Consider the following 144179-nt stretch of genomic DNA (forward strand, 5'->3'; position numbering starts at 1 on the left):
CAAACAAACAACTTTGCTCCACGTGGAGCTAAAAACAGCCTGGGAAGAAACTGCATTTCAAACACGACATTATAGTTTTGTCTGAGTGGACGAACATCACAGGAGAAACCCAAAGAGGGAGCTTGTGGTTTCTGTTTTACCAAGATTGTTTCACCCTGCCTTAATTCTAATGATGGTGGTTTTGACGGACATTTCCTTTTGGCAACTCCGGGCCCCCCAGAGCAGAACCACAAAGCAGTGGCACGTGTGCATTTGTATAGGGGCCCATCAGACCATAAAAAGAGGAGGGTCTCGGCGTGTGCCTCTGTCGGGGAGGGCTGAGCGCACACATTAATGTAATAAACCGCCAGTACATCTGCTAAGCTATCTGCACATCCTCCAACGAAATCCACCAAACCCAGGCGCTGAGCCCTCCCACAATAAAATCCACTGGGATCTTGGTTTCATCTCATTGGTTGGGGATGCTGCAACAGGGGGGGGCGAGAACAATAGCATCATTCCGGCATAAAAAGAGTGGAGCTATGCCTTGGAGACGAAAACATTTCAGCAACAGAAGGATCGATATACTGGGGAGATAAAGTCCCAGAAGCCTCTCGTGTTGCCATATTTTTAACAAACCTGGATACTCCAGACTTCACCCACCTCCCCGAAGTGCCTCTCCGCTGTTACTCGCCAAGATGCCCAAAGGATTCCTGGTAAAAAGAAACAAGAAATCTGCACATGTTTCCTACAGGACTCGATCGGACGAAGATGACCTCCATGAGCATCCCACCCCATCTGCCTTGCCGAGTCACACTGACCCCTCCCCGCCGATGTCCGTGGTGTCCAGCCCAGACCGAGCCTCAGCATCGCCGGACTTCACCGCAGCTGACGCTCCGGTACAAAGACTGGGGAAGCTGGCACAGTTTGGCAACCCCGAAACAGTGTGCCAAGCCATCTACAGCCCCACCCGACCCATCAGCAAAGAGCACGACCGAGGATATTTTGAGCGAAGTTTCAATCTGGGCTCGCCTATTTCTGCTGAGTCATTCCCAACACCCGCCTCGCTCTCCGGCCTGGACCATCTTCTGTACGCCCCGGTCGACCTGAAAATCGGCACCAGCAACAGCAGCCGCAGCGGCACCACCAGCATCACCATCAGCAGCAGCAGCAGCAGCAGCAGCAGCCTCCCGGGACCAAGCAACCGGGTCGCCATCAAACGACCCGCAGCCGATGGAGCAGAGCGCAAATCTAAACCTGCCTCAAAGAAACCCAAAGCCATTAGAAAACTCAACTTTGAAGACGAGGTGACGACTTCTCCAGTGCTTGGGCTCAAAATCAAAGAGGGGCCGGTGGACATGAAGCCGAGGGCGCAGTCCTCCGGAGGAAACAAACCTTTAGGGGAGTTTGTGTGTCAACTGTGCAAAGAAGCGTACGCGGATCCGTTCTCTCTGGCTCAGCACAAATGCTCTTGCATAGTCAGAGTCGAGTATCGGTGTCCTGAGTGCGATAAGATGTTCAGCTGCCCGGCAAACCTCGCTTCTCACCGCCGCTGGCACAAACCCCGGATCACCGGCACCCCGGCGATGCCACCCGCACAGGGCATCAAATCTGAAATGGCCAAAATGCCGCCCCTGGGTATCAAGTCAGTCTCCGACGAAGCCAAAGACATGAGTGACAGAGACACCCCGAGTCCAGGGCTGTCCGAATCAGGCTCTGAAGACGGCGCATACGACTGCCAGTACTGTGGGAAGAGGTTTAAGCGACAGGCATACCTAAGAAAACACATCATGGGACACCAGGCTCTGCAAAAGAAAGTGCTGGAAGAGCACGGGTTTCAAACCAGCGACCGCGCGACAGAGCAGGCTCCGGTGTCAGCCGTCGCTCCCTCCTCCTCCTCCTCCTCCTCCTCCTCCTCCTCTTCCTCCTCCTCAGCATCATCATCTTCTTCATCCTCAGAGGAAGCCTCAAACCAAAGCCCCCTCAATCTGAGCCCGGTGGACTGTCTGCTGTGCCCGGTGTGCGGGGAGAGTTTCACCAGCAGGGCCGGCCAGGAGAGACACCTGCGCCTCATGCACTCCTCCCAGATCTACCCGTGCAAATACTGCCCCGCCACTCTCTACAGCTCACCGGGGCTCACCAGGCACATAAACAAGTGCCACCCCTCGGAGAACAGGCAGGTGATCCTGCTGCAAATGCCGGTGCGCCCCGCCTGTTGAAGACAACACAGAACTTGTGCCTTTGATGTGGGGTGGGGGGATGGAAATGATAATGATAAAAAAAAAAAATCGAGAGAAAAACAAACAAAAAAGTTGCTTTGGGGTGAAAAAAAAGAAAGGGGAAAAAAGATAACAAAAACACAAAAAAGTTTGTGACGCTCACTGCCATAACTTGAGGCCAATGAAAGGCAGAACTGTTTGATGTTTAAGTGGTGTATTTTCCATGCCAATCAGTGATTGTTGAATGCTTGTCTCTATATTTGAAGTACACATAGGCCTATTTTGGGATTTTATTTCTCAAATTAGTTTATCAAGAAGAAGAAGAAGAAGAAGGAAAACAAAAAAAGAATACAAAGCGTTAGTTTGACTGTTAAAGGGTATTTTTCTAGGACAGCACATGCTCAATGATAGCTTCTAGACCTAAGAAATGTCTTAAAATTCTCAGAAATCCTTTTCCCCCCCCGTCGAAGCCTCTTGAATTCACCGACCGTGACTGCTCCATCACTGTAGCTTTACGCCAGTTTGTGAATGACAGAACTTATCAACTTTGTCGTGGTGGAAAAAAAGCAAAGTGTGACTGAAGAATTCCCCGTTTAGTAGAACCACAAATGCCTTTAGTATACAGATAAGCCTAGTCTGAAATAGCTTACAGTGCATACACATCCAAATCCCGCTGTATAACTGCCTTAAAAAAAAAAAAAAAAGTCAACATAGATTGTTTTAATTTTGAATGCTGGCACATATTTTATTATTATTGAAGATTGTTGCAATATTTTTCATCATATTTATTTATTTATTCTAATTATTTGATGTAACTTATTGTTGTGTTTGTCGTGATTTTATTTCCCTCTTCCCTGTGAATCGTTCTGGCAGTTTACATGTCGTATAGCCAAAATGTTTTTTCTGTTTTTTTTTTTTTTTTTCGTTGGTTAAATTTATGAGTTTGTGATAACTGTCGTGGGTCGGGTTTTAATCTTCAATCTCCACAGCTCTTGTAAGAAATAAAAATCAAAACAAACTGGAAAAAAAAAACCTTAAAAAAAAAGGAAAAGAAAAAAACTTAAAGCTCTTACCTTAGATGCAATCTTTTTTAAGGACAAGTTATTTTTCTTAAATGTTGGCTTTTATAGCGCTTTGATTGTATGTGTATATCGTTGTTGTCTATGGAAATAAAATATTTTCAAAAGGACACGTGGTCTCTGAGAGCTTCAACTTACAGCGTTATGAACTTTATTTCAGAGAAATCTATATATTTTCCTTCTTCTTTTGAGGGACTCTCATATCCAACTACTGACGCGTCTGGCTTTAGTGGCCTCCTCGGATGGACTGTTAGTACAACAACACACTAGTCCATCCAAGTTTTCATCCCCGAGGTGCTTCTGTGATGTTTTGATAAGAAATTATCTTGCAATGCCAAGATGTTGCATGAACTGATTTTTTTTTGCAGTTTTGTTTTCGGTGCATAAAACTGAAACAAAAGTTTTGAGCGCACATCAAAACCACTTAATTGATCTATCTTAAAAATACTAGCAATAATAATAATAATAATAATAATAATAATAATAATAAAGTCCCCACATCTGAGTTAACTGTGGGTTATTTGCATATTAATCTAAGACACTTTTGGAACAGATGTAAACATAATTATTTGTTTTAATAAATTCACAGACAACACAAAAGCAGTTTTGACCCAACTTTTTGTGTGCTATCAGGTGGTTTAAAGTCGGTTCTGAAAGTGGTTTATAGTGGTCTATAGTTTAATTTCACGCTAAAAAAAAAATAAAAAATCCCCGAAAATCAAACGTCAGCTTTTAAAACCCGCAGGGTCAAAAGTCTTGACACTCCCAACTTTGTCCAAATCTATTAAACAGGCCTCACCGTGCACGACAAAACGTCTGAAACTCTCGTGACGAAATCTTCGCATCCGACCCCCCTACCCCCCCCATCCTTTATCAGACCGAGCCTCCGTAAATCATTGCTGCAGAGGCTCAACAGACGCCGTGTCGCTGCCATAGAGAACCACTTACGGCCTTATCATAAATTCCCCCCTTAATACCATGTCAGGACATGACAGGAGGACAAAGAGGTGGTGGATCAGTGCTCACCTCTGGCGCAGTAAAACATCTGTCTGCTTTGGAAAACTCTCACAGCTCAATTTTTCTTTAGTTCCATCTGATTTAAGACGCACCAGGGCACAGCTGATTTACCCAACAGAACCCCTAAAGCATTAAGTGAGTTGTAATTCAGCAGGTAGCTTCCAGTTATGTCACTTTAGACTTAAATCACAGATACAGTGAGCATTATGATAACGTTGACCTCAGAACATCATCACTTATGAATGGGGGGGGGGGGGGGTAAATGTCACCTTCAAACCAACTTTTACTCCTCGTCTCTCCCAGTTTCTGCACTCTTATTAATATTCTGCACCTGTCTGAGGCAGAAGGAGATCACACAAACTTTTTCAAATGAGCATCTCTCTGCCTTGAGGCGACGGCGACAATGCAGCAAGAAAAAAAAAGACATCTGAAGTGTGAAAATGGACCACAGCTAGTGGGATAACATGAAATAATACAATAAGGTAGTAATCACAGTGTCAGCTTGTTCTGTTGCAACATTTTCCAAGTCAATGACTGAGCCAAACGGAGCTGAACCCAGTGAAAATGAGGTAACATTAGGATTATTTCTCACACACAGTTTCAGGGCTCCAATTATGGTCAAGTGCTTCTCCTGCGTCTTTATGTGGCTCAGGAGAGGTAGGGCACCTGTAGGTGCCGCAGCCATTGCACCTGTACCTCCTGATGAGCTTCCATTATGCCGGCCTGCTCTAAGTAGGGCTGAGCAGCAGGGGAGACAGATGGGAGGAGGGTCAGGTTACCCCCGCTGCCGCTGCTGTTAGCGCGGCCGGGCCAGGGTCACAGAAAACCCCATGGTAACAGCACCATCCTGAGCCTGCACACTAATAAAAGCCCTAATTTCCAACACATCAGTTAACAGACAGAAAAATAAAGCGTGTAGAATTTCAAAAATGATTTAATGAAATGTTTCAATTTCCACATTTCTAATGAAGATAGCAGGACTTCGGCATTTAAAAAGTTTGATATGTTGACAAGTCGAGATGAAATTTCAAGCTTTTTTTTCCTCTCTTATACAAAGATTATATTACAGGCATTAATATATTCATATTAGGGGGCAAAGAGGCCTTCGAATTTGACACAATGTACAAGGATTTCTAAAACAATAAGAGAAAAAAAAAACAACACATCAAGACTAAGACCAACAAATTTTTCTTCACAAATATAAGACGAACAACCTTATCTTGGTCCAAACACCTCCAGCAACTAAGCCACTAAAAGAGGAGAACATATCCCTTCAACAGGCATTTTCTATAACCTACAATCTTTAGATCAACATCTTGGGTGGTTCCTTCAAGTGGCTTTGGGGGGGAAATAAAAATCATAGACGTGGGTCCAGGCCTATATAACTATACATTCGTTGATAAACAAAAAGCCCCCCAAAAAAACAGGTGTGTGGAATCCCCGGCTGTTTGGATTGACCATGTTCTGCTCGAGGACTGAACAAACAAAAGGATGTGAGGTGTGGGAGAAAGAGGGCAAAAGTAAGGCATAGTAGTGCAACAGATGGGGATAGGGTTGTGGCTTGGGTGGAGCCTTCAGGGGGCGTGTAGTCCGAGTGTGTGATATGGGGGGGGGTGGGGGCACCTGGCTACCATGACAACCTGAGCAGCGCAGGCGTGACTGTTGCTAGGAGGGGTAGTAAGAGTTCAGCGCTGGCATGCCACCTCATGCCCGAGCCCCCCTCTCCCACCAGGTCTCAGGAGACGACGTGGGAAGAGGATCATGGGAAAGATGGGAAAGAAGTGGAGTCTGTTGTTTTCCGTGGGAGGCACAAGACACTGACCTTCAGAGACGCAGGGGGGGGAAGCGCTTTGTTTTACACTGCTAACGAGGAGCTGCGGCTCAAAGTGATCACGGTTTGCCTCATGTGATGAAAAATCAAAGTTTAATCTCATGACGTGGGTGCAGCAGTGGTGGTGTGGGACATCATCTTACTGTAGAGGACAGACATTACACAGGCACTGCGAGAAGCTCTCTCAGATGCAGTCACACAGGCTACACGCGTACACACTAACATACCTGCATACAAGCGCACACACACCAGTGCATGGAAATAAGATTCACCTGAGGCTCTGGCGGTATTTTCCTCTGAACAGCACAAGAATACATAACACAACATATCCGCAAAATAACTCCTCAAATAATCCTCTCAATATACATCTTGCAAACACACGAGATAATAAAATTTAAAGCAATATGAATTAAAAAAAAAAAAAAAAAAAAAAAAAGACAGAAGAAGAACATTCGATGCTAATGATGAAAGTGAGTGCAAAAACATTGGTTGTTTGGGAATGTCGGAATGTCGATGTCTTAGCTTCACAGGAGAGAGAAACGGATAGCAGAGGAAAGAGACAGGAGGAACTTATCTAATTACCGGACATAAGCCCACGTTAACAACATCAGAAAACAATTACAAACGCAGTCTTTTCTCATTCCAGCAGAGTTGCATAAATCAAATCATGACACAATCTATTGGAATTCATTTAAAAAGGAAAATGAGAGTGGTGAAAAAAAAAAAAAAAAAAAAAAAAAACCCACAAAAAAACAAATCTAATTTCATCTCAAGCTAGAAAGACGTCATCGATTGTCCACTCCGGGTTCAAAACAATGAAAAAAAACCTCTGACACTGCAGGGACTCCGTACCCAAGCAGTCTGTGCAGTAGTGCAGGGAGTACAAATCAACCAGGGGAGGCGTTCCCCAGTGCATCAGTCTTTTCTTCTTTTCACTGTGGGAAAATGGTCCACAAACATAGTCCAAACTGGTGCTACAGGGCAGGACAACAGCTTCAGCATCACTCTGTCACTACCTGAAGTGGAATCTTTGACACAGGAAGGTTGTGGCAGATGCTAAAGGAGGTAACAAGGCAGACATATTCATAAACAGATACCAATCTCTTGTGCGGTTTAAGCACAATTGCATTTACAACTGTGTCATTCAGTGCTTTATTACATTAAGTGTGGAAACAGGTTAGATAAAGAAACGGCATAAAGCGGTCTCCCATTCCCTTACTATAGTAAGAACTTTGTTTTTCTGGTGCTTTGAGAGCGCACTAGAAAAAGAGAATAAAAATCACATTTACATCACAGGTTACTTTAAAACAGAGTCTTCCTATGTTGCTGAAACCACCCGGATGAGCATAAATAGTTTAGTCTCATGTCCGTCTCAGTTAACGCAATTAAAGTGAAATGTAGCGACAAAAATCAACGACAGCCACTTAAATTAAAAAATTTAAACAGATTCCAGTTAATGTTTGTATCAGACGAAAAAAAAAACCCGACAAAAAACACTCTTGCAGTCACGGCTGGGTCTGTGAGGTTCTTCCAGAAAAGATTAAAGTCTTCACTCAGGGGGAAAAAAGGGGGGACGGGTTGAGGAGCTCAGTTGGAGGATTTGCTTATAGCGCTGGCAGATCGGCGGAGTTTCCCTGAAACTCTATGTTTTGTGGAACGGGGCATGGTGGGAGAAACCTGGTCGACCGAGTCTGTTGTGGTTGTCGCGGTGTTTCCGCCGTCCGTGCTGACGCTGCCAGTGAAGGATCCTGAGAGAGAGATGGAGAAAGTTTGCAGATAGAGGGACAACGATGGAGAGACAGCGAGACGGTTAGATGTGGCAGCGTTTCACTGGGCTTCGTTTCAATTCTACATCTCAGCATGCTTTCTCATGCATGTGGCTGCTCTCGAAACCAAGAATACCCAGTTCATAGGATTTTCACCTTCATTCACAAACAAACTGTGAAAAACAAGAGTTAGGATTCAAATTAGTTTCGTTTAAGTTCATTTGAATTAAGGCAGAGAACAAAAACCTTTCAGAAATGACATGCCTTTTTCACATGCTGTAGAAAAGCAAAGCTTGTTAAAAGAGAAGTTTTTTTCCAGAAGCTTATAGGATGTAAAAAATAGAGAGAGGCAACCTTTGCAGCTAAAAAAGAAAGTATTCAGTTCACAGTGTGAAAGCAGAATGCTTTGAATGGAAATAAAATTAGACATTACGCTCTTGTTGTGAACATCGGGGCCTTCCCATTGTCAAGCATTGTCCTCTTACACAAAACCCTCACTTCAATGATTACGTGATGGCAAACAGCAATAATGTGGGAGGTGGGTATGAAATGCTGGTGGGGACAATCAAGTATTGTGAACATCCTCGCTGTGCCCCTCACCAAATCCAAACTACGGGGCCCCCGCCCGTCTCGGCCCCATGCCTCGAGTTTAAACAACTTTTCTGCTTTGTTGAGATGGCATCTGGTTGCCTATTTTCTTTCCTATCCTTTTATTTCCTGCCATTTTTCGGAGGCATCTCAAGTTGCACCGGCTAAAAGGGATGGCAGATGGCTGGAGTAACAGAGACTCAGCAGCACAGTGGACACCAGCAGCATCCAGGGCTGCAGCTCACTGGGAGAGGAGGCTGGGCTACGGATGAAACACTGGGTGTATGTATTGTGAAGGCAACAGGGGAGGTGAGGGGCTCCAAACGTGCATTCTCAAATCTACATATGAATATGAAAGAGAGGTGTGCTTGGCTAAAAATGTGGGCGGCCTTATGGGGAGTAAATTCAGCATTCCTGTATTCGTCTATTCATTCCAACAGTAAACATAAACTCAAGATAAAATTCGTAGACTGTAAAAATCCATGATAAACTGGAGGAAGGGAATCTAATAAAGGCAATTTACACAAACAACTGGTTGCATCAGTTTCCAAATGAAGTGCAGGATTGTAAGGGCTCATGTAAGAATTAAGTTTTTCTAGTCAGAGTGAAGAAATAACCCAACTGATCCATCATTACGGTCATTATAACCCCACGACTTGACTCTTTGCTTGGCCAAAAACCGCCTTACAGCGACATTCACTTCAGAAGTAAAAGAAGAAGAGAAAAATCGAGAAAGGAAGAAAACAAAGGGAGTCTTGAAATGGCCCTGCAATCCCATTGGTCCCCAAGGCAGCAGTTCAAACAAGGCTTTAGATGACAAAGACGTCTTCCAGTGCGGCAGGTGTTAGTCTCAGAGTCTGCCCCAGGCAAACAGGCACACTCCAACAGGAGGAAATGAGGAAGGGGGTGGAGGGATTGAGAGAGGAAAAAAGAAAAAGGAGAAAAGTGTTTGCTGGGGGAACAGATAAAGGCGCTCCACATGCAGAAGCAAGGGCCAGAAGTGTAGCCGTATTGTTCATGCTGCTACTTAGTCAGGTGCTAATTGTCGCCACCGTGCATCGCTCTCAATTACCAGCCTGGCCTAAACAGTAAGACATCCCGACATAAACAGCCCGGTTTCTCTTTCCCTTTCCCTTTGTCAAAGCACTCAGTCAATAAAGCTTGGTTAGTACCGAATGATAAAGGAGCGTTGGGAGGGAAAACAGCCAGGATGAGTGAGCGAGCGAAGGGTAGGTAGGCTGCTGGAGCAAAAAAAAGCTTCCGGTCTGACCTCGGGCTTACCTTCACCACATATAGCATTTGGATCTTTAAGATTTTTTTTAATCTAAAAGGGAAAAAAAAACAGAGTAGAGCATCATGTGAGAAAGCAGTGGACACACTGACACGGCATACCAAACTGCAGGAGAACACAACACAACGCTGCTGAAAGGTCACAAGTGTCTCAGAGGTTGGATGGAGGGATATTCAGGCAGCGTGTGTGGCGGTTTGGTTAGTTGTTAACTGATTTTGGATGATGAGTTGATCAACAAGTGGCATTTTTTTCAAAAGGCCATAATGTCAGTCACAGATTTCAAACAGTAAGACCATTTTGAAAGCCAAAGCACAAATGTTGGTCAGTTGACATGGAAACAACAGGCTTAGAAACATTTAGCACCAATGTAACGAGTAGAGAGGTAGTTAGGGTGAAAGAAAAAGATGTTGGAGCACCTCAGAGGGTCACGGTAGCTTTTATGTGGTTTTATCGTGACAGTACTCTTGTTTTCTTTAGTGCAGTTAATAATTTTAAGAAGCACAATAACCCCCCCTCCACTTTCTAAAAAAAAAAAAAATTAGAAAAACACTACAAAGTGACCAAGCGGTGCAAAGAGTAACACAGCAAGGACAGAGCACTGGTGATGGGGAGTTCACATCATAGATGAGCTCATGCAGGAAGCCATGATGTTGGACTGAAGCTGCATGGTGAGAACGAAGTTACATTCAGGGTGATAACATTTGAGGTTACAGAAGATACTGACAAGCCAAGATGGTAAAGAAGTGGATGGCTGACATGAGGGGGCTCAGGTGAGACGCCTTCTGGCAAAGTGGTGGCATATTGCAGGGGCGCTTTATTTAGTCTAATCAGCATGCAGGTACCGTACGTAAAATCAAAGCCTGCGTTGCGTTTAAAAAAGGGCTAAATGAAGCGCAATCCCTTTTCATTTGATGACGGGAGGGCTCACAGTGACCTAAATGAATGAATGGCTGTTAGGGGGCTGTGGTTAGGCATCATGCCAAGTGTGAAGGAAGCAGGCAGTCTTACAGTCCACTTTGGCCCAGGGGTAATCCATGTCCCAAACCATCCCCGGCCAACGCCTGCACGCTGTCATGGAGCATGGATGACATGTTAGTGGCAGCAATGGGAGCCAGAGTAGGGTGGACAGACAGGCAGATGAATAGGAAAACTTGCATAAAAAAAAAACCAACAACACACACACACACACACTCTCGCGCACACTTCTGCATAAAGAAAAGGGAGAGGTGTAACACTTTTGAGATGGGTAAGATGAGGAGCAGTCAGCCACCACAGCCACATTTAATGCATATAAGACTGTATAAGACACAAGAGTATCAAGACATTCAGAATCATTGCTCAAAGCGTATGAAACCTTCCCTTTGTGCTTGAAAATTTATTCTTACGTTTAGTAGATCTGATAAGTTATCCATTTGATAAAAGAAAGCTGACAACTGGCTCAAACCTCCATTTCTGTCAAAGGCAACTTTGTGAATGGGTTGAACAGCACAAACCTGCTGGGAAAGGCTGTGATGCTGCATGAGGCAAGAGTATTTCAGATAAACTCATATACTATATGCTCTTATTAACCTATTGATCAGTTAACACGTGTGGATTCAGGAAAAACACAAATTGCTGTTCATTAGGACTTACTGCAGCAATGAAGGTGATCCCACGGAAACTCACTGTTTGAGGCAGACTGCATTCTTAGGGATTCATTTTGTTGTTCAATTTCAATGCTTTCAGTCAATCCAAGATGTCACTGAACCTCAAACTTGGATGTTTAACAAACAAAAGGTGAGTTTTGCTTTTTTTTTTGCTGGCTGGCTATCCAGTGTTGTACTTGGATTCACGTGATGGAGCTCTGTTCTGCATGGTGATTATGATATATATGAATTTGGACTTCTTTTTGTAATGTCTGCAGAGTGTATGTTCCAGAGGTTTGTGAGATGTACCTCTGTACATCTCCTCCACGCTGCCCAGGCCTAGCTTGAAGTGTTGTCCTGTGTTCATCAGTGACTCCCTCCATCTGCTCCATCCATAGCCACTTTTATTTAATCTGTCCTTAAAACCTTAGAAAAATCCGTCTTCAGGCATTTCTCGCTCTAATCTTAACACCTGAACTTGTGAATGATATTCCTCCTCCTTCACCGTGGCCAGGTCTCTGAGCACTTGACACCTTGTATTTCTTGAAAGTCCAGGTCGGTCACAGTTCTGGAATATGGTGTCACTGGAGGATAATTGTGTCCTGTTAGGTTTACATTTATTCTTTCTCAGGTATCGTGCATTTATTTGGTTTTCTTCTTCTCTCTGTGCTTTTTGTGACCCAGTGAAGTAGTTGCACCTAAATCTGGTGGTTCGACCTCAAGAAGCAAGACTTTGTGCTTCTTGCTTCGGCTATTTTGAAAGAGTTGCATATATCTGAAATGCACACCACTCAGTGTCGGTTAAATCTTTTATTTGGACGTCTTAAAGCTACCTTATCATTAGGCTTACTTGAATATGAGATATTCATCACTAAAATCTGTCCTCCAGAACACAATTACATATTACCTAAAAATGAATAAATCCAACAAGTTTTCAAGTATATATGGTTTGGAAAGTTAAAATATAAACTAGAAGAGTCAGACTATTCGGATACGGCTTCTTGCAGCATATGTCCCAAGCTGTGAATCATTATTCTCACTTCTGGCTAAACACTCTAACCTCTGATAAGCTACTTGATTGAGTCCTCGGCATCAGCGAGCAGACACAAAGAGCGCTCCCTGTATTTCCCCTTTACGCTGTTTTTGTTCGGAGGGAGATTTTACACCTCTGCAGGAGAGATCGGCCAACACTATGGAAATTTGTCTGACAACCTCTTTTTCTGCCTGAATATCACACCTGCTAGAATTTGAAGTCCAACACATACGGACAGAAACGCACACACACAGAAAAAAACCAAAAAAAACCAGAGAAGACAGTTCATTTTCACTTGCCCACACACAATAAATATATTGCATGCACTCTAAAGCACCTTCAAAATATATAAGCCCTGACATATTTGAAAATGATAAGACATCTGTGGTGTGGTTTTGTGGAGTGCTTTCCCTGTCAAAACAGAATGTGTGTCGGGATCCAATAGAGTAGAAAAGTGCAATCTTGTATTGATTTCAGAGCTGTTGCAGATCGATCGGAGCTGATAGAAGTAGGAAGAACAAGATAAGACACGTTTTTCATCCTATTCATCATGAACTGATAAGAGGGCTGTGCTGACATCCGCGAGCTGGTGTTTGTCGGTTAGATCTTTTAAGTTTTGGTGACCGAGCTCGTGAAGACACACACATACATAAATACATACATGCATTCTGCAACTGCCATTTAAAACGCTGCTTATATTCACAAGAAAGTAATTGCACGGAAAGACGCAGTTTGAAGGAAGAGGAGATGAACAAAAGTAGCGTGAGTGGGGCTTGAGGAAGTGGAGAAAGCAGAGTGTTTGAAGTCAGTCGGACCGCGTAAAGAGCCAGGGCCAGACGTTTGATATTCATCAGTGAGCGTAGGCGTTGAAGAAGAGTGAGGAGAATGAAGGGTGGAGGAGGAGGTGAAGGGGGCAAACAGGTGTGCTTAGAAGGAGGAGAGACTGATGTAGACAAAGAGCTAAGAAAAGAGGACATGAGAGGCAAATGCCCAAAAGTAATGAAGCAACAGTGGGATGAGGCAATGGGGAGCAAGTGGAGGTGCAGTGTGGTTCATTTCTCACCTGTCCCGCTCACTGGATAGCCGGGAGAGGGGGAGAAGACCTGCGACGCAAAGTCTTCAAACGTCATTACTTCTCTGTGGTTCTGAACGATGGCCTCTAAGTAGAGGGCTCGCTCCTCGTAGCTGGATTGGTCTCGTTAAAGAAAAATATCATGTGCAGAAAAAAACAACAACCAGACAGCAGGTGAGGCCTTCACCTGTCATTTAAATGAACTCTCATAAAAGAATTTCAGGTCATAAAACTATATATCTATTTCTAGCATAGTTCAGCAATTAGAAACAAATACCAGGAACAATTAGATGGCTTTATTGCTGCATAACAAACACAAACAGCACTACGAGATTTGGGTGTAGCTTTACCAGACTGGGCAGCTTCACCATCAGCAACCAGCCAGAAGCAAAGATGGAACAATCAGCCATGCCATACAGCCCCAAATGAGAATGCAGTCTCCAAAATAATCATAGAAAAAAAGAATACACCACGACTGGCGTGATGCTCAAAACCTCTCCTCTCCCTCCTCTCGTCCCTCACTCTTCTCTAATAGAACCCCTGCTGCAGGCAGCATGTCTAGGACCACCCTCCCCGATGTGCTGCCTGCCACTTCTCCGTGCCATCAGGGGGAAAATTGGAGCCATTTGAAATTCAGAGTGACAAGCAGTGACTGGGGCCTGGGCAGCCAGCATGCAGGATGGATGGCTGGATTTGAAATGGGAAAGCTCCAATAAATAAATAGATAAATAAGCCAGCAAAATGGCTGCTGAGTGAGGGTGGAAAACATTCTGGTGGCCATTATCATATCATTATCATGGATATATCCTGCTAAGTCTGTTGTGGAATGGAGGAAAAAGCTGGATAAAATATGATATAGGGAACCATTGGAGTAAAAAGGACTATTTTGAAGGCATAATGATAGTCAGCACTTATTTTAACAATGTGTGAGCATGTTTTTAGAATGAGTCTGATTATTTGCTGTGAACATGTTTCCTTCACTGACGCCTGACAAATTGCTTCACAAACACATGAACTCACTGTCAAACACACAGCTCTAGTTGTTGAATGCTGATGCCCTCCTCCCCCTCATCTCATCAGGATTGCCAGGGTGGAGTGAAACTAGGCTGTTGCCGACGCCAAGGATGGACCAGGCTAAGCTGAGATAGGCTGGACTGGGCCGAGAGGCGCTGGTCTGGGTTAGATAGATAGGACGAGACATTTACTGGGCAAGCGGCCTGCTGTGGGCACATGCCGCCACAGCAGGGGCCAAGGCAGCCATGACCAATGGCTTTGAGGGGAACCATAGCAAAGTAGGGACGACGGGCACCTGTGCCGGGACACACCAAAGGGTATGAAAGCCAAGCTGCTCAGAGTAAGAGACAGACATTGACAAAGGGAAGAACAAGACAAAGGAAAAGGTATAAAGATATGTTCTTGAAAAGTTCTTGATTTATTCTACGTAAAAAGGTAAAAAAAAGTGATTATTTAAATTACTGATCGATTAGACGGAAATATTGTATAAATGGAAAATTTGGACATACGGTTGGAAAATAAATCCATAAAAGCTACAATTTTAATCTTCAAGATAGGGAAATGGATGACTTTATTATTCTCAAAGGAAAACTTAATATTTCCTTATGGGAAACCTGCCAGCTACTAACTGTAACTAAGTGACCATTCTTCGTAGGAGAGCCGCAGAGCAGACTGACTTTAAGCACGTAAAAGCACTTCCTAATGTGCTACTTATCTGTTTTCCAGACATGCAACGTCACTGTTTTCAGTCACTTGCTGGAAACAGTGTTGAACAAAGAGTGGGCATCCCAGGCTCTGCTGCCATGGTAACCTGGGTCACAGCTCTGTGTGATGGGTCATATCCAGGGTTTAGTGGGTGACGGATAGAGAGCAAGGATGTTTGTAAAAATAATAAAAATGGGCCCAGAAAGGTGATAAGTGGAGGAAAAAAATATGAGGGAGGGAATGACTTGATGAAAAGACCTGAGAGAACTTAAGAGGGAGGCTGATAAATGAAAAACAAGGAAGGATGGGGACAGAGAGTGTCTCGGCACAGCATGGGTCAACAGAGCCATATGGCGGTCCATTATCAGAGATGCAGATGACTGCAGGCCTGTTATTGAGATTCCTAAAGCAAATATTGACTCCAGCTGGAGCAGACACTCTCTGACTCTGACACACGCCTCTCCTCCACTACTTCCTTCCGCTGCCCTCTCTCCAAGTTAGACAAATAGATTATGGTGGGTGAGAAAAAAAAAATAATTAAAGAATAAAATGGACATAGTGTAAAAAGATCAAGAGAGGAGAGGGGAAAAAAAGATGAGCAGTGGTGGAGAAAAACAGGTTGTGAGTGAGGGAGACAAAAAAAAAAAGGTATCTTGGGGACGGGTGAAAAAGAGAGCAGTAATCAGCTCACTTAAGTGAATGTACAATGCTATCTGTTGGTAAAAAATGGTGTAAAGAAATCTGACCTAATGCACAGTGAGGGGTAATAATGCCTTCTCTCTAGCTCTCTGTCATTTTTATGCTTGTCTCTAATTAATAAGCCATGGGCACAGCTTGTTTCCCTGCATATACACAGATGATGTTCCCTCCATGCAGTAACTTAATCAACAGACACATCCAGAATGGTGACGCAAAGACTATGTCCATGTCATGGACACCAAGCCCGCTGATGTGGAGCTACTTTTAAGGAAAGAATAAGCTACATCTACAGCTGGTGAATGCCTTGCAAATACACTAGACAGGTGAATCACCATAAACCAAAACTTATTCTCCATGAAAACGTTCCCTGTTAAAAAAGCCTTCAAAATGAACTGTGTAGCTGTATCTCAGAGGACTCAACTGCACCTGGGGCCATAAATAGAAACACAAAGGGAAAATTCAGACAGGTTTACATTTCAACAGATGGACTGCAACTCAAGTCACCCGTGACATAACTGTCATTTACAGCTGAACTAGGCAGACATGCAAGAAAAGCAAGGGTTTGGGAGTGGAGTGAGTTGCACCACTTTGGGAATTTCCAAGGAACCCCTGTGTTCCAAGTGACTGCATTCCTATTAAAGACAGGAGACCAATTTAACGTCTATGGAGCGTGGCATCGACCGGGACAGTAACGACAAAAAAAATCTCCCAGGTCTGAGTTAATGCAAAACAAGTTTGGTTAGGAGATTGATATCTGGCGATGGGATGGGAGCAGTGGCAATAAAAAGAAAAACATAAATCAAATCCATTTCACATTTGGAATAATGTGTCAGAGTAAAAACAGTCTTTTTCATTCCGTCTCCTGCTTTTCCTCACTCTCTCTTGTATTACTGGTAACAAAGACAGTGACTTACAGCTGGTATGAGTGCAGGTGTGTAACCCAAAGACATTACCACGGACACAGTCCCACTCCTCATACCTGTGTAGACATATGCGCATGTTTATCTGGGCCAACATACGTGTGCATGCATATGTATCTGTGGGTGTGTGCACATACTATGTATACATATGCATGCTGTCCAGATGGCAGGGAGGTAGCTCTGGGGGAATGGAGGGGTCAAGCATCTTTGTGGATCAAAGCCAAGGTCAGGGCAGCTGCAGTGGCCCATGTTCAAGGTGAATGGAGGCCTCAGATGGCTCTTCATTAGCAGCCTACCCCATTCCTGCTGGACCCCATCAACCAACCGCCACCGACCCTCATCATCTTCTATCTTCCTTTTCTCTCTCCATCCACAGGGACCTGTTCTCAAACTACGTGTCCACTGGGATCCATTTTGTTCTGTGAGTAACTGCACCAAGCACAAGAAGACACAAACGCATGCTCACACATCAGTGTTTGTGAATAAGTAGGCACAACACACACACACACACCAACATCCTCCATCACAGTTCCCAAAAAGAGCCTAAGTTGACCTCTGAACTGATGTCCCTCTGGAGAGAAGCATCCTGACCATCAGTCCAGCCTGAGTCTTTGTGTTCCTTAATCTCCCTGCTGACAAAAATCCTCACCACCACTGGCCTCTGACACACACTCCCTACATTTCAAACAAATTGAGCCTTTGCGCACACACACACACACACACACACACACACACACACACACACGCCCAGAAGGCATGATTATGCAACATGACTTTGGGAAAGTAGTCCTTTTCTGAAAGATGCTGAATATTTTACATTTAAATTTCCGTTAAAAGATCAGCACAATTTGTGTCTTTGGGACCACACACACCACTAAAAACACAAAATCTTGTTTTTTTCGCTGAAACACTTAAATGTGTTTCCTTGAATGCATTTCTACACTGCACAAAACCAGAAAAAAGTCATAGTTCATAGAACTTCCTTTGTCGAGACTTACTCAGCTCGACAAGGAACCATTTGAGGAGCCATCTGTGACGACATTTAACCGTCACTGGTCCAGATGGTATAACTGTATGTTGATTGATCGCACATGACTTCAGCAACAGTAACTGTCAAAGCAAAAATATCTATCCAAACAAAGTTCAACTTTTAGAAAAAAATATCTTAAGTCAGCCTTAAAGATTATATAAAATGCAAACAAATTAAGTAATAGCAAAGAGCTTATATCTAATTACTAAACTTAATCCACAGCTCCTCTCTTCACCCACAGTCATTTTCATCTCTTTGTACACTTTTATGCGATATATGTAATATACAGTTATTACAGAGTAATTACAGAGTTATTACAGGCTTTAATAAACTTGACAGAGGAAATACATCGAGGTTCTGACAAGTGATTTGCTCAACAGTGATTGGCTATGGTGCCAGTTTATTATTCACACTGGCAATATAAATGCAAAAAAATCCCTTGAAGGTATGTTGTTCTTAAGGGAGCTGCTCAGTCTCCAGTTTGCCTCTGGGATTCCACAAATGTGTTTGGTTTCAAAGCATCATTAGTGTCACTGAGCAGCCCTGCTGAAATCTAAGAGCCGAACACCATTTTGTACTCATTTCGTATAAAGCCATAAAATATAATTGAAAGAGGTAATAAGATGTGATTGGTCAAATGAATAACATAATTAAGAGACACGGTAGCAGAGACACACACACCAAGTTAATCTGCAGATAAGACAGGGTAGGGTGTGAAAGTCCAGATTAAGCTGGGGAGCATTAGTTGGGGTCTTAAGACACCCCATACTGACAGTTCAGTACTTCAGCTGCATTTATATCGAACTCTAAGTCACAGAAGCGGGATGATGTGTGCAGGGAGTGCAACTCCCTCCTCGCACTTTGTAAAAGAGGTCTCCAAATGATGTCGAGTTTCAAATAGTACACTGCCTAAAGCGGAAATGCTTATGCTTGAATAGGAAATGTTCACATTAAAGAGAAGACGAGGAGATAAGAGAAATGAACAGGGCCAGAGGCAAAGCAGGTTCAAGACCAATCCTGAATCTCTGAATAGCACATCAATATATTTTGGAAAATGATCCTCTTCATGCCACTACCTTTACAAAAACAGACTGTGAAGGAATGCTAGTCTAACGACAAGCACAGCTATAATCAACCAAGATATAATCAACCTGTGCCATATGTGTAAATCATCCACACACAACTAAATGTTTAATCTATTGAGGCTTCCACTGAAAACAATTAAATAATAATCAGTGACCATTCAAATCTGAAACATGCACAGGGACAAAACCACTCCTATGGCCCTCTAGGCCTCCATGGCAGCAGCCAAGGTTAATCCTGTTTGTCGAAGCGCTGCTGGGAAAAAGAGCTCTTGTAGTGAAGAGGGACAGTTGAGAGATGATGTGGAGAGTGCCTCTAGGTGCTTGACCCCCTCCTCCCTCAGCCCCACATCTGCCCATTAACCTGGGCCAATCAGCTTGACCTTGGTGAGGAGAGGAGCCGGAGGAGTAGCTCATAGTGCCATTGACTCCAAGCAGTCACATAATTGGCCAGTTAAGAGGAGGGGGTTGGGTGGTGGTGTTTGGTTGTGCTGGGGTACCAGTGCAAACAGGTTAAAAAAAAAGCATGTGAATTGACATGTGGCTTATTCTTGAAAGACAGTGCCCCAACTCCTTGTGTCAAGTGAACACTTATAGATGGATAGTAAAGCTGGATGTCACACAAATACCTTCAAACCTATTAGTACATAAAGAAGTGAAGTATTTTACTTTCAGGAAAAAGTCAGAATTAAAGAAAGAGTGGTGGCAAAAGCAGACAAAGGGCCAAACCTTCAAAGGATTTAATACAGACTGTTACTGCCGGTCACTAGACTTGAGCCCAAAGCTGAAATGAGCAGATTTAAATCAACAGAGGTCACAGTGCCAACTCCAGGACTCACTGTTTAGAGAAATGGATTACAATGCATGTGCAAAAACTTTAGTCTAATGTGGAAGAGGACATAAGAGTCAGAAAAAAATAGCAGAAGTAATGGGAAAAGTGTTGAAACACGAGGGGAAAGGGGATAACTTGAGCCCAAAAAAAGGGGCTATAACAATGAGAAGGAAGAAGGGGGCAGGAAGGAGGGAGGTGGGGGGATGGATAAGAGGAAGGAAAGAAAAAGAGATAAAGCCGAGCAGGTGTTGATTGGAGAGAGGCCGAGCGGTGAGTGCCAGTGGTACCTGTTGTCACAGCGAGGGCTGAGGTGTGAAGCTCGTCTCTGCAGAGGCCCTCAGAGGTGTGAGGTGATTACGGGGAGGAAGACAGAGAAATTTAGATGGAGAGACACAGGGAGAAAGATGGACATGGGCAGAGAGTGAATGTGGCAATAAAGCTGGCTGCAGGAATAATGGCAGAGTGGGAAAGAACAACAGATTGAGATGGATAAAGTGAGAGCATGTATGACAGAAACCAGCCAGTAGGGTGATTGTATGGTGTGTGTGTGTGTGTGTGTGTGTGTGTGTGTGTCTCACTTCCATTTTATATAGCAGCTACTCAAACCTTGGTGTCTCATTAAACAGCTTTTTTTGGTGTAGACAGCTGTAGCAGCCGTACAGAAAATGCCTGAAAGTGTCACAAATGTATTATGATGAATGGAGGTGTTTGTGTGTCCATTTTCTGGGTGAGCATAGACTTACACAACAGCGGATACTCCAGAGGAATAGCTGCTTTCAGAGAGTTTTAACAAGTAGTCTAATTAGTGGGTCCAGGAAACTGGAGCTCAGGAGCCCCAAAGGAGCCAGGTCAAACAGTAAGCCCAGGTTAATGACACCTCCTGAGGGGTAAGTTTCCCACAGCAAGAGCTTTCTAAGCTCCAACCTCCACACCTCTCTACAGTCCATCTGGCATTCAGACAGCAAGATGGGGAGTTATGGCTGTGATATCACTCCTAACCTGTGACATCATCGCTGCCCATCAGTGATTTCACAAAGGTTGGCCACAGCTACAGACAAAATCTGATGTCTGCTAGCTGGCATGACCGGGTTATTTATGACTCGAATGAAGAAAGTAGTCACCCATTTTCTCAAGTCCCTGGCAGCCCACCATTCCTCTGGGGGACACAAAAATCGATTTCTGCTCAACAACAAATCATAAGAGCAGCACCTAATCAGAGGTCACCGTTGTCCCCTGATTGTTGGAGGTTCACAGAATATAAATGGCAAAGCAACAAGTCATTGTCACAAACCAGAGACACAGGACAGCCATAAGATAGCCGGTGACATCATGATATGTTGTAATATGGTTTGTTCAACACATGACTGCCATCAAAGCCTACTGGACTATGTATTCAGATGAGCCAAGTCTGTAACCAATCTCCTTTTCAAAGGACTCTGGCTTCCATTGATGAGTCCTAATACAGCAGCCTTAGATGTGAAACACAAAGGATCGACATGATTAATCAAACACAGACCCATTATGGCCTGACAGTCACACCGGCCTCCGCTGTGTATTAACAGAAAGTCATAATAAGATGAGCTACAAAAGGCTGATAGGGATGAAGATTAACAGATACTGGTCCGTGAGTGGCTGGTGAGAGTTGAAGGTCTCCTTTGTCAGTGATGATCACCAGTGACATGAATGTCTGAGCCCTCTGGACACATTATTAGGTCAGGACAAAGGTGGGCATGATATGAGCTATCAGGGGTGAACGTGTGTCATATTTTTCCTCCAGTTCCTGACATTTGACTTGTTTAGAGTCGAGACAAGGAACCACAGCATCTATCTGATCTCAATTTGAACTTTTAATAAAAAGTCAGAGATGAAACACGGAAGGGCAGGCCGAACCTAGACAGTGATTGGAATCCATCTGAATGCTTATGAGGCATTTCAACTCATCTTTTTTCCAACTTTGTTGAGCAAATCTATAATTATTACCAGGCTAAAACCTCAAACTCAGCTTCTGGCACACTGTACTCTTGTAAAAAAAAAGACAAAAAACATGGTAGCAAGCCAAGAATCCCAACGTTCTATAATCTATTTGACAAATCCAGAAGAGGGGTCAGACACTTATATTACAAGAGTAATGTGCCAACTCCGGGTCACGCCAAATAGCTCTGATTTTAACCCTACGATAACACTGCTCAGACGAGCCCTGATGAAATATTAAAACAAAATGAGCAGTGGCTTCTGCAATTTTAATGATGCTTGTGGCATGTGCAACAGAATAACTGCGAAGCATTTATGCCAAGCATCTCTGGCTACTTCGCCTCTGAGACATGCGACATGTGAAATCTGTTGTTCCGCTATTGCCCCATATATGAAAGGTTCATTGTGCCAATTAGGCTGCCTAGTCTTATGTAAAATGTCAGGCATTTAGAGAGAATGATAATGATTAGTGCTAGGTTACGTATGATCACATCAGTGGGAAATGTAAAAAAATAAAGAAGGTTACTTTTAACTGATGGGTTCATACAGTAAAGTGAGCCAGTTTTGTTAAAAATCTATTAATAAAGTGTCGTTAATCATCACAGAAAATGTAGCTGCGATCGAGGATATGATGCCAACATTTCTTTGTTGGAGAAGTTTGGTTATTTATTCTCTTACAGATAAAATTTTATAATGTGAAAAAAAGTTTATAGCGGTGTACATCATAAGTGTGGGAGCAGGAAGACTGACTGACCAAGCCTTCTGCTTGTTATTATTGTAATGAATGAGAAGGACAGTGTGCGGAGATGCATTTCTGTATTCACACATAAGCATGCTCAAAGAGAGAAACACACACAAAACCTTGGGCAAAAAAGAAAATGGACTTCTGTGTTGGCAGCAGCTTTTCCCTAATCCTCACCCTTGGGCTATATTGTGCAGTCAAGCAGGCTATTACATGGCAACAATTAGGGGGGCTGGAGCTCAACACCTGGTCGTCTCCTATTCTGGCCCTTCAGTGGCAGCTGACTGTACAGTCTCACAGCCAGGTGGCCCTCCTTCAATGACATTAGCTAGTCACTCCAGGGTTAATCAGGAGCCTGCCATCATCCAGTGGGCAAGCATGGAGCCCCATTCAGATTGGAACCTTTTATAGAGAAAACAAATGATGGAGACTATGTTGTTATAAAAACTTGTTCAATTGAAGATCTCTGAGAGAGACCTCACATAATCAAAATTAACTTGAGGGAGGGGTTAGAGCCCCTTGGATTCATGGGCAAGATTTGGTGCGCTGCCTTGATTGGCTGAAGCGTAGCTTGCAGCACATCAACTGTGCATCCTGCAGCTTATAATGGACCTTTTCATGGGTGGACAAAAACAGATGGAGGAGCGGGAAGTGCTATACATCCACGCAGACGGACGATGACGTGGGGGGAGGGAAACTGGATTTTGTCAAAGTCGGCTGATACAAAAACAAGTGGGTGTAGCTCGAGCAGCCCGGGCTATATCTGCCTGTAAGGAAAACCCTATTCCAAAGCCCCCTGGCTTGGAGATCTGAGGATAAATAACACTCATTAGAATAACAAAAGCTATAGATTTGTACCCAAATCAGCTAGAGTCTCATCAATAGTAATTAGAGGCTATACATAACTAATGAAGATGCTCACGTTACATTAACAAAGGTACTGAAAGCTGGTATTTATGCAAAACTAGAGAATTAGATAAGTGGATAAATAGAGCTTTTCTGACATTTTAACACAAGAATGTGCAGGGAAAATGATAAAAACAAAATTAATTGTCAACTGTTAGATGAATCTCACGTTTAATGTTGTAAAATAAAAAAAAAAATTGGATTTAAGTAAAAAGAATCCTACTATCAGAAGGTGCTGTTGGTACGTCTGCGACCATAGACACATCCTCCATGTTGGACATCAAACTCAGTATTACTACAGCCTGTTGCATTGGAGGAACACAGGAAGATTAGGCCAGTATCTCTCACTGCCTCTCTTTCAGCCACAGCCACCACTTGACAATAAAAGACAGACTATCAGTATTAACACATCAAAGGCTGCTTTCTGTAAGAGGCAGACAATGCACAGCGATGCACACTTAAATGTTTTGTTTTTATTATTGCTTTGTTTGCCTTGCCTGTCTGTCAATGCAGAAAATTCCATTTCGTGCAAAAATGCAAATGCTGGGAGGCACAAGGACATCCTCTGAAAGAGAACAATGGCCACAGGCCAGCGGAGGAGCAGACAGTGCCTTTGAACCATTTAAAGAGGCATCAATGTGGAACTTATAAATAATCAACTAATTCCTTCTTAACACAGCCAATTAAGTCAGCAACATTAAAAGCAACCCAGCCTTATGAAAAAAAGAGCAATCCTAGTGCCTGACCAGACAAAAAAAAAAGAGAATTGAGAATTTAACAGCCATTTAGGGATAAAGACGCCCAATAATGTCAAAAGGTGTCTTCATAAGAGTCCCAAAAACCCAGGGCTACATCAGAGACCAAGAGATTCCAGTGGAGTACGATGAGTGACATTTCACTGACATTTCCCAGCAGCATTCAATGTGTCGCTGCCTCAAGACGGCATCAGAAATATCTATGGATATGCTTGAATGTGACACAGGCGTTAAGGGATGTGGGTTCTTTCAGGGGACGGCCTCATCTCTGGGACCAGTGATGAGGAGCCTGGACCCTGGGAGATTGAATGGTAATCACTGGAGCACAGATAATGGATGATTGAAGGCTCTTTCTACTCCGCTGTTGGATTTCAATATCAGAGAGGCCCTAGAATTGGGATTCTTATCAGGGGCGGTGTGTCAAACAAAGGAGAGCTGAGCGTGAAATATGGGGTCCAACTCAGGCACACGACCATGGCGATTAGCACAAGGATAAAAAGGGCCGCACAAACAAAAGAGGGCAGCTTTAGCTGGACAAAGGGCTGTTCACTGCCTTGTAGCAAGAGACACGGAAGGAAGAAGGGACATAAAGGAAAAAAGGAGAGACTACTTGGTGGTAACAAGAGGACAGGACAAGAGTTTTGCGGAGATGGCTTGAAGATGAATAGTGACACAGCCAACTATTAAGGAATATTCCAGATCCACTGCTTCTGACGGAGAATAATGGACCAGCAGGGCTGAAATGCAATATACTCCACCTCAAAGCCATTCACGCAAATCCAAACAAAAACACAGAATCATTCACATACACACTAACACACATGATGGCATGAGGCTTCACATCTCTGCCAAGTCCATCACAAAAAAAACCCAACAAAATTATTCCCATTCATCCCCAGATTCCAAGCACCACCGTTTGCCAGGAAAGCTCATTAACCCACCCTTCAAGAACCATGAGACAAAAGAAGGGAAAACAAAACATAACTAATCAATGAGAACGCACCGACTGGGGAGGGTGTGGAGTGGGGGATAACATGATAACCTGAGAGGGCTAACAGCTTTTGCTTTAGTGTTGCACTGACTGGCTGTGGGGTGGAAAAAGAAAGTTCATTAATTAAACAGGGCTAGGGGTAACAGATGGAATGGCTAGCAGGATGCTAATCACTTAAAGCAGACAGACAGGTTTTTTTTTTTACACTCAACTAGAAGCAGCACTACCACACACCAATTACAATGAATGAGTTCCCTCAACAGCAGTGGAGTCATTACTTGGTCCATCGGTGACACCGGGGTCAAGGTATCTCGGCTTTGGGTATTTAAATCTTTGTTGACATACTTTTTAAATGAGCAGGATTTGTGAACGTTTGATGGATACATCAAGCTATGTGCAAACATCTAACACGGTCACAGTCATTTCCTTACATACAAGTAGCACATCTGAGAGGACTGATCATTGATGAGCAGTCCTCTCAGATGTCAAGGCAATTTTCAAACAGTGAATGAATATCATACTGTTTGCTGACAAGTGAAAAAAAAGGGGAAAAAAACTCCATATTTCCAGAAAGTGCTGGACAAAAATGTCTGATACTAATAATTTTTTTTATACTGACCCGTATATTGATAAAGACCAAACAGCAGTATTCTTTATATAACTTGTAACAGTATTGTTTATGCATTTCTGTCTGACAGTCGTATCCAAAGTTGGGGATGGGACGCGAGAAGGTGATCCCCCACAAAACTGGCTTTCACTCTGCAGCTCGCAAATGGACAGATGTCAGAAATGAATGTATAACAGACGGAGAGAGAAGAGGAGGGGTGTGGGGGAGGGGGTTCAAGTTTAAAAATACACACAGCCATCACATTCTTTGGGATACACCAGGATATCCAGTTTTTATGACTGATAGTTGAAAACTGCATTTGATTATTTTAGAAACTAAAAAGCTTCCTGTTACCGGTGAATTAATAACAGCAGAAATTGGAATAGGAAGAAAAAAAAAGAAATCGGAATTTGCAAATATATAGACAAATATGAAAGAAGCCAATTGAAAAGATTATAACTTCTATGATAAAAACATCAGAATACACAAAGTATTATACTACAACAACAAACTGAAATGCACCAACAGGCCTAACAGTTTGACACCAGCAGTGCGTGTGTATGCTACCCCAGGCGGGGCTCTGGGTCCCTGCTGTTGGCTGTCTGGTTCCATGCCTGCTCTACCTGTGTTTAAAAGGGGGCGTCCCCCATGAAGCTCAGACCCCAGAGTGCTGGCTGGGCTGGGCCTCGAGGGCTTTTCAGGGTGTGGGTGCCATGCAGTGGATGCCTTTTGTTACAGGCTGGGTGGCAAGAGGAGGAGGACCTACTGTGAATGTGTGTGTGTGTTGGGGGGTGGGGGGGTTGAGGAGAAAAAAAAATGAGTAATGCTCTGAGTCATTTTGCATTAGCAGCAGGAGAGGGAGACAGGGAGAGGGGGAGTAGATGAGAGGGGATGGAGGGAGAGAATACTTTTGCATGTTGTATGAAGCTAGACGCCATATGCTGTCCGAGCTGGGCTGCCTCCTGAGTCAGGGCTCTTGGTTTGACAGGCCTGTGCTTGCCCCTTCCACACTCCCAAAGCCAACCCCCCTCTTCCCAAACTGACACCCTCCTCCCTTTAGGCCTTCCTACGCTCCAGCAATGGGCTTGGCAATTGCTTTGGTTGTGCATGGTCTGCGCTCACTTCATTTGTGCGTGAGTGTGTACTGGAAGAGGGAGGGGTACTCAGTGATCTGAACACATCGGACATTGTCGTGAGTCCCAGGAGGAACAGCTGGTCAGTTGGAGAGAGGGGTGGGAGGGGGGCAGGGCTAAGGAGGGGAAGAGATGGGAGGCTGTGCGCTACACTGATAATGGGATTAGGTTAAAACATTCAGAAGGGGAGAGACCCCTCCTCTCTGAGCAAAGCCCAAATAATGTGTAAACTCTCAACCACACTATCAAAGCCAGTGCCAGCCTTCACCCAAACTGACCCTGCCAACTTCAAGCAGGGACACTTCAACACAGAACTCAACTCCCCAGCAACCTAACTCACCCAACCACACCCTGCCTCCAGGAAAAAGGCCTGCATCAAGAAATATGATACACTTCCAGACACTTAACATAAACTGCTCAACAATTCCAGGTGACAGTCTCTTTCGAGATAACAAATTCATTTTTGTTGCTCAGCTCTGTTTCCAGTGAACAGGAAGTTGGCTAGTTACATTCACATCAGCTCAGACCGTTACATGAATCCAGGATATAATGACTGGCTTGGCGTCTCACTGTGCCCAGTCAAGCACTGTGTTCCATAGTGATATAGACTGCTGAGTATTATCTATGAGGCTGCTGACAGTTATGGCACAACAGCTGGCAAATTAGACCTATCAACGATGCTAAATAATTCATGTGAGACAACACTAACATGGCAGATCCTATTCATGACACCCTATCATGCGTACACGCGCACTTTCATCTCCGCTAGGTGAAGAATCTTACAGTATACAAAAGAACATGCTCTGGTCAGACAAAGACAGGGCGAGAGTGGGACAATAACTTGCTCAGAAGGGGTGTGAGAATATGTAATTGTCAATGCAGTGACTGTAATAATTATGATGGGAGGGGATGTAGCAACAGCACACAAAGGAGTGTGTACAGGATATCATATCCTTTATGTTTTCACTTTACAGCTTTTGAAATTATGTACATCTCGTTTTAGCTGATGGACCAGGGGGACTGTAGATATGCTCATGTGAGCCTGTGGGGGAACATGACAGCCTTTTGCTGCTTTCTGGGTTCCAATGAAAGGATCAAAACTCCCTCTCTTCTTTCTGCAACAGCACACAGTCAGACACACACATATACACGTCACCTAAAAGCCTGGCTCGCATGACTGGAGAAGGGCAGAAACAGATTATGGTTATTGATTGCTGCCTAGAGATGGATCTGTGTGTGTGTTTACTTGTGTGTCAGAGCAGAGGATGGGTACTGAGGGCAGTGTGCAAAAGCTATTGATTCTGTCCAGTAGGGAGGGTATGTCTCCGAATCAAGGTCAGTTTCGCATGGTCTCACCTATTAGTAACTTGCCATCTCCCAAACACACACACACACACACACACACACACACACACACACACACACACACACACACACACACACACACACACCAGTTTTACCTTTAACAATATCCCCATCACAAAGAGTGATGGACGGCACATCAAACTCAAGTGCTTGTTGAAGAGAGAAATGAATCCAACCTTCTGGATGAGGACATTATTCTACAGTGACAGTATGAAGGACCTTCTTCATACAGTAAATGAAAGAGGACAGCCAGGCCTTCCAGTGACAGTCTGGGTTCAGGTGACACAAACAAACTCATCATCTCTTTTAAGCCACTATGATGTATGTTTTGGAAGTGAAGTGATACGCTCAATCAGAAGAAGTGAAAAGTGGCTTTCACTTAGACAAATACAGTTGTGGTTAATTTAAAACAAACAAACAAAAAAAAGATTATTTTGATATTCTGTGGTCCTAAGTGTTCACAATGCAGCTGTGAAGGGGGGGGGGGGGGGGCAGTACACTCACTCAGACCACAATGCCACACCAGCTGCATTCACTATCAGGCATATAAATAATAAATGATACATTATAAGTTGTCTGTAAGAGGATTGTGATATGATGCCTACAGCATGAGGCCAATGTGTCCTGACAAGGGAGACTGACAAAAATTGTAACTGACATTGAGGGCTGTGCACAGTGCAAGAAAGCATATGCAACTGCGCAGATTTAACAAATCAGGGTGAGAGGAAAGGGAGACAGGGACAGACACAGGGCATAATGTGGAAAGACATCTTCCATCTGAAATACTCCTGTTGCCCGTCTGTGTATTTTCCTACAATGTTGCCGGTGGTCATTTTTCAATATCAAATCCTATTAGCTTGAGAGATTCTGTGAGCCTTGCAGCAGACTGCTGGAGTCCTCTCGAGCCTTGTGACAGAGAGAGAGGGGGCTGCAGAGCCATACTGGCCTTTTATCTGGACACACAGGGGTCATATAGCTTCTCTTTGAAGAAATATTCAACTAATTACCTTGGAGAGTGGCCTCACAGGCAGAGAGTAGGCTGTGGATTGTTAAGGCATTGTGAAGGGGTAAACTAAGGATGAGGATTTTCATCTCGCACAAAAAATTTCTGGGGAAAAAATAGAGGGTGGGTCATTGTTGCATCCTGTGGAAGATAAAGAGCTGCATATCCTTAGAGGCCAAAGGAAAAGACTTAAGAGGGAAAAGTGCAAAAGGCTAAAGTTATGTAAAAGCACATCAAACGATCAAAGCATCTAAAAGAGGAACTCACAACATCGGTTCATTTCAAGCTCACGCCATAGCTGGACCCTGGTTCAATCGTGTATATTTAATGAAACCAACTCTCTTAAGATAAAGAGATGATTTATATATTAAATATGGCACCTAACATTTTGCTTATTCGCTATGTTTAAACATGGCCACTGTCCTCACAAGCACTCTTGCTCAGCAGACGAGCAGCAGACACTGATCCTGGCAGAGTGTTTTGCTTGGCACAGTCATTCATCTCCTCACTTGGAGTGCGTGAGGCCTGGCAGCCTATCAGTGACAGAGCTCCAGAGGCAGTGCTTATCTCCTCTCAGAGATCGTGCCTTTGTGCCGACTGCTCCTCTGCTAAGGAATGCCAGGTGAGGCTTTGTGGCCCAGTGCAGTTCTGTTACTCACCTCCCTCTCCGTCAACCCCCCCACTCCCTAAGGCTCACAGAGGCAGGCAGGCCGATGGCTGCCCCCCTCTCTGGCACTGAGAGTCACACTGGGCTAATTCACTTGGCGTTGGGTAACAGACATCTGTCACTCAGGATGCCCCAAGGGACACACAGACACAGCCTCATATTGGGTTGGGGGGTCAGGCGATGCGATGCATCGTGAAACACATACAGATGGATGCATAGTTACACACCCGCCTATGTGCTGCAGGATGATTAAAGACTAAAATCCTTTGCTTTGAGTGTCTACAGCCCATGGACTTGATAATACTTTTAAAAATTTGTTTCAATGTCAGAATATGCCAATATCTTAAAAACAACAGATAGTAGTCTTGCTCCCAAATTAAACATCCTTGGGGGAGGTTTCTATAGCAACAGCCAGAGGGACAGCGTGGTTCTGGTGGGGCGGTGCTGTACATTCTGTCCGAGGAGGAGTTGGGCGTTAAGGGAGATCAGGTTTCCCCCCTCAAGGGGCCATCCCGATTCTGCCCCCATTTCACCCCCCAACTCTGCGCTGCTGGCATTCACATGCTAATTCATCTCCATTGGTAATTACACTCTCTTTAAACCAACTGACAACTACAGCTGGAGTCAGGCTCTTAACGGCACACTGTTGGATGGGTGGAGGGATGCAAGCGAGAGAGTGTGTATGGGTGCGCGCTTGCGGCTGTATGCACTTACATGTATTTGTGGATGGTGCTTTTATTTTGGTTATTTTTCCTCCATAAAATGGTAGTGATAGATGATAACACATTATCTGTGCTCCTACCCAAAACAGCCCCACTACCACCCATTTTGCTGCAGGCTGTGAAACAGCCCTGGCGTAATAGTTATATGCAAATCAGGTAGCCCATAAAGATCACTGTCAGCACTCAGCTGTGTACATCGGCTAACATGACATCCACGCCACATGTCTTAATGAATTTACCCAGAAGGGGTTTTGGCCTTGCTGAAAATTTAAGCTCAGTGATGTTTTACATCTATTGGGATCACACATAAAAATATGACCAAATGTTTGCTCATAGTCCTCATGATCTCAGCCGTATGAGTAATGAGTGGCTGGTGTTCTTACAGTTTACAATCCCGGGATGAGCTATCACTGCATGGGATATTGAACAGTAAATGAAGCAGACGGTTGGAGGTGTAAAGGATACAAGCTCTGGTAGAGTGTCAGCCGGGACTTGACAGCTCTGCTGGCATTGATACAGGTGGCCCGTACCAAGCTTGGCAACAGTTTCCCAGTGACGATGGCGCCATTAAATAGAGGCCCAAAGAAAGGAACCTAGGAAGTTCAGAGAAAGAGAGGGGGGGGGGAAACAATCAGTAAGAGGAGTAAATTTAGACACCATTCTTAAGTTAATTTGAGTCCCATCACTGTATTGTATCGAGTTAAAAATAAGACAGCGTGAATTAAAAATCTTCATGTTCTTGTTTTAAAACAGTTCCTCCATCTGTTAAGGGCAAGGGTTCAAGTTGAAATTAGATTTTTCCTAACTTTGCATGACAACCACACATATCTAATGTGAATCAAAGTTAGGTAAATGAAATTAAAATGACAATCAATACTAAACAATGCCCTCATATTGAGCTGCTGGACAAATACAAAGGGGCAATATGAATTTTAGCAACAGCCTGAGTGTGTGTGGGTACACGCGTCTGTTCATGCATATTGGAAGGGGGCCCTTAATCATTGAAGCTCAATAGTCATTGACCTGGAAGTTGACGTGAATGTCAAAGTCTTTCCAAAAGGTCCTGCTGTCTCCAACTTGGCAGTTCAGGGAGTGATAGTCTCCAGTCATACTGAACAATAAAAACATTTCCAGAAATGATACAGACCAATTTATTCAACGGCGTGGTAGAAAAATGGCCTGATAGGACATAAAAACTAAAACAAAAAAAACGTTTTTTTTAAAAAAAAGTTAAAGTTTAAAATTATTATTATTTTTCTATAAAAGATGATTTTATAGGTGGACAGTCATGTATTACGGGCTGGCTTGCTTCAAGGGAAGTTGTAAAATCATCAAGAGAGACAGGCTTACAATTTATAAATACCCGGTCTTGTTCAGTTTAATTATTTCTAAACTTTTAGTTTAAACACACATAAGTAGCATCATTTGATCCAAATGGATGACAATAAATCAGTACTATGATCATTTATGCTGTGTAGTAAGAACAACAGCAAAATGATAAGTAACTGATAATACATATGGTAAAATCAGCTCTCTAAAGTAATATCTAACACTGATTTCTTGGTAAGAACCCACAACAAACACTGTATAAACAGTATTAATGAAGATGACTAAACATCTATGTTCCCTGTAACTATATCAGGAACAAAAAAAATCTAAACTCAGACAACACTTACTTTCTTCCTTACAAATAATACATGTTGAAAAGACAAAACTAAATGGATAAGGATATTGAATAGCTTTAGTATTATTCATGTTGAAAGGATATATCTGGACATCTGAAGCAAGCCATCACAGGCAAAGAATTTGCACTGTCCTCCGGGAGCCCACACATCGAGTGCAGTACTATGGAGCGACCAAGATGAAAGCTAGCCAACAAATGGCAGTAACCATTTCTGAGAGCACATACCCACAGTGTGGGTAATAATGCACTGCTGGAGTAGGGGTGGAACTGAGAGCCTTCAGACAGAAAACGCAACAGCAGAAATAACCTATGAAACTCACAGGACAGTCTGAACAGAAAAACAAGTACGAGGGACTGCATTAACTCGACGATAGATTAACACAATGTCATGCTGTCCATATGCGGTTGATGACAGACCTTTTTCATGGCATACAATTTAGCTTTTCACAGTAGGGAAAGTAGAGGTGGAATTAATGATGGCTTCCTGCCATTAGGTGTCTCAGTAAGCCATCAGAGTGAATCAGTATGCACAGAGCCTAAACCTGTGCTTTGTGTGAGCTGCTACAAAGCAGCAGTGCTTTACCTGTGGTTTCTTCATGATCTGGATGAAATACATGTGGTTCTTCATTGGGTAGATGATAATTAGCACGTCTCCAAAGTCAGTTGGGATGATGCCGCGTCGATAGTCCCTGGTGTGCTCAGACCACACGATGTGCACCTCATCATTGCCCAGGTGACGCAGCTGCCAAACAAAATCAGCCTAATCAAGGGCCTTGCAAGTGCATGTAATTTTCACTGCTATGGTGATGTTGACAGGAACACAGTTTAAGTGGATTATGGCATGACACTAGGTTTATCCAGTCTGCACTTTAAGCCCTCATCACTGCCAGAAGACTACTGATTTTAATTAGGTGACACAAGGAAGGCAATAAGTATTAATAAAGAATGTTTTTACTGGTACTGGAGAAAAAATGTAACTCGTTTTCATTACTTCATGCAGCAGGTGGCTGTTTACAGCTTAATCCCAAACTTTGCTTGAAAACTGTGTTTTACATCAGGGTGCAGATTCAGCCTGTGACTCTCTACATTTTCTTTTTTTTTTCATTAGAAATTCAAATAGCAAATGCAAAATAGACAAAATTGAGCATTTTTAAAATGAAGTAATTCGAATCCAATTAAGCTTTCCCAGATATTAAATTGCTTCCCATTTCCACTCTATTCAAAAACACAAATGAAACTGGGCAGGACCAGAAGATGCATTTAAATGACAGGAAATTGGCTGGTGCTTGTTTAAAAAAGGTAAACAGGTTTGCCTTTTCCAAAGTAAAACAGATGAATACAGCTGCATTGTATTCTCCGACATGTGAAAATCACCTGTTAGTGGGAAGTACAGTGATGTTGAATCAAACACCCCTTTAAAATTTCTGGGGTACCGTGGACATTGAAAATAGGCCTCTCCTCAGAAAACATCTGCCCATGTACTGTTGGCCTAATGAGCCATTAGGAAACATGCCCCTGCCACCAAAAAATGCAATTAGCACATTCTATTATAAGCCCTTAATTATGCTAATACAGTAATCTTAAACAAATCCACGGCATGCTGATTACTGAAGCTTGCCAGTTCAGTCTGTCTGTCCAAGGATCAGCAGGTACCAAGGAGGTCAGTCACTGGGACAATTTCAGAGAAAATGTTGAATATGCATTTGCAGTACACAATCAACACTGGGATGTTAATTTGGGTTAAGATATTAGCATGTGGATGAGCTGAATGACAAGTTTAATGAGGATGCTTATGCTCTGGTCAATCATCTTCTGTACCAATTTATTTACCCCCTTGTTAATCACGTCCAAATGTTTGAGACTTCTCTAATAAAATGTGATTCAAGTCAAAGGCTCTTGTCCAATTAGCCCTCTTTGACCTCCCACACAGCCAATGGGCTTTACACACATGCAAACAGAAAACCGGAGAACCTCAGAACAAAAGAGGCTCCTTATAAAAACAACCTGCAGCAGCCCAGTTAAGCTGTAATGCCTGGGGGTGAGTGTGATAGCTGAGGCACCCGTCTATCTCCCTCCCTTTCACACACATGCACATAAGTCTACATGGCCTGACCCCAACCCTGCAGGTCGCTTCTATAACCGCATTACTGAAGCCAGCTGCTGCTGCTGCAGCTCACGCTGCCCTAAAATCCACAATTGGATTGAGGAATTCATGGTTTTCCCCTTTTTTTTTCTTCTTTTGGTTGGTTGTTTTTTTTCCCCCTCCTTCCATCGTCTTCAAACAGGCAATCTGCTCAGCAAGAGCTACCCCATCCGTCTCTCCCCCACAGTATGCTTCTATGGTTACAGGCAGTAAAGTGGGTGACTGCTGGACTAAGTGTTATTTTTAAATTGACAGAGAAACATCCTACTTGGACACAGACAAAGCCTGTTTCTCATTCCAATTCTCAAGCCAATTCTTCATACCCTTTTCTCTTCCCTTTATTTCCCATCTTTTTCGAAAGCATTTGCGCCAGCATCTAGCTTGCCAATTGCTGCTGGAACTGTGGCTGGTGTAGAGACGTTTGCAAGGTGAGCATAAGCAATTATACTAGTTCTTGGTTAAATGAATGGCAGTGGAGTGGCACCAAACTACTCTCTAAGTGTGGCCACTCATATAATGCGTCATTCAAGAAAGTTCAACTTAAGATCTCTCTTCTAACCATTTTTGTTGGCATTAGAACTGGTTCAGATGGGTTTGGAATGAGTAGTGTATTTTATGAAATGGAGAAGCACAAAGTCTGTTGAGGGCAGTATCGTGGTTGGATATGAGGAGAGCCTGATGAATTTCCCTTCTCAGCAGGGTACTGTATGAGAAGATTGGCAGTGCGGGCAGGGGCCTTGCGGCTCATTTCTTCGTGCTAACTGTTACTGATGCACTACAGCTTAGAATCCCACTGCAGAACCCAATCGATTGCTCCTGTGGCGGCAGCAGGAATTGGATAAAAAGATCCTGCCGGCATCCGGCCGGCGCCTGCCCTTGCAGGGAGAGCTAATGGCTGAATCCAGGCCCTGGTCACAGCACACAGGGAGGGGGGTTGGGACTGGCAGAATCACAGTCATTACCACAGCGGCACATGCCCTCTCTTCACTCACGCGCCTGCGATTCTCTACTCCTCAGGCCTTCCTGACCAGGGTCACTAATCAATGCCCGTACTCTGGAGTCACACCTCCTGATCACAGCTTAACACAGAGCTGAGGGCTACAACAACACACCGCTGCGGCCAGGCATGGCTGTGTAGCCATTTTATTGCATCAAATGTGCAGAAAAAAAAAAGCTACACTGTTTTCTTGATATAATAAGCCTTGAAGTTTGTAATTAGTTTAATCCAATTTTGATAATCCAGATGTCACAGACAGGTGGGACTGGCCAAAATGTATCAGAAGACAGGTACAAAAAACTAAAAAAAAAAAAATCACGAGCAGGACATTTTACCTTTTTGGTGAGGCTGTCATCAGAATCAGATGGCATCCGTGTGGATACGTGGAAAATGACTTCCACTGTGGAGGTAGCATAGTAAGGGGCTGTTAGGCCTGTGCTGCCATTCCTCTGAAGGCCCCCCATGAAGCCACAGTGTGTGGCCAGATCCACCTGAAGGAAACAGTTTCTACAATTTAGTGCAGCCTAAGGGTGAATATACATGCGTATTTAGGCAGCGAATGTGTGCACAGTGCCATCTGATTTGAGGGTGTGGCTGTTTGTACCTCCCATCCCAGTCCAGATACAAAGCCTTCATAGGCCTGGCTGCCTGCACTGTTAGACAAGATGGAGCACTTGTCTTCTTGGCCTTCTCCTATGTAGAACACGGCAATCTTGTGTGTCTCTCGACTATAGAAAAAAAATAGAAAACAACAAATCAACAAAGCAGCCGGTATTATAAATGTAACAGAACATGGAAAGCTGCTTTTGTCACTTTTGAAAACACAATGAAAACACTTTGACATGGAAAGCCACAAGACACTAATGGAGATAAATTGTTTGTCAAAGTACAATTTAGTTGTTGGAAAAAAGGGAATGGGGAAAACATACAACCAAACAAACAAGCAAGGCCACCCCTGTGTACAACCCCTCGCAAAAAGTACAGAATCATCACTCTTGGAAGATGTTTAAAGAAAAAAAAAAACAATCACAATCAATTAGATATTTGTTGCAGTTTCCTGGCTTTTACAACAACTTAAATTATTTGAGGTTGGGACTTTAGTATTGAAAAACAATAGTCTTAATCCACCAGGTTTCAACTTTCTTGTATAGCAGTTTACAGATCAGCTTTGCAGGCTGGAGCCTATACATCCAAATTCTTCCATTAACTTTAAACCGAATTGAGATCCTGTTTGCTGGCCGTGACATTGAATCAGTAGACCCGTTCACATTTGGCGCTTCGCCAACAGGACATCAGCAGGTCTACCGATGTTTCTGTAAAACTATAATTACATTCAGTGAGCTCAATTCTATCACCATTCAGACATTAGCACGCTTAAGATTTGCCCGAGTGTCATTTGTGGCCAAATTATCAACATACATTTCAACAAGCTCAGTTATGTAAAAGACATGATGTGAGAGAAGGAGGACAAAATAAGCAATTTGTGATCTTATAGTGTCAGCGAACGTCTGCTGGTAACACATTGTTGCTTTCGACCTTACCTGTGGACTATTTTCTATACAACTTAGCTGTGCACACGTGCTGTGTGAAAGTATCTGCACATGCAACATACCACTGGAAATTTGTGATTTGATTGATGCAAAGAATTCAACAGTACTATGACCAATCAACACAATCACCTGCAGTGGTGATGCCCTATTTTCTTTGCCAAGGGGTGCACTTCTATTGTTTTCATAGCAGTACATTGTGCTGGGGTGCACTTGGAGCACTTTGTGTGTTATTGCCCACCCCAGTCTGCTCATCTGAGAGAATAAGATTCAATCCTGAGCGCATTCTATATTATGTCCTTGTCACCGGTCTCGTTTGAGTACTTATTGATTGGGAGAATAGAGACAGTGAGTGAAGGACAGTAAGAGTGATGGTAGTCTTTCAGGGCTGTGGTCAGCAGGAGCTGTCTGGAGAAACTTTAACTGAGGCTCAAACAGGTTTCTCAGGGGTTCCGGTGGCTGTTTGATGATAATAAAGGCTTAAATAAAGATTTACAGATACAGATGTGTGTTCAGTGGCATCTCAAAAGGCAAAACCAAGATTTTGTAGGGACACAACACAATATAAAACTTTACCACTGCCTGGAGTCCAAGTTCTTCAGCTCCCTTAAAACTTTAGAGTTTTTCTTCAGCAGATGGAAGCTTTTCCTGTTTGAAGAGGACAGTCTTGGTTAGGTGTGATATTTCAACACAACATACAAAAACATAATTCAGGATTCTGCCATGCTGGTAACAATGGACGTCAATTCGAGACCCAATGGTCTACATGTAGAATGTCAAAAGGAAAAAAGAAGTTTTTCTGTAAAAGTTGCACTCCGGTTTTGATAACCAAAAAGCAAAAATGGCACAGGTGCAAAACACAATCTCCTCTTTGCTGTGTGCGTGTTGCACTATCACCATTAAGAGGTGTAAGCTTTTAATTCACAGGGCAGCGCCACAAAGATGTGACTCTGTGGACCTTAGTGAAAACAGCTGGGCACTTTTACCCTGTGGAGAGGAGATTAAGACTCTGCAGACTCCAATGTACCTTCAGTTTCACTCTCTTTTACTGAGAAGCCAGCAGCTGTTACAGTGGCACTTCAAATGTGTGAATGCTTTAGAAATGCTTTGATTTCTGCAAAAATTGAACCTAAACCAACATGAGATTGCCACAAAAGAGGTAAAACTAGATAAAAACAATTAAACAACCCAGAGAGATGCTATAGTTGGGCATTTTTTACTGAGAAAAAAAAAGACCCAATATCACTTATCTGTGAGCTGTGGAAGTGAGAGAACCGTTGCTTTCAACATCTGACACAAGTCATGCAGCAAAAACTGCAACTAAATATTTCAGGGGACTGTTCTCTGCCCTAAAATGGCTTTCAGAAATGTTAGTCCATTACTCAGTCCAAAACTGCTTTCAGTGTGTCTTCTCACTCGAACAGCTCACTTCAGGTCCTTCCACAACATTTGTGCTGGATTAAGGTCAGTACTTAGACCCGGCAATTCAAAAGCATTCAATTTTCTTTCAGGACACGGTTGGAAATCTTGACTTTTTTTTTTTTTTTTTTCCAGAACTTACTGGCTAAGTAAGGACTTATTCTTCCTTCAATGAAGGCAGGTTTCACTGATGGGAAACTGTTCTTATGCTGGAATGCATGTCTTTCCTCGACAAAACACAATGCTTCTTGTCCAAACCAAAAAGGTTTGTCCTTGTGATCTTTATCCGAATGCAGACCGGTGGGAATCAGGTGGAAAGCAATGAACAAACGTGTTCAATGAGAAAGTTGGTTTTTAGCAGAGGTGGTCTTTTAAATAAACACATAGATGAAAAATAAATAAATAAACTGTCTAATCTTTTTATTTTTCTTCAATCAAAACTCCCTCTCCGTATCAATATTATAATTCCGATAATTTGGAGAATCTTAGAAAGTGAGAACGCTCAAAGTTTCCAAGTTCCATAGGCAGCTCCTGCAGTTTATTTGACATTTTGTACTGGATGTTCGTTGATATTACTCCGCCACCGCTAAGAAAATAGTTTGAGCATGAACGAGCTGCCAAATAAAACACGACAGAAGCAACTTTTCGCAACGAAATTTGATATGGATTACCAGTGCACACCAGTAACCACTCCGGTGAGTTGATTATTTTGAAAACGGACGTTTATGGTGCTTTTACGGACCTTTTTGGACATGCATATGACTTGCCATTCTGAAGCAGGTTGAGATGAATCAAAATTAGGCAAATACCGGAGACAGCAGTAAAATGAAAAAAAGCGGTGAGGGGGGTTCTAAAACATTGCAGACGACTCATAAAAGAGGCTTAATGTTGAAAATACCGCAGTTCTACTTTAAAACAAAAAGTTAAAAAGTAAGCTACGGTCACTTAAGCTAAGTTAAAACCTTGCAGACAATTACACACTTTGCTCTGGGAGAGATTTTGGCAGTTTCATCACACCTGGTTAGGTTATGTGTGGCCTTAAATTTCCTCAATGTGTGCACAATCTGTCAGACTCTGGATCGGTGGGGGTCCAAACTCTAAATAGATGGTTCAGTTACCTTTTTCAGCCTGATAACCATCGACAACTTTTTCTTCTGTAGTTCTCAAAAATCTCTTGATCACTTCCACAAACATTGGCTTTGAGGATCAGACTTGACAATAAAAAAAAAAAAGTGGGCAGTCACTCAGTCACAGCTGATTGATTCAGCTGACAGAAAACAGCTGACTCTAATTTCACCTTAAAATTAATTTCCACTGCAAAGTTGTTCACAGATACAGTAGTATTGGATCATTTTTTTCCTATAAAATTAGAATTTTTGTATGAAAACTTTTCCCGTTTGTTTGACCGGATTATCTTTAACTAACTTGTTAAAACATGCCTTTTTGGTTACATTCGAGACGTAGTTTGCAGACTGAATAATAAAGACCTACATGAAGCAAATAATAAGTAACAGATCTCAATATGACTTCTTGAATTCTTTTGATCTGCCTCTTTCTTTCTGTTGTTCAGTCCAAATCAGAACAATGACTGTAGCCAGCTTCAGTTGGTAATACCTGCGATCCCAAGAGTTCATGCCAAGATCATTCAGGAGGAGTCGACAGAAGTAGAAAGGAGCTTTTGGTTCCTGGTGGGAGGGTTCCCTTTGGCAGGCAGCCCGAAAGCTTACATCAGCATCCCACCTTCGGACTTGCTCCTCCTCCTGTTGAGTCTGACGGATAATGGCCTCCAGTATGGCGTTCTCTTGCTCCAGGTTCATGCCATGGGGTGACGGGGCCGGCTGATTGAGCCTGAGTCGTGGGTGAGGCAGGCATTCTGGGCTGCTGTGGCTGAGGTTCTCCAAAAGCTTATCCAGAACATCAACCTCATCCTCTTCACAACAATAGGAGAGGGAGTCTGAGACACTGTCTGAGAAATGATTTTTGTACGGTCCTTTTATTGGAGAGGTGGGCTGGGTTCTGCTGTGTGTGTCAGACGCTGAAAGTGGGACGTCAACTGCATGCAAAACTCCCACATCCACATCATCCTGCATGGTGCTGTATAGGATGGTGCCATCCCAGGAGTACTTGCCCGAAATGTCCCGAACAATGACACGCACTTGGGAGGAAGGGTGGGGGGGCTGACCAACATTGGGTGTCTCAGCAGGAATCTGTAGGTAGGACACCAGCGTGCTGTCATTGAAGACAAACAGTTGCAGGTTGGGGCTTTTAAAGACCTCTGACGACAACTCGGACGACTCCACATATGGGTTGTCGTGATTCTCGCTCACGAGGCTGTGCAGGAGAGCAGGGCCACCGCTCAGTGGATGATGGCCGAGGTGGTTGACCAGGTGAGTCATGACCATCCGTGCTGTCAGAGGTATCAGCTCCATGTTGCGTCGACGCTTTTCTGTTAGCAGGAAATGAAGGCAGGAAGATTAAATTAGAGACGATATCTGGAGGAAAACACCCGAGAGAAAGTGTATGTGAGTAATAGTAAAAAAGAAAAGAAGAAAAAAGACAGATTTAGAACACAGCTGCACACCCACGTCTCTTTAGAGCATGTTCAGCACAGACTTTTCCAACCATACTTAAAAATCCCCATATTTGTGTGCAGACATGCTATCATCTCTATTAGCTCTTTTTACACAAAGCCAAATCTCATTCATGATTACTAATAGGGGTAGTTTATTCATTTCTCACAATAGCTGAGCTAGCACACCTCTAAGTAGATAGCATCTAATCATAAGAGACAACTTTGAAAAGCCCATTGAATCTTCTTACAATAGATAAGCGTTGAGACTGGCCAAGTGCTAATGAGAACAACCATCTCCACAGGCTGCTGAATAGGACTGTGCTCTGTGGATCGCATTTATGTAAATGCTCAGGTTTTTACTCCCAAGTGAAAGGCATGCCCAGCTTTATTCTACAGTGATGTGGGAAAAACAAGAAGATGCACTTTTGCATTGTGACAGTACTATCAATACCATCATCCCCCATCAAAGTGGAGAAAGCTCTTTAGAGAGCAGGCCAAGCTGCATTAGAGATGCACTGGCCCTTTGATGTGACTTGATCAATATGAGGTGAGGGCATGAATATAACTAGGCCGGCACTCTTTGGTTTGCCCTTTTGATAGTGTTTTGTTATTTCCACCAAGACTCTGTGCAGCTGTGAAAAAAAAAGAAAGAAAAAGACAGAGGTGCGGTGAAATGTTCCCAACAAAAGCTACCGTTTAATCATCTTACATTGTTTCAGTAAGACATTTGCACTTTCTATTTTGGCTTTGATGACTTTGGAGAAGTTGAGGACACGAGGTAGAGAGAAAACTATGTTGCCTAATGGAATCACAAGGTCAAAAAAAAAAGAAGAAAAACCCCATAATGGGTCTTCTCTTTAGGGCTAAGCACTAAATAGAACATTCCATTCTCTGTAATGGCCGATTTTCTTTTCAGACTTTTAATAAGACACTGACATCTAATGGAAAGGCTCCAAATGGACTGGCTACTTAAGAGTTTGCTTTTAAATGTCACCTTTTTTTTAGAGGTCTTGTTTTTTTGGGTCAGGGTGTTAAGGGGGGGTTGGGAGATCATCAGTTATGATGTAATAAATGGCAGCAACAACTAACTGCCAGGGCTGTATGGTTCTATGGTGGTTAGCACTCATAGCAAAACAGCTCCTGGTAAGAATCTCAGCCAGGTCCTTTCTGTGTGCAGTTTGGATGGTGTCCTCGTGTTTGCCTGGGTTCTCTCTAGATACTCAGTGTTTCTCCCAAAAACCCAAAAACATGTGTGTCAGACTAATTTGTGATTCCTCACTGAGCCTAGAAGTGAGCGCGAGTGTCCATGACTGTTTGTCACAGATTGGCGACTTCTCATCCGATGGCAGCGGGGACAGGATAGGCAATTACTGCCAGCTTTTTTCTCACGCGTGTATCCTTAAATACCAACACATGCACTATTTACTACGCACTAAATAAAGCATTATTCATCATTTTATTTGTAAACATAGACTAAGTAGTAAGAAAGGACATTGGGAGTGGTCACTCCCATGTGCCATTACCCTCAGCTACGGTGAGCAGGTTGCCATAGTCTGTGCTGGTCGTCTGGGAGGGTGGTGGCTCGAAGCTTTTAACCTGACCCAACATGAGGTCATAGTCACGGGACAAGTCCGACAGACTGAGGAGATAGTGGCTCTGTTGGGTGTGTAAGTTGGAGCCGGACACGCAGCAGTGCAGCACCTGAGCAGTAGGAGAAAAGGGTAGTGATTATGTCTGGATGAAGTGTGCTTGGCTACTTACTCTACAGACTTAACTTAATTTCACCAAATATAACAAGACAGGATCTTCTAATGTATGACAGTGTCTGACAAGAGAGTGTACAGTGATGTTCCTGCCGACCTTTTCTTGATGGACAAGATCCAGGAGCATTTGAAAGGGAAATATATGGTCTATTTACATCATAAGGCAAGGGTAGGAGGGGAGGGGTGAAGAAAAGAGTGTCTTTATTGCCACTAATCCATTTCTCCTGTGATGTGTGAGTGTATCGATCTACATAACAGATGGCAGAGCATCCGTTGGCAGAGCTAGATAAGGCGCACTGGGGCAGTTGATTACAGCCATTGGACAGGTTTACACTGTTTGATTTAATTAAGACTTTATCCTTGTACTCAGCTCTCACCACAAACATAGATGGTTACCCACATGCTTACCAAACACACCTGTATAATGTATAATCTGAGTGGAGCTGAAACTGTTGAGGGGGTAAAACATATGCCTAATGTATGTAGATGAGAGCGCCTGTTATTCAGACTGGAACGACTTGGGTAAAGCCATGCAAAGGCTAATCCCATTCAGTACACACACACATACGCTCACACTTGGCTGAGAGAAGCTCAGAGAGGAAGGCTGGCCCTGCCATGTGAAACAGTATTGTGTAGGGCAATGTAGACAGTATGTGGATGCTTCTACCAAACAGACCTCTGAGTGCATGGGGGAGGGATTGGCGGCTTGATGCTGAAAAGACCTGAACCAAACAGCTGCTACACCAAAGCCCCAAAGAGCTTCCTCGGTGGAGAGGTAGAAAGGGAGGGGGAAAACCCACGGTTGTGCCTGACAACTAAGTGACTGCACCTCACATAGCAACAGTTCCTGGAAGGTAACACACAGTAAAACAGGCTTACTGTAGTTAGAAGGGCACATATTGTATGAAGATGCGAGTACACTATGTACACAATCAAATCAAATAATAGTGCAGAGACTCGTGCGCTTAAGCATAAATGTGCCCATCATTGTCGTGTTTATCTCCACACAGACACACACACACGCACACACACACACCCACACTGATGGTGCAGCTGGCGGTTGAGGCAGGCACAGAGAGCAGATGGAGAAGCTTGAGCACAACTCAAATGAACTAATGTGGTCCAGTGCAATGTTGCATTTTACAGCCTTTTGCATGCTGATAGTCCCCCAAACCAACTCTCCTCATTTTGCTCTATATTTCAGAAGGAATGGCAGCCTTTTTTTCAGTTGTGGACATGTACAGGCTTGTGATTGATGACTTAAGAAAGAACATGCCTTATAATATCAAAAAATAATTTTTTTTACACACATACACACAAACAAATATATACATGTAAAACTACAGGAGGATGAAGCATGAAAAACAGTGCCATTGACACTGGTCAATAATGTAACTAAAAGAGATGTTCCCCATCACAGAAGCTATTTTTTGCTTTGTAAACAGCATAATTAGCAGCCAACGTGTCTGTGGAAATGTAGAGATTTTGGTCTTGATATTCACACCTCAGATGGAACCCAGAGAGTACATGCCTTTTGTGTGCCGAAAGACGACCAATCATGCCTAATTGTATTTGCTTTCATAGCAGCTGCAGTCTCTCTCATATTAAGACATATTCCATTCAAATCTCCAGGACAAGCGTTTAGAGCCTGAGCTTATCAATTGGACAAAGGGTCCTGTTTGAATAATTGGACCATTTCTTATCAGGGGTGACATCCTTACAAAGATCTGCCGTTGACCGCATCTGCCCAGACAGGAGGGAATGAATAATACCTCATTCATTTCTGCCTGAAGCTTGGCCCTCATCCTCAGGGTCAGACCATAAATTAAGGAGTTATAGGGGGAAAAAAAACAAAAAAAAACAGAAATGTAGACTGAATATTTTGCATGTTTCCGACAAACTAAATGCTACAATGGTATTATACTATGTTTTCAACATATGATAAGTGTCAATCATGCGTTGATTTTGGTGGGCACATCTATACTGTTATCCCACTATAATGTTTAATGGTCACAGGTCGCGGTGGAGGTGAGTCTAATTAAAGTGGCAAGCCCATGTGGCAGGATGGGGGTGGAAGTGTCAATGCCAAAGTTGTTGTGTCTGTGGGCAAAGGTTATGAATGTTCCAGAAAACAGTGAAATCAATATATAAAAAGGGCTCCACATTCAGATCTGCAATATGCCGTCACTGAGGCTTTCCCTTCTCTCATGTGCAAATACCCACCCTGTAGATGTAGTCCAATATTGGGGCCTTGTGGGATGTGTGGTCGTCCATTGAAGCCGTGATGGGTTCTAGCAGCAGACTCAGGGGCACAGCCATACACCACTCCAACAGGCAGAGAAGCAGTGACACCATCAACTGAGAGCAGGAGACAGAATGTAGAAGTTCCTGATTCGGTTCAGTCGAACAACATCAACACAAACATATCATCAATATAAGAACCCAAAATCAGAAATAGTTGGGACGGTATGGAAATTGTTTTTATCGTCTTTTTGCTTCTGTTGCTTTTGGTGCATCATTACTGTATTGCTCTTTTATTATAACTTGTTGTTCATTGTCGTGATTTCTGCACTGGAGGGGACAATTTCGTTATACTTTGTATTATGACAATAAAGATTCTGAAAAACAAACATAGTGATTCTTACATTAACTTTGACCTTTTTCTCATCGCAGACAGTCTGAACACGCAATATTTCCTGTTTTTACCTCATCTGTTCAATTCAATTTGTTAATATACTTCCATTTTTTCCATCGCAGGCCTGCAGTACATTCTAGAGCGAGACTAGCAGCAGTGTGAAACAGAAATAAATAAATATTATTTTATTTTTAGTTTCATTCACAACTGCCACTTAGAACATTGATAAGCAAAAAAAAAAAAAAAGAGAAGGCAATGCACTTGGCAAAGCTCATCTTAAACTCCTGTGATGGCAGCATTAATGCAGAAAGTACAGAAAATTACAAGATATGCTGCTTTCAAGTCATGAATGTCTTTTCCAGGTACATTCATGCATTTTTTTCTTTTAAAATAATGCAAAACAACATTTTGCACACATTACAAATACATGGCCGCAGAAGAACAGGATCCAGATTTTGAAATGAAACACACAAAACAGAAAATTGGACGTTCCTTATTTCCTTTCTTAAGATACTGTCCCAACTTTTTCTGAGTAAAAAGAGACCGAAAAGATTCAACAGGAGAGAGCTGAAAAGACAGATGATCCAGAGAGAAAGGAAAGCAGATCACAACAGATCACTTCAGAAACATTCCTCTGCCAATGCACTATTCCAACATGACAGAATAAGGGCTATTAGATGCAAGCCATTTCATGTCCCCTCACTTTCCAACATGTACCTTTTTATCTGCTTCCACTATTGAGTGCTCTGCGCCCGGCAACAAAAAGGCTATTGTGGCCACAAAGATCTGTGTTGGGACAAAATAAGGAGAAAAATAATTGGATGACACAAACCTATTCATCAGCTGAGTCAGGGCTGAGTGCTAAAATGGAGATGACATCATGGAATGTGGAGAATTCATATGTATGACTAATAACTAATGCCAGACATAACTTAAAAAAAAATAAATAAATCAATAGAAACTTGTTCACAAAAGCTGCCAACTGAGGATGTCAATAAGTATGTGCAAGTTAATATAGGATACCTCAATAATTTTCTTCGGCAGAGTGGGTTCCAACCTCTGGAGATGTTCCCAGTGAGAAATCATCAGCTGGAACACGTCGCAGGCTACTTGAGCTACTGCTTTGTTTCCAAACTGAGAGAAGGAAGTAAAAATGGTAGGAACTGAATGTCAATAAAAAGGAAGGACTAAGGTTTACACAAACAAAAGCTTAATTCACAGATTCTTCTAATATGCATGTATGATCGGGTCCATGAGCAGTCCACATGCAAAATCTGTCACATTTTCATATAAAACTGGAAATAATCAGAAAAAGTTGAGGATGTAGAAAAAGTTTACACTCAAGAACATATAGCACACAAAAAATATTAAGTTTTTATTTCAACAGTTTATTGAAACTACATTTGTGGCATGTGTTAACCTCTTTCAACAATGAGTCAGAGTTGCATCATTCTGTTCAGAGAGTGTTCAAGAAAAGTAGAAAGTGACTACTTTTAAAACTACATTAACTTGCAAGCTGTTTAAATATTGTTGTGCCTCAAGTTTCTATCAGAGCCTTGCTCATCAAGTGATGTCATTTTTATGATAGTAAGAAACATGGCATCAGCATACAGCCAGTGGGAGAGTCAGAAGTCAAATGGTTATGTGTGCAAATTTGCAAAGTGCAAATTTATCTTAAATGCTTTGGGGAAACTTAGCTGGTTGCATCCAAAGCACCATTAGACAGACTAAAAGTGAGCTCAGTATCAGACGATCTATATGAAATCTTTGTAAACAAAGACATGGACACAAACTCCCCGCAGATACACTTTGGTGTATATGGAATAGGAGTACAATCCTCAAAGGTGCTGAGAAGAAGATGCTGTCAGAGGATGAGAAGTGGTCTCTAAACCACTCCTCAGGAGAGAAACAAAGCCAGAAGCTTAGGGTTAGCTAAGACAATATAACATTTAAAAGCGGATCATTGATAAATCGAAATTTAGGTTCTAAAGCCCTGAGACTAATGAAGCCAAGCACAGCTTGTTATATGATCTTTTGTGAGGACACTTTTCCTTGCGTTTGTGCTTCTGGCAAAACAACCCGTTTTCAATCTGCACAATGTCGAAAAAGGCAGTGACAAGACTGGATAAAGTCTAATGCATCTGTTTAAAGGGTAAAAATATAATCCCAAACATTACAACAGTGTAGACTCGTCACTTCGTCAAAGAACAACTAAAAAATTTGAACTCAACAAAATGTTGAGCAATAATGCAGACACCTCATATGTACATTAAACCATGACTATAATGCGGACCCCACCATACTAACTTAAAATATAATGGGAAAACAAATGCATTTTGATGTAGTCTTTATAAAGCAAAGCCTGAACTGAAAGATTTTAATACATTAATATCACTGTGATGTATGTTAATAATCAAAAACATAATTATATGCAGGCCAGTATGCAAGCACAAGCGCAGTAGGGGAATCACTTTATTGATCAAAATATGTCTGACTCTTCAGTGGTCGGTGGCGATATGCCTGCTTTCAGTTTGTTCATATCTGGCCTTCTTTGGTTAACGGATGCAAACAAGCGACAAACAATGTTGCTGGTGGCAAATTTGTGTCATGTTGAGCAGCTTTACTGATTTTTTTAATTCCATTAGTGGTGTAAGCTCTCCTTTTTTTTTTGTTTCAAACAAATGAGATACACGCTATTCTTTGTAGTTGTTCCGTTGCTGCTGACCTCTTCCTTCTCGGTGTACTGACTGTTTTACTTGCAGGTGAAAGCCCAGAACGGAAACTGAATTTCCTGCAGGTTCAAGTCCGACTTTGAGGAATCTGATTCAGGTACCATTTCAGTCAGACTAAAAAGGCTTACTTATAAAATGATTCAAAAGCTTGGTTTTAGTTAGACAAACAAAATAATTAGATTGTCCTGACACATTGTTAGCAACTTCCCAGATTTAAATCTATCTTTCAATTTGCTAGAGAGTGACGAGTTCCATTTTCCGATTTGTGTCACTTAAGATGACTAAATTCTAAGGCAGCGGAGGGGCATCGCGGGTTAAAGATGTTTCGAAAAAGTTTGGGAAAAGACGCATTTTCTGCCACATTTTAAGTGATTTTCCTTAAATTCAGTTTTCACTTACTGTGCAGATAATCAGCATAATTTCATTTCACTTCAAAACCCTGGCTCATTTTCTCCCGACTCATCGAAGGAAAGAACTGGGCCTGTTGACAATTTTCTTTCAAATGTGGATTTCTTCAGTGATTTGAAATTCTTTGTGGAGAAACAGAATTTCCCATTTCTTCCAGCTGAATGCCTCTCAACATGTAACAAGGGCAGACAATGTGGGGAGTACAGAAATGGCCAAACACAAAAAGGGGCCCTGAGAGTTCAGCACCTGCTTTTAGAAAAGAGACTCTCAGTGCCACTCTTCCCCCTAGATCCCCCACCCAGCCTATACCCTCTATTTTGGGGCTGGCTGAGTCTGTGTGTCAAGTTGTACAGGGGAGTGATTACTGCTCCATTAGAGGAGGGAGGTGGGGGTGCTCGAGCAGGAAGCTGAGAGATGTAGCTGCTTAAATTGGCTCGCATCTACTGAGAGCGAGCAGCCTGGAAATTACGCCACCATCCCAAATCCTTTTCCATGAAAAAAAAAAAAAAAAAAAAAGACAGCCTCCACTGGTTCTCTGCATCTCTTCACTCACAGAGAAAAGAGGGCTCTTCCAAAATATACCCATGAGTCACATCACTGGACATGTTTTATTCTCACAGATTTTTTCCCCTGACTGAGTTGAAATTGTTCTGCAGTCCTTTTATGTAATCAACTATCATTTTTGTTAGAGCTTCAGAATTTTGCCACCTTTATAATGAAGAACACAGCTCATGAAGCAAGCGATTAAAAAAAAAAAAAAGAAGTGCAGTTGTACTTTATACATCAAACTACAAGCAGTGATTATCAGACTGCAAAATGCAAACGTGCATAAAGCAATGAAAACAATGATTTGGAGGGTAACGAACCTTTAGTGTTACTCCCAGAACATTGATGGCAACTTTCACCTGGGGGTGAATGCTGTTTTGCATTAGCTCCTCGCACACCCACAGGCCCAGGCTGCACACAGCAATGCACCTGAAAGACAGCAGCAGAATATAAAACACAGAAGGAAAAAAAAAAAAAAAAAAAAAAAAAAAAAAAAAAAAAAAAAAAATCAAAGGATGACACAGAATTTAAACTCAAAATATTTGTTGTAAATATGGTTTAAAAGCAAGGCATAGAATATCTACATTGTATAGAAAGTGCTCTGTATTCATGAGCTTTTCATTCGCTCCTTATGCACACATAACTGTACGCAAAAATGAGGTCATGGCAAACTACTGGAATGAAGTAGAAAAATGGAAGCAAAGAATGCTTAACACTGTCGTTAGATGTAAGGTTGTGTGTTTATGGTTGTTTTTAAAGGCGTGTACACTCACTAATATTTCACACATATCAAACAGAGGAGGGGATCAGCACTGTATCAATGTGTGCTTACTCAAAATCAGTTTGCTTCACAGAATCAGCTTACTAATGTGTCATCTCGTTAGAGCGCCGTATTCGACGATGCCGACTCTTTCTTACAGACGTTAACCGGTCTCTGTGTATACGCGGTTTGCCGATGAGTCGCATCAATGAGTCGTGCAATCAAGGAGTATCGGTTCTACTTAATCAGATTTGTGCCAACAAAAATCAAGCAGTTCCAAAATAAACATACTAATTATTTGAGTAACTGTATAAAGTATTAGTCTTTCATTTGTTCAACAATATATCTTTTAAATTCTTTGCAATTATGCTGGCTGCTCTCTCCTTCATGCTGCCCTGGTTACAGTTCTGGCAGAAACATTTCAGGTGGGAGGGGTTTTTGAAGGATTCCTTCCCATTGGCTACTGAATGTCTGAGTGACAGCTCAGCTTCCCCAAAGTTACTCAGTATAGTGAACTTCCCAGGCTTGGTTTGGTGGACACATTAGTCTGAGATCACATCACCTACCAACAAGCAGCTCTAAATCCCTGCATGATTCAAGCGGTGAATATTGATCACTGATAGCATTATGTCTGGTCTTTTGTTTTTTTCTTCAAATAAGACTAAAGAATGTCAGTGTCACACAATGGGCCAGAGAAGGGGGTTACCTTGCCCCTTCACAGTGTTCCTTCGTAGCTGCCTCCAGCAGGATGTTGACCAAATAATCCTGAAGAGAAAACAAAACTGGATTTCTCAAATAACAGTCGACTCCATAATTTGATTGACAATAAAAATGTGACATAATTTACAATAACACGTAACTTGACAGTCAAATTAAATCCTCCTTATGGTCCTGATATCATTTTGCATGGATCTATTATTATGTATCTATTAATATGGAAAATATGACTGACTTTATTAACACAGCAGATGGCTAATTCAATCATCGTGGTGCAGTGAGCACATATGTTTTTTTTAAATGTCATGACTTTATTCCCAGTGCTGCGCATGGTGAATATTTACCTTGATATCCTCATTGCAAACGTTGATGTCATCAGAGCTAGGCTCAAGTTGCAGTACAGGAATCTGACGGTAAAGATTGGGGAAACACACGAGGGAGCCCAAGACAGTTTGAGCATCCATCCTTGGAGCCTTGCAAAGAGATAAAAAAATAAAATCAAAAATCAAAACAATACAAACAAGAAAAAAACAAAAAAAAACCAAACATATTTTTCCCGAAACAAAACAAAATGAAAACAATCCATTTCCAGAAAAGTGGAAAGTCACTATCCAGAGGAAAAGATCAGATTTAACCCGATCTTTATTCATGACTGTGCTGATATTAAATAAAAAAATAAAGCATGTGAAGTGGTAGACAATAAGAGGAGTGATTAAATGCATGATGGATGCAACTAACACAAGATTCCACATGCTGTGAAACTTAGATCATGAAGATCTGAGATCACAAGAGATAGTGAATCTCTGCAAGTAAGAGAGAAAAAAGTACGATGAAGAGTCGAGACAGCACACATTCACTTCCATATATTTAAGATTAAATCAGTGTATAGTGTTTGCAAGTAAACTGGGAGCGGTCATTGTAACGGTTTGCCAAATTGTTTCTTAATCCTCCAAAATGAGCTCACAGTCCATCACAAAGTGTGTGTGTTCATATTAGCACTCAAATGCGAAAGATGTGCACAGATCTGGCAGCTACCACCCAATCGTATTCATTATAATACAGAACCCCACCGCCTACTTTGTTCTGTGAAAATAATAATGGCGTACATGACGGGCTAGTTAAACATGATTCAGTCATATTGCTGTACAACTGAATCACGTTTCATGCTGAATCATGCTGTGTTCAGTGCTCTGTACATTCAGTGAAAGTCTTCATTCAAGAAAGTTTCACTAATTACAGGTATTTCTTGAAAGTACAAGAACCAAACCATTGATGTCAAGGCCGTCAAGCAAAGTTGTTGGGATAGCCCAGTGGTTAGCAAGGTCTAATGGTGGTCTGACTGTGAGGGAGCCCGTCTTGCAACAGCAGGAAAAGTCCTGCTGTGGTGTACGGGGGAAACGGCAAGAGGCCAAAGCGATGGTGGAAACTCGAGCATCTTGGGGAAACTGGGGAGAGCATTTAAGGTGGAGGGGAGTCGCTCTCCCCTGCTCTCAACCTCTAGTACTTTTGATGCAGACTACATGCTAAAAGCAGGACTATAAATGAAATGTGAATTTACACCGTCATTTTATCTACAAATAAGACGATTATCTTATTTTTGTAACAGGGTTTAATGTGTTTTTTAAGTTATTCTTACAGGGGTGTTATCAAAAACAGAAACTTTTTTTTTTTTTACAAGAAGAGGCAACTGTTATTTTGTTTTGATGAGAGATTGAAGGCGTACCGTGTCACTGTAAGAGATCTGGTATATGTTCAAAATTGGGAAATGAGGTTCCTGGAAATTAGGGGATCAAAGTCTGTAAAAAACCTGCATAAAAGAAAACACCTTTAAAAAAAAAAAAAAAAGCTTTTTTTCTAGGCTTGTGTTTGATTGAACAATTTAAGCCCAGAGGGAAATTCGGTTAAATGTTTTAATCACAGAAAGAGGTAGAAGAAAAAAATTAAATAAATTCACTTGTTTTGAATAATAATATGTTTAGAATAATAACATATTCATTAATACATTCATAAATGACTTGACACAACTATTAAGGCCAGCAGTACTGTTCCAGTTTTAAAGATGAACCCACACATGCCCCTTATCAACCAAAATGGTTCCAGTGCTGGTTCAGCGCTGATGCTAAAACCAGCTTTAAGTAGATTTTTTAAGCTAAGAGCTAGTTTGCTTTTCCAACAGAGGCACATCACGTGAATGCTGTCTTCAATGCTGACTGGTGTTTCACAAACAGCATTTCTACACAATGTTTTGTGTGTAGAAAGAGAAGTTTTGAGTTTGATAAAAAAAACAAAAAAACAGCTGATGACCTTAAAATACCTGGCGAGGTTAATTAGAATAGCTGCAAACACTGTTCATAAAAATTCAGCCGCAAATGGTGATTGTGAATACCGGTATGTGGCACATTGGATCATGTTCATGTTCTTTCACAGCTGCTTCTTTTTTCTCTGTCAAATGAAGCAAATTAAATGTTAAAATGGCTCTGGATTTATTTAATTTTTTTGGGGGGGCTTTTATGCCTTTAATGGACAGGACAGTTGAAGAGAGACAGGAAGCAGGGGGCAGAGAGAGGGGGAATGACATGCAGCACAGGGCCGTCCGATGCGGGACTCGAACCGGTGCCAGCTGCAGCGAGGACTATAGCCTCCTGTACATGGGGCGCCTGCTCAACCCACTACGCCACGGACCGCCCCTGTTTTATTATTTATTTTATTATTGTAAAAGTCTGTTGCTGTCTGCTGCGGAACCGGAAAAGAAAGTAATCGGCGGATCCACCAAACATGGAGAAGGGTACGGAACTTTTACTCGGCCATTTTCATTTTAAAGTTCTTCCAGACGGCGGAGTCGACAGAACCAAAGTCCTCTGTAAACACTGCCAAGTTGAATTGTCTTATTACCGTAGTAGTTCCAGTCTAAAATATCACTTAAAGGCAAAACACACAACTGATACCAGCAAGTCATTCAAGGAAACAGACAGTGGAGCGAGGCTTCTACATAAAAACTACATAAAGATGCTGATGTTAAAAGTGTGTTTGCACAACAAATGTTATGGCACTTTCATTTATATGGCAGCACATTTAAAATAAAACTAAATGCTAAAAGCTATACACTACTTTTGAATTCATTTTTGGATTTTGCGTACAAATGCGATTAATGGTGATTAATCAGGGAAATCATGTGATTAATTAGATTAAAAATTTGAATCGTTGCCCAGCCCTACTCAAAATGTAACATTTACCTGAACATTTTAGAGCAACATAATGATGGGTGCTTTTATTCAGCCTCGTCAGAGGTATGCAGAATTGAACTGCTCTCCTTATACATAGAACAGGTCTGTAAATCATCAGGTAGGAGAATCAGAGACCATGTGCAGTTTTAAATCTATAGGCTTCGTTACACAAGCCTTTCAAGGCAGGACCAATGCGTCTTTGTTGCGATGAAAAGGGCTTATGACTCGAGTCTTTTTAGGAATCAATGACTCCAGCTTTTTGAGTCACAGAGTCCTGTACGACTTGCATAATAATTCGGAATATGAAAGGTTTTTACCTCTGGGGAGTCAGATGTGAGGACATAGGCCGACGCAGTGATGAAATCTTTAAGCAGCATAGTGAAGCCCGGGAGGCCAAGGAAGAAGAATCGAGGAGAGCAGGAGCGGATGATGGTGTTCAAAACATCCTAATGACAAGCATAAAACAGGCATCAGTCAATCGTTTCTGCATCGATATTTCCTGTTAATCAAAATGGATTATACATTTGATCCAGGAACTAAACTAAATTATAACCAAATCAAAAATAACTCTGCAATTATTCACCAATTCTATAGAATTACAGCTCAGGTTTTTGCATGTGTTATGAGCTTTCAATCTTGTTAGTGTGGGTGGAAGGAGGCAGTAACAGAAATATTTTTTTTTAAATGGGCCACCAAATGAGAGACATGGCAGGGAGAAAGCCTTTCACGGGAACAGGTAGGCTTCCCATTTTAAGTACGTTGAGAAAAGTAAAGCACTCAACAGACACTAAAGAATGGAAAACAAAAAAAGGGGGAAAGAAAGATGGGACAGATACAGCAGATGGATTGTTCATAGCCGATAAGAGGGAGGACGAAAGACCTCAACTTTCACGAGTACATACACAAAAGCAAACCTGTCATTAAAGCTAGAGACGAGGTATTGTTTTGTTGAGGTACAGGCGGCTCAGTGGCAGATGGGCACTCTTTCAACACTGACATATGCTGTACAACAGAGGGCTCTGCACAAACTGCTTAAGTATGTACAGTGTAACACCACACTAGACTACAGCATGAAAAGATGTTAAAAGGTTTTCCAACCTTTATTTACCTCCAGCAAAGGAGCTGATTTATTACACTTTACACTTAAACCAAAACTTCTGGTATTAGAATGCAGCATCTTAGTAAGCCATAGAGATTGCTCTCTCTTATCTCAGACTCTCGTGTGTCTGTATGTGTACAAAGCCAAGGTCCAGGCTAGAAACACCTGCCTTCTTGGCCATAAACTTGTGTAAATCAGACCGTTCAAACATCAGCTTGTTTCTACCTGAGCTGAAGGGCAAATTGACAAAACACATGCATACAATTTCTCTCTCAGTAGGAAACATCAAAAGACTTGTTACATATGAATCTTTGACATAAATCTTCCAATGCTTTGGTAAACTAAGGACGCATGTGAACAAAAGATGAAAAGAATAAACGGAAAGAAGTAATAAGCAGGAAGTCAAACCAACACCAGCACTGCAGGTTGAAAATTGGTGGGAAGAGCTTTAGGATTGAGGGCCAATTTTACCCTCATTTTGTTGGTAATTGACCTCTGAAGCATAATGCGCAGTGCAGTCAGAGGTAATTAGCAGGCAACAAACTGTTTCTTGATTGCCTGAAATAAGCATTTTAGCGGAAGCCACAAATGCAGACTGCAAAGTGCTTTCAATTGTATGTGTAAGTAGAGGGGACCTGATTTGAGGTGTGTGTAAAGAAATCAGAATTGAGAAATGTGGAATAACCGCATGAGGTCCTGTGTTGGCGGCAAGAATGGCCCCTGCATCAACAAAAGGTGCATTAACGTAACTCCGAATAAAGGCACCTCAAGCCTTTTTATGTGGCCTCATCTCCAGGAAAGAATGCGCTTCCCACCTGCTGGCCCCTGGGGTGACAGGGTTCATTCTAGCATTTCATCACTAACTTACTAAACTTGGACATTTCCAGGTAAGCTTGGCACTGATTTCCTGTCACAATTCACAAGCCGTTACGCTTGAAAAGTTTTAGGGAAAGAATATCACAGAGGAGCGAGTGTGACGAGGTTCATTCAACAGGTAAGTCTATTTACCGGCCATGAAATGCCGACTCTCATTTACAAAATGCCAAGTGAATACATGCACAAATGACTTGCGTGTCAGAAAGTGACAGACCACAGGACAGCCCTGACCTTGGCACTTGGCACAGTAGATAGTTGGACAGAGAAGAATAATTTTGCTCTAAGGTTAGTTCATTTCCATGGTGATTCCACTGCCACTGGGATTCCCTCACTTGTCTCTGAAACATGGCTGTTTAAGGCAAACCTCATTACTAGATTAAGAGATAAAGCCATAGAAAAAAAAAATCAACATATAATCAAGGCCATCTAAAGATAAACACATAAAGTACTTACTTTATATGTAACATAGCACACTGGCCTAAGAAAATGGCTACTTCATTAGTCTAAGCTAAGTGGAAAAAAAGCGTGTGTGAAAAAATTTATTAAAAATTCACATGTATGGTTAGAAATGATAAAAAAAAATTTTTTTTTCCTTTTCTTAAGTGCAGAGGGGGGGTGGGGGGGTAGAGTCCGAAAGGAAGGAGGAGGGGGGAGAGTAAGAGCCACTTTCTTATGTTAAGCAGGCGTGCGGCTGTCCTCTATTGTGTGGCGTGAGGACTCTTTTCTCCGGCCAATTTGAGCATGCTTCAGTGGCCAGCCTGGCTCTGGCCCCCATACGCATTATACAGAGCCACAACAAAAGCTTGAGAATGCTGCCTGGTCTCTCAGTGTGCCCCCCTCATTGCTCTACTCTACACTACGTTCCCCAGGCTCCCCTCCCGCTCCTTTACACACAGGCAGGCCCGTCTACTCTGGGCCTCCGGCTGACGTGTCAGTCTAACGGAGCGCGACAGACGTCAATCCTTAATTAATCACGTATACGCGGCAGGGGCTCAAAACATTATTTAACAACATGGAAAACATTCTAATAAGCTTGTCGCATTGCCAAGGCGCAACAGAAACCCAACAAAGAGGGCATACATACATATATATAAGCACATGCACGCATACAGACTTTTTATCCCTGTCCTTTGTTTTGGGGAACTCTATTCATCTCCACTCATCTCCACTCAGCTTTGTCTAAGAGCAATGGAGCTATGCCAGATTCGAAAAACGAGGAAGGGTGTGGCGAAAGGAGGTGGAAGATGCCAAAACACAGTAGTTCTCTTCATCACCACTGGTTGGCAAGCCTGGTTTTTAAACCGAGCCACAATTCTGAAATGGCAGTGTACCTTCGTGGCCTTTATCTCCACTTCTCCCCGTACTCATCCATATTTGGAAAGCACAGCAACTCTCTTGGGTTCAAAAATACAGGTCAAAGTTTTAACCCGATTCACAGTGGAAACCACTAGTTGAATAAGAACCCAACATCCCACAGAAAAAAAGAAACTATTCGCTGCATGTAATTGTTTTCCACCGGTAATCGGAGCCGAAGCACATGGATTTGAATGATGCGCCACCTACAGGTTAAAAGAAAAGAAAGAAAAAGGACTTCAAAAGGGTTGCTGGTTGTACCTGGTCACCGCTGGTGAAGCCCTTGTGCATGATGTGGTATAGGTGCACCAAGAAATCGCTGTTGGGAAGCACGTCCTGGTGTCTGGTCATCATTTCACAGATGAGCTTGTAGGCCTGCAGCTTGCCAGCCTTGTATTCTGCAGGGAGCATGGTGGCCTGTGGAGGGCAGAGACAATGAGGTCAGTATGACTACGAGGGGGTCTTCTTTAAACATATAATGTACTGAGGCAGCGTATGGAGAACATGACTTTTGTGGCATTTATATGTTGCCTAAGTCTCATCCCAGGAATCAGTTGGGGCACTTATTATGGGTGATAATTGATGTTTTTGATTTTGACTTTGGTGTAATGTTCTTGCTTTTAATGGGTCTCCTGTAAATGGAAAACAATCCATTAATTACATCCCATTAATTAGGAATTTTCAATGCTTTACTCACTCTGCAACAAATGTCAAATTAGTAATGTAAAAAGTCTTAAGTTCAACATTACCTGGCAAAGGAATCAAATCATCTTATGTAGTCAAAAAATTATTTCCCTGCTTTAAACAACATTTGTAGCTATTTGAATACAGATTAGTGAGTTCTTAAGGTACAAAATTTGATTTAAAGTTCATTTCAGGGCTCCTGCATGTTTTCCTTTGCACATTTTACACCTTTAAGACTCAAATTTTCACGGTTGTCATTTTTTTTTTTTACACCGAATTTAATTTCGGAGTAGAAACGTCACGTTTTTATTGTGCAAATTGTTTTAACATCTAATTGTTTTGCAACATGCGTGTGACGTTCTATTTATGAGACTATACTAAGAGAAAAAAAACACCAACCTATGCTTAAAGAGGAAGTAAACCAACTGGTGTTACTTCTATAATGGAAATAAATAAATGGAATGCTAAATACTATCATTTCATTCCTGCAACTGCTCAGAAAAGTTCAAACAAGCTCAATATTTCGCTGATGCAGTGCATAAATTCAATATCTTTGTGCCCCGAGAAGATGTCTGTTGGGGCCTGACACTATAAAAAATTAAACAGACCTGAACTGAACCTTAATTTGGGAATCAAAGATACTGCCAAACTTTAAAATCGTTTTAAAATCCAAGAGGCTGAACTGCTTTTCAACTGTCGTGTTCAGGGCAGCAGAAGCAGCTCTGTTCCTAAATCTTTTTCATACAATTATAAATATTCTGCCCTGTTAGCTACCTGCTCCAAATATAATGACAAATGCTGTTTTTTTTTTTTTCAGATCAATTTAATTTTAGAGGAGGATATTATACTTTAGAAATGTAATAGGTTGCTTGCTGTGTCCATTTGTTATTCATACCCTGAAGAGCCAGGATGAGAGCATTCGCAGAGGAGGAATAAACACAGGCTGGGGAGGAGAGGACTGATTATCCACACTGATCCCAAGGTTGTCCCGAATCTGTAAACATACATTTCATTTTTGTCCATGAGCACAACCTTCATGAAATTTCTGTAAACATCTCTGCCAAAGAAAGTAAGAATAAATCATTTCTGGAACATAATCAAATCATAAAAACTCAACTGTTTCATAGAAGTCGTATCGTGCTAAATTGAGCAATACCATTATGTAATTATATTTTAGCACAGCTATGTCTTCATGGGTAATTATGTTTTATTTTTCTGCCTTAAAAGCAAAAGGGCGTTTTACTCTTTTCTGTACCTTGGCCAGCTTGTGCCAGAGCTCATAGAGATAAGAGAAGACCTTGGCGTGGATTTTAGGGCAGCGGATACTGTTGACATCTCCCAAGATACCCAGAATTCTCCTCCACAGCACAAAGGCAGAATCAGCATGCCAACCAGTCAGGGTCCCACCAGCTATGATGCTAACATCATCAGCCAGGCACTCACTGCTGTCTGCACGGTCAAAGACAGAGAGTTTTACATTGAGTTAAAGAACACAGATTTTTTGGCAATGAATACACCTGCACTTACCGGCACAGAATACAAAGTGAAGCAGATTTGATTTTACTGAGAAGACTGAATTCAGTCAACAAATGCCACAAATGCTTTTATAAAGGAATTTCAAATTTGAGGTTTGCTAAAATGGATTGTAGGAAAATAAATCCATTTAGTCATCGCTTTGAGCAGCTGTTGACCAAATCCACAGACTGTCAGTGCTTTTCCCCAAATGCATTCAAGCACAAAGATTGTTATCGTATGCGACTAAAGCACTGAAATGCTTTAGGGGAAAAGGCACAAAACACATGCATCATCCAGATGAATTGTGAGACGGCAGTGCCACCTGGTGGGAAGCAGAAGAATAATGGGAACAAAAGGGAGTGAGAAATGTAAATAAAATGCAAGAAATGTATTAAAATGGAGCCATGTATTAAAGAAGAAACAGAAAAAAATATTTTGGTTTAAAGTTAAAGATAAAAGAGGGTTTCCAGAAGAACCTAAAAAAAAGCAATTTTCTTTTCTCTTTTGTCCACAATTTCTATGTAGTCCAGCACCAAGGGACCTTAAGAGAAAGTGAGTATAGAAAATACATAGAAAGAAGTAGAAACATCCAATTGGATCTGCCATATTGATAAATGAACTGAATAGTATAATGCAAGGAAAATTAGTCATGGTAAAGCTAGAGCATGGAGAGTCAAAGGAAAATGAGGATTATGGTCTAAATGATGAGTAACAGCTAGGCAGCGGTACCCAAGTGGTGTGGCATGTGTAAGACAGACTGATGCATGGTGTCGTCCAGGGGGCAGTCCCGTGGGCACTCTGTGTGCACCAGCAGGGCCGGTGAAGCGGGGGGGTTCTGGGGGTATTGGTAGTGGGAATTGTGGTGGTGGTAGGGAGGTGCAGAGTGGGGAGGGTGGGCACACTCAGGACCTAAGAACAAAAAAGGAATAGGGATAAAACTGGGTTTGAGGAAGGGAGCACAAGTGCACCATGATCACAATGTAACAGATACACACACAGAAGGTCACACAGAAATGGGAAGGGCACAGGGAGAGAATTCATAAGTCAACACTGAAGACAGGAGTAACGTAAGAGCTGAATGGATTCAAATTTTTTGTGAGAACAGATAACTGGGACCAATAAAGAGTTTTGCTTGAATCGGACTCGTCCCTTTCCCCTCAGAAAATTCACAACTCAAACAACACAGCATCGAATGGCTTAGTAAAAGAAGTACTGTGGCAAATACAGGGTCGCTCTACCCGACTCTAACAAATCTATTCATCATGGGAGAGATTTATGGACGCATCAGAACCTGAGCGAGATGTAAAACACCTCAGGTGAACGAATAATCACATCTATATTCTGAATGGTTACAAAGACCTTCCTTTTATGATAAAAACACCATCTATATGTTCAACTTAATCCGATCAGTTAAAGCAACTTAATTAAACCAGGCTCAACTCGTGCAACCTGACAGGTGTCTGTATTACTTGTTAATACAAACAGATCAACAAAGACAGTGATCCTAAGAATCTGTTAATGTTTGTGTACTGTCAATAATAATTACAGGACAACATTCAGTTTTGGGTGCATGCTCTGACTTCTTATCAGCTCCTTTACCTGCTAATGCCTCATTGTGGCTGAGCAGCAGACTCCCCTGGCTCTGAGGATCAGCTGTCACGTCCATGTGAGCTGACTGAGTGGACTGATTGTCAGCCTCCTCGTCAAAGGTCTGCCAGGTAACTTCAGCTTCATTGAGGTAGCCATTGGACGTCTCACTACTTATACTTTCACCTAGGTAAGGAGGGGAAAATTAGGCCAGGCTTCCTGTGTCGGGAACCAGTGCATAATCACTCAGTGTTTGACTTAACTAATGAATAAAAAAATGTTTAAACTGAGATTGTTTTGCTGTATTTTAATGTCAAATAGTTATCACAACAATCACCAGTTTAAAGAACCAAATAATTCTGTCATTTCTTACTCTTATCTCTGAGCTTGGGCCTTGAGTAGTTTGCGTGTCCGTCAGCACTACACTCCGTCTCAACTGGACTGCTGCTCCGTCGGATGAGAATCTAGGAAAGCAGTTGGAAACATATAAAGGAAACTGTCATAAACAGTTCTTATTTTATTACTTTAACATGATATTACGGAACAGTTGAGTTTTCTCACCACTGGTGGCTCAGTGTTCTCAGTCCTGCTTTCAGACGTCCTGCTGTCAGAACCACAAGAAGTAGGGGAGCACTCTCTCTTCTGGGCTGCAAGGTGAAATGGGATGCTATAAGGATTCCTTTGGTTTAATTAGATTGACTAAAATGCAACTCAATCAATATGAGAATCCATCATTGAAACAGAGTTTACCCTAACTGTGAAAATATACGACCTTAAGCAACATGTGCATCATTTTGCCATTCAAGCCTCAAGTGACGCACACATTACATCAACATTTAAGAATGATTACTCAACATGAGGGCAAAGCCAATGATTCATAATAAAGGCTGGAGGTCAATTCATGTTTCTAATTTCTTCAGAAGTGGAAAGGCTGTTTTAAAGAAAACCTGAGGTCTGAAAGGGTTAATGCAGAGAAGAAAAAGCGAAGGTCTCCTGAAGTCACACATTAACAGTCAACTTTACGCTACTCTAAACGCTGGGTTGCGTCTCATATGGCTTTTACACAAAAAAAAACACTACTTAAAACATTTAGGACATGTGTCAGTACTGTCCGATTGGTTTCAGTTTGTGGCAGACGGTGATAGACAGGTGGTTCATTAAAAAAAAACATTTCTCTGGAAAGTGCCTACTGTTTCCTGAACATTTTCCTTAAACAGCTCTGCAGATAGATGTATATAGATGTATGCTCAACCCGAGGTGAATAATTACTATCATTTTACACTTGTGTTTGCTGGTGAATATAGACTCACAGACTGTGTAAAACCACTCTACCACCTCTCAAAACAGCCATAACAGTCCCAATATTTATCATTGTCAACAAAAACTGAACGGATTGATTTATTGCCAGGCTCCATATTGAACTTAATTAAATTTTAAAACGTGTAATTACTAAATTGACAACTCAACTGAAAAATGACATTATACACGGAGAAAAAGACAGCTACGTGGTATCTTAACAGGGTGCGGGTGTAATTCCAGTCGAAGGGATCTGAATTAGTTTGGTGTTTATACCTGGCAAAGTATCAGACAGCTGCTGGGTGATGTCTGAGGTGCTGCTGCTACGCTGCAGAGGGCTCTCCCTGCCGCCCAGCTCCTCCTCTCCTCCACATTCTGACAGCTGACACTCCTCCACATCTGACAAGAAAACACAAGTTAGTCTGTGTTGCAAGATCCATCGAATACACACCAATGCAAGGCTTACAATGGGAACACCCTGAGATAGGACTTGGGTTAAATTTAGGGATTTTGCAGAAACAGATAAATGAAAACATGGAGAGAACTTTTGCCATGCAGACATGCAGCATACGGACCGTATAACGCAACAGGCCTGTCTAGAGATTTATTTGAATTATGTTAAGTGCACAGGAGGTTGTCAAGTTCAAAGCCTACTGTAAACCTAAAGCAGTAAGATCAAACACTGCAAATGATGACAAGAGATCGTGACTGATGGATGCGAAACGCAGGGCGGGAGTTCACAAACACGCAAACACATGCAGCTCTCACAATACACTTTACCTGAGAGTCTATGAGAGCAAGCAGAGTTACCAGAAGAGATACCAGGCAAGAAAGAGCTCACAGTGTGGAGAAGCATAGGAACGCTTTTAGTTGTGGGCAAAGCCTCGTAAAGGTGAACACAGTTGCTGATGGACTGGCTTCGCTTAGCTTCCATCAGGGAAAGAGAAAGAGGAGAAAAAAGAAAGAGACAGTGGGAATAGATCAAAAAGGGTAGAGGGAAGAAAACAGTGTTCAATGACAGCAGAGTATGGAATGCTTCCATTAATAAATACAAATAAAAAAAAGCAGAGTTGAACTTAAATATGGTCTAATTCAGAGTTGGAAACTGAAAATGAGGGGAAAAAAAAAAACACACCATCAGCCTGAAGCCAAAGTCCTTAAAGCCAAGCCTGACCAACACAGGTCACTGATTTTTATATTTCAGAAATGATCAAACGAAGGTAATCTTTAGTTAAATAAAGCTAGAAAACTGTAAAAAAAACTTTAAAAAAAACCTGTGTTCAATTTGAAGTGCATTTAAATCAAATACAACAAATGACATTGCAGAGTGAAACATGATCAAACTCAAGAAATAGAAAAATATCAGACATAAGGAATCCTAAAATAAAATAAAAAAGTTCATTGTTAAAAGCAGAGAATAAATGTTCATAAAAACTGAAGGATTGAAACTGAATCCTGAAAACAGGGATTTCTTTGTAACAAAATGTTCATTATGAACCAACACACACCATTTTCAACATGATGTGAAAAACCTCTTTGTAAATGGCTCCTTGGATTTGTTGTTTTTGCCTGCAGGAAATGTTCATCTATGTATTGAACAGCACATTTATGAGTGAACAATGATTAACTCACCAACCTTAAATGTATTGGGCCTATGGGAATATCGGTCGTTTAACTAACTCGTGAAACACCAAAGCAGATGTACTGCACATACAACAAAGTAATATTACTTTAATCTATACTCTATCTTACTGGAACAATGTAGAATAACTTTACTTTATAAAATAAATCCCTTGGTCTCAAGCATGATCAGGGGACTTAACTAACCATGCTCCAGACTGCTACGGTCTTCTAAGCTAATGTGGGTAAAATAAAATACTTAACGTTGAGCAATGAGCAAACATACAACCAAAAAACAAACACATCTGCACTAAGATATACCAACCTATGTGCATTCCTCCGTTTCTTAGACTAGTAGCTCTAGAAATAATTACCTGTTAAAGAGCCAAACCTACTACCATTTTTAATTAAACTTTCAATATTATTCCATGTTGCAATCTGGAAATAAAATAACTTTAATCATAAGCACCCAATAAGCATTACGGCAGTGGAAGAGAGAGCCCTTGTTCACCTGGGTCTCTGTAATTGTACGAGACTAATGAGTACCATAATGAAATTTTGAGCCTTTTTTTCCTCTATTATGAAGAAAAGATTTCAGAACAATAACACGATGTATTTGCATGGGTAAGAGCAACCAAGTTTTGACAGTTGTCAATGCTGATGCATTGCCATTGTGTCTGGATAGCACTTGAAGCTTACTCTCAGATGGAGCAGTGAAAGAGGACGTTTCTCTTCTCTGCTTTCAGCACACTTTAATTACGCCTTTCAGTGAGAGAGATACATCGCCCCTGCCACAGCCCGCCACTGCTTCCCATTTATGCATATTAATGAGCATTAATTACACTCTTAATGAAACTATCAAAAACTGCCGTGCAATTGATGTGTGGGCTTTCTTATGAGGAGAAGGGAGAAGGGCTGTTGGTGCTTTGAAGATCAATGTGGGAGAAATCCAATTAGGCCAAAGAAAGGGAGAGAATCTGAAGCGCTTGTGTTTAATGTTCATCTTTGCGTGGACGTAGAGACAAATAAACAGACTAACAGAATAGATGCATAAACATGCACATGACACACATAATAGATGTGCTAACACACGCACGCACACACCCCGTCTAAGACTTAATCTTTTAGGCACGAAGCCATCTGCCCCTTGCTCAACGAGCTCGTCATTTTGAAACATTGTTGGTACAGTAGGTGGGTGGAAGGCCAACAAATGAAAATGGATCATCTCCATCTTTTATTATTCTGTTGAGAAAATATTAGGACACATGAGACAGGCATTGCAGTTACTTAGTACTCTGCTGCCTTCCAGGTCAGCTTGTAATTAGCCTGTCACTTTGCCATCAGATAAGGCCTGTTTGCAGCATCCAAAGCTGGCCTTTTGACATGCCATCGGGGGAATTGTGCTGTATGCCTGCAACCAAGCTGACAGGGAAACCTGTTGACACACTGGCCAGTGACATGAAAGGGGAACAATGAGGGCCATCTGCTGGCCTTTTTGTCTATAGTGTAAGACCTTTCAATGACACACAGGCCAGTGTACACATGGACCTGTCTGAAGACTTCTAAACACAATAAATATGTCGGATAAACTCTGAGGTCTGAAATAGTGCTCCACAGGCTTATCACTGTCACACAAAAAGGCTGAAGACAATAGTAAACGCCTATAGAACAGTACACATGGGAGGTGCTGTATAAAAGCCATGCCGTGTCCTTTATTATTTGGCTGCTCTGATCATGCAGACTAACGGTGGTACCAACCAGAAGCTTTCTGTCGGACGTTGTTTCGGGCGTTCTCCACACCGGGTGCCCCAGAGGTAGTGGCCGATCGAATCCTCATGGGCTCCTGGACTCCTGGGCCGCCCTGCTCTCCTTGGTTCCTCCAACTCAGCGAGAATGAGCGTGCAACTGCAGCTGCCTTCTGGGAGTCCTGGATAACTCCTGGCATGCAAAGATCAAGAGTTTCAGTGTGCTGAAGTGTACTGGAGACTTTCCCATTTATCATCACTTTTGTTGATTTAACATTTAGAACCCACACTCCCTTTGACAAGTACAAAGAAAGACTCTCTGCTTTATAGCATACAGAGAGGCTCCTATTATAGTTTTAAAATGCATTTCTTAGCCTTAAGGTAATTTATTAATGTCCTGAAAACATGTTCTCTGAATACAACATTGAACAGCAGGGCCTCTAAAATCAGTTCTATGTATTGTGGTCAATAATTGATTCACCATGAGCCTCAATGCCCATTAAAACTATTAATATCAGCTTGTGTATTCTATGGGTTTAGAACAACAAAGCACTGGTCATCAGAAATGAATGTCAGGGTGAAGATACTTCCACAGGTAGGCATTATGCCTAACAAGCAATGAAATGGAAAAACAAATCAAAATAAGGAAGAAGCCACATGTATCTTTCAATAAAACCTTTCAAAACTTTTTCCCCCCATTCGAATCACAGCCATCCTAAGCCCCATGTTTTTCCCAGTTCTGTTCCTCACCACGTCCTCTCTGCTTCTTCTCTTTCTGTTCGCTGAGTTTGTCCAAAGGCAGGCTGGCCATGTCCAGGCCATAAACGGAGCGTGCCAGAACAGCTGTCAGCGAGTCCATGATGTTGGCCCACTCCGTCACCAGCTCCTCCCAGCAGGTAAGAGAGGACAGCACTGCCAGCAGCTCGTCCCATAGCTCCCGAGAGATGAATACGCAGAGGTTGGCTCGCACCCACGCCACAATGATGGTCTGAATGCAACAAGAGAAAAGATCAATTAACTTTGACTGACAGACAGGGTTGCAGCGAGGACTTAAAGGTGGTAACAAGATGTGATGGGACATCACAACAGTGTCTTACAACCTAGAATTTATCGTATTAATATTTTCATTCATTGTTATTTCCGTTGCAACATAAAGCCCGTCAAGTTTCCAGACAGAGTTTTTGCCCAGAAAGGTATCAAGGTTCCTTTAAAAGGATGCTATATGGACAGTTCCAAAAAGGGATCTGAAAGTTTACCCAATAACACTAGTGAGTGTGTTCCTGTTGTGACTATGTCTTGATCCAGTGGGTGTGTGTGTGTGTGTGAGAAAGTGGTGGAGGGCTGAATCGAAGCGGTGTATGAAGATCACACTATAGGACTAGATTTCACTGTTATAGCATGTGAAAAATAAATTAAAAAAAACCATGCAAGAGCGTTGTTAAATATGGCAGCCGTCAGCCAGCCCAAGTATCAAAACTGTGAGGGAAACCTTGATCTAATAGGCACTAAATACTCAGCAAGTTCCAGTGAAACAAACTTTGACGTTAGCTTTTAAAGAGTTTATATGCATGCAGTTACCTACAGTCAAAGTGTGCTGTGATGTGTTTTTTTACTTCTATTCATTACACTGAAAATTAAAGAAGAAAATTTCGACAATGTGTTACTTATGATATCACAAAAGTAGCCACTGGCATCGAAACAGAGAAAACTGCCCATATATTGCAGAATACACTTAAAGTTTGTGCTCGCACTGTTTTAGTAAGAGTAGGTGGAATCTTAGATTCAACAAACTACATTCGATTGACAGTGAAAACTAGTTATTGTCTTCAGTATAAGGAGCCATTTCTTAAAGTTTTCACAAAATAATCCAAAAGTATTCTGACAAAAATCATCTTTTATATGATCCAAATGATTATGCTACTCATTACTAAAGTTGCTTCATAACTTGTGTTGAGTAACCGACGATATTTTCTAATTAATCCCAACATGCCTTTACATTAGTTGCAACAAAGTAGATGTAGGCATACCCTAAAAAGTATAGATGCTAAGCTCTCAGCAAAGCTGTCTTTTCTTTGGTTTTCGTGTGGCCTCTTCATCACCGCCTCTGTGATCCTCAGTAGTACCTGCAGCATCTGCTCCCTGCACAAAAACAAACAAACAAAAAAAGGAGCGCCATGAAGATAAAGCCATATATAATCAGATTTCATTTGACAGTTGACAGCATGAAATAAAAACATATTGTATTTGAACATCTTACTGACCACGTCTGTGTACTCATGGTGTGCTCCATGATCATGTGCCTGTAGATGCTGAGAACACCCTTGCACACCTCAACCTGATTTTCCAGGAGTTTGGGTACATCCTGGCATGGCTCCAACAGGAACACATTGGATGAGTTGGTCAGGAACACCTTCAAACAGGCACAACACAAACAGAGCCACACAGAGAACGGTGACATTAGACAAAGTACATACTGTTAAGAGTTCCTCATTTCAATCATCACGCGATGTGATATCAACTTGTAACAACACAGAACCAGACCTGTAGTGTGGGCTGGACGCCAGCCTTGATGTCCCTGTTCTGCTGCTCTGTGAGAAAGCCCCGATTGATAGCGCTGCTGAAAGAGTAAGTCCTCCCCCAGCTGGATGACCGTCTGTGACCGTGACTCTCCAACATCTTGTAAGAGACAAGACAGGCCAATCAGTCGCCGCTATATGTGACGGAACATTGTAAACTCATTTTCTGTCTGTGCAGCCTCTTCATGTGGTCTTTACTTGTATATGAATGCTGTTTGCCTGTGTGCTGAGTATCGGCTCAGAGCTGTCATCCACTTCGTCTTCCTGCCTAGTTTTGTCAGGCTCGGTCATGAAGTTGGGCTTTCCCTGCAGGATCCACTTTCTGTACACTTTAATCACCTTCCTGGTGGCTGAAGCCTCACAGGATGGCAGCAGGAAAGCCTTTGGAAGGAGAAAACGAGCTTTTACAGATAACTAATACAGGACTTTAAACATCCATAAAGGTCATCTCGTTAGTGGGAAGGATATTCCACTTATGTTAACAGAATGGCCACTAGAGGGCGACACAGTACATGTTATATGGCTGTATGGCTCATATTGCAGTAAGTTTATACAATAATTGCTTGGTGCCTCCACTGTACCTGATGGAAGACTTCATTGACAAAATTAACGTTGTCCCTGGTGGACAGCAGAATGGAATGCACCATGTCGTAGACATGTCGGTGCTCCTCCTCGATGCTACACAAACTGGAATCACTGGGCCGTCGATCAGACAACGTGCTGCTGTTGGAATGGTTCTTCTCAGGATCCCCAGCTGGCCCGTTGGTATCCCCATCACATGTCTTGTCTCTCTCCTTCTCCTGGCTGCTACTGCCTGCAGTGACAGTCTGGCCATCAGAGAGACACAGTTAGGAGAAAAATCAGAGCGGCTACATACGTTACAGGGCAGCCTCCTCACAGCTAAATAATTGGTCACTAGAGTCCAGTTTCAAAGTCACTACTTTAATTTGTAATGGGGAATGAGTATGCTCATGAGTGAATGCTGTATTAGTAATTACTTCATAATCTTTATCTGCTCTGTGCAATTCTGAGAACCACGGTTATTCATGTAATTCTACTTCCTCTCTCATGAGTCCAGCAACTATGTATTTTAATCCGTCTCCCACAAAAAGGAAAACTATAGCACTACATCCTAAGTCAACTAACAGTCCTCCATCTTTTATTACCGAGTGAAAAAGCAACACAAGAGTGGTGTCGTGTTCACCTGGATGAGTTTAGGAATGACCTCGGTGCCGTTCTTGGCGCTCTGCGCCGAAGCAGCACTGCTGACATACTTCTTCTCCAGGAAGAAGGTGACCAGCCAGGTGATGAAGGCCACTCTGGGTGCCAGGTACTGGTCCCTAGTGCAGAAGGTGCTCTCATTGTTCCGCGTCACTGGCACATACAAGGGTTTAGGTCTGTGGTGGGGGAGGTCTGATCATTTGAGAGAGTGCATAAAAAGTAGAGGATAGACAAAGACAAAGAGATAGAAATAATTGGGTTTTTTCTAAAATAATCAAAATGTTCAGTCAACTCACAGGAAATGAAAAAGCCACAATATTGTTATTATTTATATATATATATATATATAAAAAAAAAATATATAACATATAATATTCTTTTATGTAATGTAGTAGCTAAGTTGTTCTGGTGGTTCTAACGGTTTAAATTAAACCAAACGCTCAGAATGATAGTGTTAAGTTTGCAAGCTATGATTATTTCAATCAACTTGTCTTAATGACAGTCCATATAACGTACATCGTATGTGCCATTGCAGTAGGAAAATATTTGCTTTGAACAAGACAAGTGTATATTTTCTCAGAGTTAGCTCACCTAATAAAGGCTTGTAGAGGTTTGTGAGTTTGGTGAAGGAGGGGAACAGATGAGGAAGGTAGTACTTTTTGAAGAGACTGAAGAGAAACCTGAAGCCCGTGTCCTGATTCTCTTTGTTCTTCCATTCTAAACTGGAAGCCTGGCAGAAAGACAGGACAAAAGGTAGACAAGGTGCGTACACAAGAGGAGGACATGGTTCCAGCATCACTCAGACACCGACAGTATGCTGTCTGCCATCCAAAAGTTTGAAGAATCCTAAGAAACTGGATACAAGTAGGTGAAATGGTTTGGGTGACGTGGTTAACTTAAGATGAACAACTGAACATTTTTAAAAGCTTGTAACGCGTTAGTTTTAACAACAAACACACAGACATTCATTCATATATCTCTAAATTAATGAAAAAAGACTATGGGATCGATATGTGGGCTAAGGACACTTTGACATGTTGTCTGGAGCACCAGAGAGAACAAAAACACAGATCTTCTGATAAACAGACAACCTACTCTATCTCTTAAGGCTCGGCCGCGGTTAGATATCACTGTCAAATTTTGCTTTCCTGAAAAAGTTACCATTCAAATAGCCTCAAAGAAGGGGAAAATTTCTTCTTTAAAAAAAAAAAAAAAAGTAATAACATAAAGAAGGAGGACAAGAGAAGAATACATTACTGTTACAAATGGTGAACAACCGGTATTTATCAGTCTCAATCGACAGAATATCCTGTACCAGTATGACCGGTCCAACAAGAGCCAACACCAGAGAATGTCTAAAGTGTCCCAGATGGACTTTCTCAGCAGTTTCCTGTTCACGCATGAACTTCACAATGGGACATTCGACATATAATACACACGCACAACTGGAAACCTCTCGAGCGGCAGCTGTGTGGAGCACGCAGGAGGCAGCTCATGAAGCTAAATGTGGAAGTTGCAGTGTTTTGTTTACTGCAGATGAGGCTCTCTACTTATCTATAAGTCTTTTTTGTCTCAATAACAACATCACGTGTATTTTGCCATACCGAGAGTATCTACAGGTGAGCGGAAAGTCACTTACAAATAAGCAGAAGAGCTAAGAAGCAGCAACTCGGAAACAGAATGCACACTTGCTGACTTTCTCCAGATTATCTGTTAAATTCACATTTGGGCAGATGTGGTCATTTTCTACACTTCTTACCAGGGAACTGGCTGATTAAACTGTGAAATAAGCTCAAAGTGAATGCTACAGAGATCTGTGCTCTCACTAAAGCCCCTCCAGAAAATATGGGAACATTTCTGGGAAGCAGTGCGCGGGTGAAATTTGAGATGCTGCTGCGACAAATGCCAAATAGCTTTTTAATCTTTCACCCAAAAAAATTCGTTATTACCTGGGTGACCATGTACTTGAGCAGTGTTTCGAGGATGTAACAGGTCGGGTCATCTACAACTTTTTCTCCAGTCATGGCTGGAACCAGCGGGGTAATCTCCTCAGGCACCACCTTTGCTGTTTCGATTGAAAGATAGAACAGACCCAAGGTAAACGAAGATAAAAAGAGAATTTCTGCACTAAAAAGAGACGTGTAATATGAGTTCAGTGTGTTCTGAAGTTTATGCCTTAAAAAAATGTGCAGACACATTGCACAGAAGCATGTGTCTGCCTTGCCTCACCATCTGGGGGGTTGGAGAAGGGATTGTAAATGATGGTGTCAAGAGTGCAGGGTCCTCTGGAGGAGGGAACAGCAGGGAATCCTGGCACTAGACAGGCAAAGATAAGGAACTGCTCCTCAGCACAGTTGTCTCTTAGAGCCTGCAGCCACAGCAAGAAGAGACGGATGCCCTCACAGCGTATCTAAGCAGGAGAGGGGTTTTTATTAGTGTATACACAAAGGGAACTCACTTTAACAATAAATTTAAGACAGAACTGTGTGCAGCCTGTCTTTAAGACTACAGCGTAGCAGGATACTCCATGCTGACATTTCATGGTGGAGTTATAGTGGAACAAAGCACTTACTTTGAATGAATTTCCAGTGTGTAGTAGTTTTTTTAGAATAGAACCTGTCGGAAATAAGAAAAAACAAGATTTTCAGAAACCTGCACGAACCAAATCTTTAACAGAACTCTCCCACACAGCCGGCAAACACCAAAGAAACAGCACAAAGTATCAACTCCACTGAAAACAAATTGACCTGAATGGGTCATCTTAACAAACTAGAGGGTAGAGCCCAAAGGCTTCCGATGTTCCTGATGAAATCTAACATCAGCTGGCAGCAACACGCTTTCATGAAGGTTCTGCTGTAATAAGATGAGACATTGCTCTGATTGCAGCCCAGAAGAGGTTCGTATGAGTGAGGACATTTTGACTGGTCCTGTATGTTTAGGATTAGAGTTAAAAGCACGGTTAAGTAGGTGTAAAAAGTAAGCCTTATCTTTATCAAGCAAGTCCTTCACTGAGTAATTTGCCTTTGACATCTTTAACTCGTAGAAATAGAAACAATTTTACAAGTACTGCAAAGCTGACGTGTGGATGAATTCATAAACATGCTCGCCTGGTGCTCCCATCTGAATGTTGGGGGCACAAAAGAAGAAAGAAATCTTTTCCTGCTTGTGAGTTTGGGGACAAAAGGATCTTGATGGTCTGCGTGAAATGTCTGTGACCTTGCAATCCTCAGCAGGAGAGGGACAAAACCACCAAGCTATCAGCGTCATTCCAGCCACTACAAGGAATTTGTCACCGGGCCCTGAAATTCTATCTGTAATGGATCTGCATGTAGAATACAATAAAAAAATCATGTGAGCGTCGCCTCGGCTCAAAGATATAAATAACAGCACTGCATCTTGACCAATGACACGCAAACTGTAGAGTGAAAAAGAAAATTCCACATGAGTGCAGGAGGGGGCTAAGAGGCAGCTTTATACCTGAAATGATTTCCCTCTCAAACAAAATGGAGAACTTTTCTGGGACGAGACTTGATATTTGAAATTATAAGCCTGTGGGAAAGGCCAATCTCCAACAGCGATCTAGTCTGGACTGTTTAAGTGCCAAAGGCTGACAAACAAGAGTTATAATTGGGGTCATTGCTTCTTCTGACGGTTTTACTTTTTTTTTGCAGGACTGATCCTATGCAAGCACAATTTGCATTTCAAATTAAGTGCTCATTTGCATTTTTCATTTACATCCCCTTGGAAGACTAATTTTCTCTTCATTATGGGAGGCTTAGGCATGGTTGTAATGACATTTGTTTTTGTCCTTAAAAATGTCCCAGAGGTTACAGAAGTGCAAAGAAAAAGGACAAACACATAATTTATAACCGCTTGCAGAAGTTACAAAGAAACAATAGTTCATTAGAATAAAGATTGTACAAAGTTTTCATATAGTGAACATACAGGAAGTACATACCTATACTGTGAAACTGCCATCTATTGTAGATTTTCTCTGGCAGAAGTTGTAGAATTTTCTGGGGAAAAATAAAAGAAGTAATTAGTAGGTTTATTAAAGGATCAGTTCATAAAGTTCATTATATTTTAGGAGGAGAAACAGAAAACATCATGGGTCTGTATTAGATATCTATTCTCTCTCTATGATCTTTAGGGAAATACAGAAACTGATTACTGACCAACTCCAGGCTAGACTTTGTTAAACATATTTTCATTTAAAGAGCTAAAACCCAAAAAACTGTAAACCTACTTTATAATAAGCAGAAAATTACAAAGCAACAATTTCAATCAATCCAGCGCTTTATAAAGCCAAAATAAGATTCACAGATTCAAAATCAGAGTATACTTGGTGTATCTTGGTTAAATAAATATCACCCATTGAATAATAGATTTAGCAATAAGTGAAAAACAGCTCTTAGCTCCACTCTACTGGGGCAGAAATGAAGCCAGCTGGCAGGGGGGCGACTCCCGCAGTTGGATTGTATTCTCCTGACCTCAGAGTTTGACCTCTGCGATATCCGCTATATAAGGTGTTGTGTAGTTTCTGTGGTTCAGTCAGACCAACCAGGTTCGGTTATTGACGCAGCCTAAATGCTGCCGAGCAATGGCTGAGGTCAAAGTGGTTGTGTCCACCATTTCTATATAGTGAGGTTGCATCTCCGTATTCATCGTCTGATCTTAAAATAAAATAAAAGCAGGTGACAACTGACTTTGATTTGCTTAGTGCCACCATTTGACAAAAATATTACACATCTGAAATGCAGTGTCCTTGCCCTTTGCCTCCACTTTGCCGAGTATGTCTGCAAAAACCCAGTGACACAGAACAGCACTCACCACCTCAGCAGTAACTGCTTTATAACTCAATTAGTGCACCCCAACCTTTCAGCAGCCTATCATTATTCTTGAATGCAGCAAGAGGTTAACTGAGTCCTTCTTGAGAGGCCGGAAAAAAATAAGAAAAAAAAAGTCGAGGGGGGGGGGGGGCGGGCATGTGTGTGTCTGTGCATGCCTGGCTAGTTAATAGTCACCTCACTGTGAACAACTTGTGCCCCATTCGCTCACTTCTCTTCAAAGCCTAATCACTGACCCAATAGGACTTCATGATTGCAATGTAGAGGTCAAGCTTGTCTTTTATTGCTTTACGTAGGCAGCTCTGACCCACTCAACCAGACAACCAATGCTGGTCAGCATAATAAAAAGCTCATCTGCTCTGAAGTGAGGAACACAGGATGCAGAGCACATAAGGAAAATGTTTCAGACTTAAAAGATTAAGTTCTTCAAACCTGCACAGTACAGCAGCGACATCTGAGTTCCAAAAGAAAGTAGGATTTAATTAAAAAGGAGAACTTCCAGAACATTCATCTTTGCTGACAACAATGAGGCTAAATTTAGTTTAGTTTTTTTTCTTTTTAAAAAAAAACAAATGATTACATACTGGTAGAAAATATTCATGCGATTAAACTGGTCAGAAAGAAGAGAAGCAATATCTTTCCTTTGCCCAGTTCTTTGGCATATTCTCCTCAGAGCTCTGGTGGCCCAGAAGTCTTTTCATGTTTTGACAGTTTCGTTTTATCAACAACTTGCTTCCCGCCTCATCATCCTCCACCTTTAACTTTTCCTTCTTGTCCTCTGAGACTATATCCCTGTCATTATCAGTGACAGCAGACACACTGACTTTGAGGAGGCACAGGATGACAATCTGTGCTGTTCAACTTCTCTCTGATCCACAGACGTGATGATATGCAAGGACAGGCATGCGGCTGCACCTTGGTATTGATCCCCCATGGGATTATTACATCTCTGTACTGGCCTCCTTCACTCCGTCTCCTTGGGCCAGCAGAGACATTATGCTAGGCTGTAACACAGCAGGGTAGCCTCCTTAAGTCTTTCCGTGTCTACGCTTGTGTGAGAGTACAGACACAATAACATTGTCTTTCTTCTCACAGGGCATCAAGACAGGAGAGTGGGAATGAGATGGAGAAGCTAGCTTGGAAAAAACCCCGTGGAGAGGGAATGGAGGCTGCAACAAAGAGGAATTTACCGGCTGATATGATCGAATGCAAAGTCTGCAGGGCTGGAGGTTGGAGGAGTTACTCTAATCTGCAGTCATACTCCAGCATAAAGATAGGGGCATTATTGTGGTACAACTTCAGCCTTTACACATTTACATGATCCGCACTTAGGTTTCCAGTGGCAGAGCCTGAACATGAGATAGAATATCCAGCTCACAGAGGTGGTCTACAAGGGCTTTACGATGACAGCAATGGACATGCAATGACAAATGTAGTCATATAAATAGTGTTCGGGATTTCTGACAAAATGAAGATGGTTTCACCATCCAAAGACGGACAAAAAAATCCAAGTTAAAATGCCCTGAATGCCCTAATCTACTGACATAAAGCAAAACTATTTGTACATTTAGGGGTAAAAAGTGAAACAATGGCTGTATCAAGAATGTTATTTACCTCATAATCATCTGATTTACTAAGAAAGTGAGATTCCAGGACAAAGATCACTTGTAGATGAGCTTAATGAAATTACAGCGTCAAAAAGATGTCCTTTGCACATCTGAATGGTTATTCATACGTTAACCAAATGTTTTTATTTGTTAACAAAAGCCTATTTTAACTATATAGCCCAAGGCCTGACACAATAACTCTTATTTCACAATTACCCAAGACAATACCCCGACGAATGAGACATGACAAAGCTGTTTTCATTCTCCTCTGATGCCAGAGGGTGGCAGCAGCAGAAAACAATCGCACTCCTTCCCCCAGCTCCTCAGTGCCATCAGCTTTAAAACTCTGCTGCAGCAGGATTCTTCAAAGTTTAAATCCTTTTAACCCCTCGAGCTGTAAAAGTTTCTGATGGAGAAGGGGAGCTTTTTTAAATATTCATTTTTACATTAACAACTTGACAAATGCATGCTGTTCCAAGTAATGAAAACCTATCTGTATCTGTGAAATGTGGCAGAGCTCAAAAACTTATCCTGAGATTCATGGTCTCGTGCAAAATAATGTGCAGACCCGAGCTACAATTTGTACATTTGCATTTATGAAATGTTGTAAGCAGACAGTGATAACCAGGACTGCATAAACGGGAATGAGAAAGAAAAAGAAATCACTTGACACTGGCTACATTTTCCAGATGTGTCAGCCACTGACTGGTCAGCGGTAAACTTCACACCTACGGAGATTTGGATCATAAAGAATACGACGCAGTTACACAGGTAGAAAAAGAAGGTTACGCTTGTACATTAAAGCGTTACATTTATCAATGATCTAATTATGTAATGTCTTTATTTACATCCACAGCCCTGCACTTGTCATAATTATCACTTAATCACCCGAGTGCAGTTACTTGATAATAACTGCCACCATTTTTTAATGATAGAAATAGAGATGTTTGTATTAATCTTTACAGAAACAACTGGAATTGACAGATATATTACACTTCCATTGTTATTACCTACACATCGTTTGCATGGTGCAATTTTAACATTGTCATCCTATTCTGCTTTTTATTCCGCAAATGATTAACATTAACATTTAAGTGAAGAATTAGCATCACAAACTCGGGTCGGCTCGATGTATTGCCTTTAAGGTGCGTGACTTCTGATGTTTGAGAGGCTACATCGCAATCAGCTTCTTTCTACGTTGGCATTATGAACACGTTTTGTTTTTAGTTGAAGGAAAAAGAAAACCTATGTAACTCGAGGAGGCCAATTGTCTATGGGGTTAGGGTACCTATCCAAAATCTCATGCGTGCAAAAGCTGTCTGAAAGATTTTGACCCTTTAAACATAAAACCCCAGGTCGGCAGTTCCCTAAATCAAAAGGTAAGCTGGGCACATTTTGGAAAGAAGTCTCAACTCCAAATAGGGGGAATTTACAGTAAGGATGACAAGGGGAATTCAGAACGCTGAGTCAGGTCCGGATGACAGACAAAAGATCATGGCAAGGCCATATCCTGGAGAGAAAGTGGATATGTAGCCACTATTTTGTTGGTCCCAGTGCTTACTCTTGACCTGTCCCACAACCTCAATGTCACCAAGATCAAACTGCTCCCAGACACTCAGAGGTCATCTACAGTCGCGCAAGAGTATTAACAAGACTGAGTCCCGAAAGGCCCCAATCTGCTCTTATGGAAGCAAAAACAGCCTAATAAGAAAGTGGGTGGTCTTACATTTACTCGAAGTGTGTGTTTACAACTTTGTCATGTACAACGAAGACCATGTAGAAAAGGAGACGGAAACACATTCATCTGAAATGGATATATTTGACACTACAGCACAATTTGTAGAATTTATGACACAAATATACCAGTAACAGTGCCAGTACTATAACAGTATAAGTATTTAACCGCTAAACATTTCTGAGAGTCACTTAGCTCAACATCTATCTGTATCTGCAGTGCATATCAGGAATCTGGGTTTCCTCCAGGCTGGGACTCCTGTTTGCTCATGGTCCTCACACAGCTTCACAAAGCCAAGAGATGGTTTCTCAGTTGGACTGAGGTCTGAACTCAGACATTCAGGAGATAACTTAAAGTTTGGCCTTTAGATTTTGGGTAATTATAAAATGAAAGACCCAGATCTCTGCTCGACCTGACAGTCTGCATTCACAAAGCTTCCCGGGCCTGCTAAAGAGAAGCAATGCAGTAGCACTGTAGCAATATCGCTGTCAGCACCGCGTTTCATGTTCGGGGTGGGGTCTTTTTCCTGAAGAGCCTTGTTTAGAATACACTAAATTCCGCAGCTGTGTAACCTCTATCGCACCCTACATTTTTCAAAATGAGACCATTAAACCTTCATTCACTTGGAGAAGGTTTTTGGAATGTTACTCATGTTGCCGTACTAATTCAAGTGGTCACAAAACATATTTGTTAATACTGTCGGTTTCATTCATTATACTGCAAAAACAAACAAACAAAAAAAAAAACATTCCTGTCATAACTTACATTTATTTTGATCTCAGGGTGCCGAATTGACACTATCTTACATCGCAACAGATCTGAGGTGGGAGCAAAATGAAAACTGAGGCCAAGACCCCAGAGGTCAAAAAAAGAACATACGTTGTTTTTGTGACATACTGAATACAAGTGAAAAGAAAGAAAAAAATAGGGAAACCAAACACACACAAAAAATAAAGGAATATCATAAGGTGCTTGAAGAGTTGAGAAGGGGGTTCTCTATTCTGCATCTTCAGCAACCTTGTTGAATTCTCACAAAGATTCACAGGTCTCGTACGCTGCAGCATCAACAAGCTGCCATGGTGGATGCCTCTGTGGCAGCAGACACAAAGAAATCCTGAAAAGGAACAGCGATGGCTGCTGGTAGGGTGGGGGTGGAGTGCTCCAATCGTGCTCATAGGGAGGGACAAAAGATTACCCCCTCAAGATATATGGGATCAGCATGGGCGATCATAACCTCCGCCCTGCCCACTCTCCCTCTCCTCCTCCCCTGCAACCCACGAAAAAAGGGGTCACATACCTCATTGTGACAGAAATTAACCCCCACATTGCCAGCTCAAATGAATAAATGTACTGTACACAACAGACGGATTTGAATGCAAAGAGGGGGGGGGACTCAGGTCACGGATAGCACCAGGAACCAGATTTATCATCTGCCTCATAAGATGAGGATAAAACTGTGGCTTTCCATGGAAATTCTTCCAAAGAATAACAGGAGCTGTGTTATTCTTCTTAACCTGACATATAGCATTAAAGTGTGGCGCAAAGCACTGTGCTGCCAAATGGCTTTAGTCACAGACGTCACCACTGGTCTAAGGAAAGCTAGACAAAAGCTGTGAAGGCTTATACCCTCATTCACATTATATAAATCTAAATTCTACACAAGCTATAAATAACTGCCTACAAAAGGGGAAAAAAAATAGGCTACAAAATTCACTTGTCTCAGAATGTCAATTTTAGGTAATTTTTCCCTGCATCTGCTATGTCCTTGTGTTACATAATATAACCTCTGATATAAGCTGATACATTAGTAGCGCTTGTTTGAGAGCACAAACGCAGCCATTGATATCAAATTCATGATCACATATGAACCACCATGCCTAACCTAATATGGCGTAACGAGAAAGTCCACAGTGTACCAGGGCTCAGGATCAAAGCAACTCTATCTGTCCTGTACACACCACTCAAAGCAAGCTTATCTACTCAGCGTACGGGTAAAAGCACACGTTGTCACAGGCAGGGGCTAAAACGGGACAAATGAGGGTTAAGCTGCTTTCAATATTAGTTCTTTATAAAAAGATGACTCCATAAATATGGAGGAGGTATAAATCCTGACTTTATTTACAGGTCAGATGGCTGGACGTGTGAGGACAGGAAGGGTGGCTTTCTTCATCAGAAGAGCACAAATGTGAACAGAAATCGTGTGCTTAATTTATTCTTTTTTTTCTTTTAAAGCACCAATCTTGATGAAAATGCTCATTTTGACATGAAACTAACTAAGACATAAGTTAAGGGAACACTCAGACATTGCTCTCAGGTGATCAGAAAAACTAGAACAAAACATACTGTACAAAAAGAGACACACAGACCAGCTCCCCTTTTGATGGGCTGCTATCATTACAGACCTGCCCTTAGCAAATGTAACCGGAGAGCTATTTGTTTGTATTGGAAACTTGAGCTGCCTCTGCAGTCAGGTGGGGAAAACAAGGTAAGGGAATCTAACCTGCATACCCCACAACGTCTGACACACACAGAAGACATACCTCCTAAATTTGCATACACACCTGAGTTTTTAAAAACAAAGAAATGAGCTAAAAGCCAGCCTATCCTAAGGAACTGATGGGCTGATTTCCTGGCAAATTCAAGAAGTAAGATGGGCTGCAGTATAGCGCGAAAGTAACTATGATCCCGGCCTAGAGTTCAGCTGACAACAGGTTGCAGCTGTGGCAGCCATCAGTGAATCAGACACATCAGCACAGAAAATGGCAAATAACTTACTTCAAAAATAAAGAGGATAGAGTCCAGCTCCTCCCTTTGAGATTTGTTCCCTGAAATACAAAGAAAGTACTTTTTAGCACTTACATTTTTAAAACACATAACCTCAAGATATGCCGCAGTAGTCTTATCAATAATGTAACAATAATATGGGCCATTCCATGACCCGCCGCTCAAAGGAACTTGTGTTACCATGAGAGCATAATCCCAGTGGGGTATGAACCCCAAACTAAAGTGCTGGCCCGCTCAATACTCACAGTTAAAAAAGGCATCACCAGAATTTGTCTGTCAAAAGGCTTATGCTCACTGATGTGAAAATGTGGGGCGGAGGTAAGTGCTGCGCCTTCACTAAAGGCGGTGGCCAGGAAGTGTGTCTACAAATACATGTTATACATATTCTTAAAAAGAAGAAACAAAAGGAGGTTCATACTCACCTTTTTGTTTTAAATTGCTTTCCAGTGTAATGAGATTTTCATAGAAGATAAAATAAATCTGGGAGCAGTTGCTCTCAAAGAATGCCTTCAGTTCACCCTTGTCAATGATATCTGTGGAAAAGGGGCAAACTGTGTCAGTGTGTGGGAAATAACATCTGGTAGATATTACATTTAATAAAATCCATTTTATACTTAATGAATACAACCTAATATAAAGGAAAAAAAGAATGAAATTTAACAATGGAATTGTGATTTCTTTTAGAAAACTCTCAGTTGCCACAAATAGTCATCAAAACATTACTGTCACGTATTTTAGTACAAGATATTCAATTAAAACGTCTCACGTGGTGACTGTGTGTGTCTGTTAGATTATGTGCAGAATTTAATTCAACCTATCAGTAATTTTATTTAGATATCTTGAGAGTAGGGCGTGTATCATTTGAATTGTCACTAGGATTTATGACCTTCTGTGTTTCTTCTTCTTTCGGCCTCTCCCTTTATCAGGGGTCACCACGGCGAGTGGATCTGGCATCATTGACTTGTCACATGTTTTACGCCGGATGCAACCCTCACCATTTATCCAGGCTTGGGACCGGCACTAGAAATAAACTGGCTCTCCCTCCCCAGTGGTTGGGCGCTCACACTCCCACCCAGGGACAATTTAGCGCCACAAATTACCCTAACATGCATGAATTTGGGGGGGTGGGAGGAAGCCGGAGTACCCGGAGAGAACCCACGCATACACATGGAGAACATGCAAACTCCACACAGAAAGAGTCCAGCCGGGAGTCCAACATGGAACCCTCTTGCTGTGGGGTGACAGTGTTAAACACTATGACTTTCTGTGTTTAAAATTCAAAATTGAAAGTCTTTAATTAACATTGGTTCAGCTTGTTCATAGAAGATATTCACCTCTTAGCTATAGACCTACGAGAGCCGTGTCATCGGTCCGTAACTAAGAGACGAATATCCTCTACATCTACTCGACATTGTGATTGTTGTTGTAGTGCAATCTTTTAAAAAATAAAAAAAAAACAGAGAAGAAGCACTGTGTAAGTATACATTTTTATTCCAGCTTTAGCCCGGGCTGATGTATAAAGTCTCAGAGGAATAGTTAGCTGTGCCAAAGTGTTTATTTCAACGGAAGTTACCAGAAGCACCGGTACGAACCAAAATGTTCCACCAAGAAAAATTGGTCAGTTTTTAAAATAACAGCATACACAGCTGAAAATGAAAACAAAAATACTGTTTTAACAACAACTAGAGGCTTCACCAGAACTGCTGGACAGTTAGCCCATCTTGAGTTGTGCTATAATCCCAGCACCACCAGGCTTTTTTACAGTAACTGGACCACCACCACCCTCGTCGCAGTATACATGCACAGAAACAGAATCAAGTTATTAACCAGAGTATGTTCAATGTTGCAGCGCAAAAAATGCTCAAGAGCTTCTGCTACTACCTTTTTGGGGAGATCACTGTACATGTAAGTATAGCCAAATGGACAGCACAGATGTTGTCTTTAAGTCAGTTGAGGTTTTGTCTCTCGATTCTGTACGATTTCAACACATTTACAGGCATCTTAAAAGTCCGGTTTTGGTTTACGTAAATCAATGCTTAGTTATTTTCTGGTGTCATGTAAACCTGCTTACTGTGTGGACATATAATTATTTGGTTTATGAATTATATTCATGCTTTCTCAATTACCAAAACTGATTCGTGGACTCAGTTTTCTAAATTACTTGATGTGTTTTTCTACAGATACAGCACCAGATTAGACAATCAGATTGAAAAACACTCAATACTTATGTAAGGGACAGATAGCATTTTCTGTCCTTACACAGCTTGGGGTGGGCCTGTTCTGAATAATGAAATATAGGGCAGGAGGAGTCCTGGCAGAATAGCAGCAATTAAGCTTCACCTTCTGTTACAGTTCTCCCTCTAACACATGGCAAACTGGAAGGCTCTCAGAAGCTGTCCAGCTCCTGGGGAGTGCAGGAATGATGAACAATGTGAGAAAGATTCAGTCCACTTATCTTTGCGCTGGGATTAAAGCACAGCTAATGAGGACACGTAATGGGAAAATCAAGTCAATGGCAGGACTGCTTCTAGTTTCGCCTTAGAGAAGGAAGATTCTGCGAGGCCTCATGAGGGAATCTCGGGTGAGGCAGTGTGTGAAAGTTAGAAATTAAATGAAAATATATCCTCACATATAGGACTGGGGAATCTAACAAATTGACTGACTGAAGCTACTGCTATCTAACTGACACACTTCAATGTCGACCCGTTCAGTCAATTCACTCTTTCAGCTGAAAGCTCCTGGATGCTTTAAAGCAGCCTTTAACTCACCAATGACTTCAACAACAAATCGGTACATACTTTGCTAACAAATAGCCAGTTGCTGTCAATTAGTATGCTTGTGAGGTAATGTTCACACGCACACGTCCACACACTGAAGCAGCTGCCGTGCACCCTCTGAGCTAACAGCTAGGAGCTAAACCTGCGGAACTATAACAGTCACAGGTACAGATGAAGCTGAGGTGGTGCAGGACACCAGCAACACTCTGGCTTTATTTCAAATAATATAAAGAATACAGCACATCATAGAAAAAGCTATAAGCAGTGACTTGCATATGTAACCTGGGAACCTTTCAGTCCCAGTCCAGGAGAGCACCAAAGCTTCCATACCCATTACAGTCTGTGCTAATGGGATGAAATGGTATAAACCTCCAAATCCTTAGGTGCACGCTGCTGAAGAGTGGTGAATATGGATGGATTTGACTGATTTTAATCTGTTGAGGTGTGATGGCTAATGAGTAAACGCTGACATTTAAATGCATCTAGGTTACATTTGCATAATTTATTTTCCTTTGCCATGGGTTACCAGATCTGGTTTGAGGGTGCTGCAGTGACACAGACAGGTCTCAAAGAATTTGCCTGATATTTTTCAGTCGGAGAAATGCCGACACATGTATTTGGGATTGGGATTGCACTCTGAGGCTGGTTATGTACGAATCCCAGTTTTGATACGCGTGTTCGCGTCAGCTCTAAAGTAAAACTTCTTGTCAATACGCTTCTTCTGTACTCAAGCAACACTTGTTTTCAATAGAGAATCATGTCCCTAAGAATCACAATCAAATCAAATTGTCGGATTGGAAACGTTAACGTCTCTTTGAGGAAAAGGTGCAACAGAAAACTGCAGCTAAATCCGCAATAGTGGATGTTCTGGGGCTAATCTTTTACCACGGTCATTAATATTTTTTCAATTCAGAGGCATTAAATTATAGAAGCACGCAAGATATTTTCATTCCACATATTTTTGGATGGTTTACTACATTATTGACCCGACAGCTAACTTAGCTTACGTGTGAGCAGCTGTAATGATAAACTAATCTCCTACCTAAAGAAAATCATATGGTATATATACAACAAATGCACTCGACTGAGAAGATTAGGCTAAATGTTATCCTCAGAGAAAACATGTCTCTAAGTAACACCAGAAAGCCAAAGTGCCACTTTAAGCGTCACATTCTTTGTTGCCCTCCAATGAGCGGAACTTTGTTTGACATTATTCACAGTTGTTTAAACCATAAAGAATGTTTCATAGATTGTTTGATTCATTAAAAGATTGATTTAAGTTTTGTATATAACCTCTGAAATAATCCAAATCTTTTTAACTTTGCTATGTGCTTTTACTTGCCCCAAAACCACTCGGACGAGATATAATAACAGCAGGAATGCGCAACACAGGCGAAAACTGACGTTGCAATATTTGGTTTTGTCTGCGATACTTACGTTGCGATTTTTCTGGAATGGTTATGTACGGATCTCCACCTGCACTAAAATAACTTCCTTTCACAGAAGTTATTTTTCCCTTAAATATTAATGCTACACAATTAGCTTCCATGTGCCACGAATAAGAAAACAGTTCAGTACAGTGACGGACCTACTTTCCATGATACCAAGCTACAGCAAACCCCCTAAATGCCACTAATAAAAATTTAGATCTTATGATCTCAATTACTTTTGCACAGTAATGTTCAGATTTATTTTCTATTCCTTCCCCGACTGATTCGGGGATTGTTTTTTTTGTTTTTTTTTGTTTTTTGAAAAGGCAGAAGTTGTACAAACGCTGTCAGCATTGTGAGCACATAATCAGAGAGATTCTTCTCTCAATAGCCTTCACTGACTTCTCGGGTAACAGCATGTGAACAGGGAGACAGAACCTGTTTTCTGGGCCTGAGGAATGCTGATGATGACACTATATCCTCTGCGCCACACATGGTAACTGTGTCCTTCAAACGGCACCCCTTCCTCTGCAACTCTTTTGTCATACAGTATATTGGAAAGCTTGTGCAAAAAGTAGTTGAAGACAGCAAGAGAGGACCTCAGTAATGGTGATTGAATAAGCAGACAGCTGGGCTTCATTTCCACAGAGCTTTCGGTTGAAGGAAGCAAAATGAATGCCAGCATTTATAAGCACTTTGCAGTCAATAAATACACAACATACATAAATACATAAATTCGTAAAGCAATGCTGCTTCGTCATAGGTCGCATTTATCATGGCTTTATTCAGGCAAACGATCAAACGGGCCCAAAATGTGTGTGCGGTTTCAATTTACACGATTGTTCAATACACAAAGTGAGATATAACCTCAGAGTCATTACGGAGTCAGAGTTTTCATCTAACCTACAATATAGCCGTGGAGATTCATACTAGCATGTCAAGCACACTATTTTCAGTTGATCCCAGCGCTGCATGGGATCAGCTAAAAATACTGTTTTTCCACTGTAGGTTTATTGAAGTCTGTGTTACAAAGAACTGTTTACGGTCTTTCAAAAGTTTTACTGCACTTTCAGAAACAAGGACCCTGACCTCTTTTTTTTTTTTTTAACCATTTGTGTGAGAATTAAAGCTGCAGGGTGATCAAAAATGCTTCGGCAAACACTCAAAAAACACAAGTATCTAATCAATCAATCATCTGGCAATAATGCAATGCTTAAAATCAGGCCAATTTAGGTTCATGTTCACATCAAGCATCAGATTAGGGAGAAAAGGTGATCACAGTGACTGTGGCATGATTGTTGGTGCTGCACTGGCTGCTTTCTGTATTATGGAAACCACTTATCATCGGGGATTTTCACAGCCGTCTCTAGAGCTCATTCAGGATGGTGAGGAAAAACAAAACAACATCCAGTGAGCGTGATTCCTGAAGATGGGAATGTATTCTTCATAAGAGAGGTGATAAAGAGTTTGGATAACTCTTTATCAAAAAAAAAAAAAAAACATGAACCATGTCAGGTTCCACCTCTGAGACCCTGGAACAGAAGTCTGAAGCTGCAGAGGAATATGCTAACAAAACTGGAGAGCTGAGGACTGGAAAATCAAGGGTTGGTCTGATAAGTCACAATTTCAGCAAAAGGACTGTGTTTTATGTCAGAAGTGTAAATCCGTGGATAAAATCTACATTGTACCACCAGTTCAGCACGTATTGTTGTGAAGTTCGTTTCATAAAGTCTAGCCCAGTACCAGAATGGTATTCCTGATAAGGGCTCATTTAGTGCCGATTGGCTGCCTGAAAGAGGTCGACCACTCGGTAAGGCATTAAGTCAGATTTCTTTGGTCATGACTAAATGCCTTCTGAACAATCTTCTGGATAATGCTGATGGTGATCACATAATGATTCAGAGACCTATAATCATTTACAGTGGCATAAATGCCAAAAACAGCAGCCATGTCAGGTTTCGGTTGGATGATACAGCTTTCCATTGTGATATATTTCCTGTTAACGACCAGGGAGGGGTAGTTGTTCCACCCCCACGTCACAAAACCAGCTGCAAAATAATAACGTGCAGCCAAAGACGAGGCTCATTTTGGAGGGCAGATAATCACCGCATCTTCTCAAATTGTTCTAGGAAAGCAGATATGCTCACTTCAATGTCAATCCACAAAAAAAACCCAATGAAAAATGATACAATAGATTATGACATTGCTTTTTTGGTGTCTGACTGCACAAACTCCAAACTGCCTAATATTTCTGGTTATCAACATCATCTGATGTCTCCCTGTGTGTGACTTCTGAAGCAGAGGATGAAAGGGGAGGTTGAACTGACACCACTGCACTACATACATCTAAAGTCCGACTACTGTCCACAACTTCACCCAAGGTAACCAGGGCAACAAAGACACCATTTATCCTGTGGGTAAAGCTCGATAATTTCAAGCTTCAGCTGAATAATTAGTGTGCCATTTTCTATTCTAATGCGTTGATGTTTAACGCCGTTTGCCCAGCGAGCACTAAATGAGTGCACATACTGGGCTAGTTAGCCAAGTGGGTTAAGGTCATCCAGTCAGCTGAAGCCTCTGGGGCACTTACGCTACTGTCAGACTACTCTGTCTGCAGCTCCCTATTCAAGCTTAATCAGCACACCACGTACAATAAGAACTCCCGATGAATGTTCAAAGGATGTGTCAAACCATATTTAACTCTCCAGGCAACTTTCAATATATTCTATTAATACCACTTGAATCAGAATCATTAATATGCCATATCATACACAAAAAGCAGTCTAATCAAGCCTTTGATCAGAGAGACTCATTTGCATTAGCTCTGGGCTAACCAACACTGCAGGTGCACGACATTCTTGCCAGAAAGGAGATGAGAGAGAAAACACGGATGCGATTCTTTGGCTGTACGCTCAAAAAAGACAGAGGTCTCTTTAAGAGCCCAAACAGATAACCGTGTAGCAGCGAATGTGGAAGTTGACAGAGGCGCCATAGATGGCATTTCTCTTTCTAAATGGTTACTCATAAAAAAAGGACAAATGTAAAAAAAAAAATTTAAAAACAGTTCCGTGAAAGAGGACAAACTATTCCCACTCTAATAAAAGATCATGTAAAATAGCAACAAATGTATATTTTCTTTTCATTATATGCCTAATGGAGTATAAGAGTAGCATAAGTTTTACACAGCTACAAGAGCATCCCCAGAGCATTTAAAAGAGCTTTATTAAAAGATTTAAAAGCGTATTTACTGATGTGATAGAAGCGAGGAAATGAGGTGTAATGAGAGTGTGATGCAACATGTAGCCTACGGATATTCAAAACCGTCACCAGTACTCTGACCTTTAGCAATCGAATTTTTCTATGTTGATGTATTTTTTTTTACCACAGCATTGAGATAACTGTTTCAAGTTAGCACCTCAACTAGAATGAAAATCTGAACACAAGAATGAAAAATCTTGCTTTATAAATGTATATTTTGCACCAGAGCTAGATTCAATTTTATGCAATATGTGTATTTTTTTGTTTAAAAACAAGCAGCTCCGGTGAAGATAAAACCCAATATCATAAAATATATCACTTTCATTTTGTTGATTTGCCCTGTGATGGACTGGCGACCTGTCCAGGGTTGTACCTTGCCTCTCGCCCAATGACAGCTGGGATAGGCTCCAGGCCAAAGAGTTGGATTAAGCGGGTATAGAAAACAAATGGATGGATTTCTTTGACACTGGAATCCTCCTAATAATTACTTCAAATAATGTGGAGCGGGCTACGAAGTGAAAGTTGCTTTTGGAGCGGGTTTTTTCGCCTCCTGACCCGCTCCGTGTCCCTGCCCGTCTGCATGACGGCAGCACTGTGCTTCTCCACAAACAGAGCAGATGGCATGACTAATGACACAGACTTTGTGTTACAGTTTATGCAGGCTGTTGAACACAAAGTTTAGAGCAAGCAATTTGTCACATAAACACCAGCTGAGAAAGACGGATGAGAAAATGATGACACACAGATATTAGTCTGTTTCAAAGGGGCAAATACTCGCCTTTTCCTGACAGTGGATTTCCGTAGCTTTGTAACCAATTAATTAGCCGAACAATGTATCAGGGTTATCTTATTGGTTTTATTTATCTATTCTTAAATGGTTGGTGTAATGAACTGAAATAGATTCCATGTTGATGTAATGAAAATATCTATTTTATTTAAAATAATGAATTAAAAAAAAAGAGTAATCTACCACAGTGGAAAGTGTTTAGAGACTCGTGGAAGGTTGATATTTGACCGTAGATAATTAACCGTAACAAGGTTAATTATAAATCTGCTGATGAGGAAAACGTTTTGTCACATGATGCAATAAGCAGCAGTTAGTATGATCCTCAGTGTATAAAAATTATACACTGTACAAATATAGATTTTACATAACAAGGAAATGTCACTTAACTTTCATTAGCTCTAAACAGATAGTGGCGCTCAGGATAAATGATATGAGAGTCATATAATTTATGAATCAGAGTTCAGTGGAAATTAAAACTATTAAAAAACACAAAACTGTTCTCATTGTGCAAGGACCTTTTTCACATCACGTGGTGCACGTTATTACATGATGATGCCTCTGTGCCAAAAACCGCACGGATGCCTCTTGCCTTGCAGTCGTGCCTCGCTGTGTAACAGATTATGGGGCCGCACAGTGTGAAAAAGTCATGGCAGAGCCGGCAAAGTCTGACCTTATCCCACTATGAGTCCACATGGCTTATCTCAGCAGCCGAACTCTTAAGAGCTGGCAACTTTTACTCTACCTCTTCGGGTAGCTTTAAAGTCCTCACCTATATCAACACAGGCACGACATTCATTTCCTCCATGTTGGAGATGGGTGCAAAACAATAAAACGTCTATATTAATACCTTCAGTGCATGTGGTGTCACAATTCACTGCAGAGTAAGGACACACGTATAAATTTCATCATTTGGGAGCTCACAAAAGGTATGTTGTCGTTAAGTCACCAACCTAAAATCCACACCTCTGAGTTGCAACCAGTGATAATAAAGCCAAAGTTAAGTGTTTGTTGTTGGTTTTTTTTAACTTTAAATCCACTGAAGATTAGAGAGAGCTTGGACACTCAAAAGGGCAACATAAAATGAGATCCAGCCCTGATAACATGTGCGGCAACAGCAAACCGCCGGGCGGAGTTCAGGTTTGTCTGTAATAAAGCAGGACGGGTAAACGGTACAGTGCAACTAGAAAAACTGGTTTTCACTAGGCGCTGCATTAAAAAAAAAAAAAAAAAAAAAAAAAAAAGAAATCGCACAGACAACAAGCAAACAGAGCACAGGGCAGAAGTGTTTTACTATCTATAGCTCACCAACAGGGCAGGAGCCAAAAGAGATAAAGCCATTCATTCGACACCGCGTGACTTGTGTCATATTTGAAATTTGGGTTATGCAGAAACTGTAAAACACTTGATTACAGTGATGCCCCAGACTGAAAAGAGAGAAATGAGGCCAAAATTGCTGACAAAGGTTTTTTTCCACAGAAATATAACACATCCTAAAATATCAACTATCAGTTTGCTATGAAACCCTAAACAAATGGCATATGAATAGATGACAGCTGAATAGATTCAAGTATTAATGTTATGCAAACTTGAAACATAAGTCAGTGACCTGTTTCCACTCTTATTTGTTTAAAAGATGTAGGACAATGTAGTCTCTGACAGTATACAGGGTATGGCTGTCTTAAAATTAAGCACTTTAAACTAACAAGGCCTTTGTGTAAATCTATTAACTGACAATACACGTTACTGATCTGAGAAACTGCCATTACTCTGGTACGAATGCACTTTAGTCCCCAAACAATGTCAGCAAAAGCCCTTTAGTCCCTGTGAGGTGTGGAGCTCTAGCACCAGTAATGCTTCTGATGTGAATTAGCCAGCCTGTTTGCTTTTCCATGGCTAAATTTGCTATTCTAATGAGTGAGGGATTGTGGCACAGGGCTTCTTTGTGCTGCCAAATGCTTATCTTAACAATGCCACCAGTTTGGAGGCCATACATTTTCACATTGGGAATGAGGGTGGAACGAAGTAGATCTATACAGATAATTTATCATATTCATCACATCTCCGAGTGTTTGTCTGACAGGTTTACTTCACAGTTCCTCAATGGATTATAAAAATATTAACAAACATGATAAAAAAAATGTCCACAACCTGCCAAATGTGGACTACATCTACAAACATCATTTATTTCTACATTCACATTTTTTTTTTCTGACTTGAGGCATATATCTGTTGTTAAAAGTACTATCATATACAGGAGGGGCACCTGGCTCCTTTCCATGCTCACCATGTCCTTCCATCATCTTCAGAAATATGAGTGCCAATTTGTCTTAACTCGGTTCCTTTAGCTTTGAGATAAATGTTTGAAACAGTAGTATTTCATCCCTAATTTCTTCTTTCAAATCTCCTTATGAAGCAGATGTGGAGAGCTATAAAGCTAACCCTAGCAATAAGATGCTAAATGCCAGGATAATGATGACAAAGGCTGATATTACAACACGCAACACCATACAAAGTAGCATCTAGTGTCATAAACTAAGCGTCAGACAATATTTTTCAGATGGTTATCAACAGTGTGATGATTGTGCTCTTTTACCTGGTACATTGTGGTTGTTTTGTGCCAATAATGCAAAAAAAAATACCATAAATAAACAAGTAATTTGATTAAAAAAAAAAAGTTCAGAAAACCCTCTGATTGTTTATTAGGATAGCTACACTGAACAACTTCACATCTTTTTAAGTGTTGTGGTCTGGCATACACTTTCTAGGATGAAAGCTGTTGAGAGGCTGATGCTGCTCCGAAGTCGAACTTGAGTGTTTTACAAAAAAATAAATAAAAATAAGGGAATCACAAGTCAAGTGATAAATCATTTACTCTCGAGAGCTCTTCCAGTTTTGTGTTCATTGTTTCCCCCGGTGCTTCAGCTCGTGATTTCCTCTTATAAACACAGCAGCACTTTCAGGTGACCCTGACCCAAACAACACTTAGACCCACAATGAAAGGAGGAAAGATGCATGACTCTTTATTTCTTTCTTTATTATAAATTAACACAGAGCTTTCTTTAAAAAAAAAAAAAAAAAAAAGCTTTTGGCTCAAACACCTCCATCCACGACACACACAAACACACCTGACTGTTATCACAAGCAACACTTGCATTGTTGTTCCCACGCAGTTCAGCCGGGGATTCCTGCTCAGCATGTTTACACCAGCTGAAGAGGACACCAGCAAACAAACAACAGCTACTTGGGATACAGCTTTTTCTGTCCAGTTGATAAACATGATGGAGATATTAATCTTTTAGCCATGTTCTCACAATAGAGAAGTCTGATACTTTAGGACATGCAACAGCCATGACTGGTCTCCATCTGACTTTGCACAGTGAGCCCGAAGCTGTGGGAGAGTTATATTTCCCCGTGGACGTTCATTCAAATAGGTGGAGGATTTTCCACACTCACACCTGCACTTGGCCCGTCATCTGTAGTTTTATTTTTGTAATGAATGGGGCACTGGCATGCATCAGTGAATACAAAATGAGTTGGGTCCAAGGACGAGAGTGACTTTCCACTGGAAATAATCAGAGGAAAAGCCCTTTGTGCCAACTGTGAGAGAAGCAGAGAGCGATCAGGTGGTTTCGCTGGGCTCCTGTAATTAACAACCTCAGCCAAATCCAGCCAGGCATGACCAGCAAATTAACATGCAGCAGCTTTCACACTCTATCCCACAGATCTGCTCAGTGAGCAGAAAACCGATACAGGGCCACTCTGAAAATAGCCCAGACAACAGATTGCCCTTTCAACTACAAAACCACTGATAATACAGCTTGATTCGGCAAGCTTGTGTAACAAACTTCTGGACAGGGTAACATATCCTTAAAACACAATGAGACACAAATGTTTAGGACCTCACAATCACTGACAAGGTTGACAGCTGCCGACAGCCCTTGCTTCTGTACTTTGGTGAAATTGTGGTAGAATTTGAAATCTGAGACATTTTGATCATCATCATTGCATCATTCATAAAGCCAGTTTTCGGGTACTAAATTCTGCCGGTCTTTAAGAATTTAAACATGCAGGTTAAACGGTTCCACATGAAGATACATATCAAATGTTCTGCTGTCAGAGAGTATTGCAGTCATGTTGCTAAAATACAATCATATTATATAAAGGAGAATAGAAGGTAAAATGCATCATTTGCTGGTATTTTCCAAACCCTGTCACCCCAGCCCTGCTCCTCCTCTCAGGTCCCTGTCCTACCCTTCACAACACCCCATCTCTCATCACTGCTTCCTGTCCACACAGGAACCAACAGCACCAGGAGGAAATCCTTCCTCAGCTGAAAGCACTGTGAAATCTGGGAGAACACGGAGGCGCTACTATCAGCTGCTGGACAAACACACGAGCCTTATCTTTAGCCGCACACGAGGGAAAGAATAACACAAAAGGACACACGGAGCACTACACTGACCTCCACCTTGCTTGTACTAGTCTTGGCAATGACTCGACCGCTTTGGTAGCAGAGAGACCTCGTGATATCAACGTCCAACAGCTTCTGCTCGAGTTTCTAAACTGTATGAAGCAGAAACTGGCTGTTGCTGTTTTTGCTACTGTGCAATAAATTGAAAACATGGAACACACTACTATGAAGAAGTTACAATCAAGCACGCAAACATCAACAAATGGCTCAACATCTCAAACGAGCCTTATCCTCCACCAATTCTTCCTCTTTTTTAGTTTTATCAAAAGACCATCACAGTTTAAAGCAACTAAATAGGATTAGTCATGTTATTCTCAACATATAATGCATTTCAACAGATATACATATATATATATATGTATGCAGGCTATATATATATATATATATATATATATATATATATATATATATATATAACCTTCTTAATATTACCACAATATCAAATGTTGGATATTGCATTCTTGTGTTTTTCAGCTTTGACAGTTGTCTTAACGATGATATGCACTTGTAAGCAACCCACTTTGAATGTTAGGAGAGAAATCACAGAGTATTTTTGTTCTAGTAATGAATTTGCTCGAGTTGCTCTCGATATCGCTCAGTTCCCTGTTGACGATGGCACACTTTTCCACGGTGCCCACTGACCCGGATTTGTCTGTGATGCGATGAGTGTAACACACGTGCTCAGTACATTATGCTGGAATTCCCAATTTATTGACAGTCATGAAGGATTGAGCAGATCGTGTCTATGCTGATGTGATGCAATGAAGACATTGTTTGTCAGTACCTAACATATAAATGAGTTATGCACTATAATCCCAAACACCCCCTTTAATGCTTTGCTGCCTGTTACTGTTTGTCTGTAATGTGCCTCAACATGCCCTGTCGTGATAATATTGACTTTTAGTACATATTGAGAATAAAACCTGCTCACATGACAACTTGTATTCTATGGAATATACATCATGTTGTGTTTTAATGTGTGTTTATTGGCATAACAATGCAACCAACAATCTAGTCTAAAAAAATCTAAAAAATGTTCACAGCAGCCAAGCTTAATGAACAGTAAAAAAAAAAAAAAAAAAAAAGTGATGATTTCACTTTTTAACTCATAAATATCAAAGAATTTGAAGTCCATTGCTTTTTGCCAGTGTGTACGACTGCATTATCCCTTTACTTGGATTGAAAAGGGACAAAGTGGTCTTAAAATGAAATTACCTGTGTGGATCATCCAAACACTAAAAGTTATTGTCAAAGTTCAATAACACTGACTACACTCAGACTGTTTAACTTGCAAGTCACATGTCTGCCTCTTAAAAGCTGTGCCATGCAGAAAAAAATGTGATCTCTTTTGAGAATTATCATCACCACCATTCATCAATAAAAAAGCACAACGTAAATAGGTGCAATCATGTCAAACAAAAGGCACAAATCCCAAATTAAAGAACAAATACATATCTCTTTTGATTATCAAAGTGCAGGAAGAAAAGGTTGGGACATACAGTTTTATGACTGTCATAAAACATGTACTTCCTTGTCCGATGAAAGAAACAAAAGGACCCCTTCAGTGCCGCACAATTATACATACATCATCATTTGCAAATCAAAAATATCAAGGGATATTGCACATCGACTTCGCACCTCAACCAAGCGAGATGGAAGAAAGCCCTCGTTCAACCTCAGACTGAGGTAAATGAACACAGGCTTTTGCATTTAATTATAAATACTGACTGAATATTAATGCAATTAGGTTTGAAAACAGTCATGTTGACATAGGATTGAATGAAAACAAAGGCTGGGGGGGGGGTCATGTAACCACTGATGCTCTGACAAGACAGCATCAGTTAGCAATATTGGCTGGCTAGTTAGCAGCCATGGAGCTAGCATTACATTAGCTAGCATCTATGCCCCATCACAGTTTTACTTATCTGATCGTAATAATCGTTAAAATATATTAAAAATAAGCGATGACAGGCAAACCCTTCAACAGACGTAGGGTTTTTTTTACGGCCACGGGGAGAGCACGTGCTACCTGTTAACAAGCTCGCTCTACTAAACGCAGCTACAGTCAGCCAGCTAACCTTACGCCTTGTTTGACGTTAGCTGTCGGTTGTTTCCAGCTAGCTAGCTCAACTAGCTAAGCCTCGACGGTGCAGCATCCCGAAAGCCCGGTGACATTTCACTCACCTATCAGTGCCCGGAGGTGTTTGAGCCGGGTCAGAACATCCTTCTTTGGGTCCAGAACTTTCTGTGTAGATTTCTTGACGTCTCCATGCCCCCTTCGAGTGAACATTCCGCTATAAAATGCAACCGTGGAAGCAGAAATCACCTGTATTTCACCATACACCGAGCCTCCAGTGTGTCTGTCACTTTCCTCACCACCACACTATGCTTTGCTCGGTAAACATTCACCCTACGGCCGCTGGTGGGTCCTGTTTTTTTTGTTTTTTTTTCGGTGGGTGTGTAAATACGGAAGCACTAGCTGACAGAGAGGAGTGGTTAGATAATCTGAATACGCCTTATTGTTTTTAACACTTCCACTTTGCACTTCCACTGGGGTTTTTGTCATGCGTGTTCAGAATAACGTGAGTTTCTCTTAGCTGTTTTAAAGCCAAGTTACTGAATGGGCACCATCTCGTTTGAGTTTCAGACCTTTAAAGAAACAGAGAAACACTATTTTAAGAGCTGTCAGAAAAAAACCCCACTTAACTTTCATTATTGATTTCCAGCTTTAGCATAAAAAAGTGAGTTTTTGAAAAAAATCGATTTGATAAAAGGAGGTTTAAGTCTGACTTGTGTTATAGCTCGCAAGCGCCCTCTGGTGTAAGCATCTTTATCAACTTTGTCAACTACATCGTAAAGTGAAAAATAAAGCACATTCCTTATCGCTTCCATAGGAATTAAGAGGGTAAAGTAGCAGTCAAGGGCAGCAAATAAAATGCACCTGATTAATTGATTAACAATCATAAATTTTGGTTTTGGCAGTTTGCTGATCTGGAACATTCAGGTGTGTGTTAAGAGAAGGCCAAAAAAGAAAGAAATACAATCTTATGGAAGCAAATATTGCTGCACATCAAAAATAGAATGGGCTAAGTCCATCATTTTATAATGAGAAATATTATTTACATATGGAGCACATTCAAGACATGCTGTCAATCTTCCCAGGAGTGGACATCCCAGCAAGTTCAGTCTAAACATAAATCATGCAATAATCAGAGAAATTACACAACCCCACCCCCCAGAACTACATCTCAGACTCTACAGGCTTAAGTTTGCATGTTAAATGTTAAGGTTCCTGTGAACATATCACATGACTTCTCGAACAATGTGCTTTGGACAGACAAGACCAAAGTGAGGAAGTTAGCAAAGCACCACATTTGATAAAAAACAAACTGATTTGATCTTGTTTTTCAGCCACACCCAGCAGTCACTCTAGAAGTCAAACGGAAGGCCGTCTGTATACACAGCTGCAAATCTACAACAGAACGTCTGAAAAAGAAAAGAATCAAGGTGTTGCAGGTCCAGTCAAAGTCCAGACCTCAACCTGATTGAAATGCCGGCCGGACCAAGCTACTGAATCATGGAGTGTATGTAGTTTTCTCGCACACCGCTTCTGCATTTTGGCACAGTTATTGATAAATAATGAACAACACTGTGAAAAAAGTCATATTCGTATGATATTGTATTTTTACCTACTTTGAAGACCTGGTAAGAATCATATATATTTTTTTTCTTCATGTCCTGATGTGTAAATCTCAGAATCTCAGTTTCTTTTTCAGAAGACTGGAAAGTACATGGCTGGAGCAATCGGTCAAAAATAGTATACGAACTAAAGAGGCAAAAATTCTCATTCAAGCACCTTTTTAAGCATTTCTGGCAAGATAGGCCTAAATACTAACCCACTCACACTGCTTGTGAGGATTAGTTTTTAATTAATAATAAAATAACCTTTAAAAAATCCAACTAATGACATCTAGTCTTCAATAATTAAACCATAATGCATGTTTTAAGGCAAGCTCTGTATATTTCAGTGCAGGGACAACAGAATGGAAACAATATAACCCAAGGACATCATTTTCAGTGTTTGTCATCAAAACATGATCACAGTGTTAACTCTAACTAGATTCTGTTCATGGTAGACATCCATCCAGCCAGGCTGTCCTCTATACACTCTGATACTGGTCAAGAGGGCTGGATTACACTCCAGCTGACAAAGGGTGCAAGAGATGCACTGCACACCCTGGACAGGTTGCAAGTCCATTACAGGGCAAACAGAGACAGACAAACATGCGCAGTCACAGTTTATTTAGAATCCCCTGTTAAGCACACAAGTATGTTTTTGAACTTTGGAAGGAAACAGAAACACCCTGAGGAGACCAATGCAGAGAACCTTTATGCTCATTCTATGACAACTAAAAATGCCACAGAATAGTAAGCACAAGAGGCTTCAACCAATAGAGTGATGGTGCATACAGTTAATATTTCGCAATTTTTAAAGGTGATGTTGATTTTGAAATGTAATTGTAACTTGTTATATTGGTTATTAATACAAAAAAGCAGTGGGGGTACAGTAACACCTTGTCTTTTAATGTGCTACTCCAAAAAACATTTATCTAATGTGTGGAAATCAAAGAGAAGATAATCTGATATTCACTAAACAGAACTGTGTCTGTGCTGCAAGTATTTTACTGTTAATTTACAGAGAATATGTGACAAATAAGTTAAATCAGTAGTATAAAAACATGTTGGTTAATACAAACACAATTACCACAGAACAGAATGAAAACACTATCTTATATCCAAAAAAACTTATTTGAGGCAACAGGTTCAGGAGAGAAACCCAGACATCCCTCTCTCCAGGTCTTCCTGGGGGGATCCCAAGGCATTTCCAGGGGGGATATATAACCCCTCCAGCGAGTTCTGGCTCTGCCGTGGGGCCTCCTCCTGGTTGGATATGCATGAAAGACCTTCAAACGGAGGCGACCAAAGGAAACTGAATATTAAAAAGCTGGACTAATATTTATAAAGTAATGTGCCTGTAAAAAACAGATGATAAGACAGCTGAAACCTTACATCGAACTTCAAGTCGGGTAAAAAAAAAGAAGAAGAAAGAAGTCAATTTGATTTTGAAATGACCAAAGAAGCAAGTTTTAATGTGTAACAGAACCTGGGGGACTAAAACAGTTGCAATGATGACCTAAGTAGCCTTGTAGTGGAAAGACACTTATTATATTCTATTATGACTATGAGTGATGTAGTGTGGAGCTAAAGTGAGCAAGAGCTGACATCATTTCCTGTCTTTTACGGCAGTAATTCAACTTACCAGTATTCAAAAAAGGTTGGAGTGAGTCAGCCCCATGAGAGGAGTCACCGTCGTCCATCTGAGAAGAGATTAAAGGCATAGATAACTGTTTCCTTCCATTCAGCTCTCTTTGATGGTATCAGTGGTAAGGCCCTAGTATCACATGCCACCAAAAAGGCACACTAAACACATTTAAACCTGATAAAGATATACAGGTAAGTGTGAGACTGTTGAAGCCATACACTTTAGTTGCAGCATCTTCTGCAATCTTTTATCTTAATGTATTGATTAACATAAAGGCAAAGTCAATCCTTTACAACATAAGGCAAAGGTTTCTTATATATTTTTAATTTCCTGTTTATTGCTTCGTGTTTATATTTTTGGTGGCAGTTTTAAGATTTGCCCCGGTTGTAGGTGGCGTTTGAGATGAATTCTCATTTCTGAGCGGGTAAATGGGACACTCACGCGTAACAGCCATCATTTAAGTCATTGATTACACTTGTGCTCTCCTGCTGTGAGCAGAGACCCCTCTAATGTCTCTCGAATAGTGAACAGCAGGAAAAACACTCAATGTTTTTGATCATTTGTTAACCTGGGTCATAAGTCCAAAGATCTAGAAAATGGATATGGAGGGAGCCTTTACATAGAAATGCTTCAGTTCACAGTGGTATTGACATGAATAGAGTGTTCTTAATCTATTGAGCAATTATCAACACCTTAAGACTGTCATTCAATGCAATCATTTTCCTTGTTTGACGTTGTCTGTCTTATTTGGGCGCCAATTCATTTTGAGGCTAAGCATCTCAAATTAAATCTCATTGAAAAGAAACCTTAGAATATAGATTCAATGTTTAGTTCATTTCCACGAGTGAGAAATCTTTTCAGTTAGTGTCTACTAATATAAATAACTAAACATACATTTTGTGTTATTGCAGTATATAAAATAAAGTCTAAAATGTAGATGAATTGACATATTTCTTATTTGTTCTACTCACAAACGCTACAAGCGAGTTTCCCTGCTCGTGTTCTTCAAGTTGAGCAAATATACCAGAAGATGGCGCCTAAACACTGGTGTGGGGTTGAGGCGAGCAAACATTCCCAGCTGCATCTACCACAGAGCATCTTATTCTTCCAAATTCATATGCCCTACGCATGGCCTTCTAATACAGGTGTATTAGTGCAAAAAAAATGTTACATTCAAAAGGAGACAGAAAGAGAAACTTTGACCAAAGAATATGTCAGAGAAGTGTCATGGAGGTGTATATTGTGCTTGGACAAAAAGTTCTAAAAGGAAACCTAAAGCATTCACGAGAATATCAGGATATTTTAGACAGCTGTGTAGGAGCTCATACTCTCACTCAGTAGACAAGACAGTATTCTATTTCATCTGCCACCCCCACATAATGAGCACAGACAATGTTGTGATAGCATTTGTCTCTCTTTTTTAAGGTTCTGCACAATGGATGTCTTGAATTATAGGAGAAGGAACGGAGGGGAGTGAGAGCTGAGGCCAAAGAGGAGGAGTGAAAAAAGAGAAATCAGCCTTTGCCCTGCAGTTTGGTATGACACTCATTATCTGAAGTGGGTCATTCTGAAAAAGGAGGAGGTTGCCTGTCACAACAGATGTTGATTACACAAAACAGGGTTGTTTGGAAGGACGTGTGAATAAAACACAAGCTCTCACAAACACACAAACACACACATACGCACACACACACTCTGGGTTATTGTTGGCACTTTGTCATCAGTCTTAATTGACAGTAATCACCATTCCTTCCTGGCAAACCTACTCTGTTCTTGAAGTACAAGTTATTGCTCATTATCTAAAATGGCATGGACCTATAATGCATCAGCAATAACAATGGCACTGGAAGTTTACTTCCCTCTTTAATTCAGCACCTGGAATAAGCTCAGTCCAGCTCATTTTTAAAATGATATATTGTAGGTGAAGGCAGTTCAACTTTATGGTTGCATGAAGAATCCCACTCTGCTTCCTAAAAGCTAGTTTAGTACAAAGTTGAGGCAATAAAAGAGAAAATTGCAACGTTATTTTAATCAACATGGGGGGAAAAAATCAATATAAAAACAAACATTTATTATCTTTAATTTCACTGCCAAATTTCAGGGCCCAGCAGTGAAATTAAGACCTCATTATGACCAAATGGTGGCACTGTAGGCTCACAAATGCAGGCCCTCCTCTTCATGGCCAGACTGTCGGACTGATTCCAATCCAAGGTTTGAAAAGCACTTGTCTGCTCTAAATTGTTCTTATAAAGAGCTTGGAAATACTTGACTTTTCTCCTTACGTGGTTATGGATTTCCTTTTTACACAATTAAGTGCCATTAAAAGCTAATGTATCCTGTTAAACCACATTAAGGTGTGAGGGTGGACACTGGCACAGTTACCCATCAGCATATTTTCAACAGGGGCCCACTTTTGGAGCAATTTTTTTAAAACCTATATGGGACTATTCAGAAACTTGGGCATGAAAAGGATCAAAAGGGAAATATCCACAGGGCTTCTGATTAGACCACCCACAGCTGCTTGAGATGTGGGGCAGTGAAACGGTGAAACAAAAGCAATGTATGTTTGAATCAACCAAAAGGGAAACAAAAGCTAAAAATGGCATTATTTGTATCTTAGATTCTTATGTATACCATCTTTTTAAGATTACACAATCTTTTTTAATTATTGAAAGTATATCAAATAATATCTAAGGTTTTCAAGCAATCAGCATCTAAGTCACCCACAGAATAGCAGTGCATGGAAATAGATTTTTATCTTTACCCTACTTTTTTTTTTTAAACAAAACAATTCATTTAATTGCAAGAAAATTTGTGAAAATACAAATGAACACCCCATTGTTCTCTGGTATATAGTCTTGGTTATTAGGTAAAAACATTTTGCAGAAATAAGGCACAAACAAGGGCCTGTAATGTGGAGTTATATCTCCCACCAGGGGTCGTCACAGTGCCCTTAGCCACCAAGGTTATCGCATAATTGACAAGTTCAAAGCCCGGTATGTGAAATTGTAGTGCTTTTTTTATGTCATTTGGAAATTCTTCATTTTTCTAAATTACAAAGGGAGACAGTCTTCTTCTTTTAAAAGTACAAACATGGGTATGAATGTCTTTATGTGGATATAAGAATATTTTTAAGAGTAGTGTTTGTAATGCACACTGTAGTTTGGAGCACATCTCCATAGAGGTTAATGAGGGGGCACTCCGGAGTAATTAAAACAAGAGCATTATAAGGCAGCAGTTTCACATAAGGTACTCATAGCAACATACCCCATACTTAATTAAAACTCTTTGCTAACAGCATTCTGTATCTTCCCAGGTAATCTGCTGTGAAATTAATAAGGAGGGAATATTAAATGACTAATGTTGGCAAAGAATTTTTTTTTAACAGGATGCATGACAGGGGTCTCTATCAGGAAAGTGTGATCCTTATTGCGCCGAAAAATACTTCTTCAGATTCTCTCCATAATCTGATTCCAATTTCACTTATGGTGTGACACTGTAGCGACGAGCCAGGGGGAGGTTTAATTGAAATGTCCCTGCTTTTAATTGGATTCCGTTAAGATGGGAAATTACCCCCTGAATTACAGTCTTGTACCTTTAAATGCTGATACAGAATGGTTTCCAGTGGTGATCGGCTAAGAAGCTGAAATAATGCTTCCATTCAGGGACACAACTCTATGCTGAGGCGAACGCACATTCTTGAATTTAAAGACAAGTTGTGCAATCTGGGGCCTTTCTTTTCAAAAACCGACATTTTCTATCTATTGAAATGAATTGATGTTTCTAAAAGGGAAGTGCTCAAAAGACATTTGAATACTTTTGCATCTGCAGTACCAGACATGGGATTCAAGGCACAACCTGACATTTAATAAAAAAAAAAATCAAACTCAGTCATGATATTCTTGACCATGATACACCATTTACACCCACAAATGCCCATCGAATAACATAGTCGTTCGTAGATATCCTTTGGAAAGCATGAACTCAACATTTATGATATCATTGTTGGGGTGAAGGTGTTCCCCTCAGATTGACATGTTCAGGTAATGTGTGGGCACACACCAAAGCTTCCTCTGCCTTGTGTAGGGTTGTGCTTTGCCTTGTTGAGGGTTGTGCTCTTCTAACCTCTAACCTACTCTGAGATTTGTGAATTTTCTCATTCTTCAGCCCGTTTCACCCTGCTGTGGCTGCGTGCAAAATATCCCTGCTCTCCCACTGCCGCCTCCTCCTCCTACATCCATGACCCATTCTGACAAGCTTGGAGTTCATCCCTTTTGCTGATTAGTTTGCTGGCAGACTGTATGTCTACAGCTCCGAGTCACCCGAGCTGGCTCTACCTGTGTGTGGTTAGATCAGCAGGTGGCTGGCACAATGTCCACTGTGATACTGAAACCATTATTTATACATCACATTTATTTGCGTACTCAAACCCATGTTTCCCCAACTCAGAGAGAATGTGTATAGAATACACAACATGCTTTTTTTTCTCCATAATTCTAGAACAACATAAATCATGGCTCTTTCTATATGCTGAATATATACTGTGTTGGAATAATGCCAAAATACTCAGCGTAATTCTCGGACATTAGTAAGTTCTCTGCCAAAATCCCTTCTATTTAGTGTACTGTGGGCATCTATGCGTGAATTCACATGTTTGTTTGTTTACTGTGCCATCGTTGGCCGGAGCTAAAGCCCCAGGAGTGTGAAATAACAAGCACAAGAGGGATTTCATGCCTTTGCAGAGCTGAAAAGATATGTTTTTTTGTCAGACAGCACAGTCCATTTCCATCCTCAACAAACTTTGTGTACTTCCAACGTGGCACAGCCTACCTATTTCCTAAAAGCCCATACAATTAAACCGCATCATTATAAATGGGTTCCCACGGGTATAATGTGTCCAGGTTTGCTTATGCTTACACCCCTGACCTGTTTTATCACTGTTATCAATGGCACAGGGTGCATCACTAGAAAAAGACAAACAGCTCAGTTTCTTTTAGGGGGAACCGACACGCTGACAGAAAATCAATGCTTGGTTTCCCATGAGCACCTAATTAGCTGGACACTTGTGCACTGTTGAAACACGGGAAACATCTCTTTGTCTGCCGAGTCGATCAGGTGAAATGCAAGAGAGACACCTTCCGAGCTGATAACGTGTCAGAGAGGTGAGGAGTAAACACATAAGTGACACTTATGGTCTAGCGTGTCTCACACCCACTACATGCTTTGGCAGACTTGATTTGAACTTTATTATCCATGTCACAGAAGCATTTCAGACTGAGGCCAACAAATGAATAAATGAATAAAGTATTTTTCTATTCTATTCTATTCTATTCTATTCTATTCTATTCTATTCTAAATGTGTATCAAGTAAGCTTTCTTACCTCATAAATTCCTCCAAATATATTTGCAATACATCTACCGTATATGTTTAAAAATGTCTCATTGCAGCAAGATTGGAAACAATCTATTTCAAGTCCATATTCCATTCAGCTGGCTATAAAACAGGGGCAGGAAACAAGTGCCGTAGGTGAACTTTTAACTTGAGTGCCATGCAGAAGGCAGTTTTCTAAACAGGTCTGACTCAATTGGTCTCTCACTGAAAATTCTAAACATTCAATAAAAAGGGAAGAGGTGGAAAGAAAGTCTTAAATGTCCAATCTTATTCTCTAACCTGTTAGAGTGACACTTGCGAATTTCCACTACGGACATGGTGGCAGTACAAACACAGATAGATGAAGGGGAATAAAAGGGCCTTCTCATGACAAACTTTCTGGAAATGTCAGCCTTTCATGCTGTTGAGAAGACCTATTTCATATCTATTACAGCAGGCATTCTGTGTCCAATATTTCAGATTTCTGTCCTCCCCGCACTGCAAATCCTCTGCCAATCTTCCACCCTTAAGAATCTCTGCCAGCCCTGATGCATTATTCCCCCTGCCTCCTCTCTCCCCCTTTTGATGTGACAGAACAAACCGCGACCTATTAGGATTAAGGCTTTGAAAAGATCTTTGAAGCCGCTCAAGGTTTCTTTAAACTGGGGAATGACAATATGAGCTGTGTGGCAGCAGATGCTGAATGGAGTGATTGCCAGTCCTCAGCGAGGTCTGCTGACACACAACGCACACAGGCATTCAAACGCTCACACATCTGCGCGAGCACGCACACACAAACAACTCGCTGCATACGCCATTTACCCGAAGCAATGCAGTTGTCTTTTACAGAACATGTTTTGTGCTCACAAATGCAGATATGATTCCTCCCTTTCATTTTTTCTAAATTATTGCGGTGATTTTCTATGAATCGTCAGGGCCATGTCTGGCTTCGGTCCTTTGCTGGATCAAAACTGCTGCCCAGGATGAGACCAAACAAACATCACAATACCTTGCATTTTTCTCCTTTAATGATCAGTTTAGGACACAGACATGTTGAAGGCATAACGGGCAGCGTGGCGCTGAAATGTGAAGGACGGGGTTCGACACAGAAGGATGCAAACTGTGTCTTTCCAAAATGAAAGCTTGCAAACTCGTAACCCGTGTGTGTGCGCTAATGTTGGTATGAGTGTGCGCAGATTAGGGTTTTGTGTATCTTCAAAATAATAATGGCATGCAGGAGCTGTTTATATAGCTGAAAATGAAAGGAGTTCAAGGTGTCTCAGTTCTTATTGGAAAGATTCTCAATGGTAGAGAAGAATTTTCATTTTTATCTTTTTTTTTCCAACATGCCTCACCACTGACAGTTCATCTGATGATGCCGGCATGATGGAATGCTGCGATGATACAAAGAAGAGCAAATTAAGTAAAAATGACATCCTGAATGCTCCCTATACACTTAACTTCAGTCACACAGACACGTCAGAGTGCAAATACCATTGCCATGCATCTCTCACAATCGAAAAAGAATTTAGCTTTCTTTTATCTAATCACTCCACTGAATGTCCCTTATCATACCTTCCTCGCCCCCTGAGGTAGCCATGGACTCATGTGATATCAAATATTCAAACCGGGGTTATTCCAGGAGAGATTTATCATGGCAAATTTCACAGGCGATCCTATTTAGATATTCACTGCCTGTTTTGTGTGGTGTCTGGGGTTAAACATGCCCCGGTGTGAGATGTCACCCAGAGACAGTCACTAAAGATAACTGGTCTGTGGAGAAATGAAGCCATGGGGCACACGGGGCAAAGTCTTCTTAGTACACAGAAAGAGAGACAAGTTCTCAGGGAGCTGCCACCATAGAGCACATATTGATCTGCCATTGCATCTTATCTTTGTGACTCTAGATTAAAATGCTCAACATTGGCTCTTCCCCTCTCTCTGCAAGGCTGAAGGCCTTTCTATGTCCCTGAGTGGAGGAGCTCTAATCTCCCCATGAAGTAGTGGGAGCCTATCACTGGCAGAAAAACACAATTCTTACCACAGAAAAGGGTGAGCTCAGAAATTAACTCAAAATGCCCCCCTCCCCATCTAAAGTGGAACATGAATGATAATCATGTTAGATCCACATTCAGCAGCTTTCAATGCTCTTAGTTGTTTTTCTCCTCACGGAATGAGATTTTCTGAGATTTTGTTTTTCACCTCCATCTTAATATTCTGTTGTTGAGGCGCCGTTATCGTAATCCAAACAAATGGTTGTTGTAACTGTATGTATTGCTGTTGTGGGAAATGGCTGGGAATCAGATCCTCTTGGGTCTTGTTAAATGTTCTGTCCAAATAAGCAGGGAATATTTGACAAAAGCTGGCAGTAATAAAGGGGAGAAAGCTTGGGCAGACAGACGGATGAGCCCCGGGCTTCAGGGCTTTGACTTTGGCCAAACAAACATTTGTTTTTCAAAGTGTTTTTATAGTAGGACGGATTAAGGAGGATGTAGACCAAAGCCTCCCATCACCCCTGCCCATCCGTGGTCTTGTCAAATGGTGCATTGAGAAGAGGGGTTGCACCTGTTAGCAGAGCCCAGAGGAACAGGACCAGGATGATATTGAGCAGGGCTTTGTGGGTATCAGAGTCAAAACAAAGCTGTCAGCCAGGGCTCATTCATCTTTGATGTTCATTGATGAGGAAACTGGTGGGCCTCAACAGGGCATTGTTTCCTCTAAGTGGTGCCCATTGATAGCCAGAAAGCCACGTTTGTTTTTAGTCTCTGACGGGTGGAGCTCATTTTAAAAGGCTTAATGGTGCATTTAACCAGTCCAAAACACGGTGCTTTGGAGTCCTCCTTGCACCATTGGCTCAGCTGTGTTCCTGCTTCCTAAATAGCCCATAAACAATGATAAAATGCTAATCTTGTGTGAATGGCCAACACTGGTAGGCATGCATGTTTCGTCAGTTCCTGGGTTCTTCTAAATGCCTGCTGAGACAGATCAAGATCCAGAAACGAGGGCATTGACTGCCATCGTGTCTGCTTCCTGGCCCATTCTCCACCTCTCCACTCTCTGTCATAAAAACCTGGATAGCCTTCACAAAGTGCATTTCTCATGCTATTGTTCAGCTAATCATATCCTCTCCAACAATTTCAGGATGTGACAAGATAAGATAGCGAATATTAATGCCATATCACCTCATCTCAAATTATGAAAATGTGCAGATGAGGGGAGGGCATCTAGGGAGGAAATAAAAATCAATTTGTAGCGCTTCCATTTTGTATATTGTCTTGAAAAGAAAACAGTAATTTTCCACGTTATCTACTTAAGATCCTATTAGAATCAGGTTAATTTAGTGGCAACAGTTTCAAAACGTTATCGTATCGTCACATCAGCTAATGTCTTTTGAGTGCTCTCTGTTTGTAAGGTGTAACTGTTCAAATTGAATATCATGTCTGATACCGCATTTGACTGATGCATGATCTTGGATATCACTTGCAGAATGCTGAAGGCAAGAAGACCACATTAATTAAATTCTCAATTGTGATACGATATGGTTTACCTTTGAATAGAGTGAATGCAACTCTTCAAGAACAAAATCCTCGCTTCTGCTATGACACAAAGTGAGAGTTGTTTATCACAGTTTTTAGCTTGTCCTAACGTGCTTTATTTCTAATCCTAATTCTAATCTAATCTATTCTAAAGTCATGTGGAATCATGAATCAGGAAAGAAGAACAACAACACATATAACACAAACACTGGCCTTACAGAAACAATGTTACACAAATAATGTGTGATTTATTTCACAAAAACAAAGTCAAAATGTAGAAGCTGTGTGTGAAAACCTAAGTTCACCCTTACTACTTCAATCGGAATTAAGAGGGTAGGTAGCAGTCAGGTGCCGATAATCAAATACACTTGAATAATTGATCATCAGCAGGTGTGAGTACCTCTATGAAATCAGAAATTTTGGCAGTCTGCTGGACTGGAGCATTCAGGAGTGTGTTAACACAACGCCAAGGAGGACATCAGCAGTGATCTTAGAGAAGCAATTGTTGCTGCCCATCAATCAGGGAAGGGTCAGAAAGGCCATTTCCAAACTATTTGGTGTCCATCATTCTAAAGTGAGTAAGATTATTCACAAGTGGAAAACATTTAAGACAGCTGTCAAACTGCCCAAGAGTGAACGCGTCCAACGTCAGACTGTGCCATGCTCATAGAAACAGTGGAAAAAACAGAGCTAGTTGTAGTGGTAGCTATAGTCTCAGACTATACTGAACAGAAAATGGTTAGCATGTTAAATGTTTAAGTTTATCTGAATAAACCACAAAATGTCAGGGAAAATGTCCTTTGGACAGACAAAACAAAAGCGAAGATGTGATGTTTGGTCATAATGCACAGCCCCTAGGTTTAGCTAAAACCAAACACAGCATATCAGCACAAACACCTCATATAACTGTCAAACAAAGTGGTGGAGGGCTGATGATCTGGGATTGTACTGCAGCCACAGGACCTGGGCACCTTGCAGTCATTGAGCCCACCATGAACTCCTCTTTATACCAAAGTATTCTAGAGTCAAATGTGAGGCCATCTGTCTGACAGCTAAAGCTTAGCTGAAATTATCAAGCAACCTGACAATGATCCCAAATACAGCAGCAAATCTACAACAGAATGTCTGAAAAAGAAAAGAATCAAGGTGTTGCAATGGTCCAGTCAAAGTCCAGACCTCAACCTGATTCAAATGCTGTGGTGGGACCTTAAGAGAGCTGTGCGTAAATAAATTCTGCAAACCTCAACAAACGGAGGCAAAATCATGTAGACAATTATTCCTCCAAGTTATTGCTGCTAAAGGTGGTTCTACAGGCTACTGAATCATTGGGTATACTTCTTAGCGTCTCACACGCTGCTTTTGCATTTTTTCTATTAACTAAAGACATTGTGTCATATGTGATGTGTTATTGTTCATTGTTCAGGTTGTATTGACCTAATCATGTGACCTGGTAAGGACCATATTATTTTTTATCATGTCCTGATACATAAAACATCACAACTGAAAGACAGTGTGCTTTATCTTATTTTTGGGAACTACATTTGATCAAACTAATTACTGAGAAATTCTATCATGCACATAGTGGACACTCCAGTAATATGAAATACAATTTTTTTTTAAAAAAAGAAACTGACATGAATGATCTACATGATTTTGTTATTTAAATGACATGAAAGTTTCAAACATTCCATCTATCGTGAAGTAGCTGCATGCTCATAATTTACCATTATAGATCCTTAATTCGTGAATATGAATGTGTCTTCCTCAAGAGCTGGCTGCTATTGTGAAAAATCAAGGACTCTTGCCTTGTTTCATTGCAGAGGTGTATCACGGATGCACAGCCACATCTTACCTTAAATAAGGGTCTGTGCTTACACCTTCAAAGCGCTGGAAGAAGAAGCTCTCACAGAGTTTCTTTTCCTCTCCCTCCTGATTGTTTGCAAGCTTGATTGGCATGGATTCTTAAATGATAGGCTCATATTGAGTCCCAGGCTTTGTTTGCGCGGTCATGTATTTGTTGGCTGCCTCCTTAAGTGCGAAGAGATATGCAAGAGCAATCAAATATTTCTATGACTTGTATAAATGATGGCGGACGGGAAAAGGAAAGTTTGAATTTTTCACTCCTCATTTGCGGTTCAATTGCCAAAGTGTGTATTGCCTGTTTTTCCGGAAAGAAAATAGATGGCTTTGTCACTCAGTATGCATAAACTGTTGGTCTGTTTGTTGTACGCTGTCAACGAAAATGATAGCAATTCTATTTGTCTTGTGAGAAAGACATTGTGACAAAGTCTGAATATTAGTTTTCACGAAAGGAGGATTGTTTCTCTATCCTGAAGTTATTTTCCTAACACATTACATGACACATCTATATGGACCCGTTCGATTGTTGTAACCCCTGTCACAATGTGATGTGTTAAGAGGAAAAAAGAATAGTAACTTGACATCTTTTGCACACACTTATACCACCACACCTCACATTTCTACATAGAGAATTCGCAGGTACATCAAGCAAAAAGTTGATACGAGTGCGGGTAATTATCAGCTACTCATTCAACACTAGCAGCACACCTCAGAGATTACAAATTGTCTATTTATCTGAAATGACAGACTGTCATATACACTGCCTGTCTGCATCTACCTTGCAGTCTCATATCATTCAGCACTTGAGCCAAACATATATTTCTGTCAAGGCGTGGTGAGAATAGCATCCTCCGTTAGGCGCAGAGGAGGTGTGTCCCTTTCTATTTCAACGAGAGAGGAGCAGGCGGGTGGAGGGTGACGAGTGTTGGGGGGGGGGGGGGTTACCTCTCTTTTGTTCACTCCCCTCTCTAACTGGTAGTGTTTGACTTCCCCAAGCCAGGAGTGGGTAATTCTGGAGCCCTGTGTGAGGCTGTTAGATCACTGAGGCCCAAGACAGCACCATTCTTTGCAGACCCTTGACAGCAAATATGTGGTAATGATATTGTCTCCTGCTGGGTAATAACACACAATTCAGACGGCCACATACTGCAGTCGCCAGGGAAAAAAATGGAGGGGAGAGAAAAAAAGAATTACACTGAAGTACTGGAGGAAAATGACAGGAGAAATGTCTTCATCCTGAAGTGCTATCTTGAAAAAAATTCACTCCTGCAGGACACTGCAATGGGAATAACTGCTTTATGCTGCACTTCTGCGTGATGTGGCACAGGAAACAACGACTGCTTATATCTGCGATAGGAACAAGGCGGTTTTCTCATGTAAATGCCTCTTCATTCTTTGCTTTCCTTAAGCACTCAATTACTGTGGTCGCCAACTTGGGCAGTTACACAGAAACAGTGGCTTTAAATGACTATAGTAGTAACACACTGGATGGTGTGTGTTAAGTATAAACAGCATTCCCCAACCACGGAGACCTTTCATTGTTGCCCAGACCACACTGGCAGCGTCAACCTTGACCTTTGTGTTGCTCCACTTGGTACTCGGCTTGTGACTGTCAACACCATCCATCACAAGTCAATCTGAGCCTGGGATGGGGGCCGGTCCTCCTGCTGTACTGTGAAATTGTGGCATGTGATCCCTAATGTGCGTGAAGTATACAAGGCCGTGACACAATACATCAAGCTTCAGGGGGGCTCCTCTGGGCCAGTCTATTAGCCACCCGCTGTGTCCCTGGCTGCCTGGACTTATTCCTAGGGATAAGGTGGAATAATAGTGTTACGTCTGCATGCCTCCGAGACACCGGCCTTAGTTCTGCTCTTATCCAGAGCTGGCTGTCAATCAGAATCCTGAACAAAATCTTATGTGGCTAACATGTCTGCCAAAACTAACTGCAAATACATAAATATTCAAAACTGTGTTTCTTGTCTTTATTTCAGAAGAAAAAAATAACTCTCACCATTTCCTCACCTTATCAAATTATCTTCTCTGGTTCCCACCACTAGTGTCCATGATCTTAGACTCAGACCTTGCCACACAATAGCGGGAGAAAGAGAGTGACAGACAGAAAGTGAATCCCTCTTTATTATTAGTGCGTTTGAGAAGCAGAGGCACTGTGCAATGGGCTAAAATAAATGAGAGCACCATGTAAAAAGGTAGCCTTGATACTGCGTGACTGGGTGAAAAAAGGAGGTACATTGAAACGGAAGAATTCATCTTTTCTATCAGCCCCTGTGCTCACAAGCTGAACGGAGGGGCTGATGGGTTCAGTCTCAGCCGCTCAGATTTGCATAACACAGACAGATGAACTCAAGTGATTGAATTGGGCTTGGTGGAGTGAAAAAAAAAAAGAAACGAAAATGAATTTCAGAGTGAATTAGGGAATGATGGAAATGGCAAAGGGTACATTATTTATTTTTCACACTGAAATAATTACAGAATTAACCTTTCCTTTCTGTGTAACAGTCTTCTAAATCCTTTTTATCACAATGAATTTGATGCGCTGAACTTGACTTTTTTGAGGCATAAAACAGAAGAACCCGTTCTCTCCTCTCACCACCAATGGCCCACGCTGGTCCACACTGGCCGAGCTACACCCACAAGTCCTGTTTTGTTTTCTAACTTGGATATAACACTACTGTCTGTGCATCTTCCCGGTGACTGGCAGTGACCACTATAGAGTCAAAACACTGCAGGTGGGGAAAAAGCAATTTCATGGTTCACTCTGTGGTTAATGTGCTGCTGTAATCTTTTGAGGGGCCTGTTCTTTTTGTTTAAGTTTCATAGAATAAAGGACTGGACTATCGTAAGCTCAGGCCGATCAATAAGTCAACGAAAGTGTCTGGAGGCCATCCACAAGGGACGAGGCAGTCTTTCATTTAGCTAGTGTATGAGCTGGCATCAGCTGGTGTGTATAGGGGAAAGGTTCGGGAGGGGTTATGGGGAAGCTACTTTACTAAGTGTACATTTTATGTGTGTGTGTGTTTGCGTGCTGTGCTCACACAGTCAGGTAAGCCTCTCTAATTGCTGCTAGGTGCATTAGCACTCAGCCACCTCTCTCCTTTTCCCCGTGTCTTTGTTTTTCCTCTCAGTGCCAGTCTGCGGGCCAGAAGACAATCAGACCAGAAGGGTCATTTTCTGCAAGAGCTCACCTCCCTCCTCCAAGCCTCGCTGCTGACAGGCTCACGCTCAGCAGGAGCCCTAAATTAACACTTGACGTCTGCGAGGCTCAGCCCTGATGAGGCCGCAGAGAGACAAAATGTCAGAAAACAAACACTCCATCATTTTTGCTTCATTTCCTCCACCGCCGGAGAAACACACTCACCTAGAGTGCTGGAGAGGACTGCGGTGACATTCACCCCCTCCTATCTGTTGCTGTGGATCAGCCCTGACGCCTATAGGCCAAGGCAAGAGGCTGAGACCAAATATGAGTGGATGGATGCTGAGTAGGAACTGGTTATTAGGTAATTGTTAACAAGAAGCAACTAGTGTGGGAACTGAATTGTCTGACACCTGCTGGGTGTATTCCAGTACGTCAAGAAAGAGATGTGATTATGACCCATTAATACGGAGTATTAAAATGTATTTATTTATGTGGATAAAATTCAAACACTTTCTTGTTTTTGAAATATGATGTAGAAAGAAGAAAAAAAGTCTTTATTACCCTTCATTGGTGTTGCATCCTGTCATTAAAAAGTAAATGATTTGTTTTCCTGAGCACATCAACAACAGCCCTTGTAATTATTCCTCACTGGGGATGTGCAAAACACTGGGACTCAACACTGTAGAGTAGTATGATACTATTTGAAGCCTACTTCAAACACACTGCCCCCAGCGAGTTCCGATAGTGCCCATGTCTATTTTATTATTTGCTTTATCTCTTTGTTGTGTGAGGGTTTATTTGTTTACATGAGAGGGATTGGAGGTTTGGTGATCTGAGCAAATTGCAGCAGAAAGTACTTCACATAGGAATGACTGTAATTAGCATGCTCTTAAATGTGGAACGCTCTCCTAATGTTTTTGTTTACGTGGGGCAGCTGATCTGTGACTTGCTGCGGGGGAGGCCCACAGGCAGGTTAAAATCACTTGTCATGCCAGAGATCATCATTATGAGCTTACAATTGGTCAGTGTTGAGGAACAATCAATGCAGTGCCAGGTAGACACTCAACAACTAGCCTATGCTGCGAGACTTTCTGAGTAATTTTGCATTTATAGTTGTGTTTTCCAGAGTGGATAATTTGAAAATACGAGTGTGTTTATGTGTGTACGTTGGTATGTGGTCACACTCTCATGTTTTGGCTGGTAATTTTGACATTTTTTCTACAAAGGAATGGTGTTCTACTAATCTCTGCATCTACACTGAAGCATATATTCCATGACACTCATTAAGAGTCAATTAGGAATGTGCTGGTGGTCCCAGTTATTCAGTCAGTGATTATATTTCACTGAAGGATAATATCCAGGTAAATTAAGATTTCAATTTAATTTAGCTCTGGTTGTCGCCGCATCTCCATTTCACATCATTGGACAATTGAGATCTTATCAAGGATTAAAGTGGAGGATATTACACCTAATTTAAAATATGCACATCTGCAACTGCACAGCTTAGCATCTACCATGATATTGAAAGCCAAAAAAAAGAAAAGAGAAAGTAGAACACGAGCGAAACAATTAAGCATCCGCAAAACTCAAAAGGCTGTGAAATACAATTCATCAGACTGGCAGGAGAATTCAGGCCCCAAATGTTGCCTTAAGGAGTTCTTGACAAAGTTGAAGAGAAGCGGCTGAAGAGAGGGACACACGAAAGGAGCAAAGAGTAGACAGGAAGTTGGGAAACATTGAAAAGGGGTTGCCATACTAGTCAGGTGACAGAGTGACAAAGTTGTGCTTGTTTAAAATGGAAATCTTCCCAGACTTCCTCCCTCTTGCCCTTCCTAACCCACTCCCACCCCCTCAAAACCCATTGCAAACGCTAAGCTCCAGCTTCTGAAGTGGCAACACTTGAAATGGTGAAAGTGACAACATCCTAACATAAGCTGAGGGGCTAAAGTGAAAGTCAGTGCAAACCCCCAACCAACTTCTCTTTCCACCCACATCCCACTTTGTCTTTCCTCTTAACCCCCTCATCCCCATGCCTGGGCCACACAGTACCCTGCTGTGGTGAGTGGACATCTAACCAGCCTTGTACAGGGGAAACGTAGCAGGCAGAGAGCGAGTGTGAGATGCAAAAGGTGAAAATAAAAGGTGAAAAGTTTATATATAATGAGGGAACTTTGTTTGTCTCCTCTCTTTCTATGTTTTACTGTCAGCTTTGCTCCTTCCTTCCACTTCCAGTCACAGGTGCCTCCAAACAGAACTGGAAGCATGTAATCCGCCCAAATCCAGCCTCTTCCGAGGAGTGTAAAACCAGGAATGTTCTGTGGGGGTCACTGGATTAGACAGAATTCATGGTGGTAACTTGGCTTGAGAGGAGGAATTAGAGGAGGAGAGGAAAAAAAGAGAGGAGACTGAACTGGTTCTGTATTAAAATGAGCTTACCAGGTGGTCTCCCTCCCAAAAGTGGACACAGTGTGTCAAGTAATCTGAAAAGCCCCCGGGTGTTTGTTGCTCATTGGCCAGAGTCCTGGTAAAAAGAGAGAGTGGGGGACTGACAGAAAGCGAGAGAAAGAAGGGGGGCTGGCTAGGGAGGTGGCACTGATGTAGCCATTGAGGCCTCAGTGAAATGTCTGTCAGGCTTGGTTTACCACAATCACAGCAGTGATTAGGGCCCTTTTGATGACAGGTTTAGTTTTCTGTCCATTGGAAAGAAAGTGAGAATGGACAACAGAGGGGGTGGGGATGTGAGGAGCAGGGTCGGGTTGCATTGGGAGACTTTGGGGGTGGGCGTTTACGCACTGGTGCAGGAAAAAGGGAGGGGTGGAGATGGAGGGGGGAGGGTGTATATTAATGTCTTGCACCAGGGAGCTCCTACGTAATTTCCCAGCAGGTCGTGGGGTCAGGTTTGTATTTAGTTAGTGGTAATGATCTCGTTAGGGATCTGAATGGACCACCGTCTAAGCCCATTGAGGATTGCGAGTGTGCCTCCCCATCCCCCACCTCTGCTTGCCTTGTGTGGGCTTACACAGCCCGTGAACTGTGATTAATGGACTTCCAGGGCTTAATAACTTGCAAAACAGTATTAAACAAGGGAGGCCCCAGGACAATCAGAGAGGCTACCCAGGCGGAGTAGGAGGTGGCTGTAAACAGTGCCCAGCAACAATTGCAATGCATGGAATTAACTGAGATGGGCCACTCACAATGCTACAGCTGGCTAGTGGCAGGGAGCCAGGCCTGGGAGAAAGCTTCACTGGTGCTTCCAGGTGGCCTGGACCAGGCCAGGCCTTTTCAGTTTTGTAAGTGTTAAAAAATAGAAAGGGAGAAAGGCTACATTTGTGATGGGGAGACAGTAAGAGGAAGCCATTGAGCAGAGACAAGAAAGAGATTAAAGAGCACAGAGAGTGATAAGCAGATAATGGTGGGGGGGTGCATTCAATAGAACAAGTAATCCTTGACATGCAAGCGCAAATATGAAGCCTTTGTCTCTAGTGTCTAATTCAGGCCAGAATGTGTAAAGTGGCAACGCAAGGATTGTGATCCACATAAACAAGGACACAGACACAGATAAACACACACTCATCCGTCCGTACACTCACACATTTCGTCACCATCTCCCGCCCTCCACCAACTACATACACCTCCTTGCTGTCTAAGATTCCTTTTTTTTTCCACCCTTGTGCCCCCTTGTCTGGAAACAAATGATCCCAGCATGGAGTCATGAGTACTGATGTGTTCAGACCACCCTCCACTCTGCCACAGAGCTTGTCTTTTCTGCCAAGCATAAGTGTGCATTTTATGCCTGTATAATGTATCTCAGATTAGTAAATATAAGCAAAGGGCACCACTTGTGTCAGGAGAAAAGCACTTTTTAATGGACACAAGAAGAACTACCTTGAATACTACATCTGAATAAATGTGCCCTGAATGGAAATGCACATCTATTCAGATAAATTCAAATTTATGTGAATTTGATAAATTCAAATTTTTATAAACACGATTGCTGGCTTGTTGTCACAAGCAGTGACACTTTAAAGTACTTAAAAATCACAAAATCTTGTAAATTCACTTGTTTAGTTTCTTTTGAAATCTTATGAAAAAACAAATACAGGGAAGTGTGCAAAATGATTGCTGAGAAAAACATGTCTAAATAGATATTGGCATCAACATCAAAATCGCACAGTGTGAATTCAATTGTAGGCAATTATGAAACAATTTGGGAAGCATTTGATTAAAACCTGAACAGGTAGTTTCACCATTATGAGGCATGTGAGATAAATATTTTGGCAGAAAACAATGTAACTAGTTTTCATCCCTTCATCTGTTGAAAATACAATATATAATACATTAATGTAAACTATCCACCTTAAAAAAAGAAAACCTATTTTTGAAGTGTTTTGTTTATTGTTACTTAAGAAAAAACAGATGAGTCTAAGCTGCTTTTGCTGTTTGACATTCTCTCCAGTTTGTTTGGCTCTTCTCTGCACTGACTCATCTTCAAATGAGTGACACTGGGGTCATCGTAATTTACTTTTCTTCCAGATCAGAGATGAGTTGGACAATAGCCCACTTTGCCTTTCACTCTGGTATAGAATTCCCATATGTCTCCAAAATATTTGCCCAAACTCTTTACTTAATGAGCAGCTGAGAGGTTATTCAGCACCCGGGTCTGATGCTCCTTCCAGGTTTGGGTGTCTGTGTGTGCATCAGATTAATGCACAAAATGGGAATCCAAAAGAAAAAGAAAAAAAGAAGAAGATTAAAAATAAATAAATAAATAAATCTGAGAAATTTAACTGAAATTGTTCAAAAAGCCCAAACTGATTTAAAGCCACAAATTTTATTATAAGTATTTTTATATGTTGTTATTCAATTTAGATTTACACGCAAATATGACATTTGGTATGTGTGTGTTTGGGAATACATACTGTTGCATTATCTCCCTATCTCCCTCTCTGTCCTCACAGCTGTCGCCCCATCACCCCCACCCCACTCAGCCTCTCTTGCATCAGGGTGTAGGTGCAGCGGGTGCAGTGGGGGGTGTTGGCCCTGCCTGATGAGGCCGAGAAGGAAGCCACTGCCGCGCTAAGCCTCCAGCTCCCTCCCCATCTCCTCGCATCATGAATAATGCAATGGAGAAATACATTTATCTTTTAATAGCCCCGGCCCCCTGGCTGAGATCGTTCAGTCTGGCCCAAAGCGACGCAGCACAGGGCTGAGGTTTCTGAACACCGCCCCCATGCCACACCACCCCACCCGTGATTGTCTCTGCTCCTTTTGAAGTTGGGTGCTTCTTAGTGTCCTAGAGATGGGTAATCAGGCTTGATTTTGGAAGGGTCAGGTCTTCCTTTGAAGGGGCGGTCATCACCAAGTTCAACCAAGGAGGGCTGTGCTCCTGGTGTAAGAATCACTGTAATTTTATCAAACATACTCACTGCCCAATGTCAAATTTTCTCTAGAAAAAGTAGATGAAGAGAAATGTTGTGTGAGAAGATTGAAGAACAAGACTGTAAAGTGGAAATGCTGTTCACTCCTATTCAAAATTACTGCTGCCAGAAGGCTTCTGCTATTGATTTAAGAGCGAAGCCTTGACTGACAAAAGAAAAGAAAAGAAACATTCAACACTGGATTATTGCAACAATGTGGTCTATGTTATTCTGGCATTTATTTCAAAATACATAAAATACTTCTCCTGAAATTCCTCCTGAAATTCCTCCGGAAACCTTTGTATATATTTTCTAGAAATCTTTTTGACTAAAGTTGATTTTCTTTATAGAAAATAAAATACACACATGTACAAATGTAGCTCAATATATTCAGCATTACTCAAACGCACATTTATTTACATGCTGCGACGCATAAGAAAGAGAAAATAGTGCACATTAAATAAAGACACCATCCACCTCTTTCTTTGTCACACTATTTTTAAAAGGACACTGTATGATTTCAAATCAGCCAGGTGTTAATGTGCTATGTATCATTGCACCATAATGTGGGAACAACACTGTCTTTTTGTGTTTAACAAGGATCAGGGGGATTTCAGTCCAGCCTCCTCGTCGTCATTGCTTCCACATCTGTATGTGTGGGCTCTAGGGAGAAGGAAAGTGTAGCGGGATGCCTTAACCCTCTGTCTGTCGACGCTGATTTAAGGTTCACACAGTCTTCGCTGCGAAACCTGCAGTAAAAGAAACATGAGAGGGACTGCAGTGGCTTCAGCGATTATTCACGCTCTATTTGGCACACTGAGAGGACAATTCATAAAATGAATTTTCACACAACAATCAGTTATTTTTGCTTTGGTGAATAGAGGGAATGAAACGGGTTGATTTAATGATGTTACCAAGAATACACAAAGTATTTTTTTTTTCCTGGGAAACAATTAATTCATCAAATTTCCTTAGGAATTTGTTTCTATAAATTATTAAACTTCTCGACAAATGACGCCTTTTAATTTCAGTATGTTATATGTGAATCAAAATGTTTAGCTATATCTGAAAAAGACAATCTCTGACAATAAAAATGAAATTTATACATACATACCTACTGTATGTAATTTCTTGTTTTTAAGCAGACATTCAGACATTATTTATTTATTCAATTATTTATTTGGTCAGGTAAACATTCATAGAAGTCAGGGATACCAAAGAACATATCGAGGGGTTTATTAGTCAAAACTTTTATGCTCCTAAATTGTGATCAAATTATCACATAACTGAAAAACACAGGAACAAAACACACTTGAGAAACATTGAAGCTGACATCACTTTTTCAGCCAACAATAACAAGTTCAAGCACACACTTCTTCCCAACATGCCCCCTCCTCACCCTCTCCCAACACGCGCATATAAACACGCACATACAGACACACACATATGGTAAAAAAACTAAATCTCTTTTCCACACGCACGACCCACACGGCACCAAACCCCTCTTACCCACCACTCCCCTGCACCCAAAGCCTTCAAGCAGCCTTGGGCTTGTGTAGTCATGCGTCAGTTGCCTGGCGTTAGGGATGAGGCCTCGCTATAGCCATAGCTGTAGCTGGGTCCTAGCCAGCAACTCCTCAGCTCCCTGCTCTGCTCTATGGAAGGCAGAGAAGCTGAAAGCACCATTTATCATCACTTGTGTGGGCAGCATCACCACGGCAACGCTCAGGCTGGCAAATGCCACTGCTGTGAATACTAATGAGGCTCTTGGCAGGCCTGTGTTGGCGTAAATGGGGCTAGGGTTGTACTCCGTGTGAGTGCGTGTGCGTGTGTTTGCGTGTGCATGCGTGTGCATGCGTGAGCTGGGCTCCAGGAGGGCTACAGTAGAGGTAAACAGTCCAAAGGAAATCAATTAAGTGTTTCCACAGTGTTTGGCAAGAGCTCTAATCTTCAGCACCACATTTTAAAATAAGGGCGAAATCTGCCTTTAATACCTCCTCTGCTTTCTGCATGACAATAAACAAGCAGGCAACAATAAACAGCCGAGCACAGCCGAGCTTGACTAAGTCTTTACTTTGAGAAAACACAAGTGAAGTCATTATTCCAGAGTTCTTTAGCTTTCCTCACCATGCTGTACGTCAGTTCAGTTCTTACAACTGAATTTTGTACCGCGAAACAAGACAACAGCAATTATTTTCTCAGCGTTTCATACCGTCAGAACATAATGTTTATTAGTGAGGCCATCTCTCATGACTTAAAGTTGTGTTACATCCTCCAGAGTAGAAGATGGAAAGCATTTGAGGTAAATTAATGAAGTATTGCCAGTGCACTGGCAAAAAATGGGCTCACCTGCCTGTCTTTCTGCGACTGACTCTAGCTTATACTTTTGGCCAAGTCTTTACGCCGTCACCTCTAAGAGAAGCTCCCCCTCTCTGTTTCACTGCGGCTCGTGTGAGAAAGTGATGAGAATAAATTGGACTAAAACATGTCTTCTCGGCTCTTTATTGATAAAAAGCACTTTGATTGAACAGGGATCTAAATCAATTCTTCAGTAGTAGTGACAAGCCAGAGTAAAATAATTCTTAGGCAAACCCTTCAAACAACTTGTCATTCATTTGCATCTTTACTAGCACTTATTTGCAGGGAACGCGAAGCCTTTTGGGCTTTCTCTGTCTATTAGCGGGGTTGTGCTCCTGGGATTTTCATGGGCTGCTAAGCCTTGGGGGAAAAGGCAGAACGTGTGTGTTTGTGTTTTGTGCACAAATCTGTTTACGCATATGTAGACTTGGGGGTGATTGGGTGCACTGCTTGCTCATCCTTACAGAGTGACTTATTAGTGCTAATTGGGAAGGACAGTTCAAACAAGCACAGAAGAGTGGTTGTCACACAAGCGTGACACGAGTGTAGAGAGGCAGGCAGTGCCGGGTGCTCTTCCCAGCTTCAGCCCTCCCTTTTCCCAAACCAAGCCCTCCCCCCCAACCTCCTCCTCCTCCTGGTTGTCCCTGGCCCCTGGCTTGGCCAGGCAGAGTGGCCACAGAGTGGGCTCTTTGTCTGGACACAGCCATTAGCAGTCAGTGGACTTCAGAAATGTGAGCAAGACAAGGCAGTGGACAGAGGCACAGACAGAAACACGGCTGTCTGAGACACTTGGGAAGTCAACAGCTGACGGAAGGGCCAACACAAAGGAGGAGCTGCTGAAGCATGGGGAGCGTGATCAGCATAGAATATAGACCTCTCTCTCTTCGTCTGTGCACTTCATGTTGTGCGGACACAAAAATCTACATGCAACATACGCACATAAACCTGCTTGATGCTTCTGAGGAAGACTCACAAGCACACAAAACTTCACACATCAGTGTGCAGAAAATGCACTGACACCACCAAATGATAGGGCGATGGGAAAGGCATTCTCTCTGCCCTGAACCCTTTAGTTAATGATGAATCAACTGGTGGTGCGTCGACACTAAGACCTCTTCCTGGAAAATGCTCCATACAACTACATACTAGTATTTAACACTTTTTTTTTTTTTTGCTAAAAGATGCTAATTCCACCAATTATTTAGAACCATAATAGCTGCAATTATATTCTGCACAAACTGATATAAGGTATAAGCACCAATTAGTAACTGGTCATTATCTTAAGCATTTGGTTCAGGGAGAGTAAAGTAATAGACAACCATTTAGTAACCCTTGCTCTGAAAAATGACTGTATAGTGCCTCAGTAATTAGTGGAGCTTGTTTGACTTCAGTCTTGAAAGTGGCTAGTGTATTCAGTAACCTGCATTAGTGCTTATTGCTTGCATTCACATTGTGCTATTATAAAGACAGCCTTGCTTTTAATCGGCAGTATGAGAACAGTTCCCCATTTAATCACTCAGTCTTTCGTTGTGGACACTGCCAGTAAAAACTAACAATTTTCTGTATCTCTTCCATTTTTCATTCATCTATTATTTCTTAGCAACAAAACAAAACTAACCAAACAGAGTGCAAAGTGAGACAAATTTCATGTCTAATTCTGAAAGAGGATGGTTTAAAAGACAGTAATAATGACAACATCAGGATTTTATTTTTATTTTTTTTAAAAGCACTGTCTTGAAATGGTATATAATGGTGATGGCCTGCGCTCTGTGCCGTGTGTGTGTGTGTGTGTGTGTGTCTGCTTTCTCAAAGCCACGGCAGTGAGGATCACAAGAGCGGTATCAAAGCACTTGGCCACCATGCGAAATGTCTTCTCGCAGCAGGAGGTTGTGGGATTGTTGTCAGCATCCCAGCTCTCTTTGAATGTCAGCCTCACTAACAGGGCAGTTGGCCTACATGGCACTGCTGACAACACAGCAATACTTTTAAGTTTTATTCTTTATTTTTTTTACCTCTTTTCTTCCCCAGTACAGCGCCTCTCAGTGGCAAAGAAGATGGCAGACACATAAACTCTTCTGAGGAAAACATGTCACATCTGTATCTGGGCTTGCGTCGAGGTGAACGTCGGGTCAGTGCTTTATTTAAGATGGCATATGCCGTGAGATTTTTTTGTTCACGGTGACACATGCAAGACTTGTGGAACATGCAACCCAACGTGCTGCTGAGTTTCAGGACAGCTGAGCACAACAGCTTTACACATAAATCAAGCTCAGCCTAACACATTGGACCTGCTTAATAGATGTTTAACTAAACCCCCTCATTTCAAACAGTTTGACCCCAGTTTGCTAAAACACAATGTGAGAACTCCCTGAGGATTAGGCCCTGACCTTGCAGGGAATGGAGCGAATAGCCCACACCAGTTATAAAGGAGGCTGTCATTGTGCTGTCCAGGCATGGGGGAGGACAGTGTGAGGGAGATACATGCCAGTGGGTGGAGATAGCCTTGTTGTAACGACATCTTGATGGAGCATCTCACCCACCCACCAGAGCAGCACCAGCTCTGTATGTATTTTAATGAGGCTTTGTGTCTGCCCACATATAGTCCCTCTACTGACAGGCAACGTGTTAGCAACATGCTCACCCTTTGTCACAGCACCCAATCATATAATCGACTGGCCGTCTAGATTTATTATCTTTACTCTGTGTGTGCCCATATATGTGAAAGGATGTAAATAGGGCGAATGACCTTTTACAGAAAAGACACTGCATAGTTGGCATGGGTAGCAAAGCTGCTGAGGGGAACTACAAAACCCAAGGAGCTTTAGTGAGAGCCTCAACAGTCCCCTGCACTTTTGTTTGCATGGGGATGATGGCGCCAAAATAAAAACCTTAACAAATTCATAATTTACAAGGGGCACTGCAGTGCCAAAAGTACTTTGCAAAATGTTTGTCCTAGGGATGAATTTGCCTTTGTTATTGTTAGATCAAAAATGACAATTTTGTACTTTAGAAGCACTGTCATTTCATACCAGAGTACTCCTATTGAGAACAAAATGAATGTTTGGTAATTTTTTTTTCTTAAGCGGGGCTATGGCGGTGCTGGAGAATCCAATCGTGTGCCAGTATGCAATTCAGATTTTATTTTCTTGGTTACTGACCTTGATCAGGGGAACTATAGGGTCAGAGCCTCTCCAGTCTCTATTGTGGGCTCCAATAGAATGTTAATGAATCGGTGTACTGAATATTAAAATGCAGACCCCTTTTCAGTACCCAGTCAGACTGCTGTGGCATGTTGAGTGCTTTGGCGGCTAGACATGCAGAGTCTGCCTCGCTGAGAGTCTGCCGCTGACTGGAGAAAAGGTGGGTGGGTGTATTGAAGCCATTCCATCCATTTGTAGTAGGGTGAGTCTTTTCTTTTGCCTGAAGAATACAACCAAGTCTCACCGATCAGAAGAGGGAGGGAGTAAATGGATGAAGAAACAGGGTTGAGGTGGGTGAAGGTGTGTGATTTGTAGGTATGGGTTGTGGGTGTGTGGGGGTGTAACTTGGCCCACATTCAGGTGCTTTGTGATTCTGAAGGTTTTTCTGGAGGAGTACAATGGTTGATTTAGGGAACATCCAGTGCCCGGGCCCTTCTCACTGGCACCGGAAGTGCTTTATTTTGTTCAGAGGACAGCTGCACAGCTCTGTTTGTCTTCCCTTGCTTTCTGATTGGCCTGGCATGCTTGAGAAGGGCACGAGTACTGATTGTTTCACACAGAACCTGGCATGCTATCAGCTGGGAGGATTGTTTATTTGGGGGAGAGGAAGGACAAAATCAACAAAGAGAGCCAGGAGCCAACCGTGGCTCTGAAAACGTCCAGAGACAGTCTTCAAAGGAAACAAGCATCTATAGAGCAGCTCCAAGCCACCATGAAATATTACAAATAGCAACAGAATACTCATCTCTCTAGTGCCACCTCAATCAAAGGCTTTTGTAGTCAAGTATTAACCCCTTCTGAGCCAGAATGAGCAGCAAATGATAGATTGCATATGGAAAAAGGTGTGAATATTGATATATTACATTAGGAGTCAGTAAGTTAGCAGTGCATTGGTTGGAGAGGCTGCAGCTAGGCCCACTGTTTTCTTTCCCACGATTTAACAGTCTTGAAGCCGGTAAATGTATAGTGTCAGTTTAAAAAAAATATATAAATGTAGATGAACGACAGTAAAAAGGATGTGAATTAGACACTCTGTAATGCCTTATTTGTCATGTAGATATGTTAAGAATGGTGAGCTGGAATAATTCAAAATTAGAAACTGACTGTGTGACATGATTTGAATAAATTGAATTTGTATCTACAGTTTCACTGGTATCTACAAAATGAAGCAGCATACTTAATACTTAACTGACAGGCTGAACTGAGTTTCACCTTGCATTTGGCATCTAAATGGAAAAAAGAGGTTTTCTTTTTTTGAGTTGGGCTGAACAGAACAGATCCCACAATTCATTTAGCCATGCCTATTTCTTCTATTTCTATTCCACTCTACACAAGGATGAGTGAGTTGTGGCCTCGTGGTAGCCTCCATCTCCCTGAAAGAGGAAAGGGAGAAAAGGCAGCAAGTAAACAAAAACGCATCTTGGTGCTGCTTTTCCATGCCTCGCCATCCTACTCGTTTTGAAGCAGCTTGCGTGAAAAATGTCAAAAATTCAGAGTGTCCTCTTCTTATATACCTTTCTGTCAAGTATTTCTTTTTTTCCCTGAGGTTCAGATGGAAACCAATGTCTGATGACACATCTGAGGTACTCTAAAACAACCCGGAGAGAAAAGGAGAGCAGGAGAAATAAAAGAGAGGAACAGTATGGGCGTGCGTGCGAGCTTGTCTGTGTTTCCCTCTGTGCACACGCCTTACTGGGCACCCACAAGGGTGTGCATGAGTGTTTTTGTGTGCTTGCTAAGACACACCATGTGAAGACGGTGCAGATGTCCATGCTGTGGCTGGTCTCTCATGCTGTTAAACAAGTCTCAAAAAGAAGAGATTTTCCCTCTTTGTTTCAAATTTCACAGGCTGTCCAAATGGGCACAGACATGCCTTCAAAAATAAATAAATAAATGGATGTATCAGTGGCCAACATCTGCAGATTATGATTAGCATTTGGAAATTACGTCCTTGAATGAGATTTGGATGTCGACTGTCAGTCTTTCTTTATGAGTGCGACTCCTATTCTGGGGAACTAGAGGGTAACGCTTTGTCCTTAAATTGGCTACAATTTGGAGGGAGAAAGAAATCCTCTTCTCTCTTTTCCCCTCTGCCCGTTATGATGTGCCGTCTGAACAAGAAAGAGACACTATTAATTGTGTTGAATATGAATAGCTGTACTTGGTTAAACAGTTTCAAAGGAAATTGGCCTGAAGGAAGTTCTTTTCCTCTTCTTCCCCTTACTGTCTGTCCCTGCTTTTTCTTCTCTCTTTATCAAGATTTTTCTCTTCTCTCTCTAATTTTACACTGAGCGAGCTGGCTGCTTTAGTGCGGCTGCATTATCTTATGTATTCAGCTTTCAGCTCCTCTCCCTCTCCCGATGAGGCGAGGCTTAATTGGGCTCCGGCTTTAAAGTCTGTAGAGCTCTCCACTTGCTCATAGAAACACATTCAGGGGCTGCTCATTCACTTCGAGTATGTGTTAGATGTACAAATATTATTTACTTTTATACTCCAAATCAAAAGGCACACACTTCCTGCCTCTCTACACACAGTCCGTGCAGGAAAATTCACAGTTCAATTCACTTCAGTGTGTTTTTTCCCCCCGATCTTCGTCAGCCACATTTCAAGAATTTGCTGCTGTTTTGCAACAAAAGTGTGATTCAAAAAGGCTCATTACAGTGTAATGTTACAGGTGATAAGAACTATCCTTTTTTGAGGACATTAATAATTACTCTGTTTTGCAGTGGTGCAAAAAAAAATATATATAGAAAAGTGAGGAAGTCAGTTTTACAAAGAAACAGAAATGATTTAATGTTCATGTCAAAATTTGTATTTCAAAATTCAGAATTTGATAAAAACACATATATATATATATATATATATATATATATATATATTATATTTTTCACCCAATAGGTGAATTCTTAAAACATGTCAAAAAAAAGGATTGAGAAATGAAATCAACAGCAGAACATTATTAGGTTCTGAACTATATTCTTTTCCTGTATTTTTAGTGTGAAGTTAAAGAAAAAAAAATGCACTGGGCATACAAAAAAAAAAAGATAGACACAGAAGGCAGAAGTGGAAAATTAAGGTTTCACTTGTTGGAGATCAGGCAAAGAGAATGGCTTTGTACACACACTCCTGCATTCCTCACAACTAAACAACCTGAGCAATTAGCTGCACCATTAGAGCCTGTAGAAGGGGAAAGGAGCTGTTAAGCGAAAAACACTGGAAAGAGGAGGAGAGGGAGTGAGTGTCAGAAACAGAGAAACTTGGTGGCTCTTGTTCCACAGTGAGCCACAGTGATGTTATGTGGAGTGTCTCGCGCTGCACGTTGACTACGACGGGGCCATTTCAGGCAGGCGCTGATGAACTGCAGATGAACAATTTCGCACTTCGCTTAGACCTGAGCTTACAGACAAACTCCTCCTCATTAGTTTTTGTCACTTGCTTGGGTGCCAGGCACAGGAATAAATGAGACCACTATCAGCGGCTGCCTTGATAAGCTGCCTTATCTCATTAGGTTCCACATCAAAGTTAATCAGAGATGGGAATAGTAATTGGCCGACTAGACAATGCCACAGATCATGGGGCTTTTGTAGTGTATGTCATCTCCAAAACATCAGCAGGCTGGGACTGGAAGATAGGGTGCATCTGCTGGGGAGAGAAGGAAAGAGGAGTGTGTGTGGGGAGGTGTGAGGGGTGGGAGTGAGAGCTGGGAGTGAGTGTGCATGATGAGGAGCAGGGGGTGCGAGCGACAGCGAGAGGGAGAGAGGGGATGAGAGGGGAAAGGAGTAATGGCAGAGGCATAACAAGCAAGCTGCTCAGAATTAATGAGCTTACTCAATAAGAAAAGAATAACCAATCAGTGTGTGTTGGGCAAATATAATTTGGGAATAATTGCTTGATTGCTTTTCTATAGTAGGCTGATTTGACCACACACAAGAACTGAGAATTAAGATGTCAAGACAAGAATTAATTTGGCAAGCGAGGGCACACAAATGTTCCTCTCTCTCCCCACTCAGGCGGCTCGGAAGGCAGCAGAGCCGCGAGTTGGAGCGCACTAATGATGAAAACACAGTGGTAGATTGCGTATTCATTTCCCCGACTCTGTTTTACATAAAGAGAGCCATGGCTAATGCCACAGATGTTGGGATATCACACAAAAAAACCACAAAAAACCTGTGCGTATGCTAACACATTTAATTGCTATTTTTGCATATTCCACTCCATTGTTGATAGCTAGTTGCAGCTGATTTTTCAGTTTGTGTCCTCATTGATTTCAGTGCGTGTGTGTTTTTTTTTTTTTTGGTAGGGTAACTGTCTAGGGATAGTAATTGGTGACGCTTCCCATCCCCAAACAGTGCTCATTTCTGAAGTCTACTCTCGTCTCTCAATTGCCAATTCGTGGAGGTTTAGAGTGTGTCTTTCATTACCCGCTACCTGCTTTGAGAAATCAGTCTCAACCTCACTCACACACACTTGTGTGAGAGGCAATGAGGAAATGTTTTTGTCCTCTAACAAAGTGTCGGTGGTCAGAATAACACATTAGAGAATAACTGACAAGACCAGAGTTAGTAGAAGAGCCAAACAACACCCACCCTAGGACCTTAATGGCCAGCTGCACTCTGCTAATGATACACGCATACATGGGAACACACGTAGGCTACACACACAAGCCTCCAAGCTCCATTCCCATTACAGGGCACTGTATAGGGTCTTCAAATGTACACATGGCAGAAGTTTATTAATAGTAATAATGCAGCATGATGCAGACGGGAACACAACATTAGTGCTACATTTGGAATAGATTCAGCCAAATCCGAGTCAATTTAGTTTTGAATAAGAACTGTATCCCAACCTGATCACATGCATATGAATTGCCACATGTATTTGCTCTCACATGTGTCTGGTACTTAGTTCCAATTAGGCTGAAAACACTGCTGCTGTGACAGAGGCTGCTCACACCATCTCAGTTATCACTTCTCTGCAGGTACCCGAGCTAAGGCTATTCATTTTCAATGTGTGTGCGTGTCAGCGTGTGTATGTCCATGTGCACTGACATTATTTGAGCAGTGAGGTAAGTAAAGGGAATAAATAAGCAGGCAGAGGTCCTGTCATGATGATGTTATTGGCGCCTGGGGTTTGCCTGCAGCATTATGAGGACAGTCACACTTCCATATCCCTCACTGTCACATGCGCACACACTTGCACACATGCCTGCGTGCTGTGGATCTAGGGCACATACTCTAGGTAAATTTACTTTGATCCGCATTGCACCTAATTGAGTCAGAGGCAATGTCTCTATTCCCACATCAAGGAATTTGAAAATGTTAGATTATTTCGCTTGGGGATTAAACCTCATTTTCTTGTGTTAGGCATTAACCTATTAGGCTGATTCATCTACATTGCTAATGCCCTGGTGCAGACAGCTGTCACTGCCCTGGAAAAAAAACATGATCATGCAATCCTCGAATGAGTGATCCCTGCACCGATTAGTAGCAGTGAACTTCGCTGAGCCCAAGTGATAAGGCTGCAAAATTCCCAAGTTGCCAATAGCTCAGAAAATTATCAGACTGTAGGCAAAGGAGAAATTGTGCCTTCCGGCTCAGGGGCTTCAATCCAGGGTTTGCCCAGATTGACATTATTTAAAGCTATGGAAATGGGCTCCAGCTATCTGGAGGATTGCTAAAATAAGACATTTTCAAGCAACATTTATGAATACGCTGACAGGAAGGCATCGGAGCAAAATACATATATAAATATATATGGTGCGAGTATTGTCAAAAATGCAATTTTAGTGTAATTTCATGATTTTATTATCTAATCTAGGGAAATAAATAAACATATACGTACGGAGGGAAAACCCATATGGATATAATATTCTTAGAGGACCTCAACAATTTTTTACTGAGAAGCTACTATAACAGGAATCACTGTGTAGTCTGTATGTAGACCAAGTGCATTGTTTTCTCAACTGATGCAGCAGAAATGGGAACAACATCCCTTGTTTAACCACGACATACTGCCACTGCAACATCTTTCATATAGGTTATTATGGAATTTCTGAAATAGCATAATATTTGCTGCTCAGTATGATGAATCGAGGTATTTAGTAGATGCAGCATGTGCATATTTTGTAATATGGTTGCAGCGACACCTCCATAGTGGACAATCACAACCACTGCTGGCACATCAGCCCTTTTCAAAATGCACAAGCACAAGTGAATTGATGCCATTTTGCATAGCTTAAGACAAGTGTGCACACTGATCGACAAAAGCATTTACGTGTCGCATGTGTCTCTGTGCGTCTGAAAGCAACGCACATTTGTCTTCAAGTGTGTATACATCTGTGAGTGTGTTATCATCACCTGTGAAAATGTGTACTGAACATGGGGTGGAACACTGCCCCTGAGTGCCTATTCAAATGAGCACATCAATCGGTGTCCAGCCCCTCATATTTCCAACCTTGGAGGCTAACACTGTCATGCACACGCCCCACCCAGGATGCATCTGTGCTGTTTTAATGGCAGGCGGAATATTAATCCGGTCTCGCTGTTTACAGGGTTTTTATTTTTTTAATTATCTATTTTCACTTTTGCTTAAGCACTATGCAAATTGGGGTATATGCATGCATGTGTATGTGTGAATCTCAGGGCTGTGTGAATGTGGTACTGGACACTTCAGCATGCCTAATGGATACAACTTCAGTGGATATGGTCATTATCATGGATGTTCAAGAGTGAAGTGACCTCACATTATCACAATAGATCCCGTACTGTTCTCATCCACTGTCTAATTATGTATGGGTGCTGAGCACAATGCACCATATCCACAATATCCGTTTTGCCAAGCTGAATTGATTTTATCTGTTTTTGAATACTTTGTAAAATCTGTGGCTTTAGATGGTCCATCAACCCAAACACTGCAGTAAATGGTAACAGGTCAAACTCTAACTGAAAAGTAAGACCAAGCTTAAAACAGAGATTCTAGTTCGTAAAAAGGCTAACTTGGCAATCCAACGGCTGTAGCTTTAACGGGGAGTCGCAGAGCACAAAGGCTAATCAATGTCAGGGTGGAAGCGGAGAATCCCCTGGCCCACCCTATTTGACTTAACTGCTCCGTTTGTGCTCCTACTGATCCTGTGGTCTTTGTGTACATTGTAATGAGTGCTGACATAATCCTGCGGATTTTCCCGGAGGCCGAACCTTTGCCACCCCCATCAGGCCTGGGGTTTCTCCTCCGATCAGGAGGGCTGCCAGAGGGAGGGAAAGGCAGAACCACAATGCCCCCCGACCCCCATGAGATACTTACATTTAGGGATGGTTTGAAGCTCTCTGTGATTGAGCTAGTAACCCATTTTAATCCTATTAACACCAGCCAACAAAAGCCAAATCTGCTGCAGGACAGGCAAGGCTGGGGCGGCCAACAGAAAACGGGGCCAGGAACTAGAGGGAGATATTGTGGAGGCACAAAAACAGCATAGCAAAAAAGTTGCTGAACTTAAAAGGCTGCCTTTAATTCATTTTTAGGATAAGAAATGGGGGTAATAAAAGACATTAAGAAGAACATGAGGAAAAGACACACACACAAAAAATCATGAACAAAAAACCTCTTTGTTCCAAGTCAGCCTCAAGGAGGTGGACCACCAATGGCTACTGTCGTACACACACAAGGTTAACTCATTCAACAAATCCATCTTTGAGCTTGAAGGACATGCTATTTGCAGACAGGGTGATAAATGTACAGCAAAGTGCAGCGCAGGAAGTGCGTCCAGTGTCTTGTGGGTGTTGGTACCTCGAGGTCGAGGAACAAAAACCGGGGAGCTCTCAATGCACTTTTGTTTTGGGTGCATCATGGGGCAGAGGGGCCAAGTATGCTGGTGGTCCTTGCTCCAGCCCCATCAGAGAGGGAAGGGTTTTACACATCTAGTGTGGCAGCTTAAAACCCCCCATTGTAGGAAACAAGAGGGGAGTGACAGGGCCCATACAGACAGAAAGTGTTCTTTAGCCAAACAGGGCAGGATATGACTCTTAAAGGGCCCACCGGGTGCATGAACAATAACTTGGGTGAAGAATGAAACCCTGTGTAAGGAACACTGATACTGCAATTCCTCACTAGGTGTCTTCAGTCATCACAGTGTTCACTCCTCACTCCTTCCCCTACTTCCTACATTTGCTCATCATCCTGTCGATTTTTCATAATACTGGCCTGGTCGTACAGTGAAATCTACATACATCATTAAAATTGTCACTGTGGGGTCTAAGTGATGAACTATGATAGGTCATCACAGCTGTGGGCAAAAGTCTTTGACATGGGTCATTAGAGACAGAGGCCTCATCTAGAGATGCGGCAGGCCACGAACCAAAACTCCTAGGGGAATAGAAGGCATCCCGTTCATGGCTCCAACATCATTATTTAGACATGACAAAATAGAAAACCCTGCTTCTCGGTCCCTTTCCCTGTGGAGTATCTTCAGTTCGGTGTGGGAGATTCAGTGAAGTGAGACACGAGATTGGCTGACTGGTTGAGACAGACAGTGAGTTCCTGCGAACCCCTTGTGAGGTCTGCCCTTCACTCTTCTCAGGGTGAGGTCCTTTAAGTATCCTGAGATCCTTCTCTGAGATGGACCACGCTTGCAGTGGCCTAAAATACATTTATGTATGTTTCTGACCTTTCCTATAATGAGTTCACATCATAACCATTGACCTAAAACAAATTCAACAAAATGTTCTCCCCTGCTGAGATGCAGTTGAAAAAAGAGTGAGAAATAAAGAGCGAATCACACAGTGAGGGATCACATCAGTGAGTTTTTCCTGTGTAATTCTTATTTTACAAGAATGTTAGCTGGCGGCTCTTTAGGTAACAGCTTATCTATCACTGTTCTGTGATGATGAAAGCAATATCCCCCTTTTATGTGTAATGCTTACCATGCAGACATCAAACTGAGTACTAACATTAATGCACACAACACAATGACTACCAAGTTATGAAAAGCACATAAGTGTAGTCCATTAATAGCAGATAATATTGTTTTTGGTGAAAGAAAAAAATGCTAATTTTTTAATTGACGCCAGCATCATTTTAAAAACGACCTGGCTTGAGAAGACGCATTTTAACAAGGATCAAGAAAAGTTCCTCTTGTCTCAAGGTCATGATGAAAAGTACAAAGCTACCCTCTGGTTTGATTTATCAAAATTTAAGATTCTTGATGCAAATAATTTTGTTATCAGCACAAAATTCAAAATCAAGAATCTGAGCAGACTGCATCAGGTCATACAGGCTGGGTAACCTGCACATCTGTGAAGGCCCCAATAACACTGAACAAATGTATTGGTTTTTATATGCTGCCAATTAGGCAACTTTTTATGGGAAGGTCTTGCTTATTTCAGAAAGTCAAAGCTAAACTATAGTCTTTGTTTATTACGACCTCATGACTCTGTAGTAAAACTGTGGGTGCTAATATAATTTATATTCATATTTTACACGCTGCAGCGGCGCGCGGCGATGATGTCATCCGACTAGACGCGTGTGTAGAAAGCCCCCGATAAGCCCCCCCGATAGCCCCGATAACAACAACATGGCAGCTATGAGCTAACCGTGCAATAGTACGCGTTCATTCATTCATTCGTCTTAAAGTATTGGTGAAAGAAAGACAGATAATGCCTTATTTAGAGGCTGTATTGTCTATGCCCCATTCACTCCCGGTACATGGATACACACAGATTTCAAGGAATCTAAATATCTTCCAAAGGACGCTGACTTTCACCAAACTGTTATCGGTAAGTAGATGAACGTATTTTATGCCAGAAATAAGGTCCAGGTTTAAAAAAATAAATAAATAACTTTCCCTTTAACTTCAGCAACCAAATGAAAAGTTGGATGGAAATAGTTTCAAATTCCAAGGAGATCACAGCCTGACCTGAGGTCTTGCAAATTGGATCCTTTGACATAAGACTTATCTCTTAAAACTACACAGTAAATATAAGGATTCTTTTGTAAAAACATTCTCAATTATGTGTATCAGGTCATGGAATTACTTACTTTATAATGGGACAGTTAGCTCAGTCTGGGACAATGGCTGGAAGTTATTAGATTGTGAACTTGGACTTTACCAAACATACCACTACATTCAATATCATGGACTGCTTGAAATGTCACCACACTTTGTATAATGTTACATGTACATACATGTGCGTTCAAAATGCTAATTTTTATGTTTCAGTCTTCAAACTCGAATATTCCTTAAACTAATCATGTATTACCAAAGGACTCTAAATATGGATACCTAATCAGGCGATAGAGAAAATGATACCATTTCAATGCACATGCTGTATGATATCAAATTAAAATTCTAATTCTTATCCATAGGGACAGTTTCTTGCATATTAGGCTTCTGATAGAACACCCTGACAACTAAGTGTGTACCCTGTTCACAAAAGAAGGGGCCATACTATGAGTTAAGATTGCAAATTGAACCAGGGGAAGTGTGATTGCAGGAATTGCATAGATATATTGGATATGGCCTCCTGGCTACAGGTATATGATAAGCACTTATCTGTTTGCACTAACGGCATATGTGCATTCAGAATCTTCCTACCCCCACCCTGTTTTTCTTCCATGTACCGTCTGTGTATGTGTCCAATGATGCACACATATACACACAAGTAAACACACACAAATGCAGCACAAAAGTTTACATCGCAGAATGAATATCTGCGCACAATAGAGAGAACGACAGCAAAATAAGTAGCTGCCCACCCTGCTCCTTACCCCGGCTCATCTTTCTCATAATTAGCTCTCTTGTGCCATTGTGCGTTGCACACAGCCGCCACAAAACAAGTGCTTCACGGGAGGCGGAATTTATCAACATTTTCATTTACTGTGTACTAAAAGGACATAAGCAGCACATTCTCCCCAGTTCATGGACAAACTCTTTTAATTCAGTGGGGAAGCGAGCGCGTTTTCAGCACACAGGGCTAGACAAGCGTATCACAAATAGTGCAAGGCAGGCAGATAGGGGCTCATAACAAGAGATCATCAGTAATTTTCAAAAGTACTGAGTTCCCCCACGAACGGCGCTCAGCGGGTCAGAAAGTGTACTTGACAGGAAATATGCATAAAGAGTGGATCCTACTCCCCTGCTTTTCATTTGCATTGTGTATTGATTTTTTTGGTCCCATTTAATACAATATTACGTGTGGGTCTACAGCGGCTTTTAGGTGTCTCTGGAGTGGACCAGTTCCATCGGAGGCTTAATGATAATTGCACCTGGTAGAGGCAAACTCAGGCAGATTTCATTGCAGGGCCATCATCGCCCTCTCGCCCACTTCTACTTCACTTACACACACGTGCACAAACAGACACGCAAAATCACACAAGAATATGACTCAATGAAAGAATGTTTCTGGAGACGGAAAGAAAATGTTTACAATTTTTAAAGCTGTTACGTCTGGCTATTTGTCATCTTGATCATAGGCTGGCTCAAAGAGAAGAGATTTACTCAACTCAAATGAAATTCCTTAAAAATGGAGTGTGGAGATGAACAACAGCGGCAACAATGCAAAGTGAAAGGAAGTAGTTGTTAAAGGTGCAAACTCAATTGTTTAATACCAGGTTGGTTGCAAATTCAGAGAAAAAGCACCCATTCCAGCTTTCACAGCTTAAAAGGCTTCCATGAGTTGAATTAGCCTACGGCTGCCCTTTGTAAACCAATTTCCATCTAAGATAGCCTGGGACCACCTCTAAGACTGTGGGAGTGGCATCATATGACAAACACTGACCATTTATAGTTTGAGGTAGGTACTCAAAGTCCTTTAGTTTGCTTCCATTTTTTCATCAATAACCTTTTCTATAGCATAAATTGGGAGTTTACAATGCAAACAATTATTTTAATGGAGAATTTTCAGCTGCTGGAATGCAAATCACCTTTCTCCTCCTCCCGAGAGACCCTGATTAATGTCATCCTTGTAATGCAATTGGTCACATTGTGACTTCCTTTGAGAGAAATAAAGGCAAATATGTAACTCCCTAATAACATGATACTTATCACAAGGCTGGCTTATAAAACTGTTAAACCATGACACCAAAACACACAAATCATATTAAGGTCTCGGTCGCGCTCCACAGCTCTCTCGTCTCACACACCCACACTGAGGTTACAGATTATTAAGCTGTCACAGACAGTGGGAGTGATAAGCGGCTATTTGGTCTACAAATTAGGCATAATTAAGGAGACATGTTGCCAAACAGAGGCAGATATCTTCATCTGGCCCAAATATGACAGCTCCCTGTGCCTGGGTTTACAGAGAAAAATGGAACTGAGGATGCTGATAGTAATGCATGTATGCTTTAAGTCTTTCGGTTGCCCTGTGTCTCGCTGAGTTAAAGAGAACTAAAATTGTATATCTGGGAAGGAGACTGATGGAGTCTATGGCTCTTTTTTTTAAAGGGCTTATGCTCATCCCTTGTTTATATCTACAGGCACCAACAGACATGCACAAACATTAATGAGATTAAGAGGAAGCGCTGTGCAATATTTATTAGGCTCGACAAACACTTCTGGGCTTTAGTGTGCTAGGAACAGGGCTCTCTCCAGGGGCTGGCGCTGGCACAGACTGCCCAAGCAGGAGAGGCAGATGTCTTGAATTGCCAAGAGGATCTGCCTGCCTGCCACCCTCAAGATTGCTGCACCACTTCTCCACGCAACTTTAAAATACACTCGTGTGTGTGTGTGAGTGTGTGGGCTTGTATCTCTGCGTGCACCCAATAAATTCCCTCCCTCCTCTTCATTTCCACACGTTAACACCTCTCTAATTTTTATTTTCTCTGTGACCGCTCTTATAACTTAAAAATGCAAATGTGTGGACTGTTGTGATCGTTGATGAGGACCTTTTTGTATTGTGTGTTAACCTCCATTAGGCAGGATTACAGGGACAGAGGCATACTGGCATTTGGTCAGTGTCACAGTGACAGCACTTGCTACTGGAATGCCCGATCGTCACAGTCAGCTTTATCACTGTGCTTTCTCTTTTCCGAGTGTGGACTAATAAGCCTAGAAATTACAATTGCCTCCCTGCTGAATCCCTGATAGGCGGAAATAATGATATCAGTGCCCTGCTAATCTTCTAGGCTTGCCGCTTGGCATCAACCTATTGAGGCACCTGTCATACTTACGTCTGATGAGTTGAATTTAATCTTTCTGCCCATAATGACAATAGGGGTCATTTTAATGTTATGGATGATATTTGTCAAGCTTCTGTCTTAGTCTTTTTTTCAACCCTTCTTATTTCCTAGCACGTATCCTTTTCGAGACGTCAAGGTATCAGGACATTGGGCATACCTAAAACAGAGAAGATAGTGAGTCTTTCTTAATTTCTTATTTCATAAAGACAGCAAAGAAGTTGCTAGAGTGGTAAAGAATTTTAATCTAAATTAAAATAATGTTGAATGCAGCACAGAGAAAAAGTACAGACACACTTAAGAAGATGCAACCTGACATCAGTCAAGAAAATATCTCAGTAGCTGTTGCTTGTGGGTCTTTTAGCACTCCACAATGTCCTTAAACTCAGTTTAATCCAAAATACCTTTTACAATGCATTTTTATTATGTTCATTTTATCATAAAGGTCTGTCTTCTTCCTCAAGCTGTTATTTATTTTTCTGGGTACAGGCAGTAATTCAAAGGGTAAGTGTAAGGAAAATACAAAATCATATCAAATGTACCTTTTCGATAACAGTTATCCAAGGAAACCTTTTCAAGAATACTGTAATCTATTCTCTCCCTATTCTTCTATTTCTAAAACCCCTAAGCCGTTGTTATGACACATCAGGACAACATGAAAAGATGACCTATTTGATGCAATAAGAACCCAACAGGGAGAATTTGACCTAACAGTGAGTGTACATGGAGATGTAACTGACTCCATTTACAGGTGAGTACTTACATAAAATATGAGCTGCTTAACTATCCTGGCTTACGCTCACCCCAGCAGTACACAAAACACTCATTCAATTAGTTTTTGTTTTGAACTGAATTCATACAAATGACAAACAAAACCTTACTTTAAGAATTTCATAATTATTTAACTTCAAGTGCATAAAAAAATAAAATAAATAACACAATGGATAAAAAGCTTATTTAACCAAAAATATTTTTCTTTAATGCCACAGGCAAAGTGTTTTTCAGGGACATTTTTTAAAAGGATCGCCAGCTTTCAAACGCCATTGAAAATGGTAAGAATGGAGATGTCTGACTGTCATGTCAAAATAATTTTTTTCTGAACCTGGACTAAAGTATTTAGTGTCGATTCACAAAGAATCCAGACACTGAATTGTTGGATGATAAATTGTTACACAGTCTAACAGGTAGACTTCACATGTGGAACCAAGACATATCTGGTGCTGGGATACAATTACAAAAATCTGTGGTATTGTTAATGAGTCAAATTGTCCCATATTGTGCTGAGACCGTGTAAAAGAATGAACACTGGAACTTTGTGGTAGCTTAAGAAAGCATTAAAGTAATACCTTTACAGACAAAAGCTGCACATCACCACAAAGCATATCTGTCCCCTGTTCCTGAATGTGTCTCACTGTGTTCTACTAAAACAGCCAGTGACAAATGTTTTGAACCCCCTCTCACCACCATGACAAACACACACACCCAAGGCTGCTGAAGGATCGATTGTTGTCATAGAAACTCTGTCATTAGATAAATGACTGCTTCCCTGAGCTGTCAGATTAACTTTGACAGAACAATCAACACTATGTTATTTATGCCCGGCTGACAAAGAATCGTTCTGGCTTGGCGAGAAGCGAACAATCCCACTGTGTCCCTAGTTGTCCTATTCAGTAAAGTGAACCATGACAAGGCATGAGTTATGAAACACTGGACTTCCTTTACTGTCTGTTTATAGGCCAACATTTGAATCGCTTTCCTATTTAGTGGAAACCAGGCCTTAGTTATTTATTGGCGACTGGTTGAATTGGACTTCCTGTCAAGTTGTGAGCTCTTAACTTAAAGTTCAAATTAGACAAAAAAAAATAATTATAACATGCAGTTTCCATTCTTATAATTAGGATTTGATCGGTTTGGCTTCAACAACATATGGATCCTAGCACAGTCAACATTTGTTCAGGCAAGTTACAGTACAGCATTACATTTCCAATACATTTCTTTAATGTGTTAACAACAAATGAAAAATACAAAAGATGCAGAATTTACACCAAAACTCACAGCCAGATGTTCAGTAACTTTAAACCACTGCTGTAGTAAACAAATCCTCGAGTTTGGGAACGGAATATCAATGTGCCGTCTGCTTTGTTTTCATCCCCAGTGCTTTTCCGAACCGTTTGCCTCTCCGCTTTATGCTCTAATTTCAAATCTGTTTGGCTTTCGTGGAGGAGTATTGTTCTTTCCTGCACTGTGCCGTTAATGAGTATGGTTAAGAACATCATTATATTTTAAGTATCATTTGGGTGTTCACAGTGGGTGATCTCGACAATAATCTGTTTTCTTGTTTCATATCCAGAGTGACAGCAGTGGGTGCCTCTTTAATACCCAGAAAATCATTAGTGCTGAGAATCTTTGGTATGCTGGAGAGAGGAAGAGAGGAGGAGAGAGAAATTGTAATGAAGACGTATTAACTACGGGTAATTTGGTTGTTCTTCAGCTCGAGTTTCCCTTCGCTCTGCTAGTTGGTTTTATTTGCATTGATGTCTCCTCAGAAGTAGTTTGCTTCTTGAACAAAGGGGCTGGCGTATGTTGAGTGCTTTTGAAATCACAAGCGTTCCAGCCACAAGGGCCGGGCCTGATGAAAGGGTGTGAAATACAATGTGCAAATCGATTTCACTATCTCATTTGGCCTTGCCAAAGCAGAGTTTTATGTCAAAGCAGCAGACACGTGGCTGCGTGCATTTAACGCACTTCACAAAATAAAGGAGGAAGAACAAGTAAGCTCACTTTAAGCCTGAGAAATGTATGCAAATTCCCGCCATGCTATGAATATATTAAAGCTTAATATAAAGTCTTTAAAATGATGAAGAAATAAAAACAGTATGGCGGCATGAAAGGATGCTACTGCACAATCAATCTGAAGGCCAACACAGCATAACACTAAGCCACTTGTAGGATACAAAGGTCAAATACTTGATTTTCATTTCCTGAACAACAGATACAATCGCATTACAGTTACACTAATGTGAATGCTGTCATTCAAAAGGAACGACGGGTGGAAAAAGGGGCAAGTCACAGGAAGTCAGGGGGTGCTTAGATAGTCTATGCACATCATTATACTCATCGCAGTCTGTCAGAGCTGAGCCAAGCTGGGATCATTAATTTCTTTCCATTTCCAGAAAAACTGCTTTTTGTTTTTCCAAATAGCTGCGTTGTTGCCATGACTCGGGCCATCAGTCCGTTCAACAATCCATCCATCCATTTCCAGCGTGTCTACGAAATGTAAATGACAGCTCAGTGTCTATACTGCCACAAAAGGCCACAGAAAGCGGAGGCGATGCAACAACAGTGTGAAAGCTCCTCTGTGGAGCACTGGCAGTACCATCTGTGGGGATGGGTAAACAGGAAACGCACACAATGAAATTATAAGGCTTCCTCTAGCTCTCCTCGCTTTTGTGATTAATGGCAGTGATATCCGTCAAGCCTTTCACCATATATAACATTGCTCCAGCAGTTTGCAGCTGTATTTCTTTTTTCCAGTGCAGAGTGCACAGGAGTGTGGCTCAATCAAAATACAGATTGATCACTCCTTCTGGCCTATTCTTTTAGCACCCTCACTCAGAGCGCGTGGCAAAGAAACAAACAAGTGCACCCAATAACAAGACCGTTTGAAATCAGCCAAAACAAGTTTCACAAAAACCTCACACCGCTTTACGCTTTGCCCTGCGAGACAAAGCCTCTTATTGGTTGGGTGGGATCAGTCAGAGTCCAGGTCAGGCAATGAGCTATGGGAGTCAATTAAAGGAGCTCCATCTTAATAGGGCTGTGATGTGGAGCCATAACAGTGTTATCTTGGCTCTCGCTTGAGGTGGCCAGATCTCTTTTGTGACATGAGCCAAGTAAATAAATAGCCAAATGAGGGCACACAAAGGCATCGGCAATATCCCAGGGCACCTATTATGCAAGGGGCAGGGGAAAATTATGCCCAAAACAAATTGCTAATGATGAGCCAGTGATGTCTTGTTAAGCGACATTGTTTTCCCTCAGATCCCTTTGTGTCTGTACTATGTTCTCCATTTAACGAGACACACAAAAAAGCAGCAGAGCAGCTCAGTGATATTTTCCCTTTCTTCTCTCTCCCTCCTCTTTTTCCTCTACTCCCTTTTCCTCCTTCTTCTTCTTCCTCATCATCACTCCTTTGCAGTTAACTTGTGCCTGCGCCTCTGTTTTTCCATCCCCTCACATCCGCTGCCACTCAGAGGGCCTGATTTGGCGCATGAGAACATGCTAGAGTGGGCCTGCTCAGCAGGGAAGGGCCTTTTGATGCAGACCCCCCTGGGATCCATCCACTGAACCAGCAGTACGCATCACAGATGTGACAGCTTTCATCTAACAGTTAACTTTTCCTAATTAAAGTCCCAAGTCTAATTACACACCAGCCTATCTGATTTTTCTGAGATGGTCATAGCATTTCTGGGGGCAGAGCCCATCAAAGATCCAAGCACTGGTGATTGGGAGGGTGGGTGTTTTTTTTTGAGGGAAATGGAGACTTGCTTGTGCCCTGTGTGGGCTGTGGGCTCACCTGGGTGTAGGGGGGCTGTGAATGCCAAATGGCAAGGCCTCATCTCATTTGCAAAGATGCTGCTCCTGAATGTGGATGTGCAATTATGAATCAGGGAGAAAAAAACTGTTAAAAGAAAAAAAACATTCCATAATTAGCAAGGCAACTCCAAGCACAAGCAATGGAAATTAGTCCTGGTGTAATAAATTAGCCTGTGCATATATTACACGAGACGAACACCCTTGGGACCTCATATTAGCAGGTTTGGCTGAACACTTCTGTGTGTTAGAAAAAAAGCAGTCACTCCTTTGCTCTGAGCCCAATAACAGTATTTCTCCTCAGTTTTTTACAACTCATCCCTGCAGTGTTAGCCGGGTGTGGTCTCTTTGTCTCCCTCATACCACACGGGCTACTGCATACAGCCTCAATTCTCTGCACAGTCTGCCAGCCTTAGCAGATTCATAATCATTGGATATTTTGTGTTGTATTTTACATTGATTAGAGTTACTCGTTGCTCCCTAGCTATTTTCTCCAGCTCTGATAAACAAATGTGAAATTAGAACCAGTGGAGATGAGCTGGGAGGAAATTTGCATCAAAATAACACAGTGTGCAGCTAACAGACCAAAATCAGATAGCTGCAACAAAAGCTGGCAAATTGCAAATTAAAAGGCATGATGTAAATGGTATTTTGTCATTAGGCTTCAGCAGCCATTTTGGGGGTGGGGTGAGGTGCTGGGGACTCATGCTGCTGGATGCGATGAGTCTTTATCCAGAGCGATTACTCATACTTGTCCTTCTGCTTGAATTAAAGCAAGAGTGCTGGAGCCAGTTAAAGCCAAATACTTGAATGGCTACTGAACTCTCACCTTCACGCGCATCCATTTAGCTCACAAATGAAAGCCAAGTACAGTCAGTGGAAAGCCATAATGGGTCTTTCTTCTTGCAGAGTGCAGCCATTACATACTAATTTCTTCTGGAGGCTCTTCAGGAATTTAAACACTTGGCCAGAGCTGCTGAGTCTTGTGCTGAGATGAGCGGACCCAACAATGCCAGCACGTAAGGTGTTTGCTCTGGCCACAATCATGTACACTGACCACAATTGTGCTCTTCTGTGGGGCCCCAACTGATTTTCATGATAGTCAAATGTTGTTATTTATGATTTATATTATCTCTTAATTTGATTTGTTTTGATTCTTTGTTTATGTAATCACTGCTGTTATATAAAAACCCTTGAAAAAAAAGTCACTCAGATTGTGTCATTGCTTGTGTCATTGCTTTCAGCTTTAGGTATTTGCAGTAGCACTGTTGTTAAACAAACTGAATATATAATCTTGTTTATTATCTTCGACTCCTATACCAACAGTGTGGACTTTATTGCTAAACAAATGGTTCAAAAACTGACTTGTATATGACAATCATTGTATTTTCATATCTTTTTATGTACTTTCATAATATTTCAACAGAAATGAAAGTATATTCTTATTCTTAATGACAATTCAATTTGAGAAGTTTTCCAGTCAGTACACATGATGAAAAAATGACCACAACCTATTGTGTATTTGTACAGCAAGTATCCTTACTGAATTGTTGTGGTCCTAGCCATCCATTACCATTATCAACCAGCCCACATTGTTGATGAGTGGTATTTTTGTGCCAGATTACCCACTGCACATCAGTAGCACCCAGGAGGCAGTGATTTAATTATGCAATTAGGGTGGTGGATGATTAAATGGCTTAATTAATAGAGGCAGATTGGGAATTTGGCTAGAGTTGACAATATTTAGCTAGCTCACTAGTTTGTGTGGATCTTTCAATAATTAGTCTTTAGCTCTTTTGTTCAGTGTAATGCACTGGTGTGATGAGTGTGATGACAGCAAGACAGCCATTGAAAGATTTCAAAGCCCAACAACAGTTGCATTCATTTGGCTATTATGAATTTCAAGACACATTCTTTTCAACATGGCTTTCCACAATATTGGCTAATATTTATGTTAACTAGCTAATAACTTTACTCACTGATTCAATAAATATGATTATCAGTCACTGCAATAAATGTAACTAGAGCTACGTCTCACTTGCAGGCTCAGCTGCTCCTCGCAAAGAGTAGGATTTCACACTTCATGCCTGCTTTGGAGTCATTAGACTTCTCTGTTCCCAGATTTCCTCCTGCGGTTTGAGACTGGATCTTCAGACAGGATTTTTCTGTGGTCGGGGGCTTTTGTTGTATTTACTGGATTAGTTCAGCTCTGAGCTCTCTAACACAGCATAGTGTACACTTGTCCATCTGATTGACGGCCTACGGGGACCGAGGCAGCCTGTTATTTACTGCTCGTTTGTTTGCTCTTGCTTTAAGCTATACGGTGACACCAGATTGTGAGGTAAAGTCAATGGTGAGTTACACGGGCCTTTGTCAGTCACAAACAGTTGTTGCAAAGGCACAATCATTGGAGCATGTCGACTGCTGAGTCCTTGCTGTGAGTGCATATTGTTTGCAGCACTTGACACTAGAGCGTGAGGCTGAGAGAAACTGCTCACTGGCCCCCAGAAGCGTGACGTTGTCTTGCGTGTGCATAAAGATGACCCTACCGACGAGGATGCAACGCTACATAATTACCACCAGTGTGTTACCATTTGTGTTATTTCTTCTTTGACACTGTGGTAGAATTTCAATGGTGACAGTGTTTTTTTACTGCCCTCTGGAGTGGTGCTTTAGCTGCTTCAAATTCACACAATCTGAAAAAGACACGTGGAGTAAGTCAATAGTTGTCTTTTAAATTGTTTAACCCCTGCAGCACTGTGCACGCTGTGTGCCGTTTGAACCTTCAGCTCCATTTGGTAAATCCTTTTCATGGACCAATTTAGTAAATGGAACATTCTATTAATTTTCTGCAGTATATGGTATTGTGTGCAGTCAAACTGTCTCTACAGTTATACAGTTGGCAGATATTTCTCTTGTTCTGAAGGTAATACAGTAGATATAATTACACTATTTTAATCGCACATATTCAGTCGCCATAATGAATGGACAAATGACTAAGTGTGCTATTTTCCATTTGTCTGTACAGAACTGCACTAATAGCCGCTTTAAAGCTGGATATAATTATTTGCATTTCATTTTGTACAGTTTCCATTATCCCTCTTTATTTTGAGTCTTCTCTCACTTGAACAGTAGCCC

The 144179-nt window shown here is 41.6% G+C and overlaps 2 protein-coding genes across 7 annotated transcripts; one reads left to right on the forward strand and one right to left on the reverse strand.

Moving 5' to 3' along the window:
• The first annotated feature begins 489 nt into the window (after window positions 1-489).
• Window positions 490-3375, forward strand: insm1b (insulinoma-associated 1b). The gene has a single exon (XM_075448529.1). The coding sequence runs from the start codon at window positions 678-680 to the stop codon at window positions 2196-2198; it is 1521 nt and encodes a 506-aa protein (XP_075304644.1). The 5' UTR covers window positions 490-677; the 3' UTR covers window positions 2199-3375.
• A 1835-nt stretch (window positions 3376-5210) lies between these two features.
• ralgapa2 (Ral GTPase activating protein catalytic subunit alpha 2) lies at window positions 5211-95533 on the reverse strand. Of its 6 annotated transcripts, XM_075447742.1 has the most exons (43): window positions 95244-95533; window positions 80759-80869; window positions 80328-80377; window positions 73322-73379; window positions 71936-71979; window positions 71593-71773; window positions 71313-71428; window positions 69955-70093; window positions 69347-69555; window positions 68724-68969; window positions 68341-68523; window positions 68108-68242; window positions 67828-67976; window positions 67594-67705; window positions 66317-66554; window positions 65580-65759; window positions 62982-63128; window positions 62478-62600; window positions 61467-61552; window positions 61279-61369; window positions 60918-61091; window positions 60048-60227; window positions 59059-59252; window positions 58699-58797; window positions 57381-57536; window positions 54109-54237; window positions 50912-51040; window positions 50557-50615; window positions 49411-49519; window positions 46428-46538; window positions 46122-46190; window positions 44993-45127; window positions 42530-42707; window positions 40049-40880; window positions 37592-37663; window positions 36073-36196; window positions 35804-35959; window positions 32912-33070; window positions 31110-31237; window positions 13492-13613; window positions 10779-10838; window positions 9761-9803; window positions 7785-7873 (listed from the first exon to the last, which is right to left on the reverse strand). In XM_075447742.1, the coding sequence occupies exons 1-42, from the start codon at window positions 95347-95349 to the stop codon at window positions 9799-9801; spliced, it is 6084 nt and encodes a 2027-aa protein (XP_075303857.1). In that variant the 5' UTR covers window positions 95350-95533; the 3' UTR covers window positions 7785-7873; window positions 9761-9798. The 6 variants fall into 6 exon arrangements, with proteins under 6 accessions (XP_075303855.1, XP_075303860.1, XP_075303858.1 ...); XM_075447744.1 differs by lacking the exon at window positions 10779-10838 and having other exon boundaries at window positions 95244-95532; XM_075447740.1 differs by lacking the exons at window positions 9761-9803; window positions 10779-10838 and having other exon boundaries at window positions 5211-7873; window positions 95244-95532.
• Window positions 95534-144179: the final 48646 nt, after the last annotated feature.

This window comes from Odontesthes bonariensis, chromosome 17 (genome assembly GCF_027942865.1).
Source record: "Odontesthes bonariensis isolate fOdoBon6 chromosome 17, fOdoBon6.hap1, whole genome shotgun sequence".
NCBI lineage: Eukaryota > Metazoa > Chordata > Actinopteri > Atheriniformes > Atherinopsidae > Odontesthes > Odontesthes bonariensis.

What these genes read in the sequence shown, in the direction of transcription:
- insm1b (XM_075448529.1), top strand. Translation starts at nt 678, where the DNA reads ATGCCCAAAGGATTCCTGGTAAAAAGAAACAAGAAATCTGCACATGTT.
- ralgapa2 (XM_075447740.1), bottom strand. Translation starts at nt 95,349, where the DNA reads ATGTTCACTCGAAGGGGGCATGGAGACGTCAAGAAATCTACACAGAAA. An exon ending in TTTGCAATGAGGATATCAAG is followed by an intron (nt 50,616 to 50,911) that starts GTAAATATTCAC and finishes TTTTCTCTTCAG; the next exon opens with GATTATTTGGTCAACATCCT. An exon ending in TTCTGGGAGTAACACTAAAG is followed by an intron (nt 46,539 to 49,410) that starts GTTCGTTACCCT and finishes TCCTTCTCTCAG; the next exon opens with TTTGGAAACAAAGCAGTAGC.